The sequence below is a fragment of the Symsagittifera roscoffensis genome, chromosome 1 (assembly GCF_963678635.1).
Source record: "Symsagittifera roscoffensis chromosome 1, txSymRosc1.1, whole genome shotgun sequence".
In the NCBI taxonomy this organism is placed as follows: Eukaryota; Metazoa; Xenacoelomorpha; order Acoela; family Convolutidae; genus Symsagittifera; species Symsagittifera roscoffensis.
Genome location: NC_087062.1, coordinates 73,654,712 through 73,798,890, shown reverse-complemented (window position 1 = coordinate 73,798,890; position 144,179 = coordinate 73,654,712). Strand labels below are relative to the sequence as shown.

Genomic DNA, 144,179 nt, shown 5'->3' with positions numbered 1-144,179 from the left:
CCAATGGTTACATCGTGTGTCTTCGGAAGATTTCGATGCATAGCAGGCAGGTTTAAAACGTCAGTTGCATTCAGGTTGTTTTTTTTGCATATATAATTTTTAAAAAATGTTTTTGTAATTTTGTACAAAAAATTTGTAATCTGGTTTTTCAATTGCTGTTTTCTCGACTTACAAGTTTTTCATTGCAAATGGTGCGAATTTCTATTTTGCTTCTGTTACGTTTGCGATTAATGAGTCTTGCCTTTTTTTCTCTTGGTTCTATTTAGTTTTTAAATTTCTTTGTAACTCTTTGTATTGTTCTGTTATTTATGTTGCCAGAGTTTTAGTTTCAAGTTTTTGAGAGTTTTCTGTGATTATTTTTTGTTGAACTTTCTATGAACGAAATTTTACTAAATCGGCTGTGTAATTTTTCTTGATTGAAAGGTTTTGGCAAATAGTGAAGTTTTCGTGAATAGTTCCGTCAATAGTTTTAGAAAGAATCTTTTACTAGAGGACAATTATTTCTCAAAGGTCGAGGATTTTTTTGTTTTCTTGTCTTTTCTTTTTAAAACCTTTTAAAGCTACTTTTTGGCGTTTTGTCGCTCGTGCCTGCAAAAGTGCAGCTTTGCCTCTGTGTTTTCTCAGATTGAAAAATAATCGAAGCAAAATTTTTTTCTGCGTATTTTTCATCAGTTTTTTTTGTAATGAATTTTTCTGCGTATTTTTGAACAATCGTTTTGGAATTAATTTAGCCTGGTAGTTTTATCAACAAAAGTTTCTAGTTTTTTCCTTTTACTACGTTCTATTTTCTCCTAGGCTCACTGCTCAATTTTTTTTAGCGTCAATGAACAAAGTGAGTACCATTTTAAGGTCATGTGATTTTTTTTTCTTAGGAAGAAGTCTTTAGAATCAATCACGCTCAAATATGATTTTTCGCGGTTTAATTTAAGTGTTTAAATAAGTTTAAGTCAAATTACGCTCTACAATTACGCCAAGTGGAAGTGACTAGAAAAACTTGAATGACTTAGTTTAGACAGTGGAGTTTAATTGTCACATAAAACTTGAATCTGATGTTTATTTTTTTCGAAATGTTCTTTTGAAAGTTGAAAATTAAAAAAGTCTATATTTGAGTTCTTGAGTGTCCTTGAGTTCATTGACACTTTTCCAACTGTTTAAGTGTCGGTGAATGCAGTGAAGACATTCTGATAGATCACGATGATTTTTTGTTTTTCAAGAAAAAGTCGGAAAAAGGATAAAGCTCAAATTTGGTTTTTCGGCGTTTGGAATTTTCATTCTTTTTCTCAGTTCAGTTCATTTTTCTGAAGGCAAACTCGACAATCGAGCTGCTAAAGTGCAACAATCTTGGAAAAGGTGGTCGACATCTATTTGCAAAAATGCATTTTAGTTTCCAGATCTCCCAGCCGAATAAAAAGTTTACCTATTGACCTAGTTTTTTTCAATTGGGTTAGTTGTCAAAAAGTCAGTAATAAATTTTTCTTGAAGTTCAAAGAGTTTTAAAGCCAATATTTTTTTCTTTGAAATGCTAAATTTGGTTTAAAAAAACAAGCCAGTATTTTTTTTTGCGTTCATTGACAATTAGTTAATTATCTGTTGGCTACGTAGTAGAATATTCAGGGGTTTTTTATACTTGTTTTTTTTTTTACTTTTGTGCTGATAGCTATTTAGTGTTTAGAGTGCTGAGAGTGTAGGTAAATGACTCTTGTGTCTCTTGACAAAATTTTGATGTCAATTTTTTAACGACTTTACTCTTTAAAAAGTTTTGTCAATTGATTTGCTTCTGAGTTGTAAGGAAACAAAAAATAGAACCTTAAGTCGAAAGTAATTGTTGAAAGTAATTTGTTTTATACTATTACAGACATCTGCCTAATCTGCTTTTTGAAAAATGAGTATTTGCCATGGTTAAGTTTGTCTAGTAAAGACATTAGACTCATTATTCAATTTGTCAGTTAAGACTTTACTAATCAAAAGTGAGTTGGAAATATGTTTCTTTGAACTTTTTCATTTTTTTTTTATAATCGCTGTTCTTTTTTGTAATGCGTGTGTTGCACAGCTCATCATCGCCCTTGTATTTGGATATTAAAAAGGTACTGAATGTGAAGAAGTTATTGAGTTTGAGGGTTAGTATCATAAACGTATTTTTAGGTACGATATGATTTTCGGAACAGGAGTTTGTGTGGTCAGGCGTTCTGCCTTGGCTATTCCTTCCAAATTGAAACAAAATTTTTCACCTATCAGTGTTTTTGTCTCAACGCCGTGTTCCGTCCGACAGCATAGGTGCTTGTCGTATTACACAGGAGTTCAAGCACGAAGTAGATCATCCTATATTATGACAGATAAAACTTTAGTGAATTACAATATGGTTGTCACTCGCTCTATGGGAGCGACACCTCCAAATCTGCAGCAGATCCACGACCGTGTCATGTTTGTGCTGAAGATGTTCGACAAGATAGACCCTGAAAAGCTGACGGACACTTCGCACTTTGCAAACGACCTGGGACTGAACAGTCTGGACCACGTGGAGATCATCATCCACATCGAAGACGACTTCGACACTGAGATACCTGAACATGTGATGGACAGACTGCAAACGCCCTACGATATCATTCAGTACTTGGGTGACAGGTACAATGCTTTTTGTCCCAGAATTATAATGTTAAAGTGAATGTTATGGTTTTTAAAGTAGTAACTTAAAAATTTATGCGTGTTGTCGTGATTTCTCGTCGAAGTAAAGTTGTGCTTTTTCCATCAAATTCAATCTTGAGATCGAGTTAAAGCTAGAATCAATTACCGGTGTTGTGAGTTTTAATTGGTTGAAGATTGAGCTTTTTCATTGCAACTTCTAGCTGTCTGTCTCTGTTATCAAAACCGCAAACAGCGCAAAAATTAGGTACTCAAGTGTTTCTGGATATCAGTCACAAATTCTTTATATAAGCTCAATGGACTGTTTCGGAATCGTAATGAAGCCACGCAATGAGTGTGTTTTAGACACAAAGTGGAAGACTTCGAGTACGTGCCAGAAACGAAAGAGGAGTTGTTAGACGGACACAAACCAGAAGATAAACACTGACCATCTGTTAGAAAGAAGCTGAAGGACATGTAAACGTATATTGTAGACATGACCTACTAAATGACACAACTGAATCGCTTATGGATATTTTGAGATTTATTCTGACATAAATTGAACCAATTAACTGATATTTTGTTACCTGCAAACTTAAATCATACGGCAATAATTTCTTTTCGAAGCAGGTAAATTAGCCCATTTTTCTCACCGTTAGTATTTACTATTATCGACAACAGGGATTTCAAAGACTTTATGTACCTTTTTTTAACGGTTGGCGTATTGATTTTCATTTATCAGATAAACTAAGTAGACAGAGCTTTAGTTTGCAAATTTAGGGAAGTTTTTTCAAAATATAAATTTGGGAAAGTTTTGAAAAAACTGCTTTTTTTGACGCGCGTACTATTCGCGTGCTTAAAAAGCATATTTTAGCGCCGATGCTACCTATTATTTTACATTTTATGGCTGGCAGGACAAAAGATATGCTGTAAAATTGACAAATAGTTCCTGCGATTACCGAGCGCGAAAATTGAACTGAGTTATTTGTATCGACTGAATTTTTCGAAGGCTTAGTCAAAGCCGATGAATCGTTTGAAAACTTATTAAGAGTACTGAACGTAGTCAAGAATCTTGCTGATTTTAGCATTTTTTTCAGGATAAAGTCTTAAAATGTGCATCAAAGTCTCTAATAATTACAGATGTGCATAGCCGTGAAAATTAAGTTTTACTCGACTAAAGTTAGTTTTTGGAGTTTTAAACGGCATTTAGGGAATCAAAAATTACAAAAAAAAAATTGCGAAAAGTGGATTTTTTTTTAAATTTAAACTTTTTCGGTTGTCTAGTATTTTTGGCCCGTTTTCGGGCTTCTTAATTTTCTCAAACCAACTAGCCAAATCTGAGATCGAGGGTTTTAATCGAAATAATAGGTAATGGGGATTTTGTCACAGTTTATTTCTCTCGGCGAAGTAGACCTCTCGCTATTTACGCACGAGTACACTATATTCTATACACTATAGTTGGTACTCTATACCTGTAGGGACCTATACACTATAATTATTAAAGCTGGCCCACCATTATCAGTGATCTAGTTTTCGGCGTACTTGTTTTCACTGAATCATTACGGCCCTTTTGAGAACTGTTGTTTTTATTTTATCATGCGTTATCAAATCGGAATATAGCCTTTTTTGGGTTAACAACTTGCTTAACAGAATCTCTTGGTTCATTGTGATATCAATTTTCAAAGCGTCTCCGGTAAACTTAGTCTGGAGGTAACGAATACGCCTCGGACTGCCAAGTTCCTAGGTTCGAATCTGAACAGGACCTTTTTCTAACAAGAAATTTTTCGTTTCAACAAAATTGTCGGCTTATCGTTTGTCTGCTTATGTTTTGTCGGCTTACTTGCCGCATCCCATAGTTTTTTTTCTGTATGTAGTTTTTATTGTAGTTGCTTTTTATGTTTTTATTTAATTCTGCAATTTGTTATTCTACCATTTTTTACTTGATTTCGGCTTATATATTATCGGCTGACTAACATAATTTGTGGGCCGTTCAAGGGAACCATAGTTTGTATGCTTTCGTCCGGATCGCACAAAACGTTAAAAATCTCAGAATATAATTTATTGATCAAAGTTTTTCACGACAATTTTTTCCGCTCAAAAATTGTTTTTAAAATTTCATTATACGCTGTGATTTCTGTTTTTGGACGTGTTTTCTGCAAGTAGAACATCATTCCAGGCAACATTTTGAAGTTTTTTTAGTTGTGGTTACTTCGAAATGTTTTCCGGATTCTGTGGACTTAGTGACTCTTCTTTCCTTTCCTTTCTGTTAGCTGGCAATGCCTTTTTGTGGTATTGCATGCGAAGCTAAAAAAAATTACTTATCGTCTGCTGTGTTTGGTTAGTGATTTATGCCTATTAAGCGTCCGTGGCTGTGTGGTTAGTGTGTGAGACGCATAATCTCTAGGTCGTAAGGTTCGAACCCGAGACGCAGTCGAATTTTTTAACCAATTCTGGGCTTATTTCTAATTTTTTATTGTACTTTTTAGAGCTGCTTTTTGTCGTGTTCTCGCTAGTGTTTGCGAAGCGAAGCCTCGCCTCGGTGTTATGATCAATTTTGATTGTTTTCTAGCATTTTTGAAAAAAAAATTTACCGTGATACGTCGTTTTAGTAATTTTTAGATGCGTGGATAGTTTTTTGTAGCTGTTTTTCTGAGACATTTTTTCTACAACCGCTTGTCCAATTATTGTCTGCTTAGTGGCCGCTTGATGAGTTTCTTTAAATACTATTTTAACATTGGCAATTGTGTTTTGTGTTTTCATTGCGTTGGAAAGATTTCAGGCTGTATTCTATCGGCATAGTTTCCTCTTAGTACGTGGCTGAAAGGGGAAATTTTTGCATATGTATGTGGTTATAACCGAGCATTTAAAAGAGTCTGAATCTTTTTGGGGCATAATAGCTGTCGTCTGCTATTCAACTGATTTACAAGGTTTTGTCTTTCAGTTAAAATTTGGTGTTGGTTTTAGGTGTACTTTGGTCTTATGGGCTACTCTTATCACGCTTGCGACTAGAAAGTGTTATCAAATGGAAATAAAGAATGTTTTCAGATTAACAAATTCTTAACAAAATCACTTCCAATGCAATTTCCTTAGTTTTTCCGGCATACCTAGCCTAAATGTAACGACCACGCTTGGGACAGCAAAGATTCTAGCTTCGAATTCGGCAAAGACTTGGGTTTTTTTAAACTGAGAATTTCCCGTTTTAAAAGAATTGTCGGCCTTTTTCTAACTTATCGTCTGTCTGTATGTTTAGTCGACTTAGTTGCACTATCAAGGATTGTATGATGCTGAAAGCCATTCCGTTGTAACTGACAGTAATTTCGATTTATTCCTGTAATTTATAAACCCCTTGACTTTGTATAATCCACCTTTTTTCGCTTAAAAGTGTTTTTTGGGCCTTTTTGACTTCAGATAATGTCATATCGGCTTAGTGACCTAGTTCAGCATCGCTTGAAAAGAAACATCTGCTTCCTTTTTTTGCAGTTTTGAAGGAGAGCGTAAAGTATTAGAATATCAGAACTTTATAGCTGAAAGTTTTGATGACAACACTTGTTTTCAGCTCAACGGACCTTTGTCCTATTTTTGCTACCTAATTTGCTGCTTGATACATGTTTCTTAATACTTATTTAGCGCCAGTAATTGTGTTGCTCTACTTGTTTTCTACAAACTGCTCAGTGAGACAAGCATTTGGAATTCCCACTTTTCAATTTCGACTTTTCAATTCATTTTTTGTAGCATGCAATGCTAATTTTGCGAGGGTCGTAATTGCCGCGAAGCTCCGCTTCGCCTCTGCGTGTAAACAAAATTGTCGCATTTTACCATGTTATCCCATTTCATGGCGAAATCATAAAACTATTCACTCCTGGAAAATCAGTTCTTGTACTTACAAAATCTTTCCGATAGCGGCTCCCAACGTATTTTTCCCTCTTCAAAAAAAATATAATTAGTTCTCGTTTTTTGAACCTATCATCGAGCAATTTTTTTAAATGCTGTTTGAGTTTTTTATGTTATTGATTCTATCCGTTGTGTGAAACTTGGTCTTGTATCTTTGAAAAAACTTGGAATACAAGTCAGCCAGTACGTGAGCGAACAAGTATTTATTGTCTAAATTTCGTAGTCAAGGTTTTCTTTTTAAAAAAATCTATAGAACTGTGTCATTGAGTTGTTTGGACAATCATTAAGATATCACCGGTAGCAGTCTGATGGGTGCGAGTTTCCAACGACCTGAGATAATTGACTTTTCAAATATAATAGTAGTTAACTGGTATTGATTGTGTTACCTAACGTAACCTTCACAATGAAATCGATCGACATTCAGCCACGTTATAGTTCGATTCAAGCTGCGTATCATTCAGTCCTTTTTTAGTTTTCACTAATCAAAGTTCTATTTTTTTCGATTGCTTTTCAGATTGTTGCTGTTGTGATGCGAGTTAGAAATTTTGCGCGGCTGACATGTAGGAGTGTCCAGCCACTGTACTTCTATGGCAACCCGCAATGGAGAGTGTTTCTGCCAAAGCACAAAATCACAGTGAGTTAAATTGCTTTCACTACAGGTTATCGTTGGCCCAGCCCTTTTGTAATCTTAAAGCAAACGCGTTGTTCTGTCTTTTCAGTGTATCATTTCATGAAAGCTCCCATTTTTGTATGCTAACTATTTTGTTTCAGCTTTTGAATCCAGCCCGACTGGACCTGCCCAAACTGCCGCATAATTATGTCCTGTTTGAAGTAGAAATGAGCATGACTGAACATGAATTGATGGACTACTTGAAGAATTTATACGAGGCAGGGTGACCAATCTCATACTTGAATGGCAAAAATCGTTTTAAAAGTTTTTGAACTCAGTTTGCTTTTTTCAAATTAAAATGGGGCGCTTTTTTCCAACTCAGAGTGAAAGCTACGTTGTAGGAGCAGTCACGCGGTGTCAATTTATCGTTGTCGGTTTTGCAATCGAGAAGTGTCTGTGACTTATAGATACTGTCAGCGCTACAGTTTAGTTGACACTTTTCACTAGGTTTGCCGCAGATAAGATAATAAGCTGAGTTTGCTTTTTTCTAACATTTTTGGTCGCCCTGATACCAGGTGCCAGTAGCCAATATCTGGATGACAGTTTCACCCCCTATTATGGGACAAGATCACCGAGGAAAAGTATACGTCAGCAAGCCAGAGTGCAGGATAGCCAGGGTTCTGTTACAGCAAGGATACTTCTTCGATTTTCCGAAGCTGTTTGAAAAAGTCGAAGTTGATTCGGACCTCAAAGCACCCACTGAAGTAAAATCAAAACAGGCCAAATACAGAGATGAAGTGAGTGAGAAACTGATGGGAACTGTGAAAGAATATTCGGGATTGACTGAAGCAGAAAAACGGAAGAAAATGAAGGAAGAAAAGAAGTTTTGGCAAAGACTACCGGGAAAAACTGTGCCTAAATGGTTCTGAGTACAACGGATGTATTATTTTTCTGGTATAAATAAAAATGTTTATTTTCTTTAGCATATGCGTTTTTTTGAGAAAATAGCGTTTAAAATCGAACTTAACATTTTAGTTTTCTCAACGAATTTATTTGATTTTTTTTTCTTAAAGAGATTTTTAAGAGTACTGAACGTAGGGAGTACTCTTATTTAGGTCTTGGTGATTTTTTTTTGGTTATTTTGAGAAAAAAACTTCTAAAATTTTGATTTTTTGAGGTTTGACATTGATTTCTTTTTAGGTTCACTGCATCTCTTGTTAAAAGGAGGGCAAACTACCTTTCCTCGAAAACAAAATGTAAAAGTCACGAAAAACGATGGGATCAACTTCTTTTTTCAAAAAAGGAATTTAATTATCAGATATCCTAGCGAACTAACAGTTCTACCTGTTGGCCCAGTTTTCAAATAGGGTTAATTTTATCAAAAAGCACTATCCATTAATTGTCTTGCTTTTTTAATTTTAATCAAAAAAGCCCTAGTCATAAATTTGAAGAGATTTACGGGCATATATTTTAAAAGTTCGAAAGTTTTTTTTTCTGTTTCCTTGCAATCATTACTCTTTTCCAACTGCCAGATGGCTATGTTTTTTTTGGATTTTCATTCGGATTTCGGCTCCTTTTTGTTCTGATTAATTTCGAATTGTGTGAGCAATTTGATTGAAAATGGTAATTTGGCATTAGTAGTCGTGAAGTAACTAAGACATTAAAGGAAACCTAAAATATAGTATTCCAACGCGGTTTATTATATTTGCCTCCGGTCTTAATTGCGTGGGTGAAATAAATACTGGGACCACTGTAGCCGTGGGGATTTGGACGCAAGACCATCGTGTTAAAGGCTGCGCGTTTTACCCATTCAGTCACGACCGCAAAAACCTCCGTGACAAAAACTTTTAGGCTTTTTTGTTTTTTCTAAAAATTAGTGGTGAAAGCCTAATCAACGGCAACACCACTGAAAATAAATAGAAAAATCAGTGAGAAGAAAGGCCGCCTAAAAGATATTGTCTCGGAGGTATTTTTCCAGGAACGTACGTACACCCAAAGTCTATATGCAACCACTACACTAAAAAGACTGTTACCTCAGCAGTTGATATTATATAATATACTGATAACCATTTCAGCGGTCGTGGCTGAATGAGTAAAACGGGCGGCCTTTAACACGGTGGTCCCTTTAAGACCAAAGGAAAATATAATAAATTCTGGATTTTTCCGGAAACTTTTTCAGGAAAAATCGTATAATTTGTTCACGCTCACATTTGATTTTTCACTTTCACGGTTTGGCTTTTGATTTCATGTAATGTTCTTTTGTAATCTTAAAGCAAACGCGTTGTTCTGTCTTTTCAGTGTATCATTTCATGAAAGCTCCCATTTTTGTATGCTAACTATTTTGTTTCAGCTTTTGAATCCAGCCCGACTGGACATGCCCAAACTGCCGCATAATTATGTCCTGTTTGAAGTAGAAATGAGCATGACTGAACATGAATTGATGGACTACTTGAAGAATTTATACGAGGCAGGGTGACCAATCTCATACTTGAATGGCAAAAATCGTTTTAAAAGTTTTTGAACTCAGTTTGCTTTTTTCAAATTAAAATGGGGCGCTTTTTTCCAACTCAGAGTGAAAGCTACGTTGTAGGAGCAGTCACGCGGTGTCAATTTATCGTTGTCGGTTTTGCAATCGAGAAGTGTCTGTGACTTATAGATACTGTCAGCGCTACAGTTTAGTTGACACTTTTCACTAGGTTTGCCGCAGATAAGATAATAAGCTGAGTTTGCTTTTTCTAACATTTTTGGTCGCCCTGATACCAGGTGCCAGTAGCCAATATCTGGATGACAGTTTCACCCCCTATTATGGGACAAGATCACCGAGGAAAAGTATACGTCAGCAAGCCAGAGTGCAGGATAGCCAGGGTTCTGTTACAGCAAGGATACTTCTTCGATTTTCCGAAGCTGTTTGAAAAAGTCGAAGTTGATTCGGACCTCAAAGCACCCACTGAAGTAAAATCAAAACAGGCCAAATACAGAGATGAAGTGAGTGAGAAACTGATGGGAACTGTGAAAGAATATTCGGGATTGACTGAAGCAGAAAAACGGAAGAAAATGAAGGAAGAAAAGAAGTTTTGGCAAAGACTACCGGGAAAAACTGTGCCTAAATGGTTCTGAGTACAACGGATGTATTATTTTTCTGGTATAAATAAAAATGTTTATTTTCTTTAGCATATGCGTTTTTTTGAGAAAATAGCGTTTAAAATCGAACTTAACATTTTAGTTTTCTCAACGAATTTATTTGATTTTTTTTTCTTAAAGAGATTTTTAAGAGTACTGAACGTAGGGAGTACTCTTATTTAGGTCTTGGTGATTTTTTTTTTTGGTTATTTTGAGAAAAAAACTTCTAAAATTTTGATTTTTTGAGGTTTGACATTGATTTCTTTTTAGGTTCACTGCATCTCTTGTTAAAAGGAGGGCAAACTACCTTTTCTCGAAAACAAAATGTAAAAGTCACGAAAAACGATGGGATCAACTTCTTTTTTCAAAAAAGGAATTTAATTATCAGATATCCTAGCGAACTAACAGTTCTACCTGTTGGCCCAGTTTTCAAATAGGGTTAATTTTATCAAAAAGCACTATCCATTAATTGTCTTGCTTTTTTAATTTTAATCAAAAAAGCCCTAGTCATAAATTTGAAGAGATTTACGGGCATATATTTTAAAAGTTCGAAAGTTTTTTTTTCTGTTTCCTTGCAATCATTACTCTTTTCCAACTGCCAGATGGCTATGTTTTTTTTGGATTTTCATTCGGATTTCGGCTCCTTTTTGTTCTGATTAATTTCGAATTGTGTGAGCAATTTGATTGAAAATGGTAATTTGGCATTAGTAGTCGTGAAGTAACTAAGACATTCAAGGAAACCTAAAATATAGTATTCCAACGCGGTTTATTATATTTGCCTCCGGTCTTAATTGCGTGGGTGAAATAAATACTGGGACCACTGTAGCCGTGGGGATTTGGACGCAAGACCATCGTGTTAAAGGCTGCGCGTTTTACCCATTCAGTCACGACCGCAAAAACCTCCGTGACAAAAACTTTTAGGCTTTTTTGTTTTTTCTAAAAATTAGTGGTGAAAGCCTAATCAACGGCAACACCACTGAAAATAAATAGAAAAATCAGTGAGAAGAAAGGCCGCCTAAAAGATATTGTCTCGGAGGTATTTTTCCAGGAACGTACGTACACCCAAAGTCTATATGCAACCACTACACTAAAAAGACTGTTACCTCAGCAGTTGATATTATATAATATACTGATAACCATTTCAGCGGTCGTGGCTGAATGAGTAAAACGGGCGGCCTTTAACACGGTGGTCCCTTTAAGACCAAAGGAAAATATAATAAATTCTGGATTTTTCCGGAAACTTTTTCAGGAAAAATCGTATAATTTGTTCACGCTCACATTTGATTTTTCACTTTCACGGTTTGGCTTTTGATTTCATGTAATGTTCAGTTCACTTCTATTAAAAGAAAGGCAAAAATTCCTTTCGCACAGCAAAAGTGTAAAGGCCACAAAAAACGAGTCTGACTCAAGTTTCGAAATTGGAATTTAATTTTCATGTTTCCCAGCGAACTAAAAAGTTAACCTTTTGGTCCAGTTTTCTCATATTCGGCTAATTTTATGCCAAAATGTTCGCTAATAGATGGTTTTAGAAATTCAAAGAGCTTTAGGGCTCTCTAACTTTTGTTGAAATTCGAAAGCTGTTGAGTTTCGAAAGCTGGCTGTTCTCGTTGGTTTCCAGGCTAAATTTGTTGGAACGATATTCATATATTCGATGGACTGTGATTTAGCAAGCCGGAAGTACTATCAAAAATTGATTTTCAACATGATTTTCTTGTTGTTCCGACTTTCGATACGAAAGTAACGGAATATTTGTGCTCGGGGTGGGTTTTTTTTTCTTCAGACAAATTTCGACTTTTTAACTAGCCATTTTTGACGGAATTTTTTTACATCATTCGAAAGCTATTGTTGTTCTGAGCTTAAATTTGAAAAGATATTGCACCTGTGATCATTTTTCGTAAAGTTATGAGGGTTTAAAGATTGCCATTTTGGCCAATTTGGGTCAATTAACGCGCGACATATTTCGCGCTATTAACGCGTAAGCGAAGAGTTAATCCGTCTTGGAAATCGTTCCAAATTGGTTGAAAGAAGATTATATGCCGTAATTGATTTGTTACAATGAGCGAAATCTATCCTTTTGTACTTTATATGGCGTGTGGGGGGATGATTTTCATGAAAAATTTCAAATTTTAGAATTTTTTTTTTCATTTTGTTTAATTTAATTTTTTAATGTTATTACTGCTCCATAAACATTAAAAGGCAGTCGGAACATTCAGGGCCTCGCCCTGATACGAGCAGTCTTGTTGTGCTTTTTTGCTATTTTTTCTTCCATTGTCTATTTTTTTCTCAGCCTCTTTTTCTGGTCATGAGAAAAACTAATTTCCAGGTTTCGATTTTTTTTGAAAGATTTTGGATTAATTTAGTTCCATATTTTTTTAATGTGTTGTATTTTTTTTATCTAAGTTGGTTTCTATATTAGTAATATTTGAAATTGTACGTTTTGAATTGCTTCATTGCTCGTTTTCTAGTAATTTAATGCGTTGCAGCCAAATTCAAAATGTCGTTGAAAGTCAGAACTAAATGCTGCTAGTGTTATCTCCTCCGAATGTTTTTAGCTGATAATATAAAATTCGCGATGCGCAACAGTTTTTTTGGTTTTTTACTTTTCATCGACTTATATCTTTCTGCATTGCATGTGGTGCGAGACTCCGCTTCACCTCCTTTCCTTTAATAAACGTCTAAAAATTGAAAATGCAAATTTGAAATGCAAACCTGTATTTATTCAAGTGACTATTATTTTTGCAGGGATCTGGAAACAGTCTGGTTATGACATCAAGTTGTGTCATATTTAGTTTCAGTGCTAATATGGATAAAGAACAACTTCGCAAGCAGCTCGAAAGTTGCAAAAAGGGTTTCATGGACTCAAAGTACTCAGATTGTCATAAGGCACTTCAGAAAATTGTCAAGGATTGCGGAGATTCTAAGCTGACTTCATCCGCTAAGTTGAAACTCAACTCATTGGTTGTAGAGCTGCATAAAAACAAGTTTTACAGCCTGGAGAGTTTGTCACAACTTGTAAACAGCGTTAAAAAGGCGGCTAAGAATGGGAATGGGACTTCGTTTTCGCTTCTCGGTATCGACGTTTTCGATGACAACTCTTGTGTGTTTAATTACAATTGTTCACTATTCTTATTCTACTCTCAGCAGCACGAAAATGCGAAGAATCTGTTGGCAAAAGTTTTATCGAAATCCACTGATAGTTACTCAAATGTGGAAGACGTTTGTCTCAATTGGGCTAAAATAATGGACTGTGCCAAATGGGATACTGTTTTGAAGTATAATATTACCATTTTGTGGTGCGAAGTTTGTATAAAGCTATGGGAAAGTGGTCTTAGTGATTCAATAGAACGAGATACCAGTCAAGTTTTGAGCTGGTTAGAGGCTAAAATCATGGAAGAAAAAGCCAGCGCTAGCTCGAAAGATTCCAAAAGCTTGGTTGAAAAATGGGTTCATCGACTGAGCATCTTGAAGAATAACGTTCTTCTAACCGAAGCTAGTTTGAAAAGCTGCAAGAAAGAAATGAGATCTTTGACACCTGCGAATAGCACTTATACAAGTCAAGCAGTGCCGGGAATTTTCATACGAGCAAAGTATGAATACTTGAGAAAAAACTACATAAAGAGCATGAAGTTGCTCCAAATTCAACATTACAAATCACACTCAGAAACCGGAGAAAGCATTCCAATGATGTTTTATAACAATCTTGCATGTATAAGCCACCAAAACGGCAAGCACGAGTTAGGAGTCCATTACTCGAGAAAAGCGTTCGCAGAGTTAGAGAAAATAGAGCAGCAAGCAGCAAAAGGCGGCAAGAAAATAACATCTAATAACAATGGAAACGGAACCAACGCGAGTACAAGTCATTTGCATACAGTTTCGGCTATGCGATTTTACGAACTACACTATAACATGGGAACATATCTGTTAGCAGCAAACAGACCTGAAAAGGCATTCGATTCGTTTTTCAGCGCTGTCCAGATGTACTACCATAGTCCAAAGCTTTGGCTTAAATTAGCCGAGTGCTGTATTGCAGCGCATACGAGTAAGCTGCGTCCGACTTGGAGTTGTATGACGACACATGAGAGAGATCCAGTTGGATTAGAGCGGGAGGAAGTGTCGTTGACGAGTTTCGGCTCGGGAACCAATCATAAATTAGTGGTCAAAGTCGTTGGCGATAGTTTGGAGACATGTCAAGAGGACGTGCAATCCGCAGCCTTCCCAGCGGCGACTCTGGGATTCGGGTCTATGTGCGTAGAGAATACTCTACTTCTCGTGGTAAGCATATTTAATATGACTTATATTTAATGTGGTCTGAAAATGCCATGAACTATTTTTTGCAACATTGCTACAAAGCGGTCGCTTATATTGACACAAACGGAGCGTAGTGTAATACTACGATGCAAATTTTTTTCCGACGTAGGCTGCAAGTAAACGTGTTTAGGTATATTTCCAGCATAGGCTGTTCAATAGCATCTGTTTCTGTTTTTGTGATGGCTAGTGTCATTACCTGTTTTTTGATAAAATCAGGTATTATAAAATCAGGACAGACCAGCTACTTCCCTACGTGCCTGCATATTCGGCTTGTCTCTTCCATACCCCACGTTGTACGGCCTTAGAAAACTTCAGTGAGAGGAAGTTTTGACCCATTTATTTGGGTTCTTTATTTTCTCAAAAACATGCCTTCCAAATTTGAGGTTCAATCAAAAGAACAAGTTATGGGTACCTTTTTTTTAGTAAAATGGCTACGCCATAATTTTTGTCGTTTTAGTCAATTTTTATTTTCCTCCAAAAGTGCCCTCCCACATCTGCGATTAAGGATTTAACCGAACTAACAGTTTTATAGCAATCTTTCTTGCAAAACCTATCCCTTAGAAAGTAGTTTTGGCTTCTTTGACATTTTGACCATTTTTGACCACTTCTCTTCAAAACGGCTGTCTCAAATCTGGGACTTAGGGATTAAACGAAAAAACAAGTTCTGGGATCTTCTGTGCATAATTGTTAACTGTTTTTTTTGTTTGATAGCGACACCGATATGGACTTGAGAAAAGTTCAATTTTTGATATTTTAATCGTAATCGTTTTTGTAAAAATGTTTCTTATCTTTTCAAACGGATATTGTCTGATGCGTTAGCGCACAACCCTAATTCAAAGTTTTCATCATTTTTGGCATGAAATTTTGCTGCATTGTATTTCTTTGACTTCAATGAGCAAAGTATTCGAGTACAGATTTTTTTTGAAATTTGCAGCTCATTTAACTGAACGGCACTTGAAAGTTAACTCACATTGAACTAAATTTCTCTGCCACACTGTCAATTTTTGTAGCGTCGTATGAGCGCCAAGTTACAACTTTGATTTTTGCCATCCTTCATTGAGGGTATCTTTTTTGCCATCCTTTTTTTTGAGTCGATGAACGTAGTAGATTTTTTATCGAGTAGATTTAAAAAAAAACTTTTTCAGGAAAAGTCCTATAAACATTTTTTTCAGCTCCTACAAAAAGTCCTAACTTTTTTTCGGGAAAAACCCTTTGTTAAAAGGTTTTGACAATTTCCATTATCGAACAGCAAAAGTGTTAAAGGTCAGAAAAAAAACATGATCGACTTCTAGTTTTGCAGCTGGAATTTAATTTGCAGATTTCCCAGCGGACTAAAAAAAATTTACTTATTGAACCAATTTCACAAATTGGGATATTTTAGTTAAAAAGGGTCAATCATAAATTGATCTAGAAATTCACATAGTCTAAGGATATTTTTTTCTTTGTAATTAGAAAGTTCTTTGAAAAAAAAATAGGTCAGATTTTATTTTCAATTTTATTGCGTTCCTTGACTTTTTTCCAGCTGTCTGTTGGCTGTGTTTTTGTAACTGGAGAGTTTGTTAACGTCTATCCCTCATCAATTCCAATATCACGTAAACGACCTATTGTTTATTTATGTCCAAAATGTGGCAGTATTTTGATACTTTTGAATCGCGGTTATTAAAAAAATATATTTTTGATTTTAAAAGATAACAAGACTGCTCGTATCAGGGCGAAGCCCTGAATGTCCCGACTGCCTTTCAAGGTTTATTGAGCAGCAGTAATACATGAAAAAAATTAAATGAAAAAAAAATAAAATGAAATTTTTTTTTCTAAAATTTGAAATTTTTTATGAAAAACATCCCGCGACACTCCATATAAAGTACAAAAAGATAGATTTCGTTCCTTGTAACAAATCAATTATGGCAAATAAGCTTCGATAAATCAATTTGGAACGATTTATAAGACGGATTAAATCTCCGCTTACGCGTTAATAGCGCGAATTATATTGCGCGTTAATTGTCCCAAATTGGTCAAAATGGCAATCTTTAAACCCTCATAACTTTTCGAAAAATGATCACAGGTGAAATATCTTTTCAAATTTAAGCTCAGGACAATAATACCTTTTGAATGATATAAAAAAATTTCGTCAAAAATGGCTAGTTAAAAAGTCGAAATTTGTCTGAAGAAAAAAAAACCCACCCCGAGCACAAATATTCCGTTACTTTCGTATCGAAAGTCGGAACAACAAGACTGCTCGCATCAGAGCGAATCCCTGAATGTTCCGACTGCCTTTTAAGGACTATAGAGCAGCAATAACATAGAAAAATTAAATGTAATAAAATAAAATTAAAATCCCCCACACGCCATATAAAGTTTAAAAGGATAGATTTCGCTCCTTTTGGAACGATTTTTAAGACGGATTAAATCTCCGCTTACGCATTAATAGCGCGAAATATATCGAGCGTGAATTGTCCCAAATTGGCCAAAATTGCTATCTTTAAACCCCCGTGACTTAACGAGAAAAGATCACAGGAGAAATATCTTTTCAAATTTCTGCTCAGGACAACACAACTTTTTGAATGTTGTTATAAAAAAATTCTGTCAAAAATGGCTAGTTAAAAAGTCGAAATATGTCTGAAGAAAAAAAACCACCCAGAGCACAAATATTCCGTTACTTTCGTTACGAAAGTCGGATCAATAATAAGCGTAGGCCTCTGTGGCAAAGTTTGAAGAATAAAACTGGAGTCGTGGAAAAATAACTTTATCATTGCCAGTCCTTTATTTTTTAGTGTGTCCTTCAATCAGGTAATTTCCGATGCATATTGTATATTTGAATAAAAAACTTATATTTTTAGAAAAATCTATCGTTTTCCAACAGTGGGAACTCAATTTCGAATGGAGATTTGAAGTCCTTGAAGCTACATTCTCTAACATGTGGAGCATACATCAATCTATGCATTGGCGATTACCTGAAAACTATCAACTATTGTGACCAAGCGATGTCTATGATGGAACAAATAGAGGCAAAACAACATGAGATGAAACACATTATCCTTTTATACAAAGCAGAGGCCTTAGTTCATATCGACCAGACTGCGAAAGCGCTGGACTATCTAGCCTTACAGAGTAACCAAGATGCATTTATGATTAAGAAGAGCTCAGTTGAAAATGAAGTTTCGGATGCAGAGAGTTATGCTAGTATTGACAAGTGGGTGGCATACATGTTGTCCATGGCTTCGATTTTTGCTCTCAAAGGCAGTTATGATGAGTGTAAGAAAAGAATCCAGATGGTAGCTTTGAACTTGACTCAGCTGCAGAAACCCTTGCCGACCGAATGCTACATGTTAGCTACTTACATAGAACTATGCCACGGCAACCACGCATTGGCCGTTGAGATTGTGAAGCGTAAACAGATTCCGAGCTATGAAAATTTATCGTTTAGTAGCACTAAAACTAGTACAACATTCGTGGGAGCAACTTGAACATTTTTCCCCCAGTTGTGTCAAAAGCTTACACCTTGAAGTTACATTGAAATCAAAACGCGCGAGGAATGAGAACTTACTGTTAACTCAATTGTTGTTCGCTTAAAGCTTAAATGCAAAGGAAATAGAGGGTGTCACTCGTACGCTAAGGACCGAATTTGCGAAAATTTAGTCAGCCAATCAGAATTAATTATTCGAAGGAAATAAGCGATAAAATGGGGCAGTACAACAGTGCCGAAGTACAACAGTGCCGAAAATGCAAAAGTGTTCAACAGTGACGAAAATTGATGATTTTCGGCACTGTTGAACACTTTCATTTTCGGCACTGTTGTACTTCGGCACTGTTGAACGCCCCCGATAAAATCAGTCAGCTTAAAACAGTACAAAGGCATTGATTGGTTGAAAATTTTTGAGCATTCGGTCCTTCGCGCATGAGAATAGCTCCGAGGGAAATAGGCTGTGTAAATTCTAATAACGTAAGTGATATAAATGTTAAATTTTATAAAAAAAATATTTAAAACTAGCTCGGCTGTTTTTGAAAAAAAAATTGAAAGCTCACAGTACCTAGTTTGAGTAAACTTGTATAGTTGGACAAAAAGAATAAGAGACATGGTGCCTATAAAGAGGAGTTTGCACAAGAACGGGACAAAGGTATGAGTGAGCTGCGATTCAGCAGCATCTTGAAATTGAGATTATATACCATTTCATTAGACTGTCAAAGATGATTTGTATTACTTTTATAATTCAGCAACTGCATGTCTTCTGGGAGCAGTGGAGTCTTTGACTGAGCTAACTAAAAACAAAAAAACTGATACCATAGGAAGATTTTGAGAGAAAAATAGAGCCAGCTTGCGCAAAGTGGTAGGCGGTACCCTCGTTCAATTAGTGAACTGTTTTAGTCTGTAAACTGCATATGGAACACTCTCAAACTCGTACGCTATTAACTGGTTAATTTAAAGGAATGATAATCGTTTCGAAAACGAAGTGGAAAACAAAACTTTTTTTAGGTCATTAAAAAGTTTTCACGCGAGCATATGGGTAAGTTTGAGAGCGTCCGATTGAAATTTCGGTCCCCTACCATGGTAATGCGAGGAGAAGATCTCAATTGATCTCTACCTTCAGATCTACCACAGCATGTCCAGTTGTGGCTGCAATAGTAGTACCACATAATCATTCTAGATGGAAAAAACGGCGTTGAATCGCTAAAAAAAGAGCTTTGTGTAAAAAAAATAACTCAATCTTGAAAGTGGGGAAATAATTTAAGTGGACTATCCTAATAGGCCTGTTAAGGCTTACCGATAGCTCCTCTGTAATTTGCAGGAAACAAAATTAGAGTAGGTCGAGTGATAATATATCATATTAAAGCATTTTCTAAGGTTCGATCAATAATTTAACGTACACTATTTAGCAATATAGAAATGATTTACTAGGATTAAAATGAAATGAATGAAAAATCAAAAATTCAGAAAAACAACTTTCAAAAAAGCGTTTTTAGACCACGAAAATTTTCAAACATTGTAACAGCGCAGTTGCAACCGAAAACATCCTGCTACGAAATTACCTGCACCATTAGAAACTCAACAATAAGCATTCGGCATACTAGAAAGATTCTGAACCTTCAAAAAGCCTTTTCTGTGGGATCTAAGAGCACAAAAATAAGCAGACATACGATAGCTTAAATAGCCGAAAAATTTCAGGTGGCAACAAAAAGGGCCCGACTGGAGTTGAAATTGCGGGCTTCGTCGTCTCAAGCGTGGGTTTTACCACTGTGCCAAATTCTCCGGCAAGTAAAACACTAAAATAATTTCACATGCGAGTTCTGTGAACAAAGTTATTTACAGGAAAAAAGTCTAGTACCCGGTTGCAACACCCTTGCTATTCGCAAAAGAAAAAACTATGGTTATTCGTTCTATTTCTTAGTTATCCCCTCAAATGTGCCGAAATTAAAAGTCTAGATAATTTGAAAGATTTTTTTTTCAATAGGCAACATGGATGGTGCTCCAAGCCTTCTGCACTGTTTGCACCACAACAGCCAGCTTTTTTGTTTAAAATAAGAATTCGGTCAAGAAATTCAGTTTTTCAAATTCACGGAGAGAATCATCTTGCGAACTGTTTAATTGAATTTTAATTAACTGCAATTTTTCTGGGACATTAATTTTTTAGAAAACGAAATTTAAAATCTAATGCACATAATTATGTGAACAAAGTTCAAATTATATTTCCACATTTGTAATTTGAAAGTCACAAAATTTGAAAACGTGGGCTGAAATTTTTTTGCAGGCGCATTCTTACCTGTTTTTTTTTTGCTATCCAGATTAATCCAGGTTATCCGCTTTGGCCTTTAGTTCTGTGACATGGCTTCTTCGGCGATCACAATGACTACTTACTGTTGATTGCCTGGGCTGATAAGGATTTCCCAGGCATTCCCACACATTCTCTGAGAATTTTTGCTGAATCTGAATCACAAGCATCGTTATTACGATAGATACAGGTGTTTATTCTAAAAGTTTTTGAAATTAAGTAACAGTATGGAAATGTGCCGCTTCTGAGGTACTCACATGGCGACGTGATTGCTCGGGGAATTGTTGAAATGAGTGATAATGCACATATTCATAGTCTCATACTGTCAGCTCCAGGTAACTATCGCTATATTTTTGCACAATGACTTGATCACTTTCTTACATTTACAAGACAAACTTATAATTTATTAAATTAAATTAGCAGCAGATACATTAAAACCACAAAAATACCAGCTTTAGAGCCATGCCTCAATGAATGTGAAAATCCCACTGATCTAAATATTGCGAATAAGGTCAATACATGTTCCCAATAATATTTCCCCTTTACAAGAATTTTTCCCAATGTTGCTAGACAAAATATTGAGAACGTTCCCTTCTCAATGTATCTTAGTAAAACAAATGCTATTGAAGTGTTGAATATAATTAGGTTTAGGTTATAAATAATCGGCAGATAACGACTACATAAGTACTATAATTATAAAGACAATAATTGTTGACCGGTATCTAGGTTTCATCATCAACCTTTTTTTTTTCAAGGCGCCTCTTTCCTAAGGTGCTTTGGAACGCAAAAGTCTTTGTTCTTCAAAAAGAAGGTTCCAAATAGATGGAAATAATTACCGACCTATGTCTCTACTGATTTTTTGGAGTAAAATATATTAACTAGTAAAGTACAACCGCCTACATTTTTATCTTGAAAACTTCTCGCTTTTATACTCGAAACAATATGGCTTCCGTAACAAACACAGTACAATCGATGCTTTAGCAGAGCTAACTGAGCGAGTGAAATTAATATCAGAAATGTTTTAAATTGGTTATAAACTTAACTTGGCCACGCATTACTTATGATTAAAATGAAATAACATGTGGCATTCCTCAGGGGTTAATCCTCGGACCGATATTTTTTCATGTATATTAACGATATTCCTTTGTCATGAAAGTCGGCCCAGATACTCCTTTTTGCTGATTCTACAAATTTAACAGCCATAAGTTGCATACTCGAGTTTTCAAAACCACACCTAGAAAGTTTGAATAAATGGTTATTTGCGAACAAAATGGATCTAAATTTTTTACACTGGTGGACAAAATTAAGCACAAGTTCAGGATTTTACTCTGTAAAATGCCTGTTTTCAAAGTAGATTTTGGACAACATTTCATTCGAAACTCAGTAGTTTTTTACATAGACCAAGAGCAAACGATCAGAGCTAGGACCAGTGAATGTGTCAATATTTAGTTTCAGTGACTTAACGATGTTATCCGGGTCTGAAAATGCCAGTTTTCCTCATCTGCACAGATTTTTTTAGTTTGCGTGAATAAGTAACAAACGGTTATTCAAGAAATACTTCACTACGATGCAAAACTTAGTGCAGATGAGGAAAACTGGCTTTTTCAGACCCGGACTACATTGGTGAGTCATTGAAACTAAATATTGATACTTTCACTGATGGTAGCTCTGATCATTTGCTCTCGGTTAATGTAAAAAAAAATTTCTGAATTTCGATTGAAATGTTGTCCAAAATAGACATTGAAAACAGACGTTTTACAGAGTAAAATCTAGAGTTTGCCCTTAGTTTTGTCCGCTAGTTTGAAACAGTAAAATTGATAATTGTGTCTAGTGCTTCCAACTGTAATTTGAAGTTCAAAGCTTATAACATGAAAGCCAAACCTGTTTGCAAGTAATTGGGTATTTTAGGTTGATTGTTAGTATTATTTCAGTAGTCACACATAGTTTGTCAAAACGAGACTTGGAAAACAATGTGGTTTTGTATCGAAACTAAGACACTATGTTCAAGGTGCCCACCATTAGACGACTACTGCAGCCATGATGTGCCTATTATACAATATGGTATTCTAATTATAGATGCAGCAGCTACACTCCATCAAACTCAAATTCATGTATTTCAGCACATGGCAGGATCACTGTGAGGACATTTTTGATAAACATAAATTGCCAACTATTTTCAAATACAGCGTTGACAAACTTTTGAAAATTTTCTTCAAATCTGTCAACAAATTACTTAACAATTTTTTTAAACCAATTCTTTTCTTTGCTAGATACTTGGAAAATGTTGATACACCCACAAGAAGATCCAGTGCTAATTTACTTCGTGGACCATTTTGCAAACGGAAAATTGTGCAAAACAATACAATGCAAAAGATGTGCAATACAATATAGAGCTTGCAAGTTATATGACAAACTGAAAACTTCAGATTTACTGCCGATCGGTTTTGAAAAAAGTTCATTAAAAAATATTCCTTTTTTATACCACAAATTCGAATTATCGCTTTTGATTGAAGTTTCAAATTGGTTAAATATGTTTTTGATTTTTAATTTAGTATTTTTTTTAAAATAGAAGATATCGAGGTTCTTAGATAATTTTGAATTTTCTCTCGGTTTTTTCGACAAAAAATTTTTAAAAAATCCTTCCGATTTTGAAATTTGTTCTAACGTGAAAACGCAAGCCAGTGACATTCCGGATTGTTCTTTTAAGTTGTCGTTTCGAAGCCTCAGAATTTTATGCTATAGGATGTAAGTTAAGTTGCTGCAAAAAAAAGTTTTTCTTAAATTCTTTTTTCTTCTCAGTTTTACCTTATTCTTCACTAAACAGATAGTGACACCTTGTTACCTCTATAATGTCGCTTTTATTTTTTCTCAGAATTCTGATTTAAGAGGATTAATTTTTTTTAAGAAAGTGTTTTTTTAATTTATTTTTATGAATATTCACCGTATAGGGGCAGACACTAGTAGATCCGAAGATCTCTTTGTCTGTCTTCTCTAAGTCTTGGAAGTTGGTTATATTTATATGTCTAATTTATAATTGGATAAATATTTTTTTCTTTCTTACGTTCATGCAACCAATCATTAGACCCTGCTACTTATGGTAAAGCTTCTGTCTAACACCGTCAGCGAAACATTTCAGCGACGATGTTGAAATTCGTTTGTTCGGACGAGGTTCTAGGATTAACTAAGCCACAATTTGTGCAAATTGGAAAACGAAAAGTTTCTGCTAATAAACAAAAGAAAATAATTGATAATCGAATTTGACAATTTTTCGTTAGAGTAGATAACATAATACATTTTAAGGTGATTATGAATATAATGAGCATGTCCTTTCTCGGGGCTTTCTTTTTTGAATCTCTATTTAAATGGAAGTCAATTATTTTCTTCAAAAAGACAAGTGAAATAGCGGGAGAAGGCACTCGATTTTTAGTTTCGAGTTGATTTTTTTTTCGAGAGCACTTCCAACGCATTTTGACCCAGTGTTCTTAAATTGGGTTTCATATCAAAAAAGTTATATTGAAAAAACTCAAATAAATTAAAAGTGCGTTAAGATTAAAAAAATTTGTTTTTGAAACGTACAAATTGAAAATTTGTAATCTGAATTTTGTAGATTTGAAACATGAAATTGAAAAATTTATTTGAAAAAAGTATTGTTATTTGCTTCGTTGAGTTCATAATTTTATCTAACGGTCTGTTTGCTATTTCATTATAATTCAAGCAGTTATTGATATGTCGGCACCTTTTTATTACCTGTTTTTCTTGGTAGGCTTTATTTGATCCAGTTTTTGAACCCTTCATTGAGTTTCATAGCAAACTTTGATCAGTTTTTTCTACTCTGCTTAAAAAAAAAGTTTTGCCTGCGTTCAGAATGTGAATCATTACTGTCAGCGTGTGATAGAATTAGTCGATGACTGTCTTGAAACTTTTTAAGAGTTGGTGAACGTAGTTTAGACTCTTTTGTAGGGCGTGATGGTTTTTTCGTTATAGCCGTTTTTTTTAAGTTTGTTTCATTTCCATTGTTGATATGGCATACTTGTCAACGGGTTGGGCTGGGCCGGGCCGAGGTTTTCACTTTTGTCAACGGGCCCCAACGGGCCTTACTTTTATTGACTAACCAATGTTATGTTTCAGTGCGCACTGTACAGCTTGCAGTGTGCTAAACGACATGACTACTACGTTCACTGCCGATTCACTGCAGAAACAAATTCGACGTGACACGAAGCACGAAATCTTTGCATTTGTGGAAGAAGACTCTGTGGGCACCACAAAGCACTTCAAATAAGTAAAATTGTTTACCAAAAAAAAGCAAAATTGTAAAAACAAAAAAGTAAAATTGTTTACCAAAAAAGCAGCAACGGGCCCCAACGGGCCGATATTTAATAAATTCCCTGTTTATCGGGCCGCCAACGGGTTCGACTTGAATTATATCGGGCCGGGCCGGGCCAGGCCGGGCCTCAATTATGGCGGCCCCTTAACAAGTCTGTGATATGGAATGCAAACTCTGTTATCGAACGTCAACAACGTGATAAACTTCCACTCCAGTGGACAAATTAAGCGCAAGTTTAGGTGTTTACTCTCTAAAATACCTGGTTTTCAGGAACTTTAAGTTACTTTTAGGCAAAATATAGGTTTTTACTGTCTAAAATACCAGTTTTAAGGAATATTTAATTAGAATTTTCGAATTTTTACATCGACCGACAGCAAATGATCTTAACTATCCTGTCTGAAAATATCTTTTTTTTGGAAGCACTTTTCTTCGGGTCTGAAAATGCCAGTTTTTATCATTCGCACTAAGTTTTTCAAAACGCGTGAAATTTTTAGAAACAGCTGAGTTCAGTAAAGATGTCACACCAGTTATTTCAATTTTCTTGCTGAGAATGTTTGACGTCGCATGAACTTTTTTTTACTCCGCTTATTCGAGAAAGAGTTTACTACGATACAAAATTTAGTGCGGATGATGAAAATTGGCATTTTCAGACCCAAATTAAAAATTGAGACTTTCAGAGAGGATAGTTTAGATTACTTGCTGTCGGTCGATGGAAATTTTTTGTTAAAATTCAAATTAAAGATTGTCCAAAATGGTCCTCAAAGTTCGGTTTTTTAGTGAGTTAAGATCTGAATTTGTGTTTTTTTGTCCACTAGTGCAGTTTCGAAATTGGAGTCAAAATTTTAGAATTTAAACTTGACAAAATTTTAGATTTGAACTCGATATTTAGATTTAAGATTCAAAGACTTAAAAGTTTATTTCAGGTTGTAAAAGGTCAGCTTTTGGCATCTACACTATATTCATCGACAAATTCTGCACTTAGTTCAAATAAATCTGAGATAAGCAAAAACTGGAAAGTTCAGACCCCAATAGAAGCTGGTAAATCCTGGGAAAAATGTTAAATCTTTTATGTAATTGTTATTCAAAATCATTTTTGAAAACAAGCGTTTTAGAGGGTAAATATCTGACTTCACGTTGTTTTTTGCCCTCTAGTGTAGCTCAGATAATTTTTTTATCCGGAAAGAAGTCATTCAAACTATCGCTTCCGAAGTAAATTTTACAATTTTTCAGCAAATAATTCACATATGATTCTTTTCCAAATTTGAGTTTTCCTTTCAAATTGGAAAAAATTACGCCCAAATTTATTCAGAAAAACGCAGTTCTTGTCCAAAAAAAATGTAGATTGATTGCATTCTAATCGGAATTGCTCCATTTTTTTATCTAATCAAAAACATCATTTTGAAGTTTAAGTTTGATGAGACCTGAAGGATACATGGACCTTTTAAAAGATTTTGCGTACAGCAGGGCATCATTCGTTTTATCCTCAATTTCTTTTATCAAAAAGTGAAGATGATCATGATTGAACAAAAATTTCATATCTCAAGCTTCCAGTTTTGCACGGAATTCTTTCTTTAAAGCAATTACGCAAAATTGAACAGTGATCTATAAATGTTTGAACTTCTATCATGCTGGAAATATAACGGTGTATGGTTTTACAAATAAAATGATCTTTAGAAAAAGCAGACTAATCATTTGCCATTTCAGCTCCATTGATTACCAAAGAATAACCGTTAAAAGGTTATTTCTCATACTAGTTTTTGAAAACAATTGATTTTCATGTCAAAAGTTATTTTAGTTGAAGTTTGTTTTTACAACCGGCCTCCATGAGCTTATTAGGACTTTGAATATAGAGCTTCAATATTATTAAACGACTTTTTGTATATAATTACTGTAACTTAAATTTTTGACAAGCAATTTCTAGGTCAAGGATGTTGCAATCGGTACTAGACATTTTTCCCGTAATCAAAAACGATCACAGGATGGCTCTAATGTTTGATTATTACCAAATCTGCATTTGATACATTTAACCGACAATTTTTGAGCATGTAGGCATTTTAAATTTTTGTTCTACTCGCATTTTTTTGTTAGCACAATCAATTCCGATTTCAGTAAAAACAATTTTTGTCGATTTTTTCTCGGTTTTTAACAGTTCAGACTCATATATAGGTTGCGATGATTTATTTTTTTTTTTCAGGAAAATTAGTTCAGACTCAAATACACGTTTTTGCAGATTGACTTTTGATTTTTTTAAATTTCAATTCATTTCCTTAAATTTTTTGAAATCGGTCTGAATAAAAATAACCACTCCAGGCAACTGTATTCTTCACTTTTTTCGAAAGTCGGAACCAGAATATTTAAGTATGCTAACATGCTGAGACATTGCGTGGCCTTCAATTGACGCTTAAAGGATAACTAATTACTTCTATATTATAACACTGCCAGCATAGGGATCTTTCAAGTTTCCAGGTTCACAATTATAATTTATAATTTGCGAGAATCTTTTTCCCGCAGGAACGAATTATAGGAACGAATTCAAAGACGGATGATATCTCCGCTCACGCGTTAAAAGCGCGAAATATATTGCGCGTTAATTGTCCCAAGTTGGCCATATTAGCAATCTGTAAACCCCCATAAATTTACAAAAAAAATTGCAGGTGAATCTTGTTAAATTTGAGTTAAAAACTATACATTTTGCATGATGTAGAAAAAGTTCAGTCAAGAAGAGCTAATTAAAAAATCAAAATTTGTCTGGAGAAAAGAGCTGCTCGTATCAGGGCGAAGCCATAATTGTTTCGACTCCACATTAAGGTCTATGAAGTGTTTAAAAATTACATTCCCGTGCGCGATGTAAAGTGTCTAGTGATACAAGACTGCTCGTATCATGGCGAAGCCCTGAATGTTCCGACTGCCTCTTAAGTTCTATAGAGCAGTATAACAGGAAAAATAACAAACCTAATATAATTTAATAAAATGAATTTTTTTAATTTTGAAATTTTTGTGAAAATCATTCCCCCATAGGTCATATTAAGTACAAAGTGATAGATTTTGCTCCTAGTAGAAAATCGATTATGGAAAAAATCTTCCTGCGACCAATTTGGAACGATTTCTTAGTTGGATTTATTCTCCGCTCATGCGTTACAAGCGCGAAATATATCGCGTGCTAATTTTCCCAAATTGGCCAAAATGGCAATCTTTAAATACCAATAACTTTACTAAAATGATCACTGGTGGAATATCTTTTCAAATTTGAGCTCAAGACAGAAATACCTTTTGAATGAGATTTTTAAAAGTTTCGTCAAAAATGGCTAGTTAAAAAGTCGAAAATTGTCTGAAGAAAAAAACCACCCGAGCACAAATGTTCTATTACTTTCGTTAGAAAAGTCGGAACATTTACAGCAATAAGATCAAGTGTGAACAAGAAACAGGCTTTCACAATTTTTCTTGCATGAAAATTACACTTTGAACAATTTTAAGAATGTCTCATTTTGCAGTTTTTATTTGGTTTGTAAAACTGGAAAAGAGCCGGTTGTATTTCGAGCGATAAATTTTTGTGAAGTTACTGGTTTTCAAAAACGACAAACAAACGCGCGCTTTAAAACTCATTGTTCCGAATTTTGAAAAAAGAGAGGAATATATTTTCTCGCGGTGTTTTTTCCATACAACTCCATACTGTTCCACGGAGGAAAAAAAGTATGAAAAGAACATGAGCTTTTTTCTATCAATCAAAAAGTATAATCAGCATTTTTCCATCAATAAAAGTATGTATGTAAGTAAAACTTATGTAAGTTGTGTCTAAGTTTAAAACTCTGCATCCATGTGTATCTGAAATTAATTTGACTTAATGACATATGTCTGCTATCTCATGATTGTTACTTTTTATTTTTTAAAATTTTTTGTATATTTCATCCTTGAATCTTTTTGAACAACCGCATATCCTTTGAGAAATGCAAATCTAGCTTGAATGTTACATTGAACTCATGCTCAAAGTATTTGAAGTTTCTTATTTTCTGGAGTTTTGCAAAATACTTCATCAAACAATAAAAGTACGAAATTTTTATTTGTGTTTGGGAACACATGTGATTTATGTAAATTTTCCTCTCGAAATTAAGACAATTTTCTTGTAAATTAAAATGAAAAAATGGGTCAATCAATGCGCTCATCGAAACAATTTGAGACGTTTAACCCTAATCTGATGTCTGAAACGTAAGACAAACTCGCTCTAATTTTGTCCTTTTTTACTGAAATAATTTTTTAGTTCTTTTATAAGTACCAAGTACTGTATATGCATTTTATTCGAGCAGTTAGTGTATTTGTCCGCATGGGTTTTTGTTTGTTTTATTGTGTTTTTGGAGCTGCATGTTTTCAATTAAGTGCTCGAGAAGCCAATTTGAGATGTTTGCTGATATTAAGGATTATGACCATTTAAACCATCTAGTGTTTGATACTCGTTTGTTAAGGAGATGTATAGTTGTTCAATTTGTTGTTGTTTAAGTACACAAGTTACGCTAGGTGTTTGATTTCACGTGTCTATGTATAGTTACATTTACTTAACTGCTTGAAAAATTGTGTAATTTTTATGTCCATTAATGTGTATACTTGTTATTTGTGTTTTTGTTTGCGTAGATTCGTGTTTGTATGCTGAATCGAAAAACTTCAAAAGTATTATTTTTTGTTTGTTTAATAATCAAGTATTGAACAGATTACTACAATGGATCTATAACTTAAACTCAGATACAATTTAACTTTTCTCGGTTATTTGTTCAAAAGAATCTTGAATATTTTACAAGAATTTTTATAAGTACAACAACTAACAGTTACTTCATATGCTTTGCGTGTTTGTTCTTGTTTGTCTATACAGCCGTGTAGACGTTTGTTTGTGTATATAAATTTTGTATGTATTTATGTACGTATCTATGTCTGTTAGATTTGCGTGTGCAATTGCTTCGTTTCATGTATTTTGTTTATGATAAATTGTTACTTTATTTTCGTTCATATACGCTTAAGAAAACCTTTTGAAGCGCTGATCAGCAGCTAGAAACTGATTTAAAACCTAATTTTGTCTGGTTTTTTATCTTTTTGGCTAAAACTTTTTTGAAAAACTCGCAAGACACTATAAAAGGACAAGATACAACATACAAACCTGTGACTACTTATGACTTTGAGTGCCTATTTATATAGCTATCTCTGTATATATTTTTTCATGTGTGTGTTCACGTGCAAGTTAATGCATTTGGTTGTTGATTTATGTGTTTAAAACATTGATATGAGTCGTAAAGTTGTTTGTACGGAACTGGTACTCAATGTAAGGATCTGGTACTCATCTACTGATTTCATCTTTACCCTAGATGTGTACCAGATAAAAGGTAAACACGTATGCAAAAAAAACAAACTCTTATAAAAAATTTGGACAAACTGATTTAAAAGATGTTTTTTAAACTGTAAAAATTTCATAATATGTCGAAATTAAGAGAATTCTGAAAAAGTTTCCATCCACGTTTTCGTTAGAATTTGTGGAAAAAAAATTTTTCCCCGTTGATAAGCTTGCAAAATGTTTCGGAATTTTGCACCATTTACGTTATAAGACCAACACATGTACCAAATACTTATCAAAGTGCGTGTAAAACTGTTTTTCTTAGTATAATTGTACTTATCATTCTTTAAACGTAATTTACATTTTGTGTGAATATATATGTCTAAATAAATATTCGTATACAGTCTTTTTTGATCTGGGTTGTCTCACCAAATGCTAAGTAAGCACCGTTTATAAATCAGAGAATAATTTCAGAAGGGTAACAGTAGCCAAAATTATACCTCCAGCACAAATTCAATCTACCCTTGGTTCTGGATATGTCAGCAACCTTGAGAAAATATACACTCTAGACCCTACAAGTAAACATAGTTATTCGTGTACGCATGTCAAAGTCAAACCAATTTCTTCTTCTTACTTTTCTTTTTTGATCTGCGTTGACTCACCAAATGCTAAGTAAGTACCGTTTATGTATCAGATAATGTTTACATACATGAAATTGTGTATAGGTAGGTGGCGTTTTTTTTGTACTTGCAAGCAGGGCATTTTTAAAGTTTGTATGGATTTAGTTATTTACTTTTGTATGTCATTGTAAGCTTGTATGCCCTCATTTCTGTGCTCACAAAATCAGCTTTAGACGTGTAATACTATAACGCAAAATTCTAATTTTAACGTATAACTTCAACTTCAAGACGTACAACTATAAGTTGAAGTTTAAATAAAATCAATTCAAATCAATTTTTGTCTTTACTTGTGAAGCACTTCACCAGATACTATGATTGTAAACTAAGTCTTTGCCCTTGTTTTTGTATTGATTTTAGTTTTATTAACGTTTCTACGAAAGTACTTATTTATGTGTTAACGCTACCCTACTCATACGTGCAACTCTGTCAAAAAATTTTGAAAGAAAAAAAATTAATTTCAAAATAATTTTGTTCATAAGTGTCTGTTTATGTACGCAACTTCTGTGTTTTGATTTTAGGTTTCAGATTTTTTGTATCTTTGCATGTTTTATTGACGTCTCAGTCTTTGACTTATTTTATGTATACATGATTTGTTGTGTTGTTCATATGTCTATGTTTTTTTTAATATCCTACCAGCAAATTTTAGGTACCTACTACAAAGGTGTAAAAATCAGCAAAAAATCAAGTAAAAAACAGAAACTATAAAAATGAAATAATTTGAAAAAACTTATAAGCGATGTCTTTTAAACAGAAAGATAGTTTATAATTAAGTTGATGGTTTTTCGAAAAAATTTCCATTAACTCGCTCAACAGCTTCGGTAGAAAAAACTACTCGCTTTTGAACAGCTTGCTACACGTTGGTGCGAGTACGACTGTCATTAAAAACTCTTTTAAGATTTCGCTTTTGCCAGTAAAACAAAACGGGCGTGCCTCGGTGTTTTGTAGAACTCGATTTGAATAGTTTCTTAGGTCACTGATTGCATTCAGGACGCAAATCGACATAAGGGGATAAATAATTATAGGAATATTTATTGGTTTCAAAGCCATATCAGCAGGATTATGAGTGTAATGAGTGTATTTCTGTAAAGCGTTAAAACGACTGATTTATTAAAAATAATCAATTCAAAAGAGTACGGCAGAGATTGAGATTACAGCGTTTCAGACGATTCTGCATTCTAGGGCATCTACACAAATACTACCCTCAATTAAGAAATAAAGTGTATTTAGATTTTTTTTAGTGAAAGCCGGACTCGCACCAACGTGAAGCAAACTGGTCAAAAGTGGTGAGTAATTTTTTTCTACCGAAGCTGTTGAGCAAGTCAAGGGATTTTTTTTCGAAAAACTATCAACTTCACTAAAGTATTACCTATCTTTCTGTTTGAAATGCATCGCCTTAATAGGTTTTTCCAAATTTTTCCTTTCTTTGGCTTTTTTTCACGTGGTTATGTTTTACCTGGTACACCTCTAGTAAGTACCTAAAAGTTGCTGCTATAACTTGCAATAAAATTCTAGGCACATGAACAAAACAGAAAACATTTTTACATGTAAAATAGCAAAGATTGAGACGTCACTAAAACATAGATACAAACGCTAAAGCATGAGTCTTAGTAACAATAATTTACACATACGGAAACCCAGACACTCGTAATTAGTCGTGATTTAGAACATGCTTTTAAATTGAAAGATTACCGTAAGGTGATCTTCTCAGGATTCTTCTAGACAAATCAGAGCTTAAAGCACTTCAAATTTGAGCTTTACAAAAATGCGAAGTTACAGACAATCTGACAATCTGAAATATAAATCAAAACACAGAAGTTGCGAACATAAATAAACACGTACGTAAAAAAACTAGAGTGAGTTGCACTTATGAGATGGGTAGTGTTAACCCATAAATAGGTACTTTAGCAAAACTTTTTATCCAACTACACTCAATACAAAAATGAGCCAAATTTTTAGTTACAATCATAGTATCTGGTGAAGTATTTCAGATATCAAGAAAAAAATTTGGTTATGTTGATTTTATTTAAACTTTTATTCATAGTTACACGTTATAGTTAGGATTACACGTTATAGTAATACACGTCTAAATTGATTTGGTGAGCACAAATTGAGGACAAAAAGCTCATAGTGACATACAAAATTACATAGCCACATCCATACAAACGTTTAAAATGGCCTGCTTGTAAGTTCAAAAAAACACCCTCTGCCTCTACACAATCTCATATACGTAAGCAGCATCTGATATATAACCTGTACATACTGAGCATTTGGTGAAAGAATCCAGATTAAAAAGAAAAGTGAGGAGAATAAATTACTTCGAAATTGACAAGCGTGCATCAATAATTATGTTTACTTATAGTGTCTAGAGTCTATTTTTTCTGAAGGTTCCTGACATATCCAGAACTAAGGTTAGATTGATTTTGTGCTGGAATTATTTTTTTTGGCAATCGTTACCCTCCTGAAAACAGAACCATGCTTTCGAACTTTATTTGGACATACATATTCACGCAAAATGTAAAATACGGTTATAGAGTCATATTTACAATTATAATTACAAAAGCAAACTCATACGCTTTTTGATAAAAATATGGTACCTGTATTGAAAGTAAATGATGCAACTTGCTATATTATGCTGCCAGCTTATCTAGAGGGAAAAAACTTTTTCTACAAAAGCTAATGAAAGGATGGATAGAAACTTTTTCAGAAGTTTTTTAATTTCGATAAATTATGAACTTTTCACTGTTCAAAATACATTGCTGAAATCAGTTTTGTCCCACTGAATTAATTTAGCTGGCTTTTTGTTCTCTTACGTGATTACCTTTTATCTGGTACACATCTAGTGATAAGATCAAAATCAGTAGATGATTACCAGATCCTTACAGTAAAAAACAGCTTTACGGCTCAATTTGTTCTGTTAATCAAATAAACCAACAAACACATGCATGAACTTGCACGTAAACACACATTAAAAAGACACAGATGAACAACAAATTATACAAAGATAACTACACAAATAGCTACTCAAAGTCATACGTATTCACAGCTTTGTATGTTGTATCTAATCCATTTATAGTATCTTGCGATGTTTTTTTTAGTTTTTAGCCAAAGAGATAAAAAATCAGACAAGTTTTGTCTCGAAATGTTACCTTAAGCACATATAAAATTTTACGAAATAATATTTTTCATAAATAAGAGACATGAATTTAAGCGAAAGAACGCGCAATTCTAACAGACACACATACAAACACATGTACAAACAAAATTTATATATCCAAATTAATTCTACATGACTCTATTGACAAACGTGATCAAACACGTATTTACATATGAAGTAACTTGTAGTTATTGAACCTAATACAATTCTTTTAAGATATTCAAGACTCTTCTGGACAAATAACCGACAAAAGTTAATTTGTATTTGAGTTATAGTTGTTCATCCAAGTGTAGTAATGCGTTAAGCAAAGTGTTAAGCAAATGCAAAATGAATTAAAAAAATTTATTCAACAAACTTTATTACGTACACAAATGTACGCAAGTAGGAACACAATGAACAAGTATATACATAAACGGAAGTATAAAACTTTTCAACCCGATAAGTAAATGTAACCAAATATAGCCACGTAAATCCAAACACTTGTATCTTGTATAATTTGAGTACTTACACAGCATAAAATTGAACAATTGCATCTCCTTAACGAATGAGTATCAAAAATTAGATTGAGTTCATTTGGTCATGATCCTAACCATCATCAAATATCTCAAATTGGCTTCTCGAGTGCATAATTGTGTTCAGTTATGAGCGCAAGTTGTCATTCCAGTTAAATTTGCATATCGTATTTTGCTTCGAAACGCTCAAAAGATACCCGCGCGTTTAAAAAATTTCAAAAACGAAAAGTACAAAAAAAGATAAAAACAATAAAAGTTAACAAAGTTTTAAGCTTACACACAACATACATACGTTTTACTTACTTGCAGGCATTTATATAAAAAGTCAAACATATCCACATGCATGCAAACATTACAACAATACACACGTTCATCTATGTTACTCGTAAGTTACTTGTATGTTACTCGTTCACACATTCATGTATGTTACCCGTAAGTAACTACTAATAAAAACAAAGATACACACATAAGATACTGGCAAGCATACTAATACAGAATGCAATATGCTTTTGTGCAGACATACACACATTGTTACTTACCTACATGTTACATTTGTTGACAGAAAAGAAAAAAAAACATGTACACCTCACAAACATGAATAAATACACATACAGAAAAAGCAAAATACGTACAAACAATTGTTATTAAAACGGATACCTACATCAAAAATCTAATGATACCGTTTTATATTGGATACAGTCAAATCAAAAAGAAAAAAGAGACATGTAATCAAACTGTTCTATTAGTTGGTTAATGTAATTTTTCGCCTAACTTGTAGAAAGATTATCTGAAGTTATATCATGGTAAAAACACTCATTACCCTTCATCAGACGGGACTGAATCAATCGTAATCAAAACTATGAAGCAAATTTCAAATGAATGCAATTGCAGCATCACCAAAATAACTTTTTGATGAGACGCGGCGACATCTTTGTCTTTTGTTTTTGTTCAGATTGATTAATCTTTTATATGGGAAATTTTGTAGAATCACTGTAAATGGATTGAAGGAAGGCTTTTTGGATGGCTGGTTCAATGAAAAAATAGCTAGACCTATGAATGGCTAAACCCTTGGTTGGACGAATTGATACAATGAATGGCTTAATGGATGGATCGATGTAGGCTTCTATGGTTGGGTTGATTGGGGAATAGATGTACTGCTAGATGCATGAAAGGCTAATAGAATGAATGACTTAATAGCTAAAAGGCTGGTTGTATGGATGCTTGATGGATCGCTGACTTGTTGGATGGATCGTTAGATGGATGAATTGATGACTGAAAGGATGACTGGTTGGCTGAAGTGAGTTCTAAATGATCGATATATGTTTGAATTGATCGTTGGTTGGATGGCGCTTTGATGGTTAGATGGCAGTGGTTGGATGGCGGTGGTTGGATGGCGGTTTGAATGGCTAGATTGATGGATGATCTGATGGATGGTTGGCTAGATGAATGGATAGCTTGATGAATGAAAAGGTTGCTGAATGGATGGTTGGATGGATCACTTAATGATTGAAAAGATGGCTGGTCAAATGCCTGGTTGAGTGGATGGTAGGATAGCTAGATAGATGGATAACCTGATGGATTGGTGGCTAGATGAATGGACTGCTTGATAAATTAATGGATTTTTGGATGAATAGCTGGACGGATAGATTGGTGGTTGATTGAATGGATAGCTAGATATATAGAGTGGAAGATAGAAGAACATGGATGAATGGATAGCTGAATGGTTAGATTTTTCTCTGTTTGGCTGAGCGGCTAGATGGATGGCTCACTAGATGCATGGGTCGATCGTTAATTGATTAGGTTCATGGCTCGTTCCTTGGCTAGATGGATGTTTCGTTGGTTATATTTATGGCTAGATGGATCGTAGGGTTGATGGATGTTTAGCTCGTTGAACAACTGGACAGATGGATTAATGGCTGATTGGTTTGATGACTAGATTGATAGATCGTTAGATGGATGGACCGATTAATGAAGGATAGTCGTGATGGCTGGATGGTTGGTTGGCTGAACGTTTGAATAACGGTTGGGCTGATGGATGGATGGCTCGCAAGATGCATGGGTCGATCGATGGTTGATTGGCTTGATGGCTGGTTCCTTGGTTGGAAGAATGGTTGTTTGGATAGATTCATGGCTAGATGGATTGCTGGCTTGATGTCTGGTTGGATAGCTGGACGGATGGAATAATGGCTGGTTGATTGGATGACTATATTAATAGATCGTTAGATGGATGGACCGATTAATGAAGTTTAGGCTTGTTGGCTGGAGGGTCGGATGGCTTGATGTTTCAATAAAGATTGGGTTGATGGCTCCCTAGATGCATGGTTCGATCGATGATTGATTGGCTTGATGGCTGGTTCCTTGGTTTGATGAATGCTTGTTTGGCTAGATTCATGGCTAGATAGATTGCTGGCTGGATAGATGGATGGATGGACGAATGGTTTAATGATTGGTTGGATGAATGTTTAGATTGATAGATCATAAGATGGATGGATCGATTAATGAAGGAGAGGCTTGTTGGTTGGTTATATGGATTAATGGCTAGATGGATTGATGGCTAGATGGATGGATGGCTGGCTAGATGGATGAATCGCTTGATAAGAGAAAAGCTTGCTGATTGGATGGTTGGATTGATGGATGAATGGACTGCTAGTTGACTGTATGGACTGATAGATAGAAGGATAGCTACTTGGATAGGTGGCTATCTGACTGGTGAAATGAATCGATGGAAAAAGTGAGAAAAGGGTAAATCACAGGCGTTGTACATCTGAAGATAATTATTAAGTGAGAAGTTGATCTCTAAATAACAAAGTTTAATAATTGTTTTGATTTAAAGAATTGTTTACTTAATTAGAATTAGGAAAAAAAAGAAGAAGCTCTCATAATCAGATAAGCTATCATTAAATAAAATTTGTCCAAACATTCAAGACTGAATTAGTTAACCAGTGTCACCTATAGGTGTGAATTGCAGCCTTCTACATTTTTTTGTCAGAGCTATAGCTGAGAGCCAATTTATTAACTTCTAGCAAAAAGTAGAGGCGCCGCAATTTTGTTTCTTAAGGAATTTTCTCCAATGAAACCACTTATTTTAGAATTTATGTCAATTTTCAAACTGATATCCAAAATTTATCCTAGCTTGTCGTGGCAGCTTACATCGTGTAATTATTTCGAGTCAGTTTCCATAAACTTTGTTACATTGTTTTTTTCTCAGTTCTGTCGGAAGTTAACAAAGCGTAGTTGATGTTTATCAAAACGCAACGAAATTACAAACTGGCGCTTAAACATTTCAGAAATTGCAGTGACCAAATTGGTGTGAAAGCGTTGTTTACTGAAACAGCTGTCATCACTATGGAATCCAAAGAAACAGGTGGAAAGATGATAATAAGTTATATGATTTTTAATTTACATTTTCAGAAAATGAGTGGAGATGGCATGATGCTATTTGATATCATCCTGCTAATGATCAAAGCATGAGTACCAAAGCTTGGTTCACCTCAACCCATATTGAAAGAAAGGTTGACTCTTCGTAACACAATTAGTTTTAGATGCGAATTTATGAAAATAGTTTTAAGACGCAACCGAATATGGTGATGCAAATGCGTGATCAGGAAAGCTGTCGCTTGATTTAATTTATGTTGAAACAAAAACTCAGTATTTAATTTGCTGAGCAATGTGTTGATCTGTAGTAATAACTGATAGCGCTCCAAATTTCTAATTAGAGTGTTCTAGCTAAAACCAACTTGATATTAACTACAAGATGTTGAGAAAAATTGACCAAACAGTAGTACCAAATTAGCAGTTGTTAAATTGCTCTATTTTTTAAGGGAAGAAACAAAAAATTTGAATGTTCAAAGTATAACCAGAAGTATATCAAATTTCAAGTTTGTATCCATAACGTGTCTTAGTTTGTGTTCCAGCTTTCCTGACAGAGTTTGCTCTAACTTGATTAGTTACTTTTCTTAAAAATTTCTTTCGAAATTTCAACTGCTTTATTCGATAGTCACACTGTTTTGATGCATAATTTTTAACATATACACAACATTTCATCTCTGTTTTCAGGTCCGCTTTAATGAGTTTTTTAATAACAACAGAAAACAGCGCAAAATAATTAGGAGTTACTAAACGATTTCTACAATCCTAAAAAAAAATTCCTTCTTCTATGCAAAAAAAATAGCATATGTAAAGTTTAGAAATGACTGTTGCGAAGATAACGGCTACTTTTGGCTTTCATTTGTGTCCTTGCTTTTCAAGATTTTTCACAGACTTGAAAATTTAAGCTCTCATTTTTTTTCTGTAAAGTCAAAGCTTTCATCATAGAATTTTAACAACTTTTAGTCTCCTGCAAACACGGAAAATGGAAATGTCAAAAAGTTCAAATAATTGTTATTGCTTTTTTTGTCTTTTATCTTTGTTTGGTGTAAAATAGTTTTTAGTTCAAATTGATCAATATCTTTTGCCTAAATTGGGGTGGCGGCCGTCGCATTTGACGAATTTATCTTTCTTCACGATTCAGCAATGAAACATGCATTTTTGAAGGAAATCGTTGACTGCAGCCAACAATCAAGCTACGCTGCCAAAATATTTTGTGCTTTCTTATTTACCACATATTTTGCTTGTATTATGTTCAAGTAAACCTTAGGTTCATTTAATAGGTAAACAATGTTATTTACATGTAAACAAGCTAATACTCCCAATTTCTGAAAATGGCTTCAAAATGCCACTCTTCAAACCCCTCTAAAACATGAAAGGCTTAAAATGTAGAAGCTTTAACCCCTAAGGGTTAAAAAGTATGTAATGTAATGCTACATCAAAATTTTTTGGGGGCTTAACAGTATGTAATTTACATACTACTCTACCGTTCATGATGGTTTTTCTCAAACGAAAGCTGTGAAGTAAATCAATAACCATTATAATTGATAAATTCCAATTTCTTCCTTTATAACTTTTTGGGAATTATCGTTTACATAGTTTAACTTATATTAACTAATAAATACAAAAATCAAATATATATGTTGATTCAAGGCAGTTTTATCAAAAATTATCATTCTTGAAAGCATCTTGAAGCCAGGGGCCCAGCTCAAACGGGGGTTACCTGTTTGATAGAGTTTGATTTTGATGTACTGATGCGGTATAAAAGAGTAAATTCAAACATTCGAAAAATTGGCTTCAACCAAAATCAAGTTTTTTTCTCTATAAAAATAGAAGTTATATGTTTGAGAACTTGGAATTTTCCCAACGACGAAGGACAAAAATTTTTCTTTTCTGAAGGACAAAAATTTTTTTCAGACAAATTGGCCGTGGCTTTTTTTACAGTGAAGCTTTTCTAACTTCCAAATTTCAGATTTGGAAGAATAGTTTTCGAGACAAGTCATAAAGTTTCAAAAAACGATCTTAAAATCATAACTTGGGTTTTAAGAGAGTCATATTTTCCTATGTGAAAAAAACTGGGCATAGCGTCTCATAAAGGGGAGCTTCATAAAACCAGTTGTTTCGATTTAACCCGAAATCTCAGATTTGGATGTATAGTTTTTGAGAAAAGTCAAAAAGTTTCAGAAAACGGTCAAAAATTTAGAATTTATGAAGTTTTCCGAATGTCATAACTTTTGTGTAGAAATTTAGGACGTTGCCGCTTATGCAGGGGACCTTCTCCCAACCCGTCGTTCAACTCAAATTAAAATCCTAGATTTGGTAAGGCATTTTTTGAGAAAAGTCAAAAAATATATCAATCACGAAAGGTTCTTCAAATTTGATTCGTGAGATTAATTCGTAGATGCTTATGGGCAGTCATGACCTTCAAAATTTGCTCTTAAGCAAACAGTTTTATTTATTACAAACTAATGATTATATAGGCGGACAAAATAAAATTTGACACAGAGGCGAAACGAAGCTTCGCATTTCTTGAATTTCATTGTTAATTTCTTGAACCAGATTAATTGATGGGAAAATAGCATAGCATTTGAGCGTTTTTTGAGCGATTTATCCGAAAAAAAAAACGTTCAAAAATTGTTCAAGATTTGAGCGGTTTTGGGCGGTTTTTTTAGACGATTGCGTTCAAAATCTTGCTTCAAAATGAGCGGTTTGAGCGATTTTTGAACGGTTTATCTATAGAAAAACGCTCAAAAACCCCGCAAGATTTGAACGGTTTTGAGCTGTTTATTTTAAAAAAGCGCTCAAAAACCGCGCATATTTGAACAGTTTTTGAGCGGTTTATCTAAAAAAATCGCTCAAAAACCGCGCAAGATTTGAGAGGTTCTTCTAGATAAACCGCTCATTTTGAAGCAAGATTTTGAGCGCAATCGTCTAAAAAAACCGCTCAAACCTTGCTTCAATTTAGGTGAAAAATCTCGACTCGGTGGACCAGAATTTTGGTTAATTGTTGGTTCTGGGAAATTCAGGATGAAACGTCTAGGGTTTTTAGTTGTGACATTATGTTGATAAACATTTTAATATTCAATTTAAGCTAATTAATGTGAAACTATTCAGTCGCGCTCTAATTTGAAACTATTCAGTCTCGCTCAATTTGGTAAGTTGGATTTCTGGCGATTTCTTGATTATGTTCGAAATCGTGTTCGGTCCCCGTCTGAAGACGGATGCTCCTGGATTTCTGCAAAAGTCTGGCATAGATTTCTCTTGTCACAACCATTTTGTATCTCCAGAAGACGCGCACTTCGCTTCTAAATTGAGCATTGGCACTGTAGAACACAATAGGCGTCGCAGACACAGTCATAATTGAAAGAAAATCGGCGATAGTTTTGGTCAGAATCATAAAATGGATGTTAAAGTAGACGCCGTTGATAGTGTTCAGAGTAGCGTAGAAGTTTAGAATTTGAATCACCACCTGAATTGTCAAAGCAAAAAGGAGAATTAAAGAGTTCCACCGAAACATACGGGTTACTGCACGTTCGTAGAACACGTCATAATTTGGATCCTCGACCTTGAAGTAATCTCCAATTGTATTTGCTTCCCTTGTTTTGTAATAAACGATTACAGCTATAACCAATGCAGCTAGCAAAATGATCCAATTCATCCAGTCCAGAACCAAAACAAAGTACAGACTCCAGTTTTTGCGTTCGCTTACCATATAGTTTTCGATGAAAAGCACGCCGATGTTTTCGTATTTGAAGCAGGTGACTGATCCTTGGAGAAAAATTTCGACAACTGTTGCAAACAGAAGTACAACAAGCATAGGTCGGATGTTCTTCGTGAGTCGTGAGAGTCTCGTCTCGTGAGTATGAAACCGAACACTTGTCGCATAGCGATTAACAGCTGTGGCCACAATCAAATGCAAAGTTGTGCGGCTATTCAAAATGAAATATATCACGTAGAAAATACAAAAGGCTTTGTTTCGTGTGATCAAAATAAACAGAGACGCAAAAAAAGAAGAAATACACATACAAGTCTCCACCAGTCCATAGGTGAACGCTAATTTATCCGAGTTTGTAGTTAATCCGCGGTAACGACCATAGCACCAGGCAATCTGAGCGTTTCCGATAAAACCAACGACGCTGGCACCTAAGGTAAGCCAGATGAAAATGAGAGAAAAAGTGCATTCGGTCGCATATGAGTCACTGGTAAGGCCACTGCAACTGGAGTTCGAACCATAAAGAATAGAGATGTTATTTCCTATACGTATGGGAGTAGAATCTTCAGTCTCATATAGAATGGGAGGTTCCTGTAAAAGGAAAGGGCTGTTCATAGTTTGACAAATAAATTAACCCAAAAGAGTAATATATAAAAAGGCCTATAGCCGATCTCTCGTTCATAACAAGTTAATAAGTAAACTATCATTAACGCCTGCGTGAACGTTTGAAAACAGTCCAAACTATGTCAAACAACTTTGGATTTAGCAGCAGGCCTTTTCTCAAACAAATGTACAACGTTTATAAAATCAAACAATCAGATTTGATTATATCTTGTCAAAATGGGTACAAATACGGTGGCACCCAAGAAACCACGACAATAAACAAAGTAAACATTTATGCGCTACCCACGCCTTAACTCTTGTCGTAGAAACAAAACGCTTGGCATGGACAAAAACGAATGAACTTCAGTTAACTTCACTTTGATTCAGTTCGTGGATTCAGTTGATACAAGCAAAGGTTTGTTTTGCGGAAAACTTTTTCAATCTGACGTTGAAGCTTTGAGATTTGACGTTTATTTTTTTATTTTTTGAATACTAATTTTTAGATATTAGAGAAAAAATTTTTAATAAGAAACCCTACAAGTTGCAAAATTGACCTCCAAATTCGAATAACCAAAGTTTATTAGTTCAAGTGATAACTTTTTGAATAACTTGGATCTCAAAAATTAAACAAAATGTGATTTTTCCAACCCTTTTGTTGGTGCCGTCAGGGTAAGCTCAGACTTTACAAATTTTGCCTCTAAATATGGCTGTTAAAATGCTTTAGCCTCCGAGATATCACGTTTGTCTTAGTTTTATGAATTATATTTGAAAAAAAAAATTAAACAAATTTGGTTTTCACGATGTTTATGTGTGATTGCATTGCTAGCTTTTCAATCGAATTCTCTATAAAACTGTTGATTTTGTGTGAAGAGAAGCAAAATTTATTGTCGGAAAAAATTTGTTTTTTTTGCCCCTTAAACTGATTGAGGGTAGAAGTTGTTTTATATTTGGAAAAAAAAAACAAATAAAATGACAAATCAAGAAGTAAATAAAAATCCTTCAAATCATTTTGTCAAAATTATTTAAAAATTAAAAAAAAACCTTTTGAAAAAACCCAGACCAAAATAAACTGCAACAAGAGATGCTTTACAAAGAGCTTTCAAAATGCTAGTAAGAAGCCGAAACGTTCAAAAAACTTGTAGGAGCTAAGGCAACGAAAATGAGCAGATAGGCAATAGTTCTAATAGTTCCAAGTGGCCGAAAAATTTTCAATTACAAAAAATCAGAAATTATGTGGATCAAACATGTTCACCATTGCTGAATCAGTCCCCTCAACAATTCTCACAGAAATTTAACATTGCATGCCGCCAAACAGACAGTAGGGTAGAAAAAACGAAGTCAAAAAGAATTTGAAAAAAAAATCAACCATTTTTTTGGAAACACGACAAAGTCAATCTCAGAAACACAAACAAGAGACAAAATTATTACTATTGAACAAACTTTGGTATTTTTTGAGCAATTACTAAATCAATAACACTTAGTTGAGCATCAATTGATCCGAAAACAAAAATATTGAAGAAAATTGTTGACAAAAATATCAACAATTTTTTGGAAATACCAAAAGTTCAAATCTAACGGAAACGTAAAAAGTAGCATTATACAACTTTCAAGTAATTTCCGAGTGTGCGAGCGTGCATTGAGCCGAAAACACGCGGTGATCCAAAATTAAAGTTGCCTTGTGTAAGAAAAGTTGCTTACGGGAAAAAAATCTAGCGCCCGACAAAAAGATATTTGCTTTCGCAAGTGTAAAGATTCTTTTCTGAGAGAAAAAATTCACACGTTTTAGCCCAATGCCTCCGCTTCATTCCATTTCAAGTAATATTTTCTGGTCCATTTGAAAATTGAAACTTTCAAGAACAAATAGTGTTAAAAAAATTCCAATCCAGTGTCGTTTTATCTGCGTGATTAAAACATCTGAAGAGAAACTAGGACTTTGGCATATTTGACAACCATAAAAAAGGAAAACTCGCCAATACTTTTTGTTGAAACATGTCTAAAAAAGAAAAATCGTCCTAAAAGCAAAGGCGAATCGGATTTTGTACAACTTGGGATACAACACAAAGTTAAAAATTCATATTGAAAACGTAGGATTCATAAAAAGAAAAAAAGTTGAAAAAATAGGTACACCAAAAATTTTGTCTGTCTCGATATAAGATAAAAGGGGCCTAATTAAAGCTGAAATAGCTCTTTTACAATTTTGGAACGTTTTATTCTGATGCTGATTAAAATGTGTTGATTTGAAAAATTTGATTTTGCCCAAATTCTTAGTTGTTTTTCTACGAAATCAAATGGAAAACTGGTATCTTCCCATAGATAAAAAATTTCATTTAATTTTTGAAAACAAAACTTTTTAGGGAGTAATACAACCGGTTCTTTAAATTGAGCCCATCTCAGATTTGATAGGGTAGTTGAGAGAAGTCAAAAATGTTCTAAGATCGTTCCAAAAAGCAAAAAGTTGACTTTCCGAATTCAATTAGTTTGTTCTGCAGAAAAGAAAAAAGCAATGGCCGCTGCATCAGAGACTATTCTCAAAACCAGGTTTTTCGATCAAACACAACCTAATAAAATGCAGGACAATTTTCAAGAAAAACTTAATGTTTCGAAAAAACAGTCAATAAATCAATCATTTGATTTTTTCGAAAATCATAGTTTTGTGTGTATAAATTCTGTTATTTCAGTATTCTGTTTCGAAAGACAGTTTTCGAGAAAAGGAAATTTAAATTTTGAAAAACCTATAGAAAATCAAAATTTTGATTTACCCATAAAGCATAATTTTGTATATTAGGAAATTCCTTTGGGTAGAACTTACTATCTCAGGTTTGGGCGGGTAGTTTTCAAGAAGAAGCAGAAACAAAAAAAAACTGTCAAAAAATCTAGCTTTTGACAATTCCGAGGGGCATAACTTTTTGTGTAAAAAAAATTGGGCGGGGCGTAGCCAATTAAGCAGGGGAGATTCCTATAATCTGTTTCAACCATGAAACCAAAAATGTTTGCTCTGTGAATGTAGCAGAAAAGTTGAAAAGATTCCAAAAATTAGTCAATGAATCAGATTTGATTTTTCTGAGAACCATAGTTTTTTTGTGTACAAAATTGCTGTGGGTAGTAACTTACGCAAAAAAAATTAAAGAGAGCGGCGAAGTTGCACTTGGCATAGAAAAGCAAAAATCCGACCGATACCGCTGCTGGGAAAAACTGAATGAAAGAATTTTTCAGTCTACAAAATTTCTTAAGTGACACACGCCAATTATGAGTCCACATAAATGCTAAGTGATGCATGCAATCCAATCAAGACGCAACGCATTAGCAGTAACATTCAATTTGGAAAAAAAAGCTTGTCAAATTTACCAACTTACATGCCTCAATTTATAACTTGTTTACGAAAAAGTTGATTAAAAACGTCCGCCATTGACTAGGTTGGAACCCTATTATTTTGTTGCTGGTCTCCGTCCCCACCTCTACGCTACAGATCCATGATACCTTGAAGCTAAAGTGCTATTGGTAATTTAATAGTCTGCGTTAATATCCTTAGCATTGCCTGTACTTAATAGCTGGTTATTGATGAAAATGAGCACTTTCCTAACGAACAGTTATATTTGCGACTTAGGCTCGAAAAAGAGAGTTGATACTATCTCACAAGTTTTGCTTGTTTAAAAACCTGTTATTTTGATTCAATACACAAACTCTTATTTCGTAGAGAAGTTTCGGGAAAAGTAAATTTAATTTTCAAAAAAAAAAACGGTCAAAAAATCGAAATACGATTTCTCCATAGGCAAAGTTTTTGTATTCGGAAAATTGGGCAGAGCCGCATATGCAGGTGAGCTTCCCTCAATTGTTCTTTGGGTTGAACGTAACATCTGATTTGTACGGGTAGTTTTCAAAATTACGAAAAAAAAAATAAAAAATCTGTCAAGGAAAGCTTCTGCATGATTGGAAAGTTATGATTCTACCTTCAAAATTGTTTGAAATTCAGTATTTGTTTGCTAATTGAGAATTTCGCTTTCAGAAATTTTAGGCTAGTCACTATTTTGCCAAAAATAACTCGAGCTTAGGTATTTCGTGACCTTCGAAAATCGGAATGATAATTGTGCAATTTAGTTTCTTCGTTTCTTAAGATGGTGGTAGGCGATGAAGCCGAAAAAATTATCTCCATTCTAACATTCTAAAAACTAAGCTAAACAGTCCTAAAGAAACAGGAAGTTTGTCTTGTAGTTGACGGTTCACGGTCTCCGACAAGTACGCTTAGCCGCGTCAACCGGCTCTACTAAGTTTCCCATGGAGCGCTAGCCTCTTCTGACAAGCTCGCAAAACGTTGACGCGACATCGTTGGTCACTCTTATGCAATTATGTTATATAGACCTTGTGTAGTTGAATATCCTCCGTTAAAATTTGTATCGATTTGGCAGAATTTTAAAAATAGCTACAGCTGAAGGATGCCTCCGTTTTTAATTACCTTGTCGGTTCACAAGTCGGTATTCAAAGAAGCAACAGTAAAATCCTCTTGAAAAGGGAAACATGTACACCGAAAGGAATCATATATCTAAAGAGTCTAAGCATGTCACAGTTTTATTTGTCAAGCACTTGCTAATGGTTAAGCTATTCATTAGGCATGATGCAACAAAGACATTTGTGCATATTCTTCAAATTTGTTTTTAATACAAAAAAGTTGCATCAACCGATTATTACAATTTAGAGTTACAGCATCATCTGTATATACGTATTTAGTATTGAATGATTGAGTTCAAGTTCAAGTATGAGGACCAGTTTGACGATTTGTCGATGCTCTTCCTTCGGCATCGTAGTTGTTTTAGTTCATGTTCTCACATCTTTAACGACGTTTGCTGTTTCCTTTGCGCTCCTGTAAACACTACCAAGTTGGAAACAGGAAATAAAATTATGTTTATATTAATCGTGTTCTTTGGAAATAACTGGGCTCTTTATTTAATCCACCCAAAATCACAACTCAAAAAAGAAACTAAATGGCTTAATCGGTTAAATTGAAGTTGAATACGAATCCAAACAAAGTCTTGATTGCTCGTTAGACCATTTCAACTCCAGAAAAGGTTTCAAATATCGAAGCAAATCACGGTGAAGCTAAGCTGTGGAAAACCCAAAATGAGAATTCGAAGAAAACTTCGTATCTTTATTGGTCACGCAATAATAATTTTTATATGCAGAAAAAAACTTCGCTCACCTCTTTCTTAGAGAGGATGATGAGGATGCGCACAAAGACGTTGATGAAGTCGAGGAACAAATCCACCGAATGCCTAAACAAAACAAAACAAATATTAGCTCTGATTATGTTGCAAGAAACACCAGTACGACAAGATACAAAACTGAGCAAATAAAATAGTTCGATCGGTGCTCCACTTTAATTTATGGATGAAAGGTAAAGGGTAACATCAAACAGGTCATACGTATATAAGAATATCACAATAAAAGGTGCTGATCAATAGAAGTCCTTCGATTTTTTAAATTTCATATAAGTTTATCTGAGCGCTATTTTTAGATCATGTTTTCGAAATACAGACAGATGAAAGGAATGAAACTGTATTTTAAGTCGATTCTCTGCGCGCTTTCCTTCGAATACCTATATAACCGAGAAGAAGAAAACCGATCTAGTCCATAGCTCTTTCTCACTCCTTCTATAGTCGCCACGCCCAGTGGTAGCAAAATTAACCACAAGAATTTGCTCAAATTTAGGTTAAAATAATAAAGCTGCTCCTGGAAATGACAGCATTTATTTTAAACGGAAAAAAAGTTCTGGAATTGCCGAATAGATGGCTGGCTGGTTGGATGTTCGAACTCGAACGGATGGATGGCTGATGTATCGATGGATGGCTGGATTGATAGCTGATGGATGAATCAATGGAGGGAGGGCTGGTAGGATGGATGCAGGGATGGATCGATGACTAGATGGAGAAAATGCTGATTGGAACGATGGATAACTGAATAAATGATGTCTTGCTAGATGGATAGTGGCTTGATGAATTGCTGGTTGCATGCATAGGTGATAAATAATGCCTTGATGCATGGATGGCTGAGACAATGGAAGGATGCATGGCTGGCTGGAAATAGGGATTGCGGGGAATGATAAATGGACTGGAAGCAGGCCCGTTGGATTGATGTGCGATGGATGGCTGGATGGATTGCTGGTTAAATGGATGGTCGGATGAATAAAGGATAGATAGAGAGATGGCTTGATGGATGGAAAGATGGCCGGACAAATCGCTGGGGTTAAAAAAGGATGGTTGAATGGATGACTTGATGGATTGGTGGTTGAATGGATGAACGGATGAATTGACGGTAATAACTGACGACGGGATTATGGTTTGATGGATGGCTGAAACGATGCCGGGATGGATGGATGGTTTATTGGACAGATAGTTGGATGAATGGCAGGGTGTAAGAATGTATGATTGATTGAATAGATGGCTTGCCGGTTGGATGGATGGATGAAAAGACGGTCAAAAGAAATGGCAAAGGAAAGATGTTTGATGGATGGCTGAATCGATGCCCGGATGGATGGTTTCATGGGCGGATAGTTGGATAAACGGCTGGATAGACAAAGGGTTTGATTGCTAGATGGTTGGCTGGACGGATGACTGGAAAGAACGAAAATATTTTTTGATGGATGGATGGATGAATGGTTGGATGGATGGCTTCATATATTGCTGGTTGGATAGATGAACAAACAGAAAATGGATGGCTAGATAGATGAATGGATGGAGGGATGACCGGATAGATGACTGGATGGATTTCTGGCTGGATGGATAGATAGATTGATGCATGAAAGAATAGGTAGATGGTTGGGTAATAGCACGAACGGATAGATGGTTGGATGGATGGCTTGACATATTGCTGGTAGGATGGATGAGCGGATGATAGATGGCTAGATAAAGCGTTGCTTCTGGCCTTACTGTGTGCTGCCCTGCCTCGCCTCTCCTCGCCCGGTCATGTGCCCTTTGCACATCCTCGCTCTGCGCTACGCTACCCTGTCTTGAACCTTGGCTCTACCCTGTCGTTCTGCACGGCCCTACTCTGGCTCGCTCTCTCACCATGCGCTGCCCTACCAGAAATTGTCACTCCTTGCCCTGCCTTGCTTTGCGCTGCCCTACTCAGCTCCTCCGTACCTTGCCCTGCCTTGCCTTGTCCTGCCCTACTCTGAACCTCCTCTAACTGCCATACCTTGCCCCGCGCTGCCCTATCCTGCCTTGCCAAACCTCGCCCCGTGCACTGTTTTCTTGCCTTGCATGTTCCTGCTTGAATTGCGCTTCCCTACCTGGCCTTGCCCGCCTCGTCCTGCGCTCCTCTACCTGGCCTTGCCCCTTCTGGCCCTACCATCCTCCTCACCCGGCTCTGCGCTGCCGTGCCTCTCTCGCTCTCCCCTGATATACCCTGCCTGCCAAGCCACTCCTCTGAACCTCCTCTAACTGCCATACCTTGCCCCGCGCTGCCCTATCCTGCCTTGCCAAACCTCGCCCCGTGCACTGTTTTCTTGCCTTGCATGTTCCTGCTTGAATTGCGCTTCCCTACCTGGCCTTGCCCGCCTCGTCCTGCGCTCCTCTACCTGGCCTTGCCCCTTCTGGCCCTACCATCCTCCTCACCCGGCTCTGCGCTGCCGTGCCTCTCTCGCTCTCCCCTGATATACCCTGCCTGCCAAGCCACTCCTCGCAGACGCATTCAAACATATAATAGATGGTAAAATCTCCAAACTATGGGTTTCAGATCTTTGTATTTTCAACTCAAAAATAAAATGCTAAAATGGCCGACAGCATACAACTGCACTTTCCATATAAAAAATGACTCAAAGCTGTCGTCAATAGTTTAATCCAGCATCAGACTCTTTTTTCTCAGTTGTAACTTTGAAATACCATTCGGGAAAATTCTCAAAAAAAATGAGCGAGAACGTTAAGGTTGAGGTCACATCTGCTATTGTTGGTAGTAACTTGACATCCCACCAGAGGGTTGACTAATGCAAATTGTGATAAAAATTTTTCTGAATAAAAACACTATTGAAAAATCATTAGAGCGTCATATCTAGAAAAGCGAAAGGCGCTGAGCAGTCATATTTGAAATCCAGATATAAGCCACCTGAGAGTGCATTTACAGCACCCCACCCTATCACTGAGAATTTCAACCAAAGTTTTTTTAAATTTAAGTTTGTTTTCAAACCTATCAAACAATCCTAAACATAGGCGCTACGCGCAATACACCGAAGGCATAGAAACTGAAGCAAAAACCAAACAACTTGAACAACTAATAATTGAAGAATAACAGTTCTAGAACAAAAAAATCGTACTAATACATGTATACACCAAAATTTTGCGGTATCGAGAAAGAGCCTGAAATAACAGTTCTAGAACTAAAAATCGTACTAACACATGTATAGGTTAAATTTTTGATATATCAACGAAGATCATAAAATAACACTTCTAGAACTAAAAATCGTACTAACACATGTATACACCAAAATTTTTACTATATTGACAAAGAGCCTGAAATAACAGTTCGTGAGCTAAAAATCGTACGAACACATGTATACACCAAAATTTTGCTATATTGGCAAAGATCATGAAATAACAGTTCGAGAGCTAAAAATCGTACTAACACATGTATACGTCAAATTTTTGCTATATTGACAAAGATCATGGAATAACAGTTCTAGAGCTAAAAATCGTACTAACACATGTATACACCAAAATTTTGCTATATTGACAAAGATCATGGAATAACAGTTCGAGAACTAAAAATGGTACTAACACATGTATACAATAAAATTTTGATATATTGACAAAGATCATGAAATAACAGTTCGAGAACTAAAAATCGTAATAACACATGTATACACTAAAATTTTGATATACTGACATAGATCATAAAATAACAGTTCGAGAACTAAAAATGGTACTAACACATGTATACGCTAAAATATTGCTATATTGACGAAGAGCCTGAAATAACAATTCTAGAGCTAAAATCGTACTAACACATGTATACACCAATATTTTGCTATATCGACAAAGAGCCTGAATAAACGTTGTAGAACTAAAAATCTTACTAACACATATATACACCAAAATTTTGCTATATTGACAAAGCCTGAAATATTGACAAAGGACCTGAAATAACAATCGTAGAACTAAATGTCGTACTTACGCATTGTAGATCAATTTCTATAGCTATAATAAAATACAAAAGATTGTGTTTGTATGTGTAGCAAAACGCCTCCTGTTTTACACCTAATACAAGTATACACAGACCAGTTAATTGAAACTACAGTGTACCTATTACAAGTATACACAGATCAGTTAAACTAAAGAAACTGTGTACCTAATACAAGTATACACGATCAGTTGATTGAAACTACAGTGTACCTAATACAAGTATACACAGCAGTTGAAATAGAAAAACTGTGTACCTAATACAAGTATACACAGACCAGTTGATTGAAACTACAGTGTACCTAATACAAGTATACACAGCAGTTGAAAAAAAACTGTGTACCTAATACAAGTATACACAGACCAGTTGATTGAAACTACAGTGTACCTAATACAAGTATACACAGCAGTTGAAATAGAAAAACTGTGTACCTAATACAAGTATACACAGATCAATTGATTGAAACTACAGTGTACCTAATACAAGTATACACAGCAGTTGAAAAAAAACTGTGTACCTAATACAAGTATACACAGACCAGTTGATTGAAACTACAGTGTACCTAATACAAGTATACACAAAAGTTGAAATAGAATAACTGTGTACCTAATACAAGTATACACAGATCAATTGATTGAAACTACAGTGTACCTAAAACAAGTATACACAGCAGTTGAAAAAAAACTGTACCTAATACAAGTATACACAGACCAGTTAATTGAAACTACAGTGTACCTATTACAAGTATACACAGATCAGTTAAACTAAAGAAACTGTGTACCTAATACAAGTATACACGATCAGTTGATTGAAACTACAGTGTACCTAATACAAGTATACACAGCAGTTGAAATAGAAAAACTGTGTACCTAATACAAGTATACACAGACCAGTTGATTGAAACTACAGTGTACCTAATACAAGTATACACAGCAGTTGAAAAAAAACTGTGTACCCAATACAAGTATACACAGGACAGTTGATTGAAACTACAGTGTACCTAATACAAGTATACACAGCAGTTGAAATAGAAAAACTGTGTACCTAATACAAGTATACACAGATCAGTTGATTGAAACTACAGTGTACCTAATACAAGTATACACAGCAGTTGAAAAAAAACTGTGTACCTAATACAAGTATACACAGACCAGTTGATTGAAACTACAGTGTACCTAATACAAGTATACACAAAAGTTGAAATAGAATAACTGTGTACCTAATACAAGTATACACAGATCAATTGATTGAAACTACAGTGTACCTAAAACAAGTATACACAGCAGTTGAAAAAAAACTGTGTACCTAATACAAGTATACACAGGCCAGTTGATTGAAACTACAGTGTACCTAATACAAGTATACACAGCAGTTGAAATAGAAAAACTGTGTACCTAATACAAGTATACACAGATCAGTTGATTGAAACTACAGTGTACCTAATACAAGTATACACAGCAGTTGAAAAAAAACTGTGTACCTAATACAAGTATACACAGACCAGTTGATTGAAACTACAGTGTACCTAATACAAGTATACACAAAAGTTGAAATAGAATAACTGTGTACCTAATACAAGTATACACAGATCAATTGATTGAAACTACAGTGTACCTAAAACAAGTATACACAGCAGTTGAAAAAAAACTGTGTACCTAATACAAGTATACACAGACCAGTTGAGCTGCTGGCAGAAAATCATACAGTGACTAGCTAAAACTTTGTAACCACCTGTTCAGAATGGCAAGGGAAGAATTGAAACTAAACATAATTAAATAAATAGAAGAACAGATAATTAAATAAATAAAGATGAACAAATAAAGAAACAAACATACGCAATCACGTGACATAGCGCGATATAGTCCAGCCCACATGATAATTGATAACTGTGGACGTTATTTGTCGACACTTGACAACAGACAACATTAAAAAAAACCGTTACACGATACCATAACACCTTGACTAAAGTCTTCGGTGTAAAAACAGGGATATCTTGGATACTAAAATGATTTGAGCAGCCAAATTTAGAGGCAACATCTGCAACCTTTGAGAGTTCCCTGAGAGAAATCCAAATTAAAATTGGAAATTTCAAAATTTTTTAATTCAAGTTTCGAAAAATCAGAAAAAACGTCACTCATCTCTAAAGCTAGAAGGGCATGAGCAGTCACATTCGGAGGCAAGACTTGTAACCACTGAGATAACACTGAGAGCACCACACTACAGGGTTGGGAATTTCAATGTTCCTGCATTTTTTAAAACGTTTTCTGAAATATATTTGAAAAAATCATGAAATGACATATCTCGGCAAGATTCAAGCAGGCATATTTGGTGGCAAGATTTGCATGGCCTCAGAGTACTCTGACAGCGCATCACTAGAATTGAAAACTTTCATACATAAAAAGAATCAAAAAAGTAAACATCTCGGAAACTAAAAGCATTTAAGCAGTCACATTTGGAGCCAAGATTTGCAGCCCCTGAGAATACCCTGACAGCAGCAAACGGCAGGGTTGAAAACTCTACTTTTGATTTTATTTTTCTATTATTCTTTTTATCACATAAACTTTAAGGATTCGGGTATTCGTTTTCGAGGAAAAAAACCGCAACCCCTGGGAAAACCCTGGCAGCATCCCACCATATGGTTATCAATTTCGAGATAAACACCGAATTAAAACAGGAAAATGGAAAAAAGTTCTGAAGCATTGCAATATACGATATAGCTTAAGCGTGAAAAAAAAATCTTTTGTTAAACCTGCAAAAATAATGTTGAAAAAGCGTAAACATGGCGAGATAGAGAAGCCCACATTTAAATATATAATAGATAGATAGATAGATAGATAGATAGATAGATAGATAGATAGATAGATAGATAGATAAAGATTGAGACAGAAATTAACATCAACTTGAAATTCAGCCCAAGTGGGGCAGTTTGAACAAAAAATCTTGCCATATGAAGTCCTTCTCGCCACAGTCCTCGAATCGGTAGATGATCATCTGGGTGTCGAAGAGGATGAATCCACAGAACACTGCCAGTCCCAGATAAAGTTCCACACCTCCCAGCAGACGCACTCCGAACAACATCCTCAACATGCTGCTCCAGAACATGATGTTCAGGGCGGCCATCAGAAAGCCCCCCAGGTACAGCAGGGACCTATGCAACAGAAACAAGAACAGTCACCATCTTGGAAACTCAATTATGCATGTAAATTATCCAATATAAATCGATGGCGTTTCTATCAGCCTAGAGTAGATACACATTGCGCAATAGAAACAATAAAATACTCCTTTTGGAAACTCTAAACTAAGTTTCTAATTAATTAAATAAATTACGCTTACATGTCCATTAAAACGAGATTAAACGCTTTGAAATAATATTGATAGACAAAATCTATAACTTCCTGATAGACAATTTTCGCTCAAATCATGAAAACGATACCAAAGTTTTTTTCATGACCATATTTTCCTCTTGTTACCATTCTAAAAACACTGCTTTCTAGACATTGGTGCTGTTCTTCTCATTGCTTAGGCGTATGTTTAATTTTTCTATGTTTTTACAGTATTTTTTTTCTGTAAGTGTGTTTCACCTCTTCTGACAGTAGAGTGCGGCGAGTGTGAGAGAGAGGAAGAGGAAGGAGGAGTAGAGCAGGGCAGTGACCACTATGGCCGGGTTCAGCTCAATCACAGAGTCCAACAACGGACCCAGCGACAGACCTAAAACAGACAAAAAGAGATTACACATAAACAAAACTGTGACAAAATAAAGGTTTTAAGAACTAATTGGCAATTCAATTACTACATGTCAGCAACCAAATGGCCATGTATTTGCACTTTCCGATTTCCACTTAACCGATCAAATACGATGAAAAGAGAAACGAACGAAGCGAATGGAGATTTAAGTGAATAATTTGACCATAGAAGTCAACTAACCATTGCAGAATCCGAACAGTCCCAGTGCGCCCACTCTCTTCTGGCTGAGTCCGGGAGAGGAGGTGGCCCCCAAATAGAGGAGTGATCCGATGGACCCGACGAGGGGTAGGAATCCAGCCAGACGCATCCACTGCAGATACATCACAGAGCCAGCCACTGCTGCCAGCAGACACAGGGTCATGCACGCATAGACATTCTTCAGATGGCTCTTGGCCCCCTTAGATCTTGAACAGAAACCGAATGTAGTTTAGGAGAAACTAACAGATATATTTGGTGCGAACTTTACTTGATTCCCCTTATTTTAGGGTGGCTTTCATATCAACCGTACAATTTTGTCCCTACCCATATCAAATAAGGGACGAGAAATATGGATTTTTCCGAAAAGTAATTTCACTCACACAAGCGAAGCGATAAAAATGAAAAAAAAATCAAGTCCCTTTTTCAAATCGAGTTAGTTAAATTACAATCACAGTAGAAAGCAAAACTCGAGTAGGTTGGATATTTAAAAAGCTAACATGCTAAAAATATGTCTTTGCAGTATTTCCAACAGAGGCCAGGAGAAGATACCTGTGAACAAAGTTCTACGGGGAAAAAGGTCTACCCAGTTGCAACACACTTGCTATCCCAAGTTTATTTAATCTAATTGCTATTTTTAAATAATCTTATATCAAACTTACTTAAAAGCAATTGATTTGTTGATTATATAACTGATGAATAATTCCAATTCCATTAAATCAATTTCTTCAAACTATATCTTCAGCGCACTTTGAAATGCATATTGTAAAAAGAACAGATTTTAAACATAACCACAGAGACGAAGCGGAGCTCTGCAACACTTGCGATACCACACCAACGTATCACTGCAAGATAGCGGATAGAAAATGAGAAGGACGTCACTAAGACAAAAATGATTTGGAAAAATTATTTGTTTGTCTCGTTTATTTTGTCTCGAGTGCTGTTCAATTTCAGAAAAGCAAGTCGAGAAACACAATCTATGCCGTTAAATGAGCATTCAAAATAAGCCTAGAAATATTCGGCAAACACCAGTTGAGCCAAACAAGTTGTCTAGAAATTTTTAAAATATATTATTTGAAATTCGAAGTTTTCAGGCCCCACTCGTCCTGAAAGACAACACTTACTTATTTTTTTCCATTCAAACGATGCAAAATGAGGTGACTCGGCCGATATAACATCAAGCAGAATTTAAGCAGAAAACTCTTAAAAACAATAGCACTAAGTCAGAGTTGATAAATTTACATATGACAGAACGAATTCCAATAAGAATTGCTTAAACCAGCATATAAGTCCGCGCTTTAGAAACAAAGCCGATGAAAAAGTAAGCGAACACGTAGTCGAACATTAAAATTTTCCAAATGAAAATTCAATTTCCATACATATCGAAAAAAAGACGATGCTCGACCGGTATTCATGCCGCAGATCTTAGGACCTCAGTGCAAGCGCTTTGGGCTCTTTTCCTTTCCCCCACCTGCAAATTTTTATAAATAAAATAACTGTTCATATTTTCCAATTGTCACGAAAATTGACATGCAGACTAATCAGGCCATGACAAACATTTTTGGTCTTCATAATCAACCTTGAATGAATACTCTTAAAACCATAAAACTGATGCTCGTGTGAGGTGGGAGGGGGGGGGGAGGAGGGTTTAGAGCCTGAGCCTGGCTTTGCCACTAGATCAATTGGGACCGGTTACTAAATTTTTTTCAAGGAAAAAAGTGTAATTCCCGATTACAATTACACTTCCTTTGTAGATATCCATTGATAACGGACCCTAAAAATTTTCTAAGGGCGCCAATATACTAATTTTGAGAGCGGGGGGGGGGGGGGCTGAAAAAACGCAATTTTTTGGTCAAAATTTTAAGGCTAATTTAAGGCGCGATTGATAGGCAAATCTTAAGATGTTCAAATGATCCAGATGCTGAAAAAAATGTATAAATCAAAAGTCAAAATGAGAAGTCATCTTGACAAGAAAACCGAAGAAGTTAAAAAAAATAGCCTTAAAAGGTGACGCCAGGGGCGAATCTAGGATTTTCTCGAGGGGGGGGGGGGGGGGGGGGGGATTTCAACATCTTTTTAAAAATATTGAGTCTTTTTTTTTAGCTTGCCTAAATTGATTTTCCGAGCTCTCACAAAGCACTGAAGACCCTGCTTTGGTCAAAATTTTTTCGCAGCAAGCTAAATTTTTAAAAACACCAAAATGGCATTTTTTGGAAAATGTTGACCACAAATTTGCGTTTTTTCGGCGCGCATTTTCCCTCATAATTATAAAACACTGGCGCCAAAGCCGCCTTAAGTAAATTTTTAGGGTCAGTAAGCCAAAAATGTATATCTCAGAATTGTACAAGGGGGGACCCTTTGGGTCGGCAGAGTCTCAAGTCCCTGAGTGGGGGGAGGGGGGTCTGCAAACCCCCCTAAATCCGCCCCACGAGGACGCTCAGATTTCCATTTCCATTTTTGCGCCAGAACAATAACAACTAGTTGAATTGAAGTTGTTGTGGAGCCTGCTTTTTAGACAAGCGGTCTGTGAATCTCAACTTTCGAATTTCCGAGAAAAAAAATAGGCTCTTGGAATTTGCTGGGAATCATCGCGACCTATATATGTTACAAATCTATGCTATCCTCCGTGGTGTAAATGACACGGAAGCAATCCTGGTATTGAATGAATGAAATCAATCAAATCAGTGAAAAGGTTTTAATATAACTACATTCTCGTTCTACTTCTATTGGTTTCACTGATTTTGCACACAAAAAATCCGATTCCAACAATAATTTTTCAGAGCTAGCTGCAGTAACTCTGCACGATGTCATACAAGAGTGATCAGTGGGACCCAATAACTAGTGAAACAATTTTCTAACTTACAGTTGAGTGAAGCTGAGGCATTTGTCGAGCTTGAATTGGTATCGGTTTCCCGAAAAGAAATCCATTTTTGTATCTGAAGAAAACACGTAACTAAAAAAACAACACCAAATATTTCCACCAAAAGACGCAGAATATAATAAAGTGTTTGATATTTTTTTTGAATGAAACAGGCTGTCTATTAATTTTCTGCTTTTATTCTGAGCTTCTGTGTAATTTCAATACAATATGTAAGCACATAGATGCAAAATGGTGCGCTGATATGATGGTTGCAGTATTTCACTTGGTGCTAGGTAAAGAAGACGATATGATATTAAGACGACAAGACCTTCAAACGACAAATGCGCGTTAAAACATTTAAAATGAACTGCTCGAATTGCTATGTGTAGGGTCGTCTTAATCCCATCAAAAACGGTTGTCGTCTTAACAGCCGTCGTCTCATTTGCTGGACACTATTTTACTTGAATTCTTATTTGTGCAATGTCGTCATATCTCTAAAATCAAATGACGTTATTCTTAACATAGCACGCACGACCAAATCGTCCGTTGATTCATGTTGTGTAGAAATGGAAGAAACCACTGCTTTCTTTTACAATCTTACCACACTGTTGTGTATATAAAATACTATTTAGTTGAAGAATTATGGTAAGACTAGTCAGATAAAAGAACAATTGTCGGTGTGTTTTAAGCACAGCCAATAGTAACAAGACACGAAGTATTTTTATTTAATCCGACCTCCGATAAAATAGACGAAAAACAACAAAACATCAGTTATTTCATTCAAAACAAAAACAGTTGAAACACAGAGACGAAGCAGAGCTTCGTACCCACCACTTGCGACACAAAAATATATGGCAGTTTCGGCTTAGAAAACTTTAACTGTTAAAATTGCGGTATACTTAACATTAAAAACTTCAAAGTATTCCAGTAGTCAAGATTCAGTTGCGATACAAAAATAATTGTCAAAAATCTTTTGAAAAAACTCAAAAGAAAAACTGCTATAATGCCACTTCAAACAAAATACGGATCTTATGCACTAAACGGCCCATTTTCCTTATTTCTACATATCTTGAACTGAAATTAATGCGGATGAATTTGATTGGCTAATTATCCAATCAAGTTCCATCGACATTTTCTGCCATTTCAATTGAATTTTGTTTTGTCAAGCCATTTTACTGAATTTTGCTTGTCTGCGCAAGGTTTCACAAGTGACTCAAAATTAATTTGATAATTTGACTCAAAATTCTACCTTTTTGGCAATTTCGGCTAATATTTTTATCTGCTAGAAAAGCTGATCGGAATGCCTGACTGTGTAACTTGAATTTGATTGGCTAAAATTACCCAATCAAATTTGATCGAATAATTTCCAGCTTACGATGTAGAAAAATTGATTTTGGGCCGTTTAGTGCATAAGACCCCAAAATACTTCAACTCGGGCCAATCAATTAGGATCTAAAGAAAAAATTGAGTACTTTTTTCATGATTGCGATCATATAAATAAACAGATGTTTGATTCATTGATTGATTTATTTCATCACCAAATAACAACATAGCCAACAGACAGTTGGAAAAGAGTAATGAACGCAAAGAAACAAAAAAATTACTTATTTTGAAACTTTCGAACTTAAAAGAAAAAAATAGGTGGCCTTAAACCTCTTTGAACTGAATCAATAGGTAAAGATCTTATTTCGCTGGAATTATGATAACTAAATTTCACATTCAAAACTAGAAGTTGATCAAGTTTTTCGCGACATTTACCTTTTTGCTATTCGATAGTGGAGTTTGCCTTCCTTTTAACAATAGACATGCACTCAAGTTGAAAAGAAATCACAATTCAAACCGCAAAAAAAACAAAGCGCGAACAAATTTTAACTTTTTCTGAAAAAAAAAACAGTAAAAAATCACCAAGACCTACATAAGAGTCTCCACTACGTTCATGACTATGAAAAAAAATTGAAAAAATGAATTCGTTGAAGTTTTCTTGAAAAAAATATATATATACTGAAAGAATCAAATTAAAAATATCTTAAATTTTGATTCTCATGCGATACTTGCATAGTGATATTGTAGAAAAAGATCAGCAAAAATTTAAAAAAAACACAGACCCGAAGTTGCACTTCGCATACACAAGCAAAAATGTGACCGACAACGCTACTGAGAAAAACTGAATGAGTAAAAGTTTGAGTCTAGAAAATTTCTTAAATGGCGCACGCCAATTATGAGTCTACATAATTTCTAAGTGACGCAAGCCAATTATGACGCATTTGCAGTACCAGCCAATTTGAAAATAAATAAACCAACTAACATGCCTCAATTTATAGAGCGGACGCATTTTAACTAATATACGAAAAAGTTCATTAAAAACATGCGACCCTGCTGAAGTTCGAACCCTCCTATTTTGCTGCTGGTCTCCTTCCTTCTACGCTACAGAACCATAACACCTTGAAGCTAAAGTGCTATTTGTAATACAATAGTGTGTGTTGATATCCTTAGCATTTGCTGTACTTAATCGCTGGTTATTGATCTTATGCATATATTGCAATAAAAGAGTACTTTCAAAAAGAGCAATAATATTTGCGACTTAGGTTGGGAAAAAAGAGAGTCCGTAATATCACACAAGCTTTGCTTGTGTAAATACGGAAAGACGCGGAGCTTAGTACCACTTGCGATAAAACAAGAAAAAAAACGAGAAAAACAGGAAAAACAATCGATAAAAAATCGAAAATGCCGAAAAAATTAGATCTATCAACACGAATAAAACTAGTTTTGAAACAGAGACAAACCAAGAAAATACAAGTTAAAATCTGCAAAGGAAAAAAGGAGACTCACTAAACAATAAAAGTTCAAAATACCTGAGCATATAACCCTTTGAGCTGAAAAATTTCAAATTAGACTAAAAAACTGAACGCACACATAAACTTTTTTTCAACGCACACATGAACTTTTTGGTTTTCAAACGACGCAAAGCCGATAGAAAATGAGCCGAAACAAAGAAAAACGAAAAAAAATGGTAAAAGTAGAGAAATTTATAGATTTTTCTCAAAATATTTAGTCGCATCTGGAAGAAACCGAAACCTCTACGCCACTACCATGAATTTATAATGAAATAGCCTGACTCTAACAAATCTAAGAATCAGACGCTTAAGTACTAGAAAATAAGCTGAATAACTTAAAACGAAAATAAAATCGGAAGCTATGCAGTCAAAAAACAGGCACCCATTTAAAATTGTTCATTTCTAGCGGAAAGTTTTACTTAGCTTGAAAATAAATGGGAAAACTGAAAAATATACAAAAAATTGATTTGTATTTTGTAGGTGACAATCAAAACGGGGGAAAATGAAAACATAGCCAACGGACAGTTGGAAAAGAGTAATGAACTCAAGAAAAGAAAAAAAACTGACGTGTTTTTTTTGAAAAACTTCAAATTTTGAACTCCAAAGAAAAAAACATATGGTCTTGAAGAAATCTGACCTCTAAAAACAAATAAAATTAATCCAATTTGAAAAAACTGGATCAATAGATAAATTTTTATTCATCTGGGAAATCTGCAGATTAAATTCCACTTTCTAAACTAGAAGTCGAGCACGTTTTTTGTGATCTTTTTACTTTGCTGTTCGATAGTGGAGACTTCTTTCCTTTCAACAAAAAAAACTGAACTGAAAAAGATATCAAAAGTCAAACCGCTTAAAAGCAAATCTTAAAACAAAAAAGCACAAGACCTACATAAGAGTATTCACTACGCTCATGTCTCTTAAAAATATTTATATTTATTCCACTTCTCCCATATGCTCGCTAATCTCCAAAACTGATCCAAATTCGTTAAATTAATAAGAGATATTTCTCGGCAAATAACTCGGTCAATAAATTAATTTCGGCATTATTTCTATTGATCTGAACATCATATAACATTTTTATCATCTGCCAGTTTTTGGTACAAATCGGCGCAAGCTAGCCACAAGAACCGGTCGGTAATGTCCTTGAGACAAATTGCTCTTTTTGGCGGTCAACCTTAATCAAGGCTGAACCGAATTAGAACCAAAAAACAGTTAAAATAGGAAGTAACCCCCGTTTTTAGTATATTAATACATGGGCAGGTGGGGGACTCGAACCTACGTCAACTGTTATTTCACACATATAATCGGCGTTAGCTTACTTTGCCTTAGTCCGCTTGGCCAACTGTGCTTATTTTATATGCATCTATACTCTTGTTTTATTCTACATTTGCATTGCAACATCCTCCCCCCCTGAAGAAGGAAGAACCGGAGCGAGCTTAACGGTCGGCCGCGTGACTTCACGGGTTGCGGTCCTGACAAGGGCGGATCGGGCGCAACCGTCCTGGCCGTAGTTTAGCTTGACGATTCGGGCGAGAGGGTAGTACCCACGCGGACTATCGGGCTCAATCACCCACACGAGATCGCCTGTTTTAAGAGTGAAGTCAGAATGAGTGTGCCACTTGACACGTTTATTCAGCGAGGGAACATATTCTCGAAGCCAACGAGACCAAATCGCGTTAGCATATGACTGCGCTCGCACGTACCTTTTCTTGTGATCGAAGTGCTCCCCGGGTAAAAGCGAAGGAAAGCTTGTGGCATGTTGTCCAAGCAAAAAATGGTTTGGGGTTAACGCTTCTAACTCACGTGGATCGGTACTAACGGGAGTGATTGGCCTCGAATTCAAAGCCTGTTCAACTAAGCAGAGTGTTGTTCCTAACACCTCTTCAGTGACTCGCCTACTGCCTAGGATATCGTACAGCACGCGCTTCACGCTTCGGACGAGGCGTTCCCAGGAGCCGCCATGATGGGGTGCGCCTGGCGGGTTAAATTTCCACGTAACACCTTTATGTGCAAAAATGGTCGGAGCCATGCCATTCCAGCTCTTGATGCAGGCAAGTAATTCCTTTTCCGCACCAACGAAGTTCGTGCCATTATCCGACCAGATTGTGCTTGGTGTACCACGGCGCGCAACGAACCGTTCAATGCCCATGACACACGAACTGGTGTCCAGAGATGGTACAATCTCAAGGTGTACAGCCCTGGTGGTGAGGCAAGTAAAAAGGAATCCCCATCTTTTTTCCGTGCTTCTGCGAACCGGAACGTAAAGCGGTCCAAAGTAATCCACACCCGTATGATTGAAGGGTGGTTGCTTATATCCGAGACGTTCGACAGGTAAATCGGACATAATTGGCTGGATGGTGCATGCTTTGCGTTTACGGCATGTCACACATTGATTTTCGATAGACCGAAGTAGTCGACGCAACCCAAGTATTGCATATTTCATATTTAAAACGGAGCGCATGTAATCTAATCCTTGATGAAAATGCTTATGGTGGAGGCTGCGGGCCAACAAACGAACTAAGGTATGTCGGGCGTCGAGTATTATTGGGTGCTTAGTATCAAACGCGGTATCCACTAAGCGCACAATCCGTCCGGTGGAACGAATGATTCCAGTGGGACCGATAAATGGCGAGTATGTGGCAATTTTACTACTATTTTTAATAGGTTTGCCAGCGGTGAGTGTTTTTAACTCAACGGGAAAGGATTCCATCTGAGCAAGATGAATCAGTTTGCTTTCTGCAATATCAAGTTCAGTAGGGTCGGTGATTCGTAAGTCTTTACCACGAAAATGCTTATGTGAAGGCAACACCCTCAACATAAAAGCGACTACTCGTTTATATCTTGTAAAGGAACTGAACCTTTCCCAATTGAACCCGTGTTCGGGATGTTTGATTGATGTGACATCGGTGACGAAGGAAGATGATGTCTCCAAGCAATTATCAACATCACAAGAAGGACCCTTCAAACGAATTTTATTGATTACACGTTCGTCGGGTATAAACGGCCAATCAGTAGTCCTGAGAATGCTCGGACCAATAACCCAGCTGCTATCCTTGAGGGCTTCCGAAGAAATCCCCCGCGTACCGGTATCAGCTGGATTATCGCCGCTCAGAACATGGTGCCACTCATCAAAAGTGGTCGACTCGAGGATTTCGCCGACACGATTAGCGACGAATACAGGTAATTTTTCAGTGGAGTTTAGCCACTGCAAAACTGTTGTACTATCTGTCCACATAAAGACATGATTAATTGAGACGGTAAGGGCGGTCAGTATATCATCTTTTAGTCGTGTGGCGAGCAGAGCAGCTTGAAGCTCTAGCTTCGGTATAGATAGCGCTTTCATGGGCGCAACGCGAGCTTTACCAAAGATGAAGGATATTTGAGTTTTATGCGAGCTCGCGAGTCGCGCACGCAAAAATCCAACAGCACAGAAAACGTCCTGCGAGCTATCACCGAACATGTGGAGCTCAATTTGATCAACAAGCTCTGTGAAGTAACAACGGGGAATAGTCAATTGTTCCAAGAGAGGGAGACCGGAGTGCCACTCGAGAAACTTATCTCTTATGTCTTCTGGCAATTCGTCGTCCCAACCCCAACTTTGACCACTGATTTTCCAAATATCTTTCAGTAAAAGACGGGCCCTAACTGTGTATGGACGCTAATCTCCAAACGAAAATAATTGAATCCAAATTCGTTAAATTAATAAGAGATATTTCTCGGCAAATAACTCGGTCAATAAATTAATTTCGGCATTATTTCTATTGATCTGAACATCATATAACATTTTTATCATCTGCCAGTTTTTGGTACAAATCGGCGCAAGCTAGCCACAAGAACCGGTCGGTAATGTCCTTGAGACAAATTGCTCTTTTTGGCGGTCAACCTTAATCAAGGCTGAACCGAATTAGAACCAAAAAACAGTTAAAATAGGAAGTAACCCCCGTTTTTAGTATATTAATACATGGGCAGGTGGGGGACTCGAACCTACGTCAACTGTTATTTCACACATATAATCGGCGTTAGCTTACTTTGCCTTAGTCCGCTTGGCCAACTGTGCTTATTTTATATGCATCTATACTCTTGTTTTATTCTACATTTGCATTGCAACATCCCAAATAGTATTAGCTGTTTAGCTTCTTGATAAAACTAACTCAATTTGTGAATTCTCGATCATTTAAAAAAAATTTATTCCGCTGAGAAATCTGAACCTTTAAATCCACTTTCGAAACTACATCTCGATCACAGTTTTCATGACCTCTACGCTTTTGCTGTTCGATAGTGGAGTTTATCTCCCTTTTAAGAAAGTAAATGAATTGAACTGAAAAAGAAACCAAAAATCAAACCGCGAAAAATCAAATTTGAGCATTAAAAAATGTTAAGACTGTTCCTGAAAAAAAAACGTGAACAAAAAATCACAATCTATATAAGAGCCTTCACTACATCCATCGACTCTTAACATACCTTTATTGGCTGAAAGGTTTAAACTGAAAAACGACATTAACAGATTCTCCTAGTGACCTGGCAGCGGGTGCAACTACTGGATGTTCTCGTGACAATTCTTGTCTCTTGATGTAACACTCCGAAAACACTTTATACTTAACTTTTCATAGTATAATATTGATTTCAATATCTTGGATTCTCTTTTATATGGATTTTTGCGATTTCTTTGAATACTCAGTTCTTTTACAAAAAATTAATTGTCTTATATTAGTTTTCCATCTTTCAGTTCATCATAAGGGATTCCCCCAGAGTTCGGACCAATACTGAGCTCAAGGAATACTCCAAGGAACAAAGTGACTAAACTGAAAATCATTAACTGAGAAAAAAAAGAAAAAAATAGAACAGAAATAAAAAAATATCATTACAAGAATAGGCGGTTGGTTCATTTAGCTGTGCAAATTTCAGTCAACGTTTTTAAATAAGAAGAAAAATCAACGCGGTTGCCAAGTTAAAAAACAATCATTTAACTATATTTTCTCTGGAGAGCCAATCATCCTCATCATAAAGTCATAAAAAAGCTATGAAATATTTAGATTTGATTTTTCTCACTTCTGATAAATACTACATTATTAAACTAAACTGGAGCTCATTTCCTCTCATTCCTCTCAGACTTGCAACTGATAGTCGCATTCTTTCAGAACTCTTAAATTGACTATACTTGGCTTTCTGCGCCGCCACCTTCAGTCATAGACGAAGTGTCGCCGCTGTTTTGCATAGCTGTTGACGCTGTGGATGAATTTTGAGTAATATTGCTAGTGGAAGTTCCTCCGCCGCCTATTGGCACTGCTCTCATTTCTGTCCTCATGCAAAGGTATTCAGCTAGTACTGTAGTGAGTAGAGCACAGACTATGTGCAGAAGGTACCATGACCATGTGGCTGGGATGTGAGCCCAGGAAGAGGGATAGAGAGAGGATATTATCCAATGGTAAAGCAGTAGGGTAAAGCTGAAGTCCGTGCACAGTTTACTCCGACCTCAAATCAAAAACATCTCACCAAATGTCAAATGAATTTCTGTCAATATCGAAAGAACTTCTGCTGCCTCTGTGAAACATAGCCAACAGGCGGTTGGACAAGTGCAAATACAGAGGCGGCAAAGCGGAGCTTCGCATCACTTGCGACACTAGCATTTCAAGCTAGCAAATAGAAAAAGAGTCGAAAATAACAAAATCGAGATAAAAAACTTGAAAAAAAAAAAATTCAGAATAGTGTCGAGAAACACAACTACCAGTACTAAATAAGCATTCAATACTAGGGGCCATCTAAAGATGGAGATACCTGTTTGATAAGTTTGTTTTAATTTTTCTACTGATGCGGGATGAAATGAGTAATTACAAAAATTGGCTTCACTTAAAACCTCAGTTGTTTTTCTAATAAACAAAGAGAACATTTTTTTAATTATTTCGAAACTTCCCAAGAACATAACTTTTTTCGTTAAAAATTTAAGGTGTAGCGACTTATGAACTGAGGCTTCCCAGAATCTGTTGGCTCGATAAAACCCTTGATATCAGAATTGGGAGGGTGGTTTTCGAAAAAAGCCAAAGACTAAAAAAAACTGTTCAAAATTCGACTTTTCCGAAAATCATAACATTTAGTATAAAAACAATGTGGGCGTAGCCGCTTAATCAGCAATTTTTCCACCGGCCACTCTTTTGATTGAACCTAAAATCTCAGGTATGGAAGAGTAGTCTTCGAAACAAATCTTCTTAATACAGTTTTAAAAAATCACAAATATGACTTTAGTGAGGACGATAAGTTTTTTTGTAAAGAAATTTGGTCATAGCGGCTGATACAGGAGAGGTTTCCACAAACTTTTCTCTTCATTGAATCTAAAACCTCACATTTGTCCGAGTAGTTTTCGATATAAGTCAAAAAGTTTGAATAAGCTGTCAAAAAATCAAAACTGACTTTTCCGAAAAAGACAACTTTTTGTGTAAACAATTGAGCGTAGCTGCTAATGCAGCAGGACTTCCCACATCCCGTTCTCTCCGTTGACTCCAAAATCTCAGATTTGGGGGGGGGGTAGTTTGGAGAAAAGGGGGAAAATCCAAAATTATGGGTCAAAAATTACCCCTACAGACTTTGTCAAAGACTGCGGAAAGTGCTAGGCGTATATTCAGGCAACAGAGAAGTGGGCACTAATTTCATTGCTATCATTTCTTTGGAAATCGAAAAAGAAGTTTCTACACAAGAGGCGAAGCTGAGCTTTGCACCACTAGCGATACAACAAACAAAGATTATGATAAGTCGAAAAAAACTAAAGAAACCAAATACTGTATACTCAATAAAAGAAAACAAGGGTCTCAGTAAAACTTGGAGGTAGCTGTTTGATATATTTCGAATTTGTTTTACTTATGCTGGATGAAATGGGCAATTACAAAAATTGGATTTTCCAAGAAACCTTACTTGCTTCTCTACCAAAATAAGTGAGAAGAGTAAAAATTTTTAAGAAATGGCTATCTTCCCAAATACAGGAAATTTTCTTCACGAGAAATAGGGGTCGTCGCTTCTGTAGGAAACTTTCTCGCAACCGGTTCTTTCAATTTAACCCTTCATCTCAAATTTGATAGGATAGTTTCTTTGAAAACCAAAAAATTTCTAAAAAACGGTCAACGAAAGTTCAAAAACTTGACTTTCCAAAAAGTATCACTTTTTTCTACACTGAGAAGGTCGTGGCCGCTTGAAAACAGAACATTGCCGAGCCCGGGTTTCTCTATTGAACCCAAAAACTTAACCTTAAATTAGGAGGGTAGTTTTCGAGAAAAAACAAAGCTTCCAAAAATGGTTAAAAAATCAAAAATTTGGCTATTCTACGAATCATACCTCTGTGTAAAAATATCTGGGTTGTTTCGATTGAATGCAAAAATACAAGATTTGGGAGATTATCTCGAAAAAATTCAAATAGTTTTTGTTGAAAAAGTTTTGGGCATAGCCCCTTTGCAGGTGAGCTTCCCATAACGCATTCTATCCATTGAAATCCAAATCTCAGATTTGGGAGAGTAATTTTTGAGGAAACGAAATCCAAAAAAATCTGTCAGACATTCCCCCAAAGCGTCTCAAACAGGCGGTAGACAGTAGGGTAAAGTACAGAGACAAGGGGATTATGCAAGCACACATGTGAGTAGGCGCTCTTATAATTGATACGTTTTTTCGAATTTCAGTGAGTAGTTTTCGACTGAACTAACCTTTTTGTTGAAATTTGAAAAATTTCGAAAGCGTCCCAAAAAAGTGAAGATAAAAAACAAAAGCCAATACATTATCATAATACCTGATTTTGTCGAACAGGAGTTTTCGACCCTTGAAATTAGAAAAATAAAAGTTGACTCAGCCGGTCCAACGTCAGCAAAAACCATTTTGTCAAAAAACTTAAGAAACAATATTCAATATCAGACAGGTTAAAATAACAAATTACAGAATTTTCAATTATAGTAAAAAAAATTACAATCAAAATCATATCGATGCTTTACAAATTAGGTTGAAAAATTGGTACTAGATAATGAAATTTTTCAAAAAGGGAGAATTAACCGACAAAAACTAGGCCAAAAACCACGAATCCGAAAAACATCAATTTTTTTTTCAATTAACTAATTTTAAAAAATAATTACTGCCTCAAAGGTACTCAACCTATTACCTTACGTACCAAGATGAGGTACGTTTGAAATTTCAGAAAACTGAGCATCTCTTAAAATTTATCATTCCTAAATTGACCATTCTGTGACCAAAATTATTTACGGGCAAAAAGTCTAGTATCCGGTTGCAATACTCTTGCTTATCGCAAGGATAGAGAAAAATTAATATTTAGGAAAATACTGAAAAACTTTGCCAAAACGTCTCAAAAAAAATCTAATACATTTTCATAATACCTGATTTTATCTAACAGGAAATTATCAAACTGCACCTTAGTCGACAAATGGGTAGATGCCATTGCGCCAAAAAGAATGAAGATACCATAAGAAATTAATCTCATAAAAAATTGAGCAATCATGTTAATAAAAAATCTTGCATTAGAAACTACCTGACTTTTTCACAAAAAAAAAAATTTTGCCTCTCAAGCGACACAAACTAGGGCAACTAAGCCGATAAAAAATGAGCCGAAACCAGTTAGGCCGAATAAAGCTTTGAAGCGAAAAAAAAACGAACAAGGAAAACCAAGGAAAATATACAATGATGGGCTACTAATTTTACAAAAAACAAGTAAAAAAACTAGCATCTACGATGAAAATTGCAGACCGAACAAGAAAAACCCCGATGTGGCAAATAAGCCGGCAAAACATGAGCAGACAAACGCAAGACAATTTTAATTAACATTAACTGAGACAAAACTTTTCTTTCACTGACTGAAAAAACAAGGTCCGGCCTGGCCTCGAGCCCCAGACCTTCGGTACAAATGCATTCGCTTTACATCTAGTTAAGCCAAGAAAAAGTATCGAAATTGCTAAGGTTCACTGATAAAGCAACTTCACATGTCCTTTTTTATATTCCACTTTTGAAAGTTAAAGTTTTTTAAATTAAAGTTTTTGAAGCTTTTGAAACTATTTATAAGTTGTCACCACTTTTGTTATCGAATAACCTTATTTGCCTATCAATTATTAAACGAATTTGAGAAGAACTCAAAAACAAATACACACTTAGGATACAACACAAGCATAAACGTAAAATGATGAAAAAAAAACTAGGTGAACCAAAATTTTCCGTAGTGAACTAGGCGAACCGTATGTCTCGATAAAAAATAACTGAGGGCCCAGCTAAAGCTGGAGGCACGTGTTTGATATTGAATGAATTTGCTATACTGATGCGGTACAAAAAATGTGATTTCAAAAATTGGACTTTGCCCAAAACCTTACTTCAGTTGTTTATCTACCAAACTAAGTGAGAAGAGTAAAAAAATTTGAAATAACCAACTTTCCCAAAGAGATAATATTTCTCTCACAAAAAAACCTAAGAAGTCGCCACTTATGCAGAAACCATTATAGCAACCGGTTCTTTCAATTGAAATTTTCATCTTAGATTTTATTGCGTAAATTCCAAGAAAATTCAAAAGTTTCTAAAAAAAAAACGATCAAAACTTCTAGAAAACGGTCAAACGGATTTACAAAATCCATTAACTTTTCTGCAAAAAGCACGTTATGACCGCTTAAGCAGTGAAGATTCCCAAAACAGAGTTTCCTGATTGAACACATCCTGAGAATTGGCACGGCAGTTTTCGCGTGAAGTCAACAAGTTTTCAAAAAACTGTCACCGTTTCAAAATTCCGACTTGTTTGAAGGCCATAACTTTTTCTTACACAAACTGGGCATAGGCTTTTAACAACCTGTTGTTTCGATTAAATCTATGATATCAGATTTAGTAGGATAAATAGCGAAATAAGTATAAAAAAACTGTTAACAAATCAAAAATTTGACATTTCCGAGAATCATAGCTTGTTGCAAATCGCAAGCGTAATCAAAGGTCAAACCGTAAAAATAAAATATTTTAGTATGAAATTCTTTGCTGGATCGCATTTTGAGAAGACTTTTTATGGTGAACACAGCGAGTTTTCGATTTTTTGGATTGCGTTGAGTTATTTTAGCAAAGAAGCAGACGAAACGCAACCAAAAAATAAACAAAAAGTTCATTTTTTAAAATTCTACTCAACATGCGATCTACTCGCTAAGTACATAAGCTCCGATGCTGTAAAAAGCTGAGAGACTTTTGCATTATTCAAATAGGTTAGCGGGAAAAAACTAGTTGCAGTTTCCAAAACACTTACTCTTGCAAGTTTAAGCTTACCTTTCTCACAAAAATTTCATGCTTTAGAACTTTAACCAAACCTCTTCCCACGTATCATCTACTTGTTAAAACAAAAAAATTAACATCAGCTTTTTCCAAAATAAAATTCCAAAAAACATATGGTGAAATTGCAAAAAAAAACATATAGTCTGGAGGCTCTTTGAATTTCAAGAAAAAATCATGAACACTTAATAAAATAAACTCAATTTGTGAATACTAGATCATTAGGTAAAAGTTTCATTTCGCTGGAAAATCTTATCTTTAAAATCCATTTTAGAAACTAGAAGTCAATCACGGTTTTCGATACACTTTTGATGTTTGATAGTGGAGTTTGACTTCCTTCTAACAAAAAAAATGAAATGAGTTAATAAAAAATTAGAAGTTAAACCGCAAAAAATCAAATTTGAGCTTGAAAAAATTTCAGGAATTTTTCCTGAAAAAAAAAAATCACCCAGAACAATGTCTTCATTACGTTCATCGACTCTAAAAAGCAGTGTTGATTAAGCAGAAAAAAAGCTGTAGGGGTGAATCAGATATATTATATAGAGACGTTATTTCGTTTGAAAATTTTACAACGTTGACTTCGGTACCCTCTACAAACGTTACAATATATTGGTTTTTTACGACGTCAACATAATGAAAAAGTTTTCAAAGGAACCGCCAATAAATAGTAGACTGCATCGATAGATAGATAGATAGATATACTGAATGAATTATGAAGGCAATATATTTGCAATATGAAGGTAATATGAAGGCAGTAGTATTGTATCGTGTCCCGGATCCTAAGGGGGGGGGGGGGGGTCCTTCCTAAGGGGGGGGGGTCCTCACGTAAAGCAAAATCCTAGGAAAGGGGTCCTTAATTTTTTGGAGGACCCCTATCCTAGGATTTTGTAAATGATCGCAAGTTCCCACCCCTAAAGTAAAAGACCCCCTCCTTAGGATCTTGTTAAGCTGAGCTCAACAACCGGGACGCGATACAATAATTCCTTCTAATTCCTTTGAAAGCGGTCCCTTTTCCCGCGATATTTAAAATTAATCGTCCTAATTCCTGAACTTTTCTTTTTTCGTCCTAGTTTCATGTGGATATAATTTCCTGGCTTTCTTTCTTTCTTATCGTCAAAGATTTGTCATGCTATTAAAGTTTGTTATTCAAAACAAGCCTAAGGATTTCACACATTTGTTTGAATTAACACTTGGTTTGCGTCTACTAGTTTATTTGCCTGAAGCTATTTATGTTAAAACAGTGATTGAGCTCAATACGAGTATTTTATTAGTTGTAAATTGGTAAAAACCAAAACATATACAAGTCGAAGTATAAAAAGGACGAACAGCAAAAATCATCTGAAAATATATGTTTCAGACTTTAATGTTTATTGTTTTGGTTTTCTTTGCGCTGTTTTTTAGATGGTCGTTCTTCTGAAGCTTCAGATAAAATAAATGGGTTTTTTATAGGGGGACGTTCACGGACTCGGCTACTAGAAGCTTCTTCTTCTTCTTGTAGCTCTGCTTCTGAGTAGGGCCGCTGTAAAAATCCCCAATCCGGAAGTGTAAAATCGGGAGAACTGTTATCAGTTTCATTGTATGAGTTGGCCCACTCGGTGTCCATGTAAATGTCTTCTAGAAAAGCATTTTCTTCAGCGGCTTTATGGCCAAAGGGCACTGTCGAAATTCCGTCGAAAAGTAGAAAACGTTTTGAGTAGAATGGTGATAATGCAAGTTTGTTTTGTTTCACTGTCATATTGGTGTGACCTTTCGAAACTATATTATAGTTGTACACTCTCATTGTTTTTCCAGTGAATAATGTGTCCCTGAAGGTTTGGTGGACCAGTTCTCTCTGTGCACTCCGTTTAATTCCTTTGGCACTCAATTTTTGAGTGCCTTCTAAACAGAAGCAAAATTATGATTCTTTTCTACAACGTTGGGGATAGCTTCATTTCACTTCAGCAACTCAATTTATACCGAACAAAATTTGATTCATTTTACCAAAAAAGAGCAGAAGACTCTAAATTATGATTAAAAAAGAGGAAAAAAGAGGGAATATGTTGTCAGATAAATCAACGTTTAGGCAACATTGTATAATGTTGCCTAAATCAGCTAAATGCCCATAGTTTAATGCAACAAATTAAGGGGTGTAGGTAGGTTGGTGGTGGTATTTTTGTTCTGTAAAAGGTAGGAATGGGGGGTGGAAGGGTGGCTTAAATTTTATTTACCATTAAGGACGACCGAATATAGTTTCGGTTTTAGGGCGATGAATTCTCTGATCGGCTTCCCACCAGTCTCGTCTTTGAACTTCAGCACAACTTTCTTGTTGGTATCCTCGAACAAGAAATGGTCCTTATCGTAATTTGAAAAGTCGAAATCAGCTTTTATTTTCTCCAAGTCTCGGTAAACGTCATCAGTTTTTATAGCGTAAATAAAACTTTCCGTGTCGGAGTAAAGGAGTTCCAAGTTTAGATTTGGTTTCATTTTTTGATAATGAAACTGAAACATGAAACGCTTGGCGAGGTCTAGGATGGTCGCACCAACTATCATAGGTTTATCCCACAATATTTTTGTTACTGAAAAGCTAATTGTGGCTAATTGATCGTCAATGATTTGAAAGCTTTTCATTGTGCTCAGAGCTGTTTTTTGTAAAAGTTCTCTCTCATTCCTTACAATCTCCAGCTTCTTTCTTCCTAACTTAGACTCCATTGTCTTACCGAAAGCTGAATTAACAATTAGCTTGTAGAAGTTCTCCTGGAATTTATTTACCGCGGCTTTTCGTAGGCGGGTGTTGAGGTCGACAAAGGGTGCCATCCAGTGACTTTGGCGGAACTGAAGAACTTTTCCGAGGTGAGTTATTTTCATTCCCAGCTCATGGTACAATTTTAGGGTAAGGTAGTGCAAAACATAACCTTCTTTAGGATGCAAGGTCTGTAGAAGCTTTGGCACTTTTGGCAGTGTGGTGATTCCCAATTTTCCCAACATGTCGACTTGCTCGTTGCTCATTGCACCGATGTCCACTACTTCACGAGAGGGGGCAAGGGGGTAATCAGCAAAGAAGTCGTGAAGCTCTTCGGGTATGGTTAAATTGACTTCAACTATATAACCCCACTCTGAGGTTTCGCTGGTGAGCAGTATGTCTGCCAGACTTTTTTCAACTATTGAAAAATCGTTTAAGGGCAAAGGGCAGTGTTTCATTATCCCCCCGTACAAATTGTTTGCATCAATATTGAGGATGTAGCTTGATGGTTCTGAGGGCGAAAAATCGTCGAGGTATTTATTGTTTGCTTTGTAAAATCGGCGCGCGTAAACCGACGACATGCCTCCTCGTATCATTCGCTGCACAAGGTCTAGATGTTCACGGTCCGTTAAGAGTTTCAGTTCGGGCTTACAAACTTTTAGAAAGGCGTCCCCGGAAAGGTTACTTGCCGTGAAGTAACAGGCGCAATCCAGCCCGTATGTTTGATAGCAAACTTCACGAAAAGCTTCGAAAACGGAAGCAAGCAATAGCACATCTGTAGTCAAGTACAAGTCGTGGTAATCACCAAGTGAGCCACACTTCAGTTCGGTGAAAACTTTAAGGGCATGATTGTACTCGCTTCTTGAAACACTCACATCCCCTCCTGTTAGACTATTTTTCCACATTGCTCGTGGGGGAAGGCGAGTTTCTCGGAATTTTTCGAATGAGTTGAAGTATGAGTAGGGGTAATGCCCTTTCTGTTTCAACAGACTGACTTTTTCACGTGATTGGCCGAGTTTTTCAAAATAATTCTCCAGAAGAAAAAACTTTTCGTTGGGCAAATTATCGACAAGTTTTGCCAACGATGCTAGCATGAACCTATACGAATCGATGAATCTCAGATTTTCGTAGAGTTTTTTGATTTTTCCGTTTTTGTCCGTGTACGTTTTTATGTAGACTGAGATTGTCAAGGATATATATTTTTCTTCAGATGCGGGTATTACGGAAAAAGTGTTTTCCGAATCGCTTTTTGCCAACGCTTTGATTATAAAGTGTAAATCATAATTTGACAAATTATGAGCTACCACTGGAATGTAATTTGTTGTTTTTCTATTAACGTTACACTCATTGTGTGCCCAACCCAGAAACTTGTTGGTGTAATGGCAATGATCAAGTACCACTTGATCATTGTCGGAAAAATCATTCTCGCATATCCAACAAATTGTAGCATCTTCCCGTTCCTGGTCTGTTATACCAGTGAAAGTGTAATATTTCCTTTTTTCTACGTAAATTTGTCTCGCTAACGATTCAAGGGAGCTAATTAGCTCTTCCATCACATTCGGTCCTCTTTTAAGCTCAAACTTTAACAGGTCTTTTTTCCCAAATTCGATTACTGCTAACGCGTAGCCGCACGGTTGATGGATTTCAATTGTTTGCGTGCTAGACTTTCGCGGATCAGGTTGCGGTCCGTATACTGGTAAGAGCAGTGACTCCAAATCAAAGTAGATTACTCTGGGTACGTACCAACGAGCTGTTAAGTTTTTGAACTTGTGGTCATCTTTTCCCGGCTTGGGCATTGTTATGACGACATCTTCGTCTTGGTAGCACAGTTCTTGATGTCTTCTCAGAGTTTCGAATGAAGCGCATGTGTGGAAACATTTGCGACAAAGCTCAGATTGAAATCGGTGCACTTTGTGCCGCACGTACTCGACCAGTTTCTGGAGATCACTTATCAACACATAGTGATATTTTGATCCATCTGTCAGCAGCAACAAGTCCACAATCAGGCTAGTAGTGAATCTGCTCGATACTCTTATGGGCAACAATTCGCCATCGTTGTACCTGAACAGAAAAATAATTTTTATACCTAGGTTTGGAATGAAATAAACAGGGTGTTTGAATAGGTGAAGAACATTATTGAAGGAATTTTAAAATTTTTAGAAGGCAATTAGAATTTGCTTACCGGAAGACGTTGATTTGACAATTGTTCAACTTTTCAAATCTGTCCATATCCATCAGACCCATTGGCATTTCGTATTCCCCATTGATTTTCACAATTCCTTCTTTGTCGAGATTGTAGGTTGAGACTTTGTTTTTCTCCAGCCACCGTCTAGATGCGGGGTAGAGGGCCGGCTCATTCACATTGTGATATGCGGCAACAAAGCAGTAGAGAAAGCAACGGTCATCATCTTTAGTGTTGATATTTGTGAGCAGAGTAGATGCTGCGCTGAGTGCATCAGGTAGCTCGAGGTAGGATCCTGCTCTTATTGGTGAGAAGGCCGCGAAACTGATTTGCAATTTTTCAATTCTGTCAATAATCCATCCGCTACCATGAGAAGAGAACGAATTGACTTGGTTGACCATATGTTCAATCAGTTCCAAGAATTGAACCCCAGCTATTCCCTCGAAGTACACTGTCAATGTCTTAGTGTTCAGAAACAGCATGGTCCTTTCGAAGTTTCCACTGTCCCCGTCTTGCACAGTGGGAATTTTGATCATTCCCACCTCCACGTGGAATTGCACCTTGTTCGGACCCTCTTTGACCCTTTCCAGTATAAGAGCATCTATTTTTTCCTTGTTTTGCATCATGACTTGAAGCAAATCCATTTCTTTTTCACCAACTTTGAGATCGTATCGACGCAATTTGCCTCTGAACGCGCTTTCCGTTGGGGCAGCGGAAGACGTCGTCTCAATGCCGTCCCAAACTGGCAATGCGTGCTTCTTCAGCAAGTGTTGTCCATAGCTTTCCGCGGTGAGAAATATTGTATGGCAATAGATACAATGACTATTCGAAGTCATGTCATGTACCAGCTCGACGTGCTCTCGGGCTTCCGACAAACTCTCGAATGACTCGAGACACTCATCGCAAACAGTTTGAGGAGGAGGGGGAGGAAGGATCTTGTGAACTTTTTGCTCATGTCTTCTCAAGTTCCTTTTAGAGCTCAGTATTTTTCCGCACTGCTGGCAAGGAACAGGTGTCGCGATAGAAGTAGAGTTCGGCATTGTTTGTTGAAGTTACTGAAGTAATTCAGGAAAATTTCAAGAAGTAGAACTGGTTATGAAAAAGCAAAAGCGAGAAGTGACTAGCACCAAAAAACTTTGCGGGTAAGGGCAAGTAGAAGCCATTAACGAGAGTTATACTTCGCCGTCTTGGCAATAAGTACTTTCCTTTCCAAAAACAGGGTTCATTCTAGCTTTAAGCTCTCTATGTCTCATCACTCTACTCAAGTGCAGGGGTTTTGTATACTAAAAACTGATTCATTTACAGCCTCAAACTTTTGCTGTTAATTTTAAGGGTTAGCGATAAAGTTTTGGCCTTTTTTAGGGGACTGGTTTAGACTTTCAATTAACATTTCAGCACTAAATTACAAAATTTAAAGCTTAGAATGATTCAGATAGAGCCTAAAACTTTTTCTGACTAATTTTAACCGTGAAACAGTAATTTCCTAATGATTTCAAGCCCCAGTTCTTGGTTTGCGTAAATAGGTATAATAAAAAGTAGAAACATGAGATAAAAGTATTCAGAAAGTAAAGCCCTCAACTAACTAATTAAGTTGAAATAAACTAGTAAACTTAAAAAATGAAAATTTGGCAAATTTGACACCTTGATAGTTACCGATGCATGATAAGCATAGATTGTCATTTGAATGTGTAAAAGATATCGGAATCAAAGTTTCCTTCATGTCATTCAGTGTCCCGTGAAACATTTCATATCATGTCCTTCGAAATATTAAGGCATAGCCGTTTGGTTTAAGGGGCAATAGCTAACCCGGCGTTGCTCGTCGCTACGCTCCTCGGGAACGCCTCCCGTTCTGTAATTTCAAGTGAATTTTTTTTTTTCAAAATAAACGAAAACCTCAAACTTTTTATGTTGTGAAAAAAGAAAAAGTAATGTTTAAAAAAGTATCTTTTAAATCTATCAACAAAAAATCTAGTAAGTTTTGTGGGACCTCGAGCACAGTTCTACTGGTCAAGTTCGAAATTTAAAAAACATAATTTTTTAACTTCTTTTTTCCTTAATTTTTAGCTTGAATTATTCGTTCACGTTTTAAATTCAAGTGAATGTGGTTTGAAATTTTTAAGAGCTATCTGATACGTAATTAGGACAAGCGTAGAATTAAAAAAAAAACATTTATAGCCCAATCAATGAGAGTAGACGCTTAAAAAGTTGTGATTTTTTGAGAAAATCTGATTTTTGTGAAAATATTGAAAAAAAATTGGTAAAAATTTTTTTTTCTCTCCAAATCCATTGAAACTACCCTCAATCAATTTGCCATGAATTTCTGAGCAGGGTTAAGGGTCATGTTCATTTTTCGAAAAAAAAAACAAATTTTTTTTTTTCACATTTTTACCAAAAAATTGTCCGTTTTACACCCAAAACATGTATATGAATGTACTATAATGCAGATTTATGGCTTAAAACACTCTCTGTTACTTTGCGTAAGACCTGGCTAACCCCACCGGGCACAAAGTATGATGAGAGAGAGGACAGAGAGTGTTTGATAAAAAAGCCAAATAAATATGGTTGGACTACCAACAAGAAAATGTTGGACCCTTCCATATTTATCTTTCTTTTGAAAAGAAAGCAATATCCCGAAAAGGATATTCCAAATGGGGTTCACTACTGAGCTAGTGTATATATCTCTCTCTCTCTCTCTCTCTCTCTCTCTCATTCTTTCTCAAACAACAATTTTAGCGTAAAATTATTCTCGATTTGTGATTTTTTTGTAGTTTTTCTCTAAGATTTTGCTGAAAACTTTACGGGGCAAACTTTAATTGATCTATTAAGCAAATTAAAAACTGAGACAAAAAATATACACACAGTAATGTTAAAACAGCTTAGAAGTCAACTCAAACAAAAATGAAAATATAAAACCTTGGAATAATATTTGAAACAAAGGATGGTTTTTTGTTTAAGTTATTAGAAACCTCGAAACTGTAGTTTTCTCTTTTTTGGCGCATAGCAAGCTGCATTTGGAGGAGTGCCTTGAATGAGATCTGGGGTGACTAGATCAATTGTCTCCGCACTAGATGAAACCCGAGCATCCGAATAGGAAGTTGATTGTTCTGGAGTTGAAACTGCTCCCCTAACAAACGACTCGGGAGACATTGCTGTCGGAATATCCCAGTACGCTTCGCGCTCTGCATAGTCACGAATACATCCCTCCTGATTTTCATACAACGGCATTGACTCGCAGTCATACGCGAAGAGAATTTTTCTTGGAGACTGCTCGAGCGAGGTTGTGTCGTTTATCTCCGTCTTTTCTAATGCCGGATAGCTCTCGTGAATAGTGCAACTCTCGTACATTCGTTTTCGATTCTGTCTAAGTAGATCGATGTGATCAAGGAGGTAGTTCGGTAGCATGATATGACTTTTTGTAGTCCATTCCTCGTTTTGATTCTCGTCGTTTTTTCGGGGAGCTAAGTCATTGAACGGACTTGCTGTAGACGGAGAGACTCTCTCTTTCTGTTGATGGATGACTGCAATCGACTCTCTCGTGTATGTTTGGTAGATAATTGTTCTTTCTCGATCAGACACTGAGATTATTTGTAAAGGACTAGTCATGACTTGAAGAGGTTTAAAGTTTTGTTAAAATGAAATGACTGAACTACCGAAATGAAATTGAGAGAATGAAAAGTATGAAAAGTTTATTAATGAGAAAGAGATCAGGAAAGGGGTGGCATAGTTCAATTAGGTCAAAGCTAATAACTTTTTAGGCGAGGCTATCAAATTTTATTCATTCTTTTAAGCATGACGCCTGAGGTCATGTTAGGAATGAATGTGAAAACCCGATTTTTTAGATTTATGTGACAGCTTTATTATAGTGGCTACGGGCGAAAGCACTCAAAATCAAGTTTTCATGATAGTTTGCCAGACAATCATTGTTATGCTGTTAGAAATTCATTACCATGATTCATAACAGTCATTAAAATAACCGTCACAATAAATAACACTAGAAGATTTTTAGAGTATAGCCGGGGGAAAAAGTAACTAAATACCCATATAAAAAGAGGTTTATCGTTAAAGAAATTATATCCTTGGTGATTAAGTCTTATCAATATGGCTTAGGGCGCTCGTAAACTTTATCACCTAAATTTTTACTTTGGGAGCGCATGATCTGTCTCGTATACTGTGATCAGTCATTCTTCAACGTTCCACACTAAAAACCAGTTGGTTGTTATTCATTTATAATGTACGCTTCTCTTGACACGGATGTAGACTATTTCGATGATTTTAGGGATATATCTTCGAATGATAAACGTTTAGTTAGAGTCGGTGCAAAAACATTCGCACAGACCGGTACTTACATAACTATCAAATTGTACAAAAAAGACGAAGAAGGAACTTTCAAGTATCGACAAGGAATAACTTTGTCAACTGGTGAATTCGAGTCCTTGGCGGACAATTACACAAAAATTAAAAGGTTGACGAAAGCAAAAAACTGCGACGTGACTGAAAAACTTAGAAAAAAGCGAAACAAATCTAAAAAATCTTCATGCTCTGAAAAGGAATGCGAAAGTGAAAACGATGATAACTGTCGGGTTGTGTAACATTATCAACTCGTTATTCTATTGAAACTTCAAAGCAATGGTTGAAGCAATGTATGAGCAATCCCCTGATTATTTCAAACAGTTCCGTAAAAATTACAAATTTTTCATCCTGAATCATGAACCCAACTTTTCGGGCTTCGCTTCAAAAGCAAATTTTGCAGTATCCTCCCATTCGAATAAATTAGATTTTTGCAACCATTCGATTGACAACGAAAAACATTATCATGTGCTGGTCGAATTTACGAAAGAGTCTACCGATTTACTTAACAAGATGACTTCAAAAGCCTTCGTTGTTCCTTGTCTTCTCTCTACATTCAAATATTTAATTTTGGGTTGCTCCAACTATGAATTGTCTGGCCCTCTGATGGAAAAACTGAAAATAGCTGTGAATTATAACTCCATCAACAACTTAGATGTTAGTGGTGTTCCAGTTCGAAGACGATTGCCTCAAGTTTGCTTCGGCTCGCAGACTAAATCTGTTCAAACTCAAACTGACCTGATTACTAACGTAACAATTGAACGCTTTACTAATATTTTGAATGGTGAAAACGCTGCTGAGTTTTCTAAAATAATTGACATAATTTTAAGTGGGTATGGTTGTATGGAAATTGATTCAAACACTTTGTTTGTGAAATTTATCATGGAGAAGAAATTCAAGTTTTAAATATTGGTTTTCTTTCGCTCTTGTATATCAAAAAAAAAAATGTTACTACACAGGAGCGACGCCGGGTTAGCTATTGCCCCTTAAACCAAACGGCCATGCCTTAATATTTCGAAGGACTTGATATGAAACTTTTCGCGGTTCACATAAACTTGCAGAAAAAAACTTTGTTGTTAATAAGAATGAATTGAAAAAAAAAACGAATTTATAAATTTTACAAAAACATCAATAAATTAATTTAGAATAACATATGTTTGGCAAATCTTATCAAATCATGATCATTAAGTTTGAAACCTATTGGAAATTTGTTTGTAATTATAACATGAGCAACATAAATACAATAAAGTCCGCATAACACTGAATCAGCTGATTGTATTGGTTTTTTCAACAGTAGCTGATTTCCCTCGTGAATTGTACGTCGCATATTCTTGTACACGAGGGGATAATCACATAATCGTTTACCTAGAGGATCTGCGAAGAATATCTGTCCTCCAGCTTGAGCAAAAAGCAACCAGTGGGTTCCAGGTTGATCCGATGATGAGGCATTCATAATCATGAATGTATTATCGTTTTTCAGTACTGAAGAGCATGGCAAATCTGCCGGAAAAACACCTCTAAAGCGATGTTTCAAATGTTTACAACGGTTAATAATTTCTACTAGTTGAAGATTATCCATGTCTATCTTAGGTCATAAGAGTGTTTTTGGTAATTTTTCTATCTGAACGCACATAAACTGTTGATGCACGCTCTCCCATAAACAATAACTCGACGTTATTACCGAGACCTGCGTCAAACTTGAGTTCGAGCGAAATAGTGCAATTGGTCAATTCAGGATGAATAAAATCGTGTGAAGCCTCCTGAGTAGACGTGAGATCAAAAGCCATAATATAATGATTATCATAATTAGCGAGACTGATTCCATGACTAGTGTTTAAAACAAAATCAAGAGCCTCAAGCGTATTGTAATAAATTCTTTTATTGTCTGATGTTGAGATGGGAGTTCCGGCAATGGGTAGACCGTTTCTGTACACAATGATCTCATTCAACCCAAATTTCTGGCAATGAAAAGGGTTTGTTCTATTAGTACCCAAATATGCTTCGTTTATGCTCATTGCTACTATCATTCTTCGAACAGGTTCTTTTGCAAAAACATCCTCTTGTCGCCAGCTTTGTACTCCTGCAGTTGCGAGAAACGTTTTTGGTACTACTTCGATGTAATTGTAAATTGCCGGGTTCTTCAACAAAGTTTTTTCTATTGATGAGAGAACATAGTCAGTCATAGTCATCTTTCTGACATAGAGGTTAGCTTCGATTATTTGGACCTTGTAGTGTTTAGCTGCATCTTCAGATATGACAACAAAATCATTAGGAGAACGTCTAAGAGACAATCTTATTGCCACACCGCTAAGTAGATGCTTGTCACACGACAAAAAGTCGCAAGCAATTTTACCAAATAGCTTCAGCTCGCTCGAGGCCGCAACGAGACCTTTACGCTCCGTAACATCATCAGCTCTCCTTCCAGCACCGTCAATGGCTGATGGATTTTCTTCATAATAATAACCTTGACAAGCCAACCATGTTTTCTTGGCATCATTACCGTATGAAAACTCGGTCTCAATAAAGCTTTTATGGGCAAAATTAGCATTGGTAGTTGATATTTTTTCACCATTCAGAGACAGTGTACACTCAGAAAATAATGAAGATAAAGGATTGTTAACAAAATACGGCGTATCTCTATTTGCCGCCTCTGTAGCATGCGTTCGAAGCACGTTTCCATTGCTTCGAACAATTCGTGCAACTATTTCCAAACGAGTACGTTGAAGATCGATGAAATTATTTCTGTCGCCGAGTACTTCAAACTCGAGCATAGGACCATCAGGAGAGTAGGAAGGTCCAATTTTTTGGGTGAATGCATTTTCAAAAGTGACAAGTAAAGGCGGTTTCTCAAATAAGTCCAAGGAGCTGTGAGTTGCTTCACTCGGGATTAAATTAGAAATCATTTTTAACCCTTGTAAAGAAATCGGAGCGACTTCTCTGTGCAGTTCGTTTTCTGGGAATGACGCGTCTCGTTTTTCGTTTAAACGCCGTCGTTCTTTTCGGATGACTTTTCCGAGATCTACTTCCTCCTCCTACTTGCTTTTTGATTGTTTTTCTAACGGTGCTTTTGAGTGCCTGCTTAGGACTTTTTCTTTTTGTTGCAACTTCTATCAGTTCTGGAGCTGCCTGAAGAAGTAGTTCTTTTCCGATTTTTTTAGCCGCGGGTATCACAAATTTTCGAGCCAGTGGAAGTGCGACTCTTCCTATTCCCAAGGCTAATGCACCGAAGCAACTGCCTCGTTGTCTATAATGCCCCGAGAAATGTGGTAGGTTTGCTTGGTTGTGGTAATATGAATCCATTTTGATCAATTGCTAAACTTTTGAAATTTCAAAGTCAGAACAACTTTTCCCCCTCCAGCGAAAGGAACAAGTCCTCCAGTTTCTGTGCGCAAGTTCACAGAAATATTGGAAATATTATTGACCAAAAGTTTTTTAAAATCCAAATTACTAAACACTTTACGATGATTCGGTTCAATTGTACATGCGTAACCGTTTTTCACTCGACGATTTGTATCAATGACTCGTAAAAGGGGTGCTTTTGTGTCTCCGACTATTTGATAATGAATTATGTCCAGATAAATAAACATAAGCTGAGTACCAGCGCATACATCAACGGGATAGTCAGCAATAAGATCTTGGGTAGAGAATGTGCTATGTTTCGTGCTTCCTTGTTTGTAACCTATATGATAACCAGTTCCATCTCTGACGCCTTTGAATCCAAGTAGACTAGGAATTTGCGGGCTTGAAAAAGTTATACCTTCCCAATAATGCAGCCATAAGGAAAGATGTTTGGTTATTGGATCAATTACGTAATCCAATTTCTCTAATTCTGTCTTTCGACGAATCTCGTCCAGTATTTGATCAATGCTCGTATATTCTCCTTTTGTTATTTTTGCTGTTTCTCCAAGGTAAGGTCTGGAGATCTTGTCTTTCTCAACTTTCATGCTTGCTATAACCCGATCTTTTTTGTAGTACACAATGTTGTTGTCAGTTACGTTGTTTATCTGAGTAGGGAAGGTAATTTCTGTAACTGCTACTCTCCATTCACCTTGCAAATTTATTTCTTCACTCAGGAGATTTTTGAAGTTGGCCAGAGTGTTATCTTTAAAAACGTTCATTGATGCAGATGAAACTAGGGTAATTGTGAAGGAAGGGGGAACATTATGGGTGAAAAGGCTGTCGGAAGTGCCCTCAGTCATGATTGTCCTTCTCCAGAACGCGAATCAGTTCAGACTCGTAAAATTTTCCCTCAATCGGTTCTCTGTTAGAATCAATCAAATTGTATGTTGGGGGATTTCGTGTTGGTATGTCAAAAACTTTAAACACTTCATCGGTGAACGATTGTTTGTAACCCTTGCGAAAACGTATGTCTACTTTGGCAAGTCTAACATAATCACCAACATAAAGCTTTGGACGTCGAACTAACTTCAAAGACTGTTCTGCTCTTAATGAAATCAGGCGAGGAACATCTTTTTTAGTTACTTTATTTGGTGCAAGATTTGTGACACGATTTGTTCTCGAATTGATTGCATTGACAAAATCTTGTAATTTGTCAATGTATGAGTAAGTCCATTTATCCTCCAAGTACTTATAAATAAGATTTTTCAACGAACGGATATTTCTCTCAGCGAATGCGGACTTTTTCTCGCTCTCTGTGCTATATGTGTTTATGCCTTTCCTTTTACATAATGCTTCGAAGGACCCTTTAAACTCTGTGCCCTTGTCCACCCATACTTTTTCCGGTTGTTTTGTCGTTATCATTAGTTTGAACGCTTCTGCTGTTGTAGTAGCATACTTTGATTTCAAGGGTTGCACTCTGAGATAGCGGGACATGCAGTCAACTGCAACAAGCAGATACTTAACATCATGGTTGTACTGGGCAAGTTTATCAACAAAAGCCAGATCTAATGACCAGATTTCGTCGATATCGTAAACTATGACCTTGAGTCGCGGCGTTTTTCAGATCACAGTTCGATATTTCGTGTAAGCAGGTTCAGTATGAAGGAAATGTTTAACTTTCTTTCGCGACAAATTGCTTGCTTTTATCAAGTTGTTCACACTACCAAATAACGCGGGACCTTTGTCACTGTATTTAGTTTTCAACAATTTTTCTTCAATCTTGGTAATTTTCCCATTGTTTTGTTTGCGCCTTCGTCTTTTCTGACGTTGGAGAATCTGAATCGTTATGGGGCGTTCCGTATGAGTCAGAGCCTTCTTCTGACTCTTTTTCACGTTTTTGGTTTTGGGTTTTTCTATTACCGCTGAGACTTTTTCGTTTGTGTTTTTTACTTCTCTTAAGGTTTGCACTACTTTTTTCCTGCCAAGTGGGCGACGTTGAGCGGGTTCTTGAGAGTCCGGGTTCTCGTTTCTCTTGAGCGTTAATAGGCGCTGACTGAACCGCGTGTTTGGCATTTCGATTTATTACCAGGTTTTCATTCAAGTTGAGAGCAGTTAAAATGTTAATGAACGCCGGATTGTGTAATTTTTTCGTTGGTTGTTGTATGTCGTATAAAAATATTGTAGCTTTAAGTCCTGTTGGTACTTTATCTACATAAATCACCTCATTGTCACGGTTTATGGTTACTCTTTCTGAATTTTCTATGATTTCAAGTACGGTTTTTGCTCTAACAAATTTTTTGTCTTCTAAAACTTGTAACTGTCCTAAAATGCTTTCGGTCTGTCTATTGTGTTTCTCTTCTAGTATTTCGTCTTTAACACGTTCGACCGGTACTTCTTCATCGTCCGTTAACAGTTTAAGCTGTTCTTGTTGGGGCTCAACATTATCCGTAAATGTTTCCTTCGTTGCAGTAGTCTTACTAGTTTGTGGAGGTAATTGGGGTCTAAGCCGGTTAAGATAGGACAGTTGAGCATTTTTATGTTTAATATTATTATCATGAAGAACACGTGCAGCATGTGGCTGCTCTTTAACATATAAGTGTTTCGGAATTAGAATGAATTCTTCAGCAGTCATCATTAAGTTGTGAGGTACTTGTAACAAAAATAAAGTATTTGTCGAACTAAATGGAAGCCTTCTTTACTCTAAATAATCGCACGTTTTTTGACAACACTGGTTTTTGGAGTTATTAAGTATTTGTATGCTGTCTCGAATCGTTCGATGTTTGCGATTTTAACGGGTACGTTTCCATTGACTACATTGAGCAAACATTCACAAATAAGTGTTATGATCTCACGATTTGAAGTTTTTCTAATTAATCTTCTTAGCTGGTCAGGTTTCAGTTGTACCATATGCCTCAGAATAGATAAGTTTTTCTTTTTCATTTGTGATTGGAGTAGTTTCTGCTTCAGATAAGGGTAAATAAAAAACTGTTGGCCCAGGTGGTGTGATATTTGAACAATATCTCAAACAATCTGATGTACGGGGGTCCAAGTCGATTAGAAGATGTCCAAAAGAGTCTCTGGTAGCTAATTCGTAACAGTTTCTCAAAAATTTTGATACATTCAATTGTCTTCCTAAAAGATCTAGTTGCTGAACGTCGCGAGGCGATTTGAACAGAATGATGTGTGAAGTGTTCAAATCAATCGTGCGCGACCATCGACTTTGTTGAAACAAGTTATGCTTAACATATATTACATCTATCCCTCTATGTCTACCCGCTGTCGCTAACCTAACAAATTCCTTGTCATTATAGATGTCTTCACATGAATCATCGAAAACTAGAAGAACATTTTCTAATTTTCTCACAGATTCGAATCCGTCGAATTTCATGAACTCCACATTCACTTCGCGAGAAGACACTTTTTCTGAGAATGCAGGTTGCATCTCTTTGTAAAGATATAGAACGGTTCCAAATTTAGGGTAAAAAAAATTTCCCATCAGAAGTTTCAAAATTAACTCAGTTTTCCCGGATCCTGAAGGTCCCACTATCGCCATAAAAATTCTTGTCGAAGTATCAATCACTTTATTCATATTCTTGGGTTTGGTAGTACGTAACCAACCAAGCCTGATAAAATCGAGAACCAAACTGACGTTTCTTCGCAACTTAATTTAGTGAAAGAAAGTTTGAGAATGCAGAAAGTTAGTAAAATTAGAATTACTACCATTTGCGCAACAAAAACTACTTCAGACCTTGGCAAAGTTACATTGTTACAAAACTTCCATGATTTTTTTTCACTGTTTGTCTCGTTATAAACAAATTCTGTTACTAATGTTGCGTCAGGTTCATCTACTGCTGTTGTTGCTTCTGATATTTGAGAAACTATTTATTCAACAGACTGTGTTAGACTTTTTCTCTCTGTGAATGAAGCTTGTAAATTAAATTACTTTTGAGAACAGTAAAAAATTTCATAACGTGTGAAATCTCTATCATTTATGTCATGCATTTCTAAAACAAAGTTTGCTGGGATATTTGCAGTTTTTTTGTAGTACATTATTTTCTTCACAGTATCCTCTTTCACAATCGTCTTAATCTCATCTGGCAATTCACTGCTGTTTAGATCCATCTGAACTCCTGGCTGACGTTTGGGTACTAAGACTAGTTCGGGAAGATATACTCCTCGCTTGCTGGCTAACATTTCTGATAAACTTGAATCTCTGGAAGTATACAAATTGATGAATAACTGGAAAAAACCTCTTCAACGTAGACAACTCTTCTTCGGAAATTATTATTTGCTCCTTCCTCTGAACAATTTGGCCACTGCAATCAATACGCTCTATTCTCGTTAATGAAATTTTAATATCACCCTCTGGAGTCATCCACGCACAAAGCATTGAATTTGGTGATAGGTATGTCTCCACTTTCGCTGATCTCTCGCTGTTGTTCATTTTTCAACCAATCATAAAAAACCTTGGTTTTCTTCAGGGCACAATGATTCCTGGAGTTGTAATGTGGAATATGTTTATTGCAACTTGGATAATTTTTAAAATATAAGTTTTCAACCCGAGGACAGCCCAAATCATCTAGGTTTTCAATCTTTCGGTCCAAGTACTTGGCCAAAAATTCTGTCTTTTCTTTTCCTTTAGCGTAAAAAACGGCACAGGGATTTCTCAGCACAAAACTCTGAAGTATTTGATTCAAGTTTATATAAAGATAATCACCGTTTTCCCAATGGAGACCGTGTAAATAATTTGTTAACCAGTTGTAAGCTTTTTGTTCAAGCTTTGGTAGTATATTGAAATTCACTGGAGGTAGGAAAATGAGTCGATCGCTGTAGTCTGAAGTTGTTATTGCTAATTCTTTAACCACAAAGGCGTTTTTCTTGTAACGAAAGCCTTCCACGTCAAGCACAACTGATCTCTCGCCTAGCATTCTAGTAAATGATAAACTTCTGGTTTTTTCAACTTAATGAAAAGGCAGAACGCTATTCCACTCAAATGTCCCAATAAGCTGTTGTTACAGTTCCAGGGCAACATGTAACAGTACGTGGGACCCTGTTGATAAAATTCGTGTATAAATCCGGCCGCATCGTGCAAAATAGCGTGCAATCGTAAAATTTTGGAATTTTTCAAGTATTTGTCCAAGGAAGAGTTATCAATACCAATCAAGCCACCATAAGGTCTCAACTTAATTAAAATGTCGTAGTTAAGGTTATCAGAACTAACAAAAAACAGAGAACATGCAGCTAGAAAATAGTTGCGTCGGTTAGAATTATCAGGATAAGTTTGTTTCAAAGACGTATAAATTTCGTGAATTATTTTCAAATCAATAGGAGTTACTCTGCTTTTTTGCAATTTCATTATTTATTTTTTCCAACACCTCTCCAACCTGCTGAATTTCAAGCCAGTGGAAATAAAAGTGACCTTGCAAATACCATTTAGTCTCATTAAGATAACGGTGGTAAATAATTAAATAAACCACCGGAAGTTTCTTGTATTTTGATAGCTTGTTGAAACATAGACGGATTTTTCTCTCCAAGTCTTTATCAACCCTTTTTGAGGTAAAATCAAACGAATAGTCGAATATGTTTTCATAATCAGCAAAATTCAAATCGCTCACAGTACCATACTGTTGTTTTGTAGAAATGCACCAAGAGATTTGTTGAAGCTCACTCAAATAAAATTGTTCTTTGAAAATTAACTCGTATTCTTTCTTTGAAATTTCCTTTGCCCTTTCGAGGAAGACGACGTAGCGTTCATTACTAAATTTGAAAAATGAGTTTTTTTCTGCGGTTGAAAACACTCTTAATTGTAAATGCTCATTATCAATATCTTCAGTACACCAAGTTCCCTCTAATTTCATTTTTCTTATTTCAAAATTTGTCAAATTTATCATTTGGTATATTTTGCCCAGCAACGGCCGCCGCCTTTTGAGAGTAATTTCAATGTACTGCCTTTTCACCATAAAATTTAGGTCAAGTTAAGGAATTAGTTTACTGCTGCCAACAGTTAAGCTACGCTGCCGAAATGGCCGGCCAATTTTTATTATATACCATAAAAGTCAATTCCCCGTTCACTAACAAATTTCAACTAGGTCGAAAGTTCATTTGCCCGAAACAAATATAACAATTAACATGATTCATATAATTAACCAGGACCAATAATTAGGACCCCAAAAATTGGAATTAGAAAGAATTTTGTATCGTGTCCCTTGTTGTTAAGCTAAACTTAGCAAGATCCTAAGTAGGGGGTCTTCTGCTTTTTGGGTGGAAAATTTCTTTCGTTTACAAAATCCTAGGATAGGGGTCCTCCAAAAAATTAAGGACCCCTTTCCTAGGATTTTACTTTACGTGAGGACCCCCCCTTAGGAAGGACCCCCCCCCCCCCCCTTAGGATCCGGGACACGATACAATACTACTGAAGGCAACGGGTTCAAACTTGAGCATCTTAACTGGTAGAAGATATTACTTGTTAAAATAAAGTTTTTATGTGTTCAAACGAAAGAAAAGTTGATTTCCGCCGTCATAGGAAGAGTTTTTTTTGATATTTATTAATTAACTTCGTTCAGATTCGTTGACAAAAATCATATTGCCACAATTTGGCAATAACTATAAAGCCTCCATATTGTGTTTAACAATTTTGGTAAGAAAAGATTATCTTACTTATGATGTTCACAAAGGGCTATCTAACTTACCAACTAAGAGCCATATTGAGAGTGCCATGAAAAGGGAATTGATGACGAAGAGACAAGAGTTGATTCTCTCCGAGACGGAAGACAAACCGACTGCTCTGTAAGACAGAATGTGTTGCAGACTGATCCCATGTTGTGGAAACGCAAGGGAGAGCGAGAGTAGCAGGGTACATGTAAACAGGTAGTATAGACACTGCATGCTGATGATCTGTGAAATGAGGAGTTTAGGGTCGAAAGATGAGGACCGGAAACGAACAGTTCCCATATTCGAAACTGATTGGCTGATGTCTCTGATTACACTAGCAACTATCAAGTTGTGTCTTCTGCAGATTAATATCATTCAAATCACTCATTTGACATTCTTCACCTCACTGTGCGAATGAGCCTTGGGTAATTAATTTTGAATCGCTAAGCATTTTTGAACTGAAAAAACTAATTATCAACACAGCCATATATTAATCGATAATCTTTAAATAGTTGAAATTTATTCCTTCCGATCAGTTCAAATAGATTTAAATAAGTTTATTGAAATTGTACAATTTTCTTTACTGTTTCATGGCTCAATTTAGATTTGGTTTGCACAGTTTGCGAAGCAGCGACTAGCACGTTGTTCATTTCACAGCCATCTTCTACTCTACTGTGATTGGCCAAAATGCAATTCTCCAGGACACAATTGTTGCCGATAACTACATTGCTGAACAGCACACATCCAATCAATTTCGATTTTCCAATGTGGCAATCGCTGCCGATGACATTATTTTTTACTGATTCGTTCTTCTTATTTTTAACTTCATCGCTAAAACTTGTATTGTTCCCAATAAGATTTGTCCCAATTACAGTTGAGTTTGAAGGACAGTCGAAAACAGCACATTTCATCGACTCGTTTTTCGCCTGACGAGCTGAACTTATTGTGAGCTGTAATATTCTTCGATTTGCCTCGTAAAAATTATTTATTGAGTCTGCTCGCCAAACCAGCACATCAGAGCTCAACATAAGATAGCGACACGGTTCAAACAAATGCTTGAAAAACAAACAAACTCAATAACACAGCGGAAAATTTCAAAAAACCATGTTTTAAAAAACCATGTTTTATATATTTTCGAATCGGTTGAATGATTTAATTTACTGGGAATTTATTATATTCTTTTCAAATATTCCTTATCAATTGAATCAAACATTCAGTTCATTTACAATAGAAACCTCTATTCAGGGCTTTCTCATTCGACAAAAATGCCAAGCGACGAAAAACTTCGTTGAAATTACTAGTTAAAATGTAAGTGAGATAAACTAACTAAACCATTAGAGATATTTGGAGTATTAAAAACTCCATCAAATGCTTTCGCATAACTAAAAGCGTGAGTGGTAAGACACAAAAAGTGAAGCTTCGTTGAAAAACTCACAAAATTACAAAATTTCGGAAATCTTTTCTAGAAAAGCAAAAATTTCATACTGTTTCAAAAATTCAACCAGAAGTATCCAAACTCCTGAAACTCAAGCAAAACTAACAAAAACAGATCCAAAATGTGTCTTCGCACCACTAGCAAAATATCAAAAACAGAATCTTGAAAACTAGCTGACAGATAATGAGACAGAAGCTGAAAATGATAAGAAAACAAATCTATCAAAAATTTCACATGAGTAACAATTTAGCATCGGAACAAAACCTAGGAGCTCTTACAAAGACAACCCTTTCTCAGCACACACACCCAGGCGCGGATCTAGGAAATTTTCGAGTGGGGGCGGCTTTTCAAAAACATTTTGAAAATTTCATCGACCTTTTTTCAGGTCGATCAAATTGATTTTCTGAGCTCTCCCAAATCACTACAAAGACCCTATATTGACCAATTTTTCTGCGCCGCAGGCAAGGTCTTCAAAAAAACAGACCAAAAAAGGAGTTTTTATGCACTTTTTGTAAAACTTCGACCAAAAAATCTTTTTTTTGACGCGCGCTCCCCCCTCACAATTCGTATATTCGCGCCAAAGGAGCCTTTAGAAAAACTGTAAGGTCAGTCAGCCAAAAATGTTTAGTTTGTTCTTTTTTTATTCGGCCTTAAAGAACCCAGTTTATATTCATTGGCTCAGTGGACTTTAAGGTCAGTCAGCCAAAAATGGTTCATGTTTGTAGCACTACGCGTTGTTTCGAATTAGGTTAAATAATTTATGAATTGATACATTATTTTTGATAATGAATTCAATTTTTGTTATTTTCAAATTTTAACTCTGAATAGATTTTTGCTTCATAAGTTATTTAAGCGATTAGCAAGCGTTTTTAAATCTGAACGTAGACTTTTGTCTACTTAAAAAACTTGGAGAACAGAACACTCAGTCATTTTTTCAAATCTATTCTTTCGCCAACTGCTCAAAAACTGCTGACAGTATTTTAAATACATGTTCTATTCGAAAAAAATTTCAAATGATTGTAAATGTGCCCAGCTTTTTTAGTTTTTTCTTTTCTATTTATTCGGCCTCAAAGAACTCTGTTGATATTGATTGGCTCAGTGAAGTTTAAGGTCAGCCAGCCAAAAATGGATATCTCAAAAAAGTACAAAGGGTTACCCTTTGGGTCGGCCTTTTTAAATATGCTACTGCACACACCAGTTCAGACGAAAAAACTTACATTTAAACATTTAGAAAATTAATTCTTTCCTCAAAACACTAACACATAAAAAAGCTTTTTTGCTCAAGAAACGACGCAATTAAAGTCCACTGAGTCAATTAATATTCATCGAGTTCTTTGAGGCCGAAGACATAGAAAATAACGGTGTCCAACAGTTTAATACCGTACAATTTAACACCGTACATTTTAACACCTAGTCATTTTACTACTAAAAATAATGCCGTACGAATTCCTCATCTTAACTCTTATCACACCAAAATGAATCCTGCAATTAACGCATGCACCATAATAAAAAACTTGGTTTATTTTAGTTATACATGCTAAAATGAGGCTTCCTAAATTACTTAAAAATCTTATCGACAAGTTCGTAATTTATTTTCATTTCGATTTTTTCGCTAAACCATTATGATCACTAAAAAAACCTGCTTGTGCTAATTCATAACAATTTGACTTAACATTTCTGACAAATATGAAACTCTGTCAGTCACTTTATACTATACTCAAGTAATAAACAAACGCAAACACGATAAACAAATTATGATTGAGTCTTCTTTCGAATTCACAATTTCATCTAAAAACAAGCCAATTCTTATAGCGTCCGGCCACGAATTTTATTTCAAGCGAAAAAATAAGTTTAGCGAAAACAAGATTTGCTCAAAATATCAAACACATTAATGTCGAGCAACTGCCATTATAAAAAATAACAAATTGATTGAGACGCGTGGAGAGCATAACCATGAAATGTCAGCAGGAAAATCAGAAGCCCGAAAAGTCAAAGCATTTAAAAGATCTCAGCGAGAGATTTACAACGACTGTCGCAGTTGCCAATGCGGTTTTGTCAGTTATAAATGATTATGTCACTCAGTTTTGCCTCTCAACTTAAGACAAACTGATCCGGCGGCTGCGCGCACACGTAAGCAGCTAGAAGTAAATATGCCACCCATCCCCGTTGCGCGAAAATTTCGAGATCCCAGGATATTTTATCCAGTATGACAGTGGATCAAATGATCACGAGCGAATCATTTTGTGCGGCGACCCAAAAATGCTGAGAACTCTGGAGAAGTCAACAATTTTCTGGTTAGATTATGGAACTTTCAAAATTACTCCAAAAATGTTCTATCAGCTATATTCAATTCAAGTTAGTGTATCTGGCATTGCGCCATTTGGCATTTACGCCTTCTTTCCTAACAAAAACGAAAAAAAAACTACAATCGCCTTTTGCAGGCGTTAATTGATTTAGCACCCAACTGCCTGCCTGAAAAAATTCTTCAGTCCTTCCAAAAAACATTCGCCGGAGCACATTTATTGGGCTGTTTTTTCCATCTCTCCCAGAGCTACATGAGAAAAATTAAAGAATTGGGTCTAAAAACGACCCACGAGACGAATCACGATTTAACGGTGGCTTAAAAAATGCTGCCTTCTCTTGCATTTGAAAAAAAAAAGAAAAGATCGGCGATTTCTATATGATCGTTCAGGAAACTCAGAATTTATGCGTGAGAAATTGTTTAGAACTCATAAGAAAATGAGAAAACTGACGAGCTGCGTCTGTACTTTGGCTCTACTTGTATAAAAAGCTTGGTACCAAACCGTGAAGTTTTATTCCAACCCTCCCTTTGGAACCAGCGAGATGCGGCCGTGAGTGGGATTGCTCGAACAACAAATGCTGTCGAAGGATGGCATTTCGAGATCCAATCCTAATTCAGCGGAACCCACCCAAATATGTGGAAAGTAGTGGGTAGCTTGCAAAAAGACGCCTCCGCACAAAAAGTAAATTTTTTTGATGCATCGAATGGTCATAAGTTCACAAAAAAAAAAGTACCGAGCATTGAATGAAAGAGTACACAACATAATGTCCGTTTACGAAGACAAACTGATTTGTACTTTTTCAGAGATGTTTCTGGTTGGTGTTAAACCATAGTAAATTTTGTCTCATTTTTTTTTATTATTTCGTATAATTGAAATTCAAATTTCAATCCCACTTAAACTTTTTTCAGCTTGTTTGGAAAACACATTTCCTTGCAGACTCCCGGAAACGGAACCTAACGCAAGAACTTGACTAGTGCCTAAGCAATTTAATCCCAGGACGATCGCCCTTATTTTCGGGATGCTAGGTTGGGACTAGAGGCTGGCAAACCCTTAAGCTTTGCGTTTATGAGCCAACAGTTCAAAAAAGCTGACAAAGCGATCAGGTTATAAGTTTAAGTTCCAGAATGATTCTAAAAAAGAATAAATTTTAGGCTTATGGCCTGGTTAAACCTTTTTCAAATTTCTATACCGGCTGAAAATGACTGGAAAATTAGGCCATATTAGTCAAAAGCCGTCTAATTATTTGCGGGTTTTTGAAGTTCATTGAACTATTGCTTGTTTTTGGTTCATTTTGAAATGATTCATTGAAAAAATTGGCAAGGCCAATTCATTTCGGTTTGGAACGATTCATTGAAATCATTGGCAAGGTCATTTCTGATCAGAACTTACGCGAATTAATTTGCGCAAAATTGTCTGGCTTTTAATGGCAAAAATGTCTTTCTTTTAATTTTTTGATGTTTACCGAAGCCCCATTTGTAGTAAGTTTTCTTTTCATTTTGAATTAAACCGATGTTAAGTTATAGAAATGATTTTAAAATGTAGCAAGGTGAAATTGCTAAGGCAACAACAAGTAGTGAGTGAAATTGTATGGTATTAAGTAAATTAGAGTTCAAAAGGGGGAGCCAAAAGAACAAACTTAAAAAGCTGGAACGTAACTCAATCTGAACAAATTTACAGCCAATTGAAAAACTTATTTTTGAACAGAACAAGTATTTGAAATACTGTCGGCAATTTTGAGCAGGTGGCGATTGCATTTGAAAAAAAAAAGAAAAGATCGGCGATTTCTATATGATCGTTCAGGAAACTCAGAATTTATGCGTGAGAAATTGTTTAGAACTCATAAGAAAATGAGAAAACTGACGAGCTGCGTCTGTACTTTGGCTCTACTTGTATAAAAAGCTTGGTACCAAACCGTGAAGTTTTATTCCAACCCTCCCTTTGGAACCAGCGAGATGCGGCCGTGAGTGGGATTGCTCGAACAACAAATGCTGTCGAAGGATGGCATTTCGAGATCCAATCCTAATTCAGCGGAACCCACCCAAATATGTGGAAAGTAGTGGGTAGCTTGCAAAAAGACGCCTCCGCACAAAAAGTAAATTTTTTTGATGCATCGAATGGTCATAAGTTCACAAAAAAAAAAGTACCGAGCATTGAATGAAAGAGTACACAACATAATGTCCGTTTACGAAGACAAACTGATTTGTACTTTTTCAGAGATGTTTCTGGTTGGTGTTAAACCATAGTAAATTTTGTCTCATTTTTTTTTATTATTTCGTATAATTGAAATTCAAATTTCAATCCCACTTAAACTTTTTTCAGCTTGTTTGGAAAACACATTTCCTTGCAGACTCCCGGAAACGGAACCTAACGCAAGAACTTGACTAGTGCCTAAGCAATTTAATCCCAGGACGATCGCCCTTATTTTCGGGATGCTAGGTTGGGACTAGAGGCTGGCAAACCCTTAAGCTTTGCGTTTATGAGCCAACAGTTCAAAAAAGCTGACAAAGCGATCAGGTTATAAGTTTAAGTTCCAGAATGATTCTAAAAAAGAATAAATTTTAGGCTTATGGCCTGGTTAAACCTTTTTCAAATTTCTATACCGGCTGAAAATGACTGGAAAATTAGGCCATATTAGTCAAAAGCCGTCTAATTATTTGCGGGTTTTTGAAGTTCATTGAACTATTGCTTGTTTTTGGTTCATTTTGAAATGATTCATTGAAAAAATTGGCAAGGCCAATTCATTTCGGTTTGGAACGATTCATTGAAATCATTGGCAAGGTCATTTCTGATCAGAACTTACGCGAATTAATTTGCGCAAAATTGTCTGGCTTTTAATGGCAAAAATGTCTTTCTTTTAATTTTTTGATGTTTACCGAAGCCCCATTTGTAGTAAGTTTTCTTTTCATTTTGAATTAAACCGATGTTAAGTTATAGAAATGATTTTAAAATGTAGCAAGGTGAAATTGCTAAGGCAACAACAAGTAGTGAGTGAAATTGTATGGTATTAAGTAAATTAGAGTTCAAAAGGGGGAGCCAAAAGAACAAACTTAAAAAGCTGGAACGTAACTCAATCTGAACAAATTTACAGCCAATTGAAAAACTTATTTTTGAACAGAACAAGTATTTGAAATACTGTCGGCAATTTTGAGCAGGTGGCGAAAAAATAGATTTGAGAAAATGACGGAGTGATTCTGTTAGACAAGTTGTTTAAAAATAGAAAAAAGCTATGTTCCGATTTAAAAGCGCTTGCTAATCGCGTAAAAAAATTATTAAACAAAAATCTATTCAGAGGTAAAATTTGGAAAAAAAATTGAATTCAATTCTCGGAAATTTATGGATAGTTTTTAAAATCGAAACAACTCGCAGTGCCCAAAAACACGAACCGATTGGCAAAAAAACTGTCCGAACCCAACAAGCATGCAGACGCTAAGTTCACAGAAACTAAGATTTGAAATGAGCAAAAAATTAGAAGCAATGCCGCCGCAAGAAAAATGACATCTACACAATGAAAAAGCCAAAAAACTTCTGAAACATTTACACACGTGGAATTATAATTGCCAAATAGGAAAAATTATACTGAAAAACTTATTGAAAAACAAAACACCCGGCAAGTGAGATGACAAATACTGGGACAAAATTCATACAACCGAGAAAAATCAGTTTACTTTTGAGATTTAGTTTTGCATTTTCCCCATGACCATACAAAGGTATTAAAAATCAAAAAAGGTGTTTAAATTATACGATGACTCAAATTAGAGATGACCAATTTCAGTCGTCTTGTGAACAAGTTTTTCAACAGCAAAATAATCGTACCCAGTTTCATTACCCTTGCTGATGAAGACATTTGGCAATCCGACAACCATTGAATGAACCCGAAAAACAATCAAACAAAATAGTCAACAGATAGCCAGAAAAAGATAAATGAACACAGGAATGTACATAACAATGTTTCAAAATTTCATAAGCATAAAGAATTTAAATGAAACAAAATAAAATTGCATAACTTGGTTTTGCTATTCGAAGAAAAACATAAACACGATTATTTTATTAATATTCCATTTTTTGTTCTTTTTCCAATACCCTATCAAACACTAGGTCCATCCGATTACGTATAAAACAAAACTCTGCGAAAAGATCAGAACACTTCTTTCGACAAAATCAAAACAAGCAAAGCGTCTAACAAAATCGTTAGATAAATCAAATCTCAACTTCGGATAAATTAAGACATAAGTCTCCATTCATTGCTTTATTGTGATTAAATAGAGAGGTAGGAAGACTCTTGGAAGCAGAGCTTGGTGCAACTACTGTCCAAACAAACAATGACAAAAGAAAAACCAAATTGACCAAAAGACTAAATCGCGCTAATGTTGCACCAATTGGCTGGCCATGATTGTCTTCGTTTTTAATCATAAAAGTTTTTTGAACCATTTCCAATCCACTAACTGCGGGGTTCGAACACCCGACCTATCTTTAATTAGCATATCGCTCTAACCATATGCGCCTCTTGTTTAAGAGGTAGGCTATGTTTTGCTGCATTGATGACAAGCATTATTTGACCACAATTCTCTGTATTCAACTACGAAGCTTTAAGAAATGTCAGTTCCGCTCACTGTACCTGGCCCTTAGGCGACTGGACGTTACTTTCAAGCAAAAGCCAATTTTAATCAACAAAGGAACAAAAAAAATTGCATGTAGTTCTTAAGCAGGGGCACAACAGCGGTTCGCCGTGATGGGCTGTACAGCTCGTATGTTGGTCCTATCCCTCGTGGATAAATGATAAAGGCAAAAGTGAAGCTGGTCAAAAGTTTTCAGTTTGGCTCACTACGGGGTTCGATCGCCGGACCTATTGTTGTAGACTTGCTCGCTCTTGTCGTCTGCGCATTTGAGACTTGTGAGTAATTGAAAGCTAACTTTTTCATGCGATGGCAAGAAAGCAATTGGTTTTTTCATTCTGTTTTCTGTAGCAGTTTTCACCCAAGTACTACCGAGCCGCAGAAGCTGCGAGATTTCGTCAAGTACAACAAAAATAAAACCAAATTCGAAAACATCATTTTGTAGGTCAACATTTTTAGCAATGGAAAAAATCAAAAAAACCATTAGAACTGAAATATTCAATAAGTCCCTGCTCGGTATATAAAAGCTTTTTTTAGTTCATTCGTTCAAAACAGAATTGAGGCATTTTTATGAGAATTAGATGAGCTAAGAAAAATAAAAATAAATTGAATGTTCTTCTCCGAGACTCGCTCGAACATATTTCGCTGGCGTTATGATCAGTTGCTTTACCACTGAATTGTTCTCGCTTGAAACGGACTGACCGTTTGTTACAAAGCGAAAAGCGAAGTTAAAAAACAAATCGATTTCGATAAAGTCATTTAAATGACAAAAAAGACAGAAGTTGATACAAAAGATTTTTGTTTAATAGCCTTCAACAATCCCAACTTTTTTCCGATCAATTCAACCTGTCCAATAGGTGATCCAGTGAGGACTGTAAAATTTTAACTTTCCAACTCGAAAATATATGAAGTTCCCTTCTTTCTTTATTAGAAAGACATGAAAAAAGAAAAGATAAAACTTGCATTTCACTACGAGCATCGAGCCTGGTTTCCTCTGATTGAAGCACAGTCAAATATAACTGAGAAACTGTGTCAAAATAAAAGAAAAAAAACGTTTCCAACTGTTTTCATTTTATGATTTCAAAGAAAAGGACATCATTTTTGAGGCAGAAAAATTTCTCGTATAGCTCCTTAGAAATTTGTTTGTCTTCTGCAACAGCAAGCACATCAGACCGTTCGAGCTTTTCAAATTCGTTTTTCAAAGCGTTGCTGGATGCCCCGTCGATTGTTACTGTTGCACCAATCTTGTTGACTTTTCATGTATTTCAATATTTCACTTGCAAAATCAAGATTCAATAGACCCTCCAAAGATCATTTGGTGCCAATATTCGTTTAATCCAGCGTAATTATTTGAGTAACATCAGACTCCTTTTGCTTAGTTTGAGTCTTAGTTGACTGAAAGCTTTCAAAACATCATGAAAAACGTGAACTTTGCGACTAACAAAATTTGAGCAACAGTATCAAGATTGAGCAAAAAAGTGTTTTTCAGTCGATCGGAGGTTAAAAATAAACCTGCGAGTATTTTCACACCACCTCACCACACTGTTGAGCAATTCAACTTGAGGAAGTTTTTTTAACCTAAGTTTCTTGAAACTTTTTTGAAAAATCATGAACAAACGGCCTTTATCGAACAAAAAGATAACTTGAGCCGTTAAAACTGAATTAAAGAAAAGCAAACTCTAATAGTACCATGAAAACATTCCACTATAGGGGTGGAAATTTCAAACTTTTGAAGATTTTTTCAAATTCAAGTTTTTTGAAACACTTAAAAATATATATAAAACGTCATATCTCGGAAACAACAGTGATTGGAGCAGCCACCATCAAAGGCAAGACTTGCATCCCTTGACATTACCCTGACAGCACCCAACTACAGGATCGCGATATTCAATTTTTGCAATTTGTCAAATCACTGTTTTTTTTAAACCTCGTAAAAACCATTATACAAGACGTCAAATCTCGGAAAATGAAAAGATTAGGGCAGTCACATTTGGGGACAAGATTTGCAACCCCTTGCAGTAACCTGACAGCACCCACTTTCAGGAATGAGAAACTCAAATGCTGGGAAACAAACAATGAATTCAAACTGGAAATTTGAAAAAATTTTCTTAAGCCTTGCAGTATACGCTTTAGCTTAAACGTGAAAAAATTCTTGCAGTCACATGCAGAATTAATACGTTGAAGAATCTTAAACATGGCAAGATAGTGAAGCCCGCCTTTAGATATACAACAAGCACCTAAAGCACCTCCATGGCTTCAAGCAAAATTATTTAGGTGAAAACTCTGATATATAACAATAAAAAAAACGAACAGAATGCAACAGTAACAATAGAAGGTGCATCCAACAACGCTTATGATATTTAAAATAGAACGATGAAAAAATTTCAACTCAGGTTACTTTTAAACTAAAATAGGCTTAACTCCAAAACTACTTGTGTTCAGATCTTTGCATTTTGAACTCGGAGAGAAAACCCTAAAATGGGCGACAGCACACAGCTGATTTTTCTATATTTAAGGATCTCAAACAAGTATCTCAAACAAGTATATAAATAAGTAGTTTTATTTATATTTATATATAATAGATAGACAGATAAAAGATAGATTTTCGAATCAGCAGCACTCAATTTCTTAGAAGTTGATAACTGTAAAAAGCCTGGTTCCTGATTATATGACATATGTTCCCGGCCAGTGTAGTTAGAAAAAGTTATGCGAGTTAAAACAGTATAAGCAATCTCTTTACTGAAAACGCAATCACTACTTACGTCTCCTTTTGTGGCATCGCCCTTTTCGCTCACAAAACTGTCACCACTATGGTCACTTTTTCTCACAATGTAAGGAATTGCTTCCGACTTTATCCGAGTCAAATTAACCCGCAGCTTCTCATCTAAAGAAACCGTATCTAAAAGCTGCTTCGAAATTATATAGACATGCGGGTCCACGAGTTGAGTGAGTAATTTGATTCTAGAGGTAGGTGAGATGTTTGGTATTACAATTTGATCTTGGATTTCTTCTTCAGCCTGGTAGAAACAAATCTTTGCTTCCGATTCATTTAGTCCGACCACATCTGTAAACTTCTTTTTAGACTTCAAACGAAGCCCTATTTTGACAACTTCGCTTTGCTTCAGACTGTTTTTGCTCAATGCCAAGGCTATTGGACAGTCATAAATCCTATTCAAATCACATAGTGGTTGAATATCGAAGTTGATAATGGTGTCGCATGAAAAAACACACAAATGTTGAGATGTAGTATCAGGTAAAATTGAATCTTTGTAATGAACTATGGCTTCTAATGTACCAAGATCATCTTCGGCATTTATTATGCAAGTTTTGATTCGGTTAATTTCACTCATATCCAGATGGCTCTTCAATGCTTCTTTCAGCTTTCTCGTGTCTTTTTCTGCAATTATGATAACTATTTGTCGAAAGCCTGCATTCAGCAATATTTTCAAGGGGTAGTATATCATCGGTCGATTCGCAATGGGTAGCAAAAATTTAGGACAATTTTCTGTCAGATCTTTGAGCTTATGCCCTTTTCCAGCGGCTAATAATACTGCACAAAAATCCATTGTGGTATCAGTAATCATTTGTCTGAAGTCAAGCATTCAGAAACATCAAGTAGTCAAAGTCAAGGCACTATCTTATAACGCGTTTGAACAATATACCCGGCTTGGTATAGCAATCATGATTATTTCGCAGAAAGATTGTTTTACAATCACTTTTACATCGAATAATCAGATCTCCGCAACGAGTTTACAGTGGTGATGCAACAGCAGCCTTCTGCATAGAATTGCAAATATCTAACACCTACAACTGGCACACAATTAAATATTGAAAACTCAATGACCCATTGAAAAACGATACACAGTGGCGCGAGCTTCGCAGCACTTTCAATACAATACAAGAAAGCCGCTTATTCGAAAAAATTCACAAGAGTAAAAAAAAACAAGATCTATTTTGGTTATTTTTTTTCTAAAGTAACCAGAAGGTCAAAAGTATTATAGCAAAAGTCATTGTTGCGGAGATCTGATTATTCGATGTAAAAGTGATTGTCAAACAATCTTTCTGCGAAAAACATCGCGAAAACTGCATAAGGATGCATACAAATACCACGAAAAGCTGAAGAACTCCAAATATCAGCAAATAATTTTAAACGTAGAGCAGAGTAGCTTCTGCCCGCTTATTTTTGGATGCACCGGTGGCGCTGCTCCAAAAGCCACGCGGACGATGCAGCGATTGGCCGAAAAACTAAGTGAAAAAAGACAAGAAAGCTATCCAGAATCTATAAACTACATAAGAACTAAAATAAGCTTCGCGCTCCTGAGGAGCTCTATACTTTGTATAAGGGGGTGCAGATCGCTACGCAAAGCTCAATTTATCGACAACTTCATAAGCGCTATTGTAGAGGAAGGACGGCTAAGATAAATTAACATTACGACGATGCATTAAATGCTGATTTATGACTTCATTGCTGATATATATGCATTTTTATATCGCTGGTATGGCCCTATCCAGCTTGTGCACTTACCGTAACTAAACGGAAGGGCCCCTTTTGTAATTTAGTCTTTTTCAATAGCAACCGGGTTTCAGTCAGGAGTCCCCGCATCACATCCAGTCAAATCCCACGAATTTTCTAGATATGGAAGAGCAAAGTATAACGTGAGTAGAAACAAAAAGAGAGTCAGATGGTTGGGAATCAAGCCAACCTGATTGAGAAAAGTAACACCTGCACAAAATAAACCGAAGTAAAAAGAAATATTTACCTGAAATGAGGCTACGGGTCTATACTACGATACTTATACTAAGCTGCGCTTTTGTTCCCTTGGCTCTAAACAAAAGATTTTGAAAAAACATAGTAGTTTTCCCAAAACCATACCGTTTCAAATATGCGGAGACACCAACAACAAGAGACTTTATTACCCTTCTTTACAGGGATTTATTTACTAAATTTTCATAAAAGGAAAATGATCGACAGCATGATTGCTCACAAAACAAAAAGAAAGAACAAGAGCTTTTTAAATTGATTCATGTTAAATGGCATCGGTCTTGTGTGGAGTATCTCCAATGGGAGATTTTTAGAGAAAAGACCCTGTATGTTATGAAAGCGCACATCTTCAAAACATCAACGACGAAACACTTATTGATTGCTGTCTCACAGGCGAGGAGACTAGTGCTTCCGAACTTAAACATTCTGTCAATTCCTGGTGGTAGGATCTTTTACGTGCAGAATCATTTACCAACGAAAGGTCAGTACGAAATAAGCTGTTTATTTATTGGCGGAAACGACACTTTCAACGGTACCCAACCCTCCGCACGCGATCCCTAAGACATTGAAAAAGAGTTAGCAAAACTTGCTAAACAACTATCCCATCTGTGCGAAAGGGTATACGTGTTAGGCATCCCCCCACGAGTTGATAAATTGACCAACGACATAACAGATCGCCATCTCGAGGTAGACAAAGTTATTCAGCGCGAGGTCATAGGAGATACTTGGGTCTATAGAAGTATTAAACGGAAAATATACTGTGCAGCCGATATCGCAAACGACGACGTTCGCATAACCCAAGAATCCCTGAGAGGTCTTCGAGCAATCCTGAAAAACAACGTTCTGCGATCAAAGTGGTCTTTGAAAACATCCTGAGACAAGCACCCAGAAGTTTTTCACTGCAGTCAGTGGTGCAATTGCGGAACCTACAAGCCTCTCTAAGTAAGTTTATAGCTCTCGGAACCCCAATACGGGTTCCACTGTTATAGACTTGCTAATTTTTCTATCTTTAAGTCATCTCAAGCTCTCGGAACTCCTAACGGGTTCCACGGCGAGAGGAGACTTCTCATCTAAATACTGCTACCAGCTGGTAGCCCGATAGTAAATCACAACAATACATATCCCCAAAAAAAACCATTCAAACAGCCCCAAATAAATGAGTTCTAAATTAGAAAATAACAAAAGATGCAAAACATGCTCAAAACCCATAAACAAAAGAGACGCAGTATATAACTGTTTGTCATGTGGCGAAAGTATGCACATGACTATAAACTGTACAGACTTGGAAGAAAATGCCATAAAATATTGAAACAACTGAACAAGAGTGTTCTTCTGTTATGTAACAGATGTGTGGGAAATAACTAAAAGGGTGTAATTATTGATACTAAACATGCGAATGAAAGCACTCAAAAATACAAACAATCGAAGAAGGCATCAAAGAACTCAAGGAAGCGATGATTGAAATCAAATCAGAAACGCAACAAAAACAAGTTGCGCCAGAAGCGAAAAATTCCACACCCAAAAACGGGAAAGCATCCCAAAAAGAATACGATGGCCTACGCATAAGAGGCATACCCGAGTCAGAAGCAACAGACGCCAGGTCAAGAGCAGACGAAGATATGCAAAAAGTGATTCATCTTCTTGACGTGATGAACGTCAAGTGCCCAATAATTGATCTCCTTAGACTCGGAAAATACGCGGAAAATAAAAATCGTCCGTTAGTTCTAAGAGTCTCTGCGCCATGGGAGAAACGAAGAATCCTTCTTTCTCTACTCAAGCTCAAAAGCTACAAACACAGAGTATTCATAAGCAAAGAGCTAACACCCGATGAACAAGAAATCGAAAACAACATGCTTAAAACAAGACGTGATATCAATCAGTCTGAAAAATTTGAGAGCACACAACTGCGACTAAGAAATCTAAAATTCATTAGAAAAACTGAAAACGCCTGGGTAGAGGTAAAACGCAATGAAGATTCAGCCTGACTAACCCAAAAACAAAAACTGGTATCAACAATACTCACCTTTAATGTAAGAAGTTTAATAGAAATGTCACGGCGAACTTGTTTAGCAAATGCAATCTGTCTTTCAAATATACATGATATTTTATGCCTAACTGAAACATGGCTGACTGATGAAGTAAGATCCGAAACTCTTTTCATAATTCGAAATATACAGATGTAATCGACCATCCAAAAATTACCAGACGAATAATGGCGGTGTCTTAATTGCCATCAGAAAGAACTTTAAACATCAACATGAACCGATAAACTCAAATATTGAACAAGTTACATTGAGACTAATTGATTTCGAAAAAACATCCTCTCTCATTTGCTGTGTTTATTGCCCACCAAAAGATAGCCCACATAGACCAACAGCCTTTTCTATTGATGAATTTCTAACCAAAATTAGTGCAACTGCTAAACACTTGAACTGTGAAAATATAATGATAACTGGAGATATAAATTTTTCGAAAACTGACTGGAAAGCAATTGCATCGGATGATCCCGAGGAAGATCTAATCCTTAAAACTTTAATTGATCACAGTTTTGAACAAATATTGGTACCTGAAAAAGCAAAAACCTTAGATGTTTTCCTAGTCAACAACCCCTCCCTAATCATTAACTCATTCATTGACGAAAATGTTTTTAAAATGTATTCAATAGAAAATAAGAACCTCAGTGATCACAATGCCTTTAGAACAGAAATCAATCTGAACCAAAGGCTAATTGAAACAAGAAGTGATGACAAAGTAAAATATACATTCAAAAGAGCAGATTGGAGTGCAATCAACACTACAATAATTAATAATCCCTTCACACTGTTTTGCTTTAGTAACTGCGATTTTTTACTTGATCTTTGGTACACCTGGCTTTGGAGAATTCTGAAAGAAAATATACCTAGAGTAACAGAACATACAGCCACACTCCCCCCTTTGATCACACCCCCAACCTCCCACCTTCTTAAGTGCAAAGAAACTTTACTTCGGAAACAGCAATCCTGTCCGAAACCAGAAATTCTATCTTAAACTACAAACTTACAAGAATAAATAAAAACTTCTGCTGATAAAGATCTGAAAAACTACGATTTAGAGATTTTTGCACCAAGAAAGTTTAGTACAATTCAGAAGTATTTGCGAAGCATAAGAAGAGCACCTAGACTACCTTCGATAATGAAACTTGACGGCAAAGAACTTGAGACAGACAAAGAAAAACGCGATGCTCTTAATCAATTCTTCTGTAGTGTATTTACGAAAGCGCAACAAATAACCGAATTAATTATCTTTGAAAAAGCAAAATACAACCACATCGAGATGAATAAAGACTGCATTGAGAAAATAATGCTCAGACTAGACATCAAAAAAGCAACAGGTCCAGATAGTTTGGGAAATCTTGTCTACACAAACTTAGCGAAAACAGTATCAAAATCAGTCCTCCTAATTTTTCAAACTTTTTTTGAATAAAGGTAGATTTCCAGAAACGTAGAAATTAAGTCAAGTTGTCCCAATCTTCAAAGATGGAAACAAATGCGATATTAAAAGATACAGACCGATAAGTTTACTATGCTGCATCTCAAAAATTTTCGAAAAGGTTTTATTTGACTACATTTATGAAAGAGTGCGACATCATCTTCATAACTCTCAATATGGTTTTCGTAAAAAACGTTCAGCAATTACCCAACACCTTGCTTACTTACATCAATTATACTAAGTTATGATGACCAAACGACCAAAAATATAACAGCGCTCTATCTAGATTTTGAAAAAGCTTTTGACTGCGTTCCGCATCAACTTTTAATGCATAAATTGAAGTGTTATGGTTTTGGAGGAAAAACACTTCAACTAATAGCCTCTTATTTATTTTTTCGAAAATAGTATGTGCGAATAAACAAAGCAAAGCAAAGTCTAAGATATGTTACGTAACAATTGGTGTCCCTCAAGGTTCTCTATTGGGACCATTACTTTTCATACTATTTATAAACGACTTCCCAGAAAACTTGAATCTAGTTGACTCTTTTGGATATGCTGATGACTTCAAGGTTATAGCAACAACTCAAACAGAAATGAACTATGCCACTACGACAATTGAAAATTGGTGTAGTAAAAACCAAATGCGTCTAAATACCGGAAAATGTACTCTCGTTAATTTTAAAAAACGAGCTGGAAGGTCAAATTAATGGAAAAATTCTAAGAATCGAAACTGAACAAAAGGATCTAGGAATTTTAGTAACACCCACTCTCTCATGGAATGTAAATGCGTCTAAGCGTTGTCAGAAGTGGCTATCGGCTTTTTACTCACTAAAGCGTAACCTCTCTGAAAACTGTCCTATAACTTCTAAGCTAAATGCCTACACGGGATATGTAGTCCCAATTGTAGTTTATGGCGCGTCAGTAACGCACTACTCGAAATCAAACCTCCGAGGAATTGAAAAGGTTCGGCGAACGGCGACCAAATGGATGCTTAACTCACATATCCCATATAAGTGTAGACTACAAAAGTTAAAAATGCTACCGCTGTCTCTGTACACTGAAATGCACGACCTCCTTCTGTTCATTTCTATAACTACGGAATATCTACGAAATTGACATTAACCAATATGCCGAAAGCACCAAAAGCTCAACGAGACAAAAAGAAAGAAACGAATATCAAATACCGAAAACTCGCCTTAAGAAAACCAACTCAGACTTCTTCATTAGATGCCCAGCACTTTTCAACGCATAATTCGACATACCTCAAAACAGTTAACTGACATACAGAAATCTGACATAGCGGAAATTTATTGGAAATTCTTCGAAAGATATTCAGAAATCGACAGCTGCACATGGCGAATAATGTGTCCATGTAGAAACTGTAACCCAAATGGAAAACTCAGAACTCATTAACAATATACAACATTTTGGGTGCCAACCCATGGGATAACAACCCTAAATCATGTTCTACTACTACTACTACTACTAATACTACTACTACTACTACTACTTTTTTGTGACATTCGACCAGAATGGACGAATATGCAGTTTCGAGTTTTTAGCAGCGAACCTTCCGAATTGGCAGTTTTGAAGGATTAAGAGCGTTATTCAGACGATTAGACAAATCGTGAAGGCTGAAGGATTCGGAAATTCCTAACTTTTAAAAATTCGAAATGATGACGTAATAATTCTAAGAAACGTCAAAAACGGCCATTTTGGAAAAAAAACCTGAATAAAAACACAACAACAGTAGTTGCGACGACGACAACAACGAGAAAAATGAGAATCAGAATCGGAGAAAAGCAGAAGTAGCAGAGACCGTTCTGAGTTGCAATTATTTTGTCGCTACAATAGTTGCAAGGCCCTTGCGAACAACGGTGAGGGGTGGAAAACCAGCCTTCCGGAAGGAAATTAAGGGTCTTATTTCCCCCGATTCAAGAATCCGGAGGGGTCTCGGGACTGGAACCTTATATCATTTTATACAAACTTTTAGCTTCCTTATTATGCCCTGAATTGAATTTAATTAACATCTGAATTCATTTTGCAAGGATGAGAAGCTAGGAGTTGGGGGGAAGGGTTGATCCGTCTTCGATGGAGATGATGATTTTTATCTACTGAACAAAAACAATAATGATTCAATAAATAGTAGTAGCCCTGACTTTAGGAGTGACCTCGTGGTCTGGGAATACTGAGACCCAGCTATGAGCTCAATATTTCTGCATGTATTTAAGTTAATCTGAGTGTTTTGACCGAAGCCGACAGCAGTAACGTTTTCGTCGACCCGATGTTAGACAAAAACGTTACTGCTCTGGTAGAGACGGTCAAAAGCATGTAAAGATCTGTTAAGACGTTGACCAGTCGTCTTAGGACCTAGCTTTATTTTCCGTCGATATGTACTTCCGGGCGAATGTTACATAGATGTTTTTATGGCGCTCCTGGATGTTAATCTTTTTTAACATCACGACCGGCAGGACCGTTAACGAGCACTCCGCGCCGAGCGGATGCTCACATTAACGCCCTTAATAGACCTAAACCGCCGGTGCGGAAGGGTAGTTCGGAACTTGGAAGCCTTCTGGATTACCGTGAATAGCTTTTTAACCCAGTTAAGACCGAAAATTCACGAACCAGGAAGGGTGGGGGGATCGGCCATCCCCTCGTTCCCTGAGAGGTCTGTGACCAAAATTACTTTAAGAAATATAGGAAACCAAACAAAAAGTAGTATAGTACCCAAGAAAAACAAAAAACCTAAAAAATAACTGAAAAAACCAAAAAAAAATATAAAAAAGTATAAATTCAGTAGAAATCATCCCCCCAGACAAGATGTGATCCGACCCCCCGTTTTTTGTTGATAGATATATTGTTGTTACAGGCTTTTGTATCAGTCAGGATTGTTACTATCAATATTGTAGCCCGTTTTTGAGGCTTGTACTGTAGGGTTATTTGAGTATTTAAGCAAGTTAATGCTAAATTGCGCTCAATCCGGAGGGGTCTGCTGATTTGCGCTCAATCCGGAAGGGTCTTGGGAGAAGACTGATCCGGCAAGCAGTACAAAGAGCAACAAGAAGGGGCTCAACGACAACAACAATCGACTGTTGGGTATCGTTAACAAGTTTTGTATCCCTTTTGGTACAAAAAGTAAGATAGTAATCTGTGGGGAGCTCGACAGTGCTGCACTCTAGTGACCCTTCACCGAAATGCGAATGTCCGAGTTAAGCACCTTAATTCGGATTTTGAACAAATCCGGAGGGGTATAGTATTTCTAATATTATTACTTATATAGCCCATAATATTACTCCTATATCGTTTTTCAGTGAAAAACAAAGAAAACAGACCGGTTTTTAGGGTCAAAATAGCGATATTTTGATCCCCCACAAATCGCGATTTTTGACATATCAATATTTTTTGAAACGGAAAAAAGCACTAAATTAGTGTGTTACATCGTAATTGCACTACTATAATAGGTAGAACCGGTTTAGTTTAGTTAGGAAGTGGTTGGAACTATTTTGGTACCAAAAACCGAATTTTCGCAATTTTTGAGAAAACGGAACACTATAAAATCAGAAAGTTTTTTGAAATTTTTGAGTTAGGACAGTAAAAATAGTTGTTCGGACAACTTCCACTAATGAATCTACAGGTTTTAAAATCCATTTCCTTAAAGCCTTCCGGGTTACAGAGAAATCGAACTTAACGTGTTTGATTCAGTGGATTCATCAACCCGGAGGGGTCCAAATAGCATAGTTTTTTGAAAATTTTTTCAAGTAAAGCGTTTTACATCGGGTTTTTTGCATTGAACTAGAGGATAATAGGCCTTTAGAGCTCGGATCAAAATTTTTTTAGGTCGAAAAGAACGGAATTGTGAAAAAAGTTAGGTGGAACCTATAAGAGAGAAAATTTTTGATTTTGGAAAAAAGACGTTTTGGTTAATAACTTTGAAACGACTAGACAAATTTAGTTGATCTTGATAATATTAGATCAGAAATTAGCTGAGCTTACTAATAGAACCAAAAATTATTCGAAAAAGTAAACTTAAAAATTTTTGAGATTGTTTTCTATCAAATTGACCAATTTGGGAGGGTAGACCATTCACGTTTTATAAAATTTTTCTTGGAAAGCCCAAAGACCCCTACCAACAGGTGATAGCGATTGAATAAAGCAGTTTTGAGCTGTTATAGAAGAAAAAGGAAGGTCTAAAGGCACCGGAAAACCTTAATCGAGCCGAAATTAGGCAAGCGATAAGACCCTTCACCCTTAGTGTGAATTGTCAAATAAGAGGCTTAACTTCAATCCGGAAGGGTCTAGGAAAGGACCACATACCCTTCCTAGTTAATTCAATTAGCATAATAGCATAGGAGAACGTATCCGGAGGGGTATAGGTTCAAAATCAAGGAAGTCTCCGAAAAGCTATTTTAACAAAACCAGAGGGCTCCCAATCCGGAGGGGTCCAAATTTTTTCTAATTCGGAAGGGTCCCAATCCGGAGGGATCTTGAATTCACAAAACCGGAGGGGTCCCAATCCAGAGGGGTGTTCTTTATTTACTAACTCAGAGAGGTCCCAATCCGGAGGGGTCTCAATTCTCCCAATCCGGAGGGGTCCAAATTTTTTCAAATTCGGAGGGGTCCCAATCCGGAGGGGTCTTTAGAGACAAGACCCTGTATGTCTCTAAAGCGCACATCTTCGAAACAGCCAAGACAAAACACTTATTGATTGCTGACTCACAGGCGAGGAGACTAGTGCTTCCGAACTTCAACCTTCTGTCAATTCCTGGTGGTAGGACCTTTCACGTGCAGAATCATTTACCAACGAAAGGTCAGTACGAAATAATCTGTTTATTTATTGGCGGAAACGACACTTTCAACGGTACCCAACCCTCCGCACGCGATCCCAAAGACATTGAAAAAGAGTTAGCAAAACTTGCTGAGCAACTATCCCATCTGTGCGAAAGGGTATACGTGTTAGGCATCCCCCCACGAGTTGATAAATTGACCAACGACATAACAGATCGCCATCTCGAGGTAGACAAAGTTATTCAGCGCGAGGCCATAGGTGATACTTGGGTCTATAGAAGTATTAAACGGAAAAAATACTGTGCAGCCGATATCGCAAACGACGACGTTCGCATAACCCAAGAATCCCTGAGAGGTCTTCGAGCAATCCTGAAAAACAACGTTCTGCGATCAAAGTGGTCTTTGAAAACATTCTGAGACAAGCACCCAGAAGTTTTTCACTGCAGTCAGTGGTGCAATTGCGGAAGCTACAAGCCTCTCTAAGTAAATTTATAGCTCTCGGAACCCCAATACGGGTTCCACTGTTATAGACTTGCTAATTTTTCTATCTTTAAGTCATCTCAAGCTCTCGGAACTCCTAACGGGTTCCACGGCGAGAGGAGACTTCTCATCTAAATACTGCTACCAGCTGGTAGCCCGATAGTAAATCACAACAATACATATCCCCAAAAAAAACCATTCAAACAGCCCCAAATAAATGAGTTCTAAATTAGAAAATAACAAAAGATGCAAAACATGCTCAAAACCCATAAACAAAAGAGACGCAGTATATAACTGTTTGTCATGTGGCGAAAGTATGCACATGACTATAAACTGTACAGACTTGGAAGAAAATGCCATAAAATATTGAAACAACTGAACAAGAGTGTTCTTCTGTTATGTAACAGATGTGTGGGAAATAACTAAAAGGGTGTAATTATTGATACTAAACATGCGAATGAAAGCACTCAAAAATACAAACAATCGAAGAAGGCATCAAAGAACTCAAGGAAGCGATGATTGAAATCAAATCAGAAACGCAACAAAAACAAGTTGCGCCAGAAGCGAAAAATTCCACACCCAAAAACGGGAAAGCATCCCAAAAAGAATACGATGGCCTACGCATAAGAGGCATACCCGAGTCAGAAGCAACAGACGCCAGGTCAAGAGCAGACGAAGATATGCAAAAAGTGATTCATCTTCTTGATGTGATGGACGTCAAGTGCCCAATAATTGATCTCCTTAGACTCGGAAAATACGCGGAAAATAAAAATCGTCCGTTAGTTCTAAGAGTCTCTGCGCCATGATTTGGAAACAATAGCGGTATCGAAGCGGTCGATAAGTCTGCTGCCACAAAAAGAGGTTGTCACAAGTAAGACCGCATGACAAGTAACCTGAAAAGGTGGATAGAAAATGGTGCACCAGACAAAGGTGACCTGAAAGAAGACAGTTACCGTATCCTGAGACGTTACTTCATGCAGAGAGAGGGGAGGTTATGTTTGAACAAGGACGGAATTGTGGCTCGCAGGAGAAGAGAAGAAGACAAAGTCCTATACAAGTATAACGCAATAGTGTTGCCGCAACTCTATCAGACAGAACTATTATTCAGGTCGCATGATCAGATGGGCCATCAGGGGATCGAGAAAGTGTATCAGAGGATCCTGAAGCGCTATGAGTGGCCTGGATTGAAAAAGGCGTGTGAGAAGTGGGTACCAGCGTGCCTGTCATGCCAACAAGTCAAGGATCCAAGGAAATTGCGATTTCCTTTACAATCGATCGAGTCGTCTGAATTCAACGAGGTGGTGCAGATAGATCACCAAAAGATATGCATGACAGACAGTGGTTATAATCAAGTCTTGGCCATGATAGATCACTTCACGAAGTATACAGAGGCCGTGCCCTGCATAACTGCCTCGACGGAAGAGACATGCGACCACCTGATCAATACGTGGATAGCGAGACATGGTTGTCCGATGACGTTTCAATCGGATAATGGAACAGCTTTCGTAGGAGAGCTCACGAAAGAGCTTATGAGACGCTCACAGTTTGCTCAAGCTCACTCCATGACACACCACCCCCAGACGAATGGCTTAGTGGAAAGACAAAATAGAACGTTAGTGTCGATTCTGAGGGTATATTGTTCCAGGTACATGACCGATTGGGACAGATACCTTCCACAGGTGATGGGAGCCTATAATAGCACGCAACACTCAACCACTGGAGTCAGTCCACACATGGTGCTAACTGGACACGAGAAGTCTTTACCCTTGACTTTTTTCTACCCAGAGTATGAGGGAAACAAAACGTTTCCACAGGTCTACGTGAGGGATGTGATCAGACGTCAGCAAGAGTTGAACGATTTCTGTAGACGAAATACTCAGCAAGGACAGGCAAGGCAGAGGAAAAAATTCGAAAAGAAAGCAGCTCGTGCAAAAGCTTACTCGGTGAGAGACTACGTATGGGTATTTCAGAACGTTATACCACCGAAAGGAACGAAAAAGCTCCTAAAAAAGTGGAGGGGATCCTTCATGATTACGGAAGTGCACCATGAGGGATGCTTTTATAGACTGAGTACTGGCCGAGCCGCCCACTACGAGAACATTAAGCCACTTAATTCATCGACAGAAGACTGGTGTGTACACGCAGACATGGAAGAAGGGGATTATCTAATGATGGATCCTGCTTGTGAGGTCAACGAGAAGGACACCAGGGAGAAGAACGGTGGAAACGAAGTCGTAGAGGAAGGAACAAGTACACCACTGGACCTGGATCCAAATGAGGTGATCGAAGCAGACGATGAAACCTTACCCTACGCAGAAGAAGACTGGCAGGATCCCGAACAGATGGAGGTTCCCAAGAACTTGGAACCAGATCTTCCATTCACTATACAGACTCGACAGAACGACGGGACAAGACCCAAAAAGAAATATAACCCTTACGGTGACGACTTTGTAGTAGACAGGATAGATCTGAAAAAGATAGTGGAAGAAGTGGTAGGTCTGGAAGGAATAACAGTGTCACAAGACATCGACATAGCAGATGATCACGACCAGGAATGGATCGAGGACCGGTCGAAACCCAAAATAGAGTTCGACGACGAGCAACAGGAGTCATAGGAAAAAGACCTCACAAATCTGCGAGTCTTGGAGTGGTTGAACGAAATGACACCAGACCCCAAAGAGACCAGTGTCACGATCCAAGATGTATATCGTGAAAGCATGAAATACATGAAAACCGAACGAGATGATCCTTCCTGGCCTGCCCGGCTTCTAACTTCGACTTGATATCCGGTATCCGGGATGCGATCGACGGGGACGTCGATGGATGTTTTTGTCCAGGGAGTGGGGGTAGGACTTGCCCACACTGAAAACTTGATAATAAAAAAATTAAGAATAGCAAGAGAGACAGGAGACTTAGAAGCAGAAACAGGCGAAGAACCTAAGAAACCTGACATAGGGAGGGTAGTTGAGTCATATTTTAACTTACCAAATGAGTATTCAAGTAACATAATATTAACAGATAGTGATTTCATACTCACAAATAGAACATGTGCGATAGCAATCACAGCAGACATGAGATTTAGGACAGCGTTAGAGGCAGATTTTAAGAGAGAATATAAAAACATAGAATTCCTTTAGAAGCAAAGACCAGGAGAAGGGGGCGTAGCAGCCTTGACTCCGGCGGCGTCACAGATACCGGGAAAATACCTATGCTTCTTGGTGACGAGGGCGACGGAGAAGCGGCACGTGGACCCGGAAAACCTAGTCTTGTCCTTGACGAGGTTGAGAGACTTCCTCGTGGAAATGAACGTGAAGGAGCTCTCGCTTCCAGTGTACGATCCGAACATAGGACGACTGCATCCTCGGGAATTGTACGCTTTTGTGCACGTGATATTCTCTGACACTAAAATACAAGTATATTTACAAAAGAAATATTACTTGAGTATAGGCTGAGTGACGTGCAAGAGGGTGTTGGACTAAATTATGTAGTGTGTGATATGTGTGTTATGTTATGTTATGTGTTATGTTATTAAGATCTTGGATAAGAAGGGGTTAATGATCATGAACAACTGAATGACGATCTTAGGAATAGATCCAAAGTTTGTACTGTCCAATCTTAGGTCGAATTCCAAAATTTTTGAGCCCGATTGATTTTAATTAATTTTATGATCAAAATCTTTTTATTTGACTGTTTTAAATAATTTTTAACGAGAAGTTAAGGTGAAACTGAAAAGTGTGATATTCGTGACCTCTTTTTAGATCCTGATTGATCATTTAATTGCTCACTTGAGTCAAATCATAGAATCGAATCGAATCAAACCTGAGAAGAGACTGGATAACTTCAACTTGGATGAACTGATGGACCTGGCAGAGGCATATGTAGGACCGATGGTAGATGCGATCTATCGTCGGCTAATGGATCGAGACTTCGCTCTTGAGGACCCAGAGGTATTCATGTTGCTGACCGCCCTGATGGGGCATGACAACCGTGGGGACCACCCCACGGAAGTCCTATTGATGGCAGCATATGGAGAGAGGGGAGTACTAGAGCGCCCGAACATGAGAGTGATGAGGTGCAGAAACGGGGCTCTCTCAGGGAGTGACTTGGCGATTGAGCCTGGATTGGGAAGTTCTAGGACTTATCATCCAGGTGAAATGCCTTTGCCCTCCAAGCCCAAGCCTGGGCTGACGAGGATGCATTATGAGATGAACAGCGAGGCTGCCTCGTCTGGTTCATCACTGAGAGCAGCTGTGCCACCAAAAAGGGCGAAAGTAGAACAAGGGGTTCGAACGAACAGAACCATTCAAGATCTAGATGGAATAAAAGACGAGCTGGAAAGGACGAGAAGGGTGACCTAGTCGTGGAACAAACGGTGAGGAGGCTGATAGAGACAGCTGGATGACTAGTCGCCAACAAGAATGCGCCAGGTTCCGGGGTGACTGCACCCTATGGAACAATCGACGATACGGGTAGAGTACGGCTCTCCCGAAGCGTGATGACCAAAGAGGGAGTCAGCGACACAACGCCATCAATGGGTAGCTCTAAGGTCCCAGAGAGGAAAATACCCAAGGCACCGGCGAAGAAAGTGTCACGGGTAATAGACGTACAAAAGAACAATCAGTTGAGATATAACTTCACAGGAGTTCCGGAGACGGATCCGAGAGCTTGCTTCAATCGAGCGACCTGGAACCCGGCAGTGAACCTGCAGCAACCACCGTTGGGGACATCACATCTGATACTGGGAGATAGCTTAGTCAGAGTACTCTCGAATTTGAGGACCTCTTGGGTCACCACGGTGATGGCATTCGGAGGCGCGACGATAGCCCAGTTATTTCGGATGGTGGAGTTGATGAACTCAGGGGAATCCCCAATGTGATGATCCTGGTTGGGACGAACAACATCTCGAGAAGCTCAGATGAGGAAGAAGCACTATGGGAATCAATGATGGTGTACTTGTTTACTACTCTCTGGCAGAAGTTCAACTGCGCGGTACTGACCGTTTGCACTGTGCCAATGAATGCAAGGAACTTGACAGCAACAGGGAGAAGGCACAAGGAAGGAGTAGTCGGGTGGAATAATATCCTAAGGAATCTCGCAAGTCGGAATGCCGGAAGGATGATCCTCATGGACATCAAACATGAGTTGAGAGCTATGGACCAGGCCAGGCTGACCACGGACGGCATCCACTTCGATAGTATAGAAGGACAGGCTTGGTTGAACGGAGTCTTCCAAGGGCGATGGGATGAGTTGGAAGTAGAACTCTTTGACACAGGGGTGATAAAGGAGGAGGGAGCATCGAACGAACCGGTGATTACCACCTTTGTGCCTCCGAAACTGGAAACACGCTTGGGGACGGTCCCGGCCGTGACGAACTATAGACAGCAGAGCTCTAGCGAACCAGTTCAAAGAACAGATGTTCAAAATCGATTGGGAGAAGCGCTGATGAGGAGGACCATTAATCCTAGGAGAAGACTAGGGCCTGTCAACCCGATAGAGGAGACAACTAGCACTTCTAGATCAGACACGAGATCGGAGACGACAAGTAACAGTCGAGAGGAGAGACGCCCTGATAGAGGCTCTTTGATGTGGTCGAGGCCCATACCATCTCCCTGGCATGTGTACAAGGATGACCTGATGAAGCTGGACCTCCAGAAGGTGATAACAGGCGTAGACTGGTTAATAGCCGCTAGCATAAACTTCAGCTCCTCGACGGCCTTGAGATTTGCTGACATAGAGGGACTGCCCTCTAATAACACAATGGGACCAGTGAACGCAAGACCATTGCAGGACGTGAGGTTGAATCACGATGAGGGGAATCGAGAAGAGAGACCGGGAAGATTTCTGATAACGAGGGCGCCGAATGGACAACATGTGAAGATGTTCAGGCAGCTGAAGACACCCCCTGGTCATCTGAAAGAAAGACTATAGCAAAAACAAGTGAGTCAAGAAGGTGACGTCCAAAGATACGGCGGACTGAAAGCGATAAAGAAAGATGAGACCATCTTTGCCGCGTACGTCAAGGCAGAAATGAGGAAGGCCAAGATCATGATAGTAGCGAATTCAGAGATCGTTCACACTTCCAAGTCTCTGTTTTGGCCGGACGTCATAATGTTGGCAGCGGTCGATCTGAACCAACTGCAATCCGTGTCAATGGCTATCGGAGTACAAAGACAGACAGATATGAACCCAATCACGATCGTGTTTGCTGGCATCAACGACCATCTACACAGTAGAGGTTTCCTGAGCAGACTCAGAGAGCCTACAACGGCAGAAAATGCTGTATGGCCAGTAATAAAAGATATCCTCGAGTCAATGGATGAAGTAGTGGATGCGATGAAGGAGGGTTCCTTCACCAAGGTGACACCGAGAGTAGTGTTTGCGCTGTCTCCGGGGTATGCATGTCTCCCGGATGGATTGAAATTCGTGTATGCGATCGTGACCTTGCTTTCCGAAAGGAAATATGATGTAATCATATCGGCCCCAAATCGCATGATAGAGATGGAGAGCCTGAGACCATTCGGGGCTGAGCTACCTGCGGTGTGGTCGGATATCTCGAACGCGATGAGAGGATTCAAGGACCATGCGCTACACATTCTAGTGTTGGACGAGGTGCTGGGGTTGGAACTGTCCAATTTCAGTCGACAGCTCAAACTGAAACCGGGAATAAGCGACGACCATCGAGTAATCGTAGTGATGTCGAACGACTTATGGTTCCGAGGAATGGAAGTGACAGGCGAAAGAGAGAGAAGGAAAAACTCACAGGAGACTATAGCTCACTTGGAGGCGCTGGTTTGGAAAACCAAACCGGAGGCTAACCAGTGGCTACATCTGACTCCTCGAGTAGCGGCATTGGGTGCAGATGCTTTTGAGCAAGGCCCAGCAATGATCAAGAAGATCCATGCCTACTTGTTAAAGGAGGTGAACCTGGCGGAAAATGCTGAAGAAAAGACAGCCGAATTTGTGAACAGAATGTGCCAGATTACCCTGGAAACCTTCTTGACCCAGAAAGGGAAGGGGGAAGAAGGCTTTGAATGGAAGGGTGGAAGGGTTGGGAGCCGGATGGACCGCGTCCTTCTTGGCAAAAGTCTACCCGAAAGTCTCTCATTACTTGATAAAGAAATTCCTCCAAGCAGTAGTGGAAGTATCAATTGTGGAAATGCTAGCCTTGTTCGTGACGTTTGGAGCAGAAAATTTCGTGAAGGGAGCGTTGATACTGCTCACCGAAGGAGTTCAGAACCTGCGGTTAGATGGGCTTCAAACATTGATTGCGATTACCCAAGGAAACTTGGTGAAACTAATGAAACTGACACGTTGCCCAGAGCAGATGATAAAGAATGTGAGGAAAATCGACATGGAGAAAGCCATTGACTCGTGGAATAAGATAAGAGACCTGAGACACACTCTTATCCAGTATCTCTTGCAGCAAAATCGCTTTGAAACGGGAGAGGATGAGACGATCGAAAGGGAAGAAGACGTAAGACGACATGTTGGGGGCATGCCCCTACTAACCGATCTAAGCTTGGCTATGAGGACCGATCCCTTAGCGTTGATCAGAGGAGCCACGGAGTTTGTGACAGTGATTTATGGACCAGCAGTCACGTTTGCGTTCCCTGATGTTAAGGTGGAAGCGTATAGGAGGTCGGTGCTGCACCTGAACCTCATATCAGCAGTGGACGGTAGTGCGCTGAACTGGTGTGAGCAGCACGCATTGCGGGAGCTCATGAGCGAAGATCTGTAGTTTGCGAAAATATCAGAGCCAGAAATGACAGTCGTCAACTTTGACGATCCCTTCCGTGATTGTATGGGAGAAGTAGAGAGAGGGCACATCGAGGTGTTTCCGAAGCTGTGGAATCTAAGACCTTATGACAAGTTGAATGGTGAAATAACCACAGTTCCTCGTCTCACTGCAGCATACCACAAAGTGAGAGAAGAGACGAAAGACTGGGGTGATTACGAGAAGCTGCCAGAGGAAATCCCTGAACTCCCTCTGATAAGAAGGATGTTGCTCGGAGCAGTCTCCGTAGTACATACTCTTAGGTTGAGAGCGTTTGAAACCAATGAAAGGAGGGTAGGGAAATTCGTGGGAACAATGGATCCATACTTTGTGGGGAGGAATGCCGCCTTGCTGCAATACACACGATTTGCCTACACGGATCAAGCGACGAGAAGACGAATAAGCAACGCCGCGACTCCCAAGCCTGGAGGATTTGATAAGGAATGGGCGGGGTTAAACTTAACGCCTATGAAGATGAGTGGTAGGGCCGAACTGCCTGAGGCCTCCTTGATCCTGACTAGTGTGAAACCGGAGTTGACGGTAGGAGGAACGCTGCAGGCGAGAACCTTTCTGGCACTTTTCGGCTGTGAGGAAATCAAAATGGTCCATGGAGAAGAGGAAGATAAATCAGCCGGCATACTGATAATACCGAAGTTTCCGGAATGAGCCGAGACTGAAAAGCAAGGACCCTCAAGCTCGAAAAAAGATACATCAGAAGCAGATGATGGGCAGGGAGGAAGCCGTCGAACGGAGGAACCCATGCAACAAGATACAGATCAAGCTGATAGGGAGGACGACAAGGCATCGACAGGGAGATTGAGTGAGTTGTTGATTGACTCAGCCACTGATGAAAGTGAAGCGAACTCTCCCATCAAGATGACACCGCAGGAGAATAAAGGAGAGGTGGTATATCTGTCAAGGACCAGGAAGGTAACGATGCGATCGAAACTGGTGATTGATAAGATCAACGAGATGAAGATGAAACAAGGCAGCAAAGTGATACCGAGGAGAGTAGGAAAGACGAGGGTGGATTCGGAGATATCAATAAAAGCTGTCAATTCAGCGAAAAGGAAACGAGTCGAAGAGGTCATGGATTTGGGACAAGTTGATTATCAATTGCCAGTAGTAGATGTTGAGGCTGAAGTGGGGGGGGGGGGATAGGTGGCAGACCCACATGTTTTAAGATAGGGAATAGAGCAATAGAGCATCCGGTCTGCCAGCTATGTATTAACATTGGGTATAGAGTCTACAATGTATTAAGATAGGGAATACGAATGGTAAGGTTTCAGTGTGATGGTAAGAGAAAGAAAAATGTATTTTTTTTTGGTTTTTGAATGGAAAATTCTAATTTTCTAGCAAAAATTTCGGCGCCCGTTACCTAATAGTTAAATATCAAAGTTTAATTACGAGTAGGTTGTGTAATGAAGGGCTTTTAATTAGTTTTTTGATATATGGTAAGTCGATGGTAAGAGTTTTTTGGGTAAAAACTTGGAATTTTTATGAAAATTTTTTCGAAAAAATTCAAAGCACGATAAGGTTAGCTATTATTTGACCTAATTTATTAAATAATCTTTTTTTCTATCTAATTGAAACGATAATTTTACTTTCTATCTAATTGAAACAATGCTGAAACCTACAGAGACTTCGAAAAAAAATCAAATTTTTTGAGAGAAAAAAATTAAATTATAAAGAAAGTATATAAATCACTGCATCGTATAGTAAACTTAGAGCCATAATTTACATTTTATTATCTTGAAACCCTAATAATACGACATCTTATATAATTTAATACATCAGAAGAGTTCTTATAACTCCAATGGTTTTCTATGAATTCCATCATCTTGCACTTGTCTTTTAGGATAAAAATAACTTAGTCCTTTCTTTGTGTGTTCATATGTAGCAACCATATGATTTATAGTTCTGAATCCTCTAATAGTAGATGTAAGATTAATTGCTTCATCAAGCACTCTCCTGTATTTTGATATGGGACCGTCTCCAGAATCTTCTAGAACCCACTTATTCAATCCTTTGCTGCTAAATTTGAATTTGTCTGATTTGTTGTCATAGCAGCAACATGTCTTACTACATAAACAGAGCATTTCTGTGCACCTAAATTCTTCTTTGAAAAATCCCGGCTCCCGCTTAGCATGTTTTTTATGGATACTACAACTCGTTCGAGGAAAGAAATTAGATTTTGCATCCGCCTTGAAGGAATCTCTGCAATCACTCTCCCTCATTTTTTCCCAAGCAGCTCTCTTATCTGGTTGGATGTGCAAGTGCCAAGTAAAGTGAGTCTGTGTCCATATCCAACTCTTCAAATTTATTCCCATCACAGAACTTGTCAAAGAAGTTATAGTAGAGTTCCAACATTCTCAGTTTTGCATACTGAAGTATGAAAAAACCAACAATGATGGGTTCTCTGTGCTCAATGGTTGACTTCAATAACTCCACCTCATATAAGTCCTTCTCAACTGTGCTAATTCTCTTAAACAGTGGTTCATTGATTGTCTTATGAGTTTTTTCATCGTTGAGATATTTTGTGATTGTATGTCTCGATCTATCCATGATCTGATATCCATAGGAGGAATTGCCCAAGAGCATCATTGTTTCTGCTACAACTCCTGACAAAGGGTTTTCATCTCCTTCTCTTCTTGCATCAACCACCGATTGAACGAAATTATTGAAACACTTCCGAGGAGAATATTGAACAAATCGGTAAATTTTGGTGCACTGTAATCCAAGTTCCATTTAAAAGTTGAAGAGAGTTGTTATAACTGTTCCATTTTCCAGTTTGAAACTAGATATCAGCATTCTCTGAGGATGCTTTAACATTTCGTTCTCGATCGCATAGTTTTTCATTTAATCTCCAATATCATCTCTTCCGACCTCAGTATTTTTGAAAATTGGAGGAAAATTCGCAAATTTCGATTTCAGTTGATCTGGAACAACTAAGTCACACTGAACGTAACCAAAAAGAGATCCACCTTTTATCTTTGCTAGAAGAGAGTCTGTAGAAAGGGGTCTTTTGTAGGGAAAGTGGGTTCGAACATGATTTTTGATCTTGTCATTGGTTTTGAAGTTTCGCCACCACTCACACTCCCACATTTCTTCAACTTTGTATCTTTTCTCTTGAATGTATTCTCGTCTCATCTCATCCATCTCTCTCTTCTTATTTCCTCGCTCGATATCCTGTTCTGTTAAGGAGGGACGAGTTTCTTGACAAGAACAAAAGTGATAGTAGCATCTCATTGTCTCGAATACTGTTTTACAGTGATCACAATAACCGTCCACATTAAAACAGTCAATTTTCTTCTGTTTTCCAGATGTAAAAAAACTCTCAATTTTACATTCTGGTCTTGATTCTTGATAGAAAGACATGACCATATTCTCAAAGTTGCGAGTTCGATTATGTCTAGCCTTGAATTTTTGCATATCAGTGTCAAACTCCCATCTCGTATACAGTCCTGTTGGCATATCTTGGCACATTGAATAGGGGTAAAGCTGGCTCGCATCTATTCCAACGATTGACTTACAAATATTTGATGAATCTCTGATAAAGGTTTCGTCTACAACAACTTTTTGAGTGAAAACAATGGAAGGTCCACCAGTCATGTCTTCTCGTATTTTTCACACAAATCATTATCACTTTCGCAAAATGGATAAAACTTGTAATTTGTAGATTTGTGTAGACAAATGTTTGCTAGATTCGGAGATTTGCATCCAAATTTTAACATATCTATCCCCTTGTTATGATAAAACTGAATCATTTTTTGCATTGCCTCCAGGGTTGGAACTACATCCTTGTTGTTGTACCACTTCAAAAAGTCTTTGAACAATGTCATTCCATTTTTCTTCCAAGTCTCTTGTAAGTAATTGTAATTATCCAAACCAGATGAAGGAACAGTCTTGATTTGAAGTTTTTTCAGTGCCTGTTGTTCCTCAAACCCACTTTTTTTAAGCTTCTCATAATCAATGAAGTCTTTGTCTAGAGGATTGTTGTTTCTAAGTTTTCTGAAAAAGGCTTCATACGGTGGCAATTCAGGAAAGTCAAGTTTGTCTGGGTTATCAAACCACTCATAGGGAAAGAATCCTTTCGTTTCGCTAGCTTTATAGGCTTTGAGAAAGGAGTCCAAAGTAGTTGCCCCTCCCAGAAACTTCATTATGTCGAGAAATTGTACATCTCCAAACTTGAAAGATATAAAGTCATTTGCTTTTTTGATGACGGATGTTTCTTGTTCTTTATCGCGAATCAAATAGGGGATTAGGTAGGACTTGATCAAGTTTAAATCATATCTACCGCTGTTAAATCCAAAAACAGGTAAAGTATTTACATATCTCTCCAGATGTTGTTTCAAATCAATGAGTTGAATTTTCTGAATTCGCAAGAATTGGGTTGACATATCTGCTTCTTCCGAATCTTCAATGCATTTGTCTTGATACTCGAACTTATTACTTGAAAAAATTTTACCACGTTCGTTCAGTTGATCAATGATCTTTTTCATTCTTTCATTGACAGCTCTTTCAATATCTTGAAATTTTGTCCTCATCTCCAACTTACTTTTTTCAGCTAACAGTTCGAGGTTGGATACAAAATCAATTATCAGTTCTGTGGATCCTTGTTGTACAAGAAGATGGGATCATCAATCAGATTCGATGATATAGAGACTGAAATGGGGACATGTTTTCCAATCCAGGTTGTAGTTTGTGTTTCTTTGAATTCCTCTGTAGGAACACAAATCGATTCAAAATCGAAAATTGCTAGATTATTAAAAAGTTTGTTATCTTCAGAAACTGGAAGATTGAATCCCTCTAGCTTTTCAAACAAGGTTTCGCGAAGTTCATACACGTTCTTTGGGTAAATATGTCTCACTCGGTCCTTACATCTCAGGAGATGCTGATTGAAGTGGTCTGATTTGTGGAAAAAAGTGTCACAACTAGGGCATCGAAAGCACTTGAAGAAACTATCTTTATCATTTGTATGAATGATATGATTGTTAAATCTCAGTAGCTTAACTGTTTTATCGAATCTTCCGATACTTCTTCGAGCTAGTTCTCCTACATATTCTCCTTCTTGGATATCGAAATCGTATATAAAAATGTTTATTCGCACAATTTCCTCGACAACAGGTAAGTCTTCTACAGAAACTCCACGAAAATTTTTAGGATCATAACTAGATTTTGATATAAAATCTGTAAAGTATCTGGAAGTGTGAGAGTTGAGATCTCTGTGTCCGTTCATGTACATTGCCAATGCGCGCAAAAGACACATATGATCTTTGTAAGGTTCCTTGTCTTTGTTAGATAAAAGACAATTCACTTGCGTATGTCGTAATAAAGGTTTGGCTAAGACAGAGTCCGGACATCCCATGGGGATGTTTTTCAGCAAAGCAGCAAAAATTTTAACGTTAGTAATCAACTTGAATCGCCACTTTGTGTTCTGGCGTTCTTGGGTACATTGCTCCACAATATCAAATTTTTCTACTTTTCCTTGGATTGTTATCAAATCCGCTTTCGCACAAAGTAAGTGGGACTTTTCAAACAGAGTACTGTTTTCATGGGCGTAGAAATATCGATATTCACCAGTCTCAATATTTCGAAGAACAAAACCCAGAGCAATGTTGATTTTGGCTGCAGAATCGAGCTTGTTGAAGACTTCTTCAAGTTTCTCGTTAATTATTTTAGTATCTAACTTGGACATTTGGAAATTAAATACCTTATTTCTCCCATTTTCCATCTCCGTATCCACTAGAAAATGTTGACATGCACCAAGTTCCTCCTTCAATTTTTCACCATCTTCCCCCTCATCCTCCACAATTTTGTTCAAGTCGGCTACCGTATCACTTGGCTTCCGTTGTTTCGCTCCATGTTCCTTTCTCCGATGTTGCTGGAGAGAGTAGTAACTCGGGAACTCTTGCTCACAAGAAGAACACACCGTTGATTGCTTGGAACTTGCTGGAGCATGCTTCTTAGCCATATGATAGCTCATTTCTTGTTGATTGTAAGTGGAATACTTACAGTCAGGACAAGAAACAACTCCTTTAGCACATCTTTTTCGATGTCGAGCTGCGTTTTGACGATTATACATATTTCCACAGTCTCCACACTTTACGTTCTCGTTTCGGTTAAGGGAAGGCATTATCTAAAAAAATTGGGACTTTAGAAATGTTCCAAAATTAAAAGTTTAAAGTACCAATCGAATGAAAATACTCACTTTTTGTGAAGTAACGAAATGTAAAATTTGAAGTAAAATTCAATTGACTGTTTCTGATTGGCAAACAAAATGAATGATTTAACCCAACAAAATAAGTGTATTTATACTATCAATGACGCGTACGCAATAATCCTTTTACGGTAATGACGTCAATCTTTGAATAGAAGTGGCGTCACAGCCTACGCAATTTTCTTTTTATGGTAATGACGTCATTCTATGAATAGAAGTGACGTCAACACCCACGCAATTTTCCTTTTATGGTAATGACGTCATTCCTTTGAAAGTTCTAGAATTTTCTAGAAAAATTTTCAACCAATCAGAACTAAGCAGTTTCTAGTCATAACGTTGGATCCAAAATATATTCATTTTTGAAGAATGTCAATTAAAAAGCATTTGAACTTCCTCGAATTAGTCTACAAGAAAAAAAATATTCCGTGTGATTTCCTTATTGATGAAATAGATGTAGATTCTTACTTTTTTCACAATTTTTTGGACGTTTATGTTGTCCAAAATAGAGTTCTCCGGCTAAGTAAAGGTCTCTTTAGAGAAACGTACTCAATCAAAGAGTTTATTTTTGATCCAGATATTGCGTATCAAAGCTATAAACCTACAGCTGAGTTACACTTGACTAGAAAAGAAATTTTGATTATTTTAGAAAATTTGAAGTTAATAAAAAAATCGTACGATAATATTTCAAAGACTCTTTTTATTCCATAAATAACTCCCAAATTTGTCAAAACTCCCCAGCAAAGTTCTTTATTCCTCCATTTTTTTAAGGAATTTCAAAGTTCAAAATCTTGCATGATCAGGTTTGGTATCAGATTTCCCGAGATTTTCTTTGAAAAATTCATTAACTTTGAGTTATCATCTCAAATCTACATCAAAATTAAAGAACTTGAATATCTGCTGAAAAATCAGCAATTTCTCATCGATTATATACAAAAAATTCAGTTAACTTGATGAGAAGACTTGTAGAGATGTTACTTTTATTAATTTTTCTTCTTTTGTTACTTATGTCGGCAATATTTCTTATTTTTTTAGCAAACAACTTTTGGTCATTTATTTTTGCGATTGCTTTTGTGTATATTTTCACTTATTTGGAAGACATAAGTCCTTGAAAGGTTCCTCTGATTGGATACGACAACTTGAACAAAAATGAACATTTTTGTGATTGGAAAGGACAATGTTCATTTTTGTTCAAGTTGTCGTATCCTTTGAAATTCCAATTGGACACGAGTTTTCTATAAGAATTCCATAAAAGGAAACTAAAATCTGATTGGACACGACTACAATCCAAATAAGGAAAATCCATTCTGATTGGTTAAATCCACACATTCCAGTTGAAGGTACCCCTCTCTCTTAACTAAAAATCATTTTATTTTCAACTTAACTACCGTCAACTACCTACTCTCTCAGCTCTAAATACAATAATTTCAACTTAACCACAGTCAACTTTCACCCTCTCTCAACTGTAAATCTTGTTTTTACTCATTAACTCAACTTATTGCTGAAAATGATCTTCTCAGTACAAAACAACAACCTTATGTTCTCGGTGGAATTTTCGGCTGATTTAGTATAAATCCAAGTGCGAGAAACAGTTTGTGGAGTTTTTCTGGCACGAATGGACATCCCAATCCAAGTCTGGCATATGGTGGAAGTGATGCGAAGGGATTTCAACGAACATCATATAACGCAAGTACCCCCTACAGAGAGTCAACTTGGAGAAATGCAAATGATGGAAGAAGTGGCCGAGCATGTGGGAATGAACTACCCTGAAATTCCTGACTCTAGATATGTGGCTCAACCATTCGACGATTTCCTCTTTCCTTGGGAAGAGGGATCTGTGGACAACCCAATTACAATTGAAGAGGATGAGAGGTTCTCTGAGCCAAGAACTCTAGTCAGCGAACCACCAGTGATGGAGGCAAGACCAGCTTTGCGCTCCATTGAGAACTTGCAAAATTTTGAGAACTCAGCTGCTCGACAGCTCTTTGATTTGTAAATAAATAGGCTACTGTCTTGTGCTTTGTAATTTAATTGTTTTACATCTAGTAAATTTATTTTCAAGCGATAGGAACAAAGAGATCATAGAAAAGTTTATTAAGAAATTTCAATGGTAAAAACTTGTTAAAAATTAAACTAAATATGCATCTGGTAAATACTTTTATAGAATGTTGTTAGAAAGATGGCAAAAAATTAAACCAATTTTTGCAAGCATGTTAAAAACTTTACATTAATTTTTGCACCATGCAAAACTTTTCATAATTTTTTTTGCACACTTGTTAAAAAAATCAAAGAAAATCTCGCAAATTAAGAAAAATTTCATTAAATACTTTCGCATTTTAAAGAAAACTGAAAGAGGATTTTCTTACACATTTAATAATTAAAGAAAATGAAAATCTTTGTTTTAAATTTGATCATAAGATAAATCTCTTTTTTGCATGTATATTAATCACAAATACTGGAAAAACAATGTATTAAGATAGGGAATAGCACTCAAAGTCAACAATTATGAAAAAATTTTAGCATTAAATTAACAAGTTTTTTACAATAAAATTTTGCAGTTTTTGCATATGAAAAAGAAAAGATAAGTTAGATTTTTGCATTAGTTTTCAAAAAAACCACGAAAAAACTTGCATCTAACACAAAAATTTGTTGAAAATTTTTGCACACTTGTTGAAAAAACCAAAACAGTTTTTGCATCTTGTAAAAAAATTTAATTAAATTTTTGCAAACGTGTTGAAAAAATCAAACCAAAATTTGCATCTTGCGAAAAAACTCTAAGTTAAATTTTGCACACGTGTTGAAAATTGCAAATTTGTTCGTTGAAAAAACTTTTGATTTAAATAAAAACAATTTTGACAAGATATTTTTAACAAATATTCAACTATTAATAGAAAAGTTGATACGCTCACTATTTACGGTACCAAAACCAGTAATAAAACAATCAACAATTTTCAACAAATCAGTCTCATACTTTGAGTTTTGAACTTTTCGAATCCTTTCCAAAAAAGCTGATTCAAGAGTCTGAGTGGACGCAAGTTCCTGATCAGAAATGAAAAAATTGTAGAGATGCTACTTTTATTAATTTTCCTTCTTTTGTTACTTGTATCGGCAATATTTCTTATTTTTACAGCGAACAAGTTTTGGCCATTTATTTTTGCGATTGCTTTTGTGTATATTTTCACTTATTTGGAAGACTTAAGTCCTTGAAAGGTTCCTCTGATTGGATACGATAACTTGAACAAAAATGAACATTTTTGTGATTGGAAACGACAATGTGTAAAATGGAGCTTTGTTTCCAATTGGACACGAGTTTTCTATAAGAATTCCATAAAAGGAAACTAAAATCTGATTGGACACGACTACAATCCAAATAAGGAAAATCCATTCTGATTGGTTAAACCCACACATTCCAGTTGAAGTTACCCCTCTCTCTTTACAAAAAATCATTTTATTTTCAACTTAACTACCGTCCAATACCTCCTCTCTCAGCTCTAAACATCCTGATTTCAACTTATTTTTTGTAAGGTTCCCCCTCCTCTCAGTTCTTTTTTTTTCTTTTTCTCTTTTAGTCATCTTATTGCTCAAAAAGATCTTCTCAGTGCAAAACAGCAACCTTATGTACTCTGTAGAATTTTCACCTGATCTAGTAAAAGTTCAAGTGCGAGAAACAGTCTCTGGAGTTTTTCTGGCTCGAATGGACATCCCAATCGAAGTCTGGCACATGGTGGAAGTGATGCGAAGGGATTTCAGCGAGCATCATATGATGCAAGTTCCCATCACAGAAAACCAACTTGGAACCATGCAAATGATGGAGGAAGTGGCCGAACATGTGGGAATGAACTACCCCGAAATTCCTGACTCAAGATTTGTAGTTCAACCAGTCGACGACTTCCTTTTTCCTTGGGAGGATGCAGGATCAGCCGAAAACCCCATCACAATAGATGAAGATGAGGGTTTCTCAGAAACAATGACACCTCCAGTTCCACAACAACCACCAGCAATGGAACCTCGTCCAGCTCTGCGTTCTATAGAGAACCTCCAGAACTCTTCTGCTGCTCGACAGCTCTTTGATTAAATGTTTTTGTAAATAAAAGTTGTTTGGTTTTGACTTCGTTTTCTGTAATTAATTTCTTCAATTTCATTTTAATTATGAGAATAGATGAGAGGTTCAAGGTAAACCATTGAAAAACAATTAGAACTTAGTTAAGTGCTCCGAATTCGAAATAATGTTAAAAAATTTGATTAATTTTTGTACAAAAATTCGGAAAAACACTAGAAAAACTGTACACAAGTAAAAAGTTACCTCATCGATGAACACACTTTTAGCCTTGTGTAGAAAAAATTGAAACACTTTTCGCATTTTATCGAAAAAAGTAAGACACTTTTCGCATTTTGTCGAAAAAATTGAAACACTTTACGCATTTTATCCAAAAAAGTAAAACACTTTTCGCATTTTGTCGAAAAAATTGAAACACTTTTCGCATTTTATTGAAAAAAGTAAAACACTTTTCGCATTTTGTCAAAAAAATTGAAACATTTTTCGCATTTGTAGTGAAAAAGTGAAACACTTTTCACATCTATTTAAAAAAAGTAAAACACTTTTCGCATCTTCTCAAAAAAGTTGAAACATTTTTCGCATTATGTCAAAAAAAATTGAAACACTTTTTACAACTTGTTAAAAAAATTGAAATGTTTTTTGCAACTTTTTGAAAATCAAAAGAAATATTACATCTTTCTTACATGATTGAAAATTTTTTGGCAAATGTTTTTGACAACGGTGATTTTTGTTTCGGTAATTAATGGTAACTTTGTAAACATATGAGAGAAAATAGATGGAATATCAGAAGTTTTTTATTGAAAAATTGACATGATCACTATTTACAAATCCATAACCATCAATAAAACAGTCAATTATTTTTAACAACTCATGTTCATATTTTGTATTTTGAGTTTTGTACTTAACGAATTCTGTCTAAAAATGCTGAGCCAAGAGTTTGCGTAGATGCAAGTTTGTGATTAGAACTTAGATAATGTTTTTTGAACTTTTTGCGAACAAGTCGTTTCCTTGATACGCTTGGTGTTTTTTCTGCTCCTTTCCATCGTAAATTATGCTGCACTCCACAACTAAGCTGATTGAAGACTTCCCCATATGATGTGACAATACTCGAAAAGAATCTGTGCTTGTACAAAGTGTAAAGACAATCAATTTCTTGATATATGTATTGATATTTGTCTAATCTCTGAAGAATTTGGCTAAGGGAAGTTCCAATTAAAGTTATATGAAATTTGCAATTTCCTAAGGAACAGAAAGAATCGTGAGTAGAGACGCAATAATCTTGGGTTACTATGTATTTTTCGTAAAAATCGTTGGAAACAGAAATAAACAATGATTTACTATTATAATCTGAATAAAAGCTGGGAAGAGCTTGACACATAGCAGCTGCCATTGGAAAAAATGATTTTTGCAGAAAATGGTGGATTTATATAGTAGTAGTAACGCCTACGCAGCTTCCATATAGGGAAATCCTTCCATATTTGGTACTACTTCCATATATGGAAATGGCGATGACTCATACTGCTTACTTCCATTTTCATTTAAACTCAAAATCATTTCTCTCAATTCTCCTCATCTGATCAGTTTGTTCTTCAAAATGTACTCGAGAAAAGTTGATAGTTCCAACTATATTGAATTTTCAAAAAATCAAAAAAGAATTGGGAGATTTGTTTGGTTCCAAAAATCCTACAAGTAAAAAATATGCTTGGAACCGTGCTTTCAACTATTAAAAATAAATGATTTGGGACAATTTGAAAAGTCTCATCAAGTCTATCTTAGTGAATAAAAAAAGCGAAGCAATATCCGCAATACGGAATACTATTATTCACGATGCTGAAAATCTTGGACTCGTACCTATATATGAAGCCAAATCTGGCAGAGAATCAACTATGGATCAGGAGCTCGACATCTGTAATAGAGTATATGAAATAGCAATGTACAACATGAGGAGGGTGTGTGTCACAATCAAGAAGTACAACGTGAGCAAGCCACCCTACATTCAGATTCGACTCTTCACTGCAAAGGAAAATGAAGACTTGAAGCAAGTTGCATATGTCAACTATACTTTGAATGAATTCAAAGAACTGTCCCAAATATTGGGAGACTTTATGTTTGTTGATAATTGTAAATCTCAGTAAAGCTTTGTGATGTTTTGCATGTTTGGTAATTGAGATATTATTGGTTCAAAACTATTTTTTCTCACTAAAGTGTATATTTAGAGCTATAATATCTGAGGAAAAGTCAGACAAAACAATAATTTTATCGAAATTGACATAAAACACTAACCAATTATGAAATGATTTTCCAGTATTTCTTTATGAAATTACAGATAAGTTTATTTAATAACTGTTTTCATCAAATTTTAGCTAAATTTTGCCTCAAGTTAAGAAAATTACAAACAAGAATGTATATTTAGTTGAAAACATTATCATTATTTTTTCAGATTTTTTGAATTTCATTGGTTGTTTTCAATTTTTTTCTGCCTTAGTTTGAGGTTTTTATTGGCTACATGAATTTCCTTGAAACTAATTAGACTCTAAATAAATAAAAAAAATTTACGGTGACTGTTATTTCAAAATATTTTAAAAATGATAAAACAATTCGAGTTTTTTAAGTTTCTTCATATATTTCAGTAAGAAAAATGTTTCCATCAAAAGCGTTTTCAATGTCTGAATTGAACATTTATCAGATTTTAAAATTGAACCACTACAAAAAACTACAAGAGTAGTGGACAGATGAAGTTGATGGAGATTGTATTAGTTTTAATTTGTATAGAAACACAGAAAGTTCAATAGTTTTGTTAAAAAGATGGAGAGGAGATTACAAAAAAGAAGAGTACTGTTAGATTTATCAACAATGTTTTTATTTAGAAGAGTTAACTCAGATTGGGTGGTCGATCAGTAAAAAACAAAACAATGGAAGAGCCTATGAAACAGAAATTGGAGATAAGGAACATCAATTCGATTACTGTTTTGAATTTGATACAAATACAAAATCCAGATTTGTCAGAATATCTTTTGATCGTTTATCCAAATTTAATAGACTTCCGGTTGTTTATACTACAGTATACCAAAAAGAAAACGATAAAAACGTATATTTTGGTAATTTCTTTTTTCACTGGTTAGAAATAGAACAAATCGGAAAAATTTTGATCGAGTTTTCAAAATTTGAATTGAATATCGAAAAAACAATATAAACTAGACAAGAAATCTCATTTATCCCACTAGGGTATCAAACTTCAAATCTTAGTTATGTTGGAAAAATTCAATAAAATTTATTGATTAGGAAATTTCATAAACATAGTCTGGTTCTGATCTACAAAGTTTTTAAAATCTGTGATTACTTCATTCTGATTGGTTATTAACACAAATAATGTCTGTGAAAGTATCCTCAAAATCTAAAAAGTTAAAGAAATTGTTGAAAAATTCATGAGAAGAAGAGCTCAACTCTGATTGGTTGACTTTAAATTTTTTGAAATTTTCATGACTTTTGAAGCTCAATTCTGATAGGTTGACATTGAATTTGTTGAAAATTACATGACTTTTGAAGCTCAATTCTGATTGGTGGACATTGAATTTGTCGAAAATCACATGACTATTGAAGCTCAATTCTGATTGGTTGATATCAGCAAAGATAAAAATTTCCTTGTAATTAATGCTCGATTCTGATTGGTTGATACTTTTAAAAATTCCATGGTTAGATTGGATGATTTTTATTTCAGCTAGGCTAAATAGCATATCCATTCTGATTTTCTTTCTCGTTAAAAACAATTGGTTAATAAGTTTGCTGTTTTTATTTACTTTTATTCATTTTTTGAGGCTATTCAACTCACCTTATCTAAAAATTTGGTACATTTTAAATCTCCCATTTAATTTTTCATTAGTATTGAGATGCCTTCACTCATTAGAAACGAAAGAGTTGCATGTCTTGAATGTGGCAGGGATTACACTCACAAAGATGCATCAAGACATCGTAGAACATGTGGTGTTTTGAAGTGTTCTAACTGTAATTTTTATACTTATAGCAGCCAGGAACTCGCTAATCATTTCAAGAAGAAGCATTCTCAGCATAATAATAAATTATGTGCTCAGCAGACTCCAAACACACTTCAGGAAAAGGTAAAATTTTTAAGTTTTTTTTTGAAAAACTTAGAAATTACTATGTTTATTAGTTTTTACTGAATCTGAAATGTCTCAGCAATTGTAACAAATCTAGTCAGTAATTATACTATGTTTTCATTACATTACCTGAACTGTCATTTATTTTTTTATTCAAAGGTTTTGATTGATGTTAAAGACAGCAAAAATCGAGTTCAAATCGTCGTGAAGTTTTCCATGGAACTCGATCCGAAAACTTTTAATCAACAGTAAAAACTCCCTTGGTTGCAAGCTTGCGGAGATTTGTTGTGATAAATTTGTAGTAAAGTGCATAACATATGCTAATGAGTATTTAAGTATTCGCCTAAAAATTGTAAAACTTGGATATTTGGAAAACTTCAACTAATTGAAAAGTTTTTTGTAGTTGCTATTTTAAAGTTTTCCTTGTTTAGTGCTTGTAAAAGTGTTCATAGAGCAGAGCTTTTAAAGCAGATAATGTGGTTTGACTTATTAAGAATTATGTTTTTTTATTAATTTTTTGATGATTCCAGAAAAGAAATTGATAAATGACCTGGAAAAAATGTATATTTTGCTAAACTTTGAAAGTTTCAAGTTGATGATATACATCATTCAAACTAAAAATTTAGTCTAAAATAGAAATTCAGATTTAAATCAGCAATATACAGTTATGAGCTTGAGAAAATCCTTTAAAGCTTTTTAGTAAAGGGTTTATGGTATTAATTCAGCTTCGGATTATTGGTCGTTCGTTGAAACGATACATTTTTCCATCTAAAATTCAATTTTCAAGTAAAAATTTGCTCAAATTGGATTCATTTGGTAGATAGTAGATGAAGCAGAAACTGAGAAAATGCTAAAATGAGATAGAAATTCAATTTAATCCTTAAGAGATTTGAGATGCTTTTACGAAAATTTAGCTTATAAAGTAGATCTTGAGAAAAAATCCGACATAAAAATTCTCAAAGTCTTATATTTATCCGTAATTCATTAGAAAAAATTGTTATCATTTGATATATTTGGTACTTTATATGAAAGATCAAATGTTTTGAAGATAATTTTTGAAAAGCAAACCCAATTCGACATCTTTTGGAAGAAGATACATAAAGCATAAATCGAAAACTTGCTTTCAAGATCTACTTTTCCTTGCTACACAATACTACATAGAATATACAACACTATATACAATACATTACTACATTTTTACTTCATAGAGTTTTTTTCTTAATAAAAATCGGAAAATTACACAATTGTTCCAGTTTACACCTTGCTTTGCTTTGCTAAATCAATTTTTTGAGACTCGCTCTTTCAGAAGTTTTTATATTGTAGATGTTAGGAACTAGGTTCTCTTGCGTATTTCCGGAGATTTTCAGATTATAACTAATAGAGCTGCTCCTCTTTTGTTCTTAGATGGTAAAAATACACCTTTATATTCTCATTGTGTACATATGTTTTTGAATGCTTTAACTAGCACCAATTCTTTCTCACTTGGATATTTTTGAGAAAATTTCCGTCATAAATTAAGAAAAAAAGCGAGTTAATAACTATTTTGCAAGAAAAGTGATAGTTAATGATTCCAAAATGTGTATTTTTGCTTAAATAGTTTACAATAGCAACTCAACAGGGGAACCTCGAGGAAGATATTAACATTTTTCATTGTAATAATCATACGGTATCAGTTCTAACTTCATCTCTGCTAGCAAATTGTTCGTTCAATTGATACTATTTTCCTCCTAAATTCTCCAGTTTTGACTAAATTTTCTAGTAAAGTGTGTTCAAAAGTGAAATAATGTTTTACGCAGAAAGCAAAAAATTTTTTAAAACATGGAAAACTCTACCGAAAATCTTGAACGTTATGTTGCAGAAGCAACAGAGAGATAATCATCAGTTATGAAGACGTTTTTGTTGAATTTGAGCCAATATCGAATAAATTTTTACGAAACATTTATCCCATTTTAAACAGTTTTAGCAATAAACTGTTCATTTTTTATCAATAATTAGAAATTTCTAATTTTTAACATGAAAAATGTCTCACAAGTTGTAATTTTTGTACAAATTTGGGCAATTCAATGAGAAAAAAATGAGGAGGAGTTGAATCATGGAGTTTGATTTAGAAATTTCATAGGATATTACCCTTAATGTTCATTTGAATTGAGATTCCTAAAAATAATCCCTGAACAGTTAAAAACCAAAATAAAGGTTCGAAATGGAAAATTTCATGTAATTTTGATTAATTTTTATTTTACCATCTCGAAAATTACGACTAATTTCACTGTTTTCCGGAAGTTTCAATATTGATTCTGCTACTATGAACCTTCTTTCCAGTGTTTAGAGCATTGTATAACTAAATATTTAGCTCAAATTAAGGTTAACTTCATCGTATTTCAATATTTTGAGAAAAAATTGTTGAAAAAGTCATTTTTTTATTCAAAATTTTGTATCATTGTCTCAACATAATGCCAATTAACATACAGTCTTAGCTTATTTTTAAAATCTATACGTAAAAGTATGTTTAAAATTAGATCAAAAGCAACAATACTTTAGCCAAAGTTATGAGATTTCTGTAATTTTTTCCAAATACTTGAAATTTTTGCAATTTTTTCCAAATACTTGAAATTTTTGCAATTTTTTCCAAATACTTGAAATTTTTGCAATTTTTTCTCAAAAAATTTGAATTTTTTCGAAGTTTCAGTAGGTTTCAGCATTGTTTCAATTAGATAGAAAGTAAGATTATTTACTATATTAAGTCAAATAGTAGCTAACCTTATCGTGTTTTGAATGTTTTCGAAACAATTTTCATAAAAATTCCAAGTTTTTACCCAAAAAACTCTTACCATCGACTTACCATATATCAAAAAACTAATTAAAAGCTCTTCATTACACAACCTACTCGTAATTAAACTTTGATATTTAACAAGTAGGTAACGGGCGCCGAAATTTTTGCGAAAAAATTAGAATTTTCCATTCAAAACCAAAAAAAATTACGTTTTTCTTTCTCTTACCATCACACTGAAACCTTACCATTCGTATTCCCTATCTTAATACATTAAAGACTCTATACCCAATGTTAATACATAGCTGGCAGACCGGATGCTCTATTCCCTATCTTAAAACATGTGGGTCTGCCACCTCCCCCCCACTTCAGCCTCAACATCTACTACTATTGCCTGGCACGGACAAAATGTTAACTGATGTAGCAATGGTGCCACCCATTCTCATGGCAGGGATAAAATCAACAGGTTACAAATCCAAAATGAGTGACCGCACTCTGACTGGAGCAACCTTGGAAATAGAAATACTCAGCCAATGTGGAGAAAGTACCATGAAAGACTTTAAACCGTCTCCCATGAACCACGGAAAGGGAAGTGTCGCAGGACAACTGGTACCAGTGGAGTAAAACCGACTGACAGTGTCGGAGACTGCGTCAATAGATGAACCCACCGGTGGATACATGGAGATGTTGGAGTACCGAAACTCGGCTAGAGGATATGTGATGGCTCTGGAAGACAAGAGTGCCATAGAGAGTTATCTGGAGTCAATGTTGCAAGGCACCACCCTCAAGCAGAAGGCGTACGGGACTCTAGCGTCGTCTGAGATGGAGGCAATAACGATGGAGCAATTGGTGAGCCTTCCATGGAAGGCAGTGGTGTTGAGGTACTTTGAAGAAGAGATGAGGACTACGCCAAGAATACACGATCTCATGGCAGTACCTTACGTGAGAACCGAGTTACACCTGAGGTTCGCCTGGTGCATGATGGGATTGACTCGCGGGGAATATGATTCAGAAGAAAGGAAAAGGTCAAGAGAAGAGAAGGTTTTCCTGATGACAAACCTGAGGGATCTGATAATCCAAGAGCGTGCAGCAGTAGCGTGCGCGAAGCGGAGAGACGCTCTCTGTTTCATTCGATCCATGATAGAACAGATTTCAGTGCCAGCATTGAACACCTGTGTCAAGATGCTGAGGGAGAGCGATGAACGAGTAAAAGCCTTACTCTTGCTAGCACTGCTGGATATGCATCAAAGCAAGCCGATGAGGGTGAATATGAAAAAACCTGAAGAACTAGAGCCCATGAGAAAGATAGACGAAATCAGGAGATTCTCAAACAAGGAGCTGAGACTCACTAAAGAATCTATGGGGCACTGCCGAAATCCAGTGAGTACTGTGGACCGATCAGGAAGAAGTCATACAGCTACGTTTCCGGAATCATAGGGATAGCGTACAACCCTTTCCTGAGTGAAGACATACGCGATTGCTTCTTTGATTACGAGCAGGCAGTGTTGCTAAGGTTCTGGACGTCGAGAATTGTAACGATTAAAAGCGCTACTAATCCACAGACCAATATGGGACTAGTCTTGGAAGAAGAGGTGACTGCACCTTCCGTACCAAAATCCGACAAAACAGTGGAGTTTGGGTTGGGATTCTCAGTTGAATTACTGAGAACGAGCTTGATGGTAGTGTGGGAACTGATGAGACCATCATGGTGTCCTAGTCCCAACGCTGACTCGATATTACGGGCGACACAAGATGTGCAGAGGGGGCTGAATGCAGACTGTTATCTGCGTGACCTTAACATCATATATAATGTGATGACAACAGCCTCTAGGAGCAACGGGGAAGACAAAGTGGAGTTGCCTGGCTGGGGACCAGAAGACTGAGTCAAACCTGGTAGCTGTCTGGCGGAAGAAGTCTGTGCACTGGAAGGTCACATTTGTGGAGGTCTCGATTGTGTGAAAACCTTAGAGAGACAACACATGCAATTGACGATATTGTTCGGGAACGTTATGATGAAGGCAAGGACGGAAACGGAACTGATCGCAGATTGCCATGGAGGAACCGAGGTGATTCTAGTGACTGCACTAGGATTCTACAGCATGTTTGGTTCTTTAGAGTCACTATTAAATCTAGAACAGAGACATGAGATAGTCACAACCATCAGTGTAGAAGTGTTCCCAGGAGTTTTGCAAACCGAGCAAAAGCATATAGGAAAATGGAGGGAAGCGATCGAGGCGGAAATGAACATCCGACACAGTGAGACTTATCGTAGACCATCAGGAGCACGATTTTTGGTGGGATCGACATTAGCTTCAATGTGCAAGAGCAGATACCCAGTGCATTTCGTAGCTGTGGATGTAAAAAATACGAGAACGATCGTGAATCAAGCCTTCTCAGTGCCAAAGTGTGTGAGACTAACGAGAATGTCGGAAAAATCTTACGAGTTACTGTGTAAAATGTTCTCAGCAGTTCCAGAGAGAACAAAGGAGGAGTTGGAATCGATACTGGGAAGGAAGTTCATGGGATATGTGAGTGGGAACTTCAGTGACTTTGAGAGACAGAAACAGAGAGGATCTACCGTTACAGATTACAATACAGTAGACGAGAATGATGAAGTCCACCGAGTGACGATGGAAGTGGAACCATTACTGGAAGCTTCGGGAAAACTTAATTGGAGGAGCATCATGTTGACACATGACGAGTTTCCCTGCCACTGCTTGCTGCAGACCTGGTGGTATCCCGAGCGTAGTAATCTGTTGTTGATCTGGGACTCTGGAGAGCTGCTCTCCGTGGGTTTACCAGACTCATCACTGCCCATAACAATAGTGATAGTGGGAGTTATGATGGCGATAAGGTGGCTGGAAGCTCATGTGATAGAAAACAATGGACAGGAAGCGCCGACGAGAGAACAATTGCAGAAATTAGATTGCCTAAAAGATTTAGATCTTTTTGAGACAATGTGCAAGATTCTAAACATTCCGATGGAAGTGAAAAAAGATATGGGCAAGAAGACGACTGATGCCATGGTTTAGATCCAACATGACTGCATGGTTGTACGAATATGCCAAAATGCATCTGTCGAAGCACGGCAGAATGTACAGTGGGTATCAGCTGGACATTGGGGCAGGAGCTTTCAAGCGAGCTTTCGTGACTCATCGGAATGCAGTGACCACCGCTGTGAAGAGAATTTCCGGACCAGTGAACGTAGTGGAAAGGAAAAAGAAGAGATGCTGAAGGAGGATTTGGAGAGAAACTTGACGTTGTGTCTCCACAACAGCTTCTGGAGGAACAGAGAGTCTAACGTGGATCCCCTACCTTGTTGTAAGCAGAGGGTAGAAGAGCAGAACTGTTGGAGGACTGCTTCCAACAGCGTCAGAATAGCTAACGAAACTGAAAGTGCGGAGTCAGCGTCACAGGAGGAGGAGATGGAACATTGACAAATGGCCGAAAAACAAGATGCAAAAAGAAAGAAAATTAGAAGAATTTAGAAGTTTTAGAACTTCTAAACGACGAAAAAAGGAGCAACAAAGAAGTGACGAAAAGAAGAAGTTAAAATTCAGAATTGTTCTATGTGCGTAAGAAAAACTCAAGTGAGAAACTAAGCAACCAAGTTGTAATTGAAAACTGAAACATTTAGTTGAGTTTTGAGCATTAAAGAAATTGTTGCATTTATAAATTTGATTTTATTTAGTGGCTTTAGAGACACTTACTATTTATTTAGAAAGGCTTGAGTAAAGAGTATATTTAAATATTCCAGTCTGCATGACTGTTTTTAATCAACTAGGAAAACTGATCTCTTTGTGGTGACATGAATGGCTTGGGTAATCTCTTGAAGATGGAGATTGTTTCATTGTGCTTTCTAACCACAGAGTTACTTAATTTTAATATTCAGGACAATAACAAGCCAGATTTCCGAAGGGAAGAAGCATAGTAGGATAATTGTAGCTTGTTGATTGGCAGGACTGTCCTGCAAACCAACATCTTTTAAAATCAAGGAGAAAAAGCTTTAAGTCAGGATATTGACATTGGAAGTCAGAAAAGATGTTTAATCTTAAGTCATATCCTCAATGTGCAGATTAGTGGAAAAATTTGGAACGCTATAGCAATGTAGTATGATGCCATCTATATTCTGCAGTGAGTCGATATGACGCGGATAAAAGTAATTTCGTGCATTTTGTAAATTCTGTTCGATGACACTGTATCAATTTTACGAACATTGCGAGATTCAATGGGGACATTGACCGGGCTGTCCAAAGAGTATGTGACATTCGACCAAAATGGACGAAATTGCAGTTTCGAGTTTTTTGCAGCAAACCTTCCGAATTGGCAGTTTTGAAGGATTAAGAGCGTTATTCAGACGATTAGACAAATTGTGAAGGCTGAAGGATTCGAAAATTCTTAAATTTTAAAAATTCGAAATGATGACGTAATAATTCTGAGAAACGTCAAAAACGGCCATTTTGGAAAAAAAATCTGAATAAAAACACAACAACAGTAGTTGCGACGACGAAAACAACGAGAAAATTGAGAATCAGAATCGGAGAAAAGCAGAAGTAGCAGAGACCGTTCCGAGTTGCAACTATTTTGTCGCTTCAGTAGTTGCAAGGCCGTTGCGAACAACGGTGAGGGGTGGAAAACCAGCCTTCCGGAAGGAAAATAAGGGTCTTATTTTCCCGGATTCGAGAATCCGGAGGGGTCTCGGGACTGGAACTTATATCATTTTAAACAAACTTTTAGCTTCCCTATTATGTCCTGAATTGAATTTAATTAACATCTGAATTCATTTTGCAAGGATAAGAAGCTAGGAGTTGGTAGAAAGGGTTGATCCATCTTCGATGGAGATGATGATTTTTATCTACTGTACAAAAACAATAATAACTCAATAAATAGTAGTAGCCCTGATTTTAGGAGTGACCTCGTGGTCTGAGGATACTGAGACCCAGCCATGAGCTCACTATTTCTGCATGTATTTAAGTTAATCTGAGTGTTTTGACCGAAGCCGAAAGCAGTAACGTTTTTGTCGACCCGATGTTAGAAAGACCACCAACAGAACTGGCTTTGGTAGAGACGGTGAAAAGCATGTAAAGCTCTGTTTAGACGTTGGCCAGTCGTCTTAGGACCTAGCTTTATTTTCCGTCGATATGTACTTCCGGGCGAATGTTACACTTTCAACGTCCAATTTTGTAAGCAGCATTTCAGTTAGATATTCAGTGAGCTTCCATTTGAATTTCTGAAGAGATATACTGAAAGTAACAACTCTTTTCCGTAACAGGTAATTTTACAGCTTATTTATCCTGTGATTATAGAAATTGTCGATTTTGAATTTCTTGCCAGGCAGCGTGATAAAATAAGCATAAGATGATCTCAAACCTGAATTTCTCAGTGTAAAAAATAAAAAAGTCTGAAACGTTTGCTTCATATAAAATGGGCCCTTCTGTCATGCGACGGTACGTGCACAGGCTGGATAAAGACATCGGCAAAATTTTATAACTAAATCAAGTCGATATTAATGCAGCAAGAGAATTGTCAATTAAAATCTTCCCTCCTCCATTATAGCACAGATAGAATTGTCTATGTTGGATCAATTTTTAAGATTTTGCACCCCTAGGGCAGAGGACTGCACTCCTCAGAAGTGCAAAACTTATTTTTGTGCTTATAAAGTTTAATGTGTCCGAGTATGATTCGTTCCGTTTCTCGCTGAATTTCTCTGCTAGTTTCTGGATGGTTTTTGTACAGCCTGGTGCTGCTCCTCCGTGTGACATTCGACCAGAAAGTACGAAAATGAAATTTCGTATTCGAATTTTTATCGACCAGAAAAGAACAGCTAAGATTGATGGCTTTAACAGATTAGCGACGTTATTTGAACGATTAGTCAAATCGTGAAGGTATGAATATTCTACAATTTTTAATTTTCAAAAAATCGAATTGTGACGTCACTTTTCTGAGAAAGGCTGAAACGGCCATTTTGAGAAAAAACAGAAGAAAAACAGAACAACATTAGTAGCAGTGAAAACAACTACGAAAACATAACGACAAATAGAAATGGAAATTGTCAGAAACCGCTCCGAGTTGTAGCGATTTGTAACAGTCGCCTACTTCAGTCACATATGAGGCTTAAGAAAAATAGGCCCCATAACCATTGGCTCAAAAGTCAGGGACACTATCTCTTGTGTTTTTCTACCTTAAAACGATCGGAGCCAGTTCGGTTTACTTGCGACATGAGACTAAAACACGTTACAGCTTAAAGGCCACTACCAAAATACCCCCACTCTAGAAAATAAGAACGTCCCCATACTTAGGTCTCAAAATAACCAAAATACACGAACGCCGTTAAAAACAGGGTCGGAACAATCGGTACAGTTACTTTTTATTAGACAGTGGAACTTTGATCCATTTCAGATAGATCAACCTAAAACTCGCCTTATCTCAACTTTACAATCATAAAACACACTCAAGAAAATTAAATTGGGTACTCACATACCAGCACACTCGAGAATTAGAGGTAACTAAATCAGTAAGCAACTTGAGAATAATCGGGGAATTAAGTTTGATTGAATAAGGTCTACTCGAACAAGTTTTAATTCAAGAATGAAGTTTTGACTCTGGACCACTGGGACACTTCGGTTGTCCACCTTTCCAGTGAAGGTTCACTCTGGTCCAACTGAATTTCGGTTTTCTTTGTTTCCTATATCAAGATAGGACAGCTCTACTCTCGTATTATTTAGATGTCGGAAATTGCGAATAGAGATTTCCCGTTGCTTAAATTGACCACTTTCCCGCGATTGCAATTCGGTCGTTCTGATTTCTATTTTCTGATATTTTCAGTTATCGCGAGAAATTTGAGCTTGACATGTCCAATTCGAATTTTTGAAAAATTCAATTTGACCCCAAAATTATGTTTACTCCGCAGTGCTCAAGGTCAAACTTTCAAATATTACCGACTGGCACATACTCCCCGGACTCATCATCGATGTCCTCATCGCGTGTTGCCGCCTGCCAGTGAATCCCCAGAATTCTGAGTGTAGCTCAAGATACAGTGCCAGTGGTCATTTACAGAAGTTTGCAGCAGATTTAAGTTTATCTACACCCCAAAATTCACAACCAAGTAAAACTTTTACACTATCGC

General features: G+C 36.5%; 6 protein-coding genes across 7 annotated transcripts; 3 read left to right on the top strand and 3 right to left on the bottom strand.

The window, feature by feature from the left end:
• The first annotated feature begins 2,145 nt into the window (after positions 1 to 2,145).
• Positions 2,146 to 3,317, top strand: LOC134857016 (uncharacterized). Its single transcript, XM_063873340.1, has 2 exons — positions 2,146 to 2,622; positions 2,986 to 3,317. The coding sequence occupies exons 1-2, from the start codon at positions 2,150 to 2,152 to the stop codon at positions 3,065 to 3,067; spliced, it is 555 nt and encodes a 184-aa protein (XP_063729410.1). The 5' UTR covers positions 2,146 to 2,149; the 3' UTR covers positions 3,068 to 3,317.
• Positions 3,318 to 7,028: 3,711 nt separating this feature from the next.
• On the top strand, positions 7,029 to 10,293 carry LOC134857015 (large ribosomal subunit protein uL23m-like). Of its 2 annotated transcripts, none has more exons than XM_063873339.1 (3): positions 7,029 to 7,144; positions 9,471 to 9,587; positions 9,884 to 10,293. In XM_063873339.1, the coding sequence occupies exons 1-3, from the start codon at positions 7,040 to 7,042 to the stop codon at positions 10,235 to 10,237; spliced, it is 576 nt and encodes a 191-aa protein (XP_063729409.1). In that variant the 5' UTR covers positions 7,029 to 7,039; the 3' UTR covers positions 10,238 to 10,293. The 2 variants fall into 2 exon arrangements, with proteins under 2 accessions (XP_063729409.1, XP_063729408.1); XM_063873338.1 differs by lacking the exons at positions 9,471 to 9,587; positions 9,884 to 10,293 and adding exons at positions 7,282 to 7,398; positions 7,696 to 8,105.
• Positions 10,294 to 12,165: 1,872 nt separating this feature from the next.
• On the top strand, positions 12,166 to 18,530 carry LOC134848698 (CCR4-NOT transcription complex subunit 10-like). The gene is made up of 2 exons (XM_063866216.1): positions 12,166 to 14,512; positions 17,386 to 18,530. Exons 1-2 carry the CDS (start codon positions 13,004 to 13,006, stop codon positions 18,010 to 18,012), a joined length of 2,136 nt encoding a protein of 711 aa, XP_063722286.1. The 5' UTR covers positions 12,166 to 13,003; the 3' UTR covers positions 18,013 to 18,530.
• A 27,863-nt stretch (positions 18,531 to 46,393) lies between these two features.
• Positions 46,394 to 58,410, bottom strand: LOC134848688 (probable Bax inhibitor 1). The gene is made up of 6 exons (XM_063866208.1): positions 57,940 to 58,410; positions 55,062 to 55,285; positions 54,719 to 54,845; positions 54,082 to 54,285; positions 47,167 to 47,239; positions 46,394 to 46,830 (listed from the first exon to the last, which is right to left on the bottom strand). Exons 1-6 carry the CDS (start codon positions 58,002 to 58,004, stop codon positions 46,801 to 46,803), a joined length of 723 nt encoding a protein of 240 aa, XP_063722278.1. The 5' UTR covers positions 58,005 to 58,410; the 3' UTR covers positions 46,394 to 46,800.
• Positions 58,411 to 65,782: 7,372 nt separating this feature from the next.
• LOC134848679 (protein SYS1 homolog) lies at positions 65,783 to 90,756 on the bottom strand. Its single transcript, XM_063866199.1, has 2 exons — positions 90,316 to 90,756; positions 65,783 to 66,242 (listed from the first exon to the last, which is right to left on the bottom strand). The coding sequence occupies exons 1-2, from the start codon at positions 90,650 to 90,652 to the stop codon at positions 65,923 to 65,925; spliced, it is 657 nt and encodes a 218-aa protein (XP_063722269.1). The 5' UTR covers positions 90,653 to 90,756; the 3' UTR covers positions 65,783 to 65,922.
• Positions 90,757 to 90,809: 53 nt separating this feature from the next.
• Positions 90,810 to 102,302, bottom strand: LOC134848671 (translation initiation factor eIF2B subunit gamma-like). Its single transcript, XM_063866190.1, has 2 exons — positions 101,391 to 102,302; positions 90,810 to 91,332 (listed from the first exon to the last, which is right to left on the bottom strand). The coding sequence occupies exons 1-2, from the start codon at positions 102,228 to 102,230 to the stop codon at positions 90,835 to 90,837; spliced, it is 1,338 nt and encodes a 445-aa protein (XP_063722260.1). The 5' UTR covers positions 102,231 to 102,302; the 3' UTR covers positions 90,810 to 90,834.
• Positions 102,303 to 144,179: the final 41,877 nt, after the last annotated feature.

Excerpts from the sequence above, each read along its gene's own strand:
- LOC134857015 (XM_063873339.1), top strand. The coding sequence starts at position 7,040 with ATGCGAGTTAGAAATTTTGCGCGGCTGACATGTAGGAGTGTCCAGCCA. Across the intron at positions 7,145-9,470 it reads TGCCAAAGCACAAAATCACA|CTTTTGAATCCAGCCCGACT; the intron begins GTGAGTTAAATT and ends ATTTTGTTTCAG. Across the intron at positions 9,588-9,883 it reads ACTTGAAGAATTTATACGAG|GTGCCAGTAGCCAATATCTG; the intron begins GCAGGGTGACCA and ends CCCTGATACCAG.
- LOC134848671 (XM_063866190.1), bottom strand. The coding sequence starts at position 102,230 with ATGCTTGACTTCAGACAAATGATTACTGATACCACAATGGATTTTTGT. Across the intron at positions 91,333-101,390 it reads GCGATGCCACAAAAGGAGAC|CATTTGTTTGAACCGTGTCG; the intron begins GTAAGTAGTGAT and ends TTGTTTTTCAAG.
- LOC134848679 (XM_063866199.1), bottom strand. The coding sequence starts at position 90,652 with ATGATATTAATCTGCAGAAGACACAACTTGATAGTTGCTAGTGTAATC. Across the intron at positions 66,243-90,315 it reads CTCAATATGGCTCTTAGTTG|GTCGGAGTAAACTGTGCACG; the intron begins GTAAGTTAGATA and ends TTTTGATTTGAG.
- LOC134857016 (XM_063873340.1), top strand. The coding sequence starts at position 2,150 with ATGATTTTCGGAACAGGAGTTTGTGTGGTCAGGCGTTCTGCCTTGGCT. Across the intron at positions 2,623-2,985 it reads ATTCAGTACTTGGGTGACAG|ACACAAAGTGGAAGACTTCG; the intron begins GTACAATGCTTT and ends AGTGTGTTTTAG.
- LOC134848688 (XM_063866208.1), bottom strand. The coding sequence starts at position 58,004 with ATGGATTTCTTTTCGGGAAACCGATACCAATTCAAGCTCGACAAATGC. Across the intron at positions 47,240-54,081 it reads GGCGAGAAGGACTTCATATG|GCATTCGGTGGATTTGTTCC; the intron begins GCAAGATTTTTT and ends TGTTTTGTTTAG. Across the intron at positions 46,831-47,166 it reads TCATCCTCTCTAAGAAAGAG|GAGCGCAAAGGAAACAGCAA; the intron begins GTGAGCGAAGTT and ends TAGTGTTTACAG.
- LOC134848698 (XM_063866216.1), top strand. The coding sequence starts at position 13,004 with ATGACATCAAGTTGTGTCATATTTAGTTTCAGTGCTAATATGGATAAA. Across the intron at positions 14,513-17,385 it reads AGAATACTCTACTTCTCGTG|AAAAATCTATCGTTTTCCAA; the intron begins GTAAGCATATTT and ends TTATATTTTTAG.